The sequence below is a fragment of the Chionomys nivalis genome, chromosome 3, assembly GCF_950005125.1.
Source record: "Chionomys nivalis chromosome 3, mChiNiv1.1, whole genome shotgun sequence".
Classification (NCBI taxonomy): domain Eukaryota; kingdom Metazoa; phylum Chordata; class Mammalia; order Rodentia; family Cricetidae; genus Chionomys; species Chionomys nivalis.
The window spans coordinates 74,891,779-75,034,700 of record NC_080088.1 but is presented as its reverse complement, the minus strand read 5'-3'; the positions used below and the strand labels follow the sequence as shown (position 1 = coordinate 75,034,700).

At 46.2% G+C, this 142,922-nt stretch overlaps 4 protein-coding genes and 1 long non-coding RNA gene across 6 annotated transcripts; 3 read left to right on the top strand and 2 right to left on the bottom strand.

Annotated features, from left to right (window-relative positions):
- Positions 1-24,739: 24,739 nt before the first annotated feature.
- LOC130872052 (uncharacterized) lies at positions 24,740-45,121 on the bottom strand. Its single transcript, XR_009056882.1, has 3 exons — positions 44,774-45,121; positions 25,307-25,424; positions 24,740-25,100 (listed from the first exon to the last, which is right to left on the bottom strand). It is a non-coding gene; the product is annotated as an uncharacterized LOC130872052 (long non-coding RNA).
- Positions 45,122-64,889: 19,768 nt separating this feature from the next.
- On the top strand, positions 64,890-66,326 carry Cldn5 (claudin 5). Its single transcript, XM_057764902.1, has one exon. It carries the CDS (start codon positions 65,061-65,063, stop codon positions 65,715-65,717), a length of 657 nt encoding a protein of 218 aa, XP_057620885.1. The 5' UTR covers positions 64,890-65,060; the 3' UTR covers positions 65,718-66,326.
- A 2,438-nt stretch (positions 66,327-68,764) lies between these two features.
- Positions 68,765-105,743, bottom strand: Cdc45 (cell division cycle 45). Its single transcript, XM_057764616.1, has 19 exons — positions 105,684-105,743; positions 105,472-105,531; positions 104,246-104,338; positions 102,778-102,915; positions 101,342-101,485; positions 99,296-99,351; positions 89,833-89,881; positions 86,874-86,935; positions 85,404-85,454; positions 83,946-84,065; positions 82,998-83,129; positions 82,693-82,791; positions 81,203-81,364; positions 74,174-74,312; positions 74,014-74,097; positions 72,259-72,377; positions 72,024-72,100; positions 70,195-70,261; positions 68,765-68,884 (listed from the first exon to the last, which is right to left on the bottom strand). Exons 1-18 carry the CDS (start codon positions 105,732-105,734, stop codon positions 70,197-70,199), a joined length of 1,701 nt encoding a protein of 566 aa, XP_057620599.1. The 5' UTR covers positions 105,735-105,743; the 3' UTR covers positions 68,765-68,884; positions 70,195-70,196.
- Positions 105,744-106,450: 707 nt separating this feature from the next.
- Positions 106,451-127,827, top strand: Ufd1 (ubiquitin recognition factor in ER associated degradation 1). 2 transcript variants are annotated; one of them, XM_057764469.1, is made up of 12 exons: positions 106,451-106,570; positions 109,115-109,247; positions 109,611-109,643; positions 112,473-112,594; positions 114,833-114,963; positions 116,892-116,964; positions 120,766-120,834; positions 121,644-121,709; positions 122,155-122,202; positions 122,905-122,993; positions 123,494-123,575; positions 127,713-127,827. In XM_057764469.1, exons 1-12 carry the CDS (start codon positions 106,568-106,570, stop codon positions 127,785-127,787), a joined length of 924 nt encoding a protein of 307 aa, XP_057620452.1. In that variant the 5' UTR covers positions 106,451-106,567; the 3' UTR covers positions 127,788-127,827. The 2 variants fall into 2 exon arrangements, with proteins under 2 accessions (XP_057620452.1, XP_057620453.1); XM_057764470.1 differs by lacking the exon at positions 106,451-106,570 and having other exon boundaries at positions 109,115-109,221.
- A 4,301-nt stretch (positions 127,828-132,128) lies between these two features.
- On the top strand, positions 132,129-139,381 carry C3H22orf39 (chromosome 3 C22orf39 homolog). Its single transcript, XM_057763404.1, has 3 exons — positions 132,129-132,224; positions 132,302-132,469; positions 135,421-139,381. Exons 1-3 carry the CDS (start codon positions 132,201-132,203, stop codon positions 135,544-135,546), a joined length of 318 nt encoding a protein of 105 aa, XP_057619387.1. The 5' UTR covers positions 132,129-132,200; the 3' UTR covers positions 135,547-139,381.
- The last annotated feature ends 3,541 nt before the right edge of the window (positions 139,382-142,922 follow it).

Sequence of the window (142,922 nt, the reverse complement as noted above, 5' to 3'; positions counted from 1 at the left end):
AAACAAGGGGCACAGACCTAAGACCTAGGTACATTGGTCTTCTGAAATCTATCTCCCCAAGGAGAACCGGTCACATGGGGTTCAGGTAGTTAGAGGGGCTCAGTCTAACACCCAGCCTCTCTGCCCACCCCACAGGGGCTCAGGGGCAGGCTCAGGCGTCCACTTTCTGAGCCCTCTCAAGTCACAGTCAGAACTCCATTGTGACCATGGCAGTGCACACAACTGCGTCTAAATCGCAGCGTGGCGGAGGTGTGGGCCTTGACTCTGGGAACAGGGCCTCATTTTTCCTGTTTGTGAAATGGGAAGGAAGCTTGTGAAGAATTTTGGGCAGTAAACTCATGCTGGAACCACCCACTGTGAAGAGGGAGGGTGCCAGGGTTCTGTTCTAGTTTGCTGGGCATGAACTGCTGGCCTGAGCACTTCCTAGGTGGGATAGCTAATCTTTATTTATTTATTTATTTATTTATTTATTATTTTTATTTTGGTTTTTCGAGACAGGGTTTCTCTGTAGCTTTGGAGCCTGTCCTGGAACTAGCTCTTGTAGACCAGGCTGGCCTCGAACTCACAGAGATCTGCCTGCCTCTGTCTCCCGAGTGCTGGGATTAAAGGCATGCGCCACCAATGCCCAGCTTGTGATAGCTAATCTTAATTGTCAACTTGACCAAATTTTCCCCCAGCTGGTCAGGTCCTTTAACTCTGGCACTCACGGCAGGGGAAGCTGGCACAGGAGACCAGTGACAATCGCAGAATAAAGGAAGTACCGCATTTATAGACTTTAGAGGGTATGGAGTGCTGACCTTAGCAGATTACTAAAGGTTCTCAATCGGGCAAAAGTCATTTAGGGAGCCAATCGTATTCCCATCATACCTTGGAGACATAGTAGCTTTAGAAGGTTCTAGAAGGAGACAAGATTTGGCTGGTGCCTTTATGTGGATTGCCTCTCTGATCTACATTCCAGTCATTTTGCTGATATAAAAAAAGAAACAGCTGCATGGAACAGGGCTTAAAAGGAGGTGAGGCCCATGGGTTTTATGTCATTGCTTTCAATTCTTGTTACTTCCTGCTGAAATTGAGGCACTGTGGGGATAGGGCCAACTGCCCCCCATTCACACACCTCTTGGTGATTCCTGAGACGTGGGCTTGTGTCTGTATTTATACACTGAGAGAATGTTAGTCTGTGTGGCATGGGGGATGGTGATGTGGGTGAAAAGGACCAATTGGTTTTGAATGGGAGTTTGGGGTCCCCAAGAAGGCAACAGGAACAGGTGGAGCCAGCTGAAGGGTGGCTCTCCGAGGGGCTCCTTTGGAATGGAATCAGGAGTTGAACTCCTTGGGCCTTGAACTGTAATCCCAGTACTTGGGGGGGGGGGGCAAAGGCAGGTTATTTAAGGTTTTTCTGGTCTACACAGTGAGTTCCAGGTCAGCCAGCCAGGGTTACATCATAGACCTTGGGGAGCTGGGGGGATGAGGAGGGACGAGCTCATCACTGATTTAAGTGTGGGGTAACTGCTGACAACCAGCTTTATCTTGCAGAAATGACCTGGAGCTTGAGGGTTTAGCGGAAGTGGGAGTGGTGAGAAGGACCAAATGGGGTCCTGGTCACAGAGGTTGGAGGGCTCGCGGTTTTTAAGTTGGCAGAAACTCAGTCAACAGCCATTGTTTCCTGCTGTGCCCTCTGTTCCTTGGCCCAAACCTGTTGCCTATCACTGTGTACCCAGCCTCTTCACAAGCCTGCTGCCCACCACTGTGTGACCGGCCTCTGCCCACCACTGTGTGACCAGCCTCTGCCCACCCCTGTGTGAATGGCCTCTGCCCAGCACTGTGTGAACAGCTTCTGTGAAAAGTCTCTGTCCTCCACTGTGTGACCAGTCTGTGCCCACCACTGTGTGACCAGCCTCTGCCCACCACTGTGTGAACCACCTCCCCACAGGCCTGCTGCTACGACTGAGCTGCTCTGCCTCATTCCCTACAATGGTCTGAATCCATGAGCCAAAATAAATCCTCTGTCTTGAGCTGCTCATGTTTTGAATATTGTGGTCATGTGTGGTGGCATGCATGCCCCCATTTGTATTTACATGGTTAGTCCTCAGTTGAACTGTTTGGAAGAATTAGGAGGTGTGGCCTTGGAGGAGGTGTGGCCTTGGAGGAGGTGTGTTGGGGGTGGGCTTTGAAGTTTCAAAAGCACATGCCAGGCTCAGTTTCTCTCTCTGTCTGCTGCTTGTACAGCAGGATATAAAGCTCTCAGCTACTGCTCCAGAGCCATGCCTTCATGTGTGCCAGCCACCATGATGATCATGGACTAACCTCTGAAACTACAAGCAAGCCCCCTGTCAAGTGCTTTCTTTTATAAGAGGTGTCTTGGACGTGGTATTTCTTCACAGCAACAGAACAGTGACCGTGACACAATGTGCAAAAATAACTACACTGACCCATCCCCTTCCAGTTCCCCACCTCCATGACTGCTGAGCCCTCCCTCAGCCTGACCCATCCTCTTCCAGGTCCTCACCTCCATGACCACTGAGCCCTTCCTCAGTCCCTCTCTCCTTGTTTAGGGCAGCAATCACCTGGCACTTTGGCCTGCTCCCCAGTGAGCAGTAGGGAAACATCAGGGTCATGTCTTTGGTCCTTCCCTTGTTCTAGTCTCTCCAGTTCTCAAGTCCAAACTGAAAGGACCCGAGTCAGCATGAGACACCCCGAGACCAAGTTCTCAGAGATTTATTTGCCCCAGAGACAAAGGGCAGGGAATAAGAGACAAAGAGAGGAGATAGAGAATACCAGAGAAGGGGAAAGGACAAGGGAGAAGGGGAAAGGGATATTTGTCCCAGGAGGACACAGGACTGCCTCTGGATAGACAGGAGACAGACAGGGCCCATAGGCAAATAGCAGTTTATAAAGATAAAAACGGGAGGGCTGGAGAGATAGCTCAGTGGTTAAGAGCATTGACTGCTCTTCCAGAGGACCCAAGTTTCATTCCCGGAACCCATACGGCAGCTCACAACTGTCTGTAACTTTAGTTGCAGGGGATCTGACACTCTCACACAGATATATATACAAGCAAAACACTAATGCATACAAAATAAAATAAGTAAATTATATATAAAAAATGTATAGGGGGAAACCCTGTGTTAGTATGAAGTGTTTAATTTTGATTGGGCATGTTAATTAGGTGAACCAAAGGGGGATTTTTTGATAGCTGTACTCCAATATTTTGATAGCTGGACCTTGGTAGTTAGTCTCAAGGAAAGGAAGTGGCCAAACAAGGGAATAGATCTTAGTGGCTAGCTTTAGGAATGTAATCTAACAGTTTAGCAAGAAAAGGGAGTGGGAGAAGGGCAAGGCCTGCCAGAGCCCTGTTTGTCATGCTCAGGCCCACTCGAGTCCTTCATGAATTTACCACTCTGGTGTCTTCATCACACCATCTCCCAGAAGAAGTCTGTACCTTCCCACAAGATCCATTCACACCTCTGAGATTTCCACCTTTAAGTCTGGGAACTTCTTTTTGGGACCTAGACTCCTTCCTTGACTCTCATCTCAGGTCCTCAATTCTTCCAACTACCATGAAAATCTTGCAAAAATCAAACTCCAAACAACCCACTCCCCACTAAAGAGCAAAATTAATTGACCACATTTGCACAGGGTCATTTTGGAGTCTCTTTAAATGGACATAAATGTTAGTGTCCCACACCCTTTCTGGATGGCTGTGACTTTGGTTTATGCTGTTGTGTTTTATGAAACAAGGTTTCATGTAACCCAGACTGGTCATGAAATCTCTCTGTATCTGAGGCTGGCCTTGAACTCCTAATCCTCCTGACTCTAGCTCTCAAGGGCTGGGATTACAGGTGTGGGCCACTACACTCACCTGCAGTAAACACTGCAACACATTGGTTCTCAAAGCCATTCTGTCTGTGGAGCTTCATGCTTTCCCTGTGAATTTTAGCATTGCTCATTAATTTCTATAGTAAAGGCTGCTGGGATTTTGTCTGGAACTAGGTTCAATCTCTAGATAAGTCTGTGGGCACAGCCAAGCTACTATAGTTTGGATCTTGAGTACCCCTCAAGGGTCTAAATGGTAAGGGCTTGATCTCCACCACGATGCGCTGTAGTCGGAGGCTGTTGGTTCATTCCCAGCTACTCTGACTCAAAATAATCACACAGAAACTATATTATTTGTAATATTGTTTGGCCAATAGCTAAAATGCACATCTGGCTAACTCTTATATCTCAAATTAACCCATTTCTATTAATCTGTGTATCGCCATGTGGCTGTGGCTTACCAGCATGGTTCCGGTGGGTTCCTGTGGAGGCATCTGTCTCCTGAAGACAGCTACATGACTTCTCCATGACTCCACCTTCTTTCTCCAAGCATTCAGTTTAGTTTTCCTGCCTAGCTCTATTCTGTCCTATCACAGGCCAAAGCAGCTTCTTATTCATTAGCCAATAAAAGCAACACATATACAGAAGGACTTCCCACACCAATGTGCTAGGGAGGTGTGGCCAATTGGTGGAGTTCAGGCCACTGGGAGCTTTATAAGCACCCCAGGACCCCACTCTCTCTCTCACTTACTAGCCACATGCACCTGCTGAGGAGTGCCACCTTACCCCAGGCCCAGAAGCAATGGGGCCCATTGATCAAGGGCTGGAACTCTAGGTCGTGAGCAGAGACAACCCCTCTCTGTTTTGCAGATTGCCTAGCTCAAGCACTGTTATCTCAGTAAAAAAGATGTTACTTTTCTCATTGACAAGACCGACTCACTTCAGGTAGACAGCTTAAAGGAAAAAAGGTTTATTTCAGCTCAGTTTCGAAGAAGGGAGAACATGGCAGAACCCCTCAGCTCCTCTCTTGTCAGGCCAGGAAGCAGACAGCAAGACAGGAAGTAGCCCAAGGACCTGTCCCCTGTGACTTGCTTCCTCCAGTTTGGCCTCACATCCTAGTGACTCCACAGCCCCAGCAGCTGGGAGCCAGGTGTTTAAAACGTGAGCCTGTGGGGACCGGCACACTCAGCCCATGAGGGGACCCTGCTCTGTTTGAGCCAGTCTCACTGTGGAGCTGCAGCTGCCTGGAACTTGCTTCAGACTCTGTGATGCAAGGCGTGCAGGAAGCACCACACCTGCTCATCTCTTCATTTGGGGTGAAGCGCTGGTTTTTCTCATCAGCGCTTTTGTAATTCTCAGGATCTAGATCTCGCATGTATATTTTTTAGGATTTATGCCTAAGTAGTCCTTGTTTTTGCAAATGGAAATGTTTTTGTTTTTGTTGTTTTTTTTTTTTTTTGAGATAGGGTCTCTTTACATAGCCTTGGCTGTCCTAGAACTCACTATGTAGACCAGGCTGGCCCTGAACTCACAGAGTTCTACCTGCCTCTGCCTCTCAAGTGCCGGGACTAAAGGTGTGTACCACCATACCTGGCTTGGAAGTGTTTTTACTTTAATATCTGCTTTTTGCAGACTGGCAGCTGAGTCTACCTGTGCATTTTATTAGCTATGGTGCAAATTTTCTGATTTTTCTACTTAGAAATCGATCACCTGCAAATTAAAGACGGCTAGGGTTCCTCCGATCAGTCTCTGTGCTTGGGGTTTTTTGCCTTCCTTGTGAACTCGCTAAATCTCCAGTGCGACGGTGGGCAGAAAGAGCAAGGGCAGACATCAGCCTTGTTCTCAACCTTAGAGGAAAAGTGACGTGTCAGCAGAAAGCTGCGGGCTGTGGGACCTGACGGATGCTCCTGTTAGTGACACTAAGAGGATACGCAGGCAGTCAGGAGCACAGGGGTCCTAACTCACCCATATACTATACGCCGAACGCAACATAATCTGGACGAAACTGAGAAGCAAAAGCAACGTTTGGGACAGATGGAAAATGAGCACCAGGCCCCCATCCCTGCAAGTGGCCACCGCAAATTATTCACAGTCAACAACTGAGTGTTAGAGAAACTGAGTCGTCAGGCCATCAGGCTATACTCTTCAAACCCAACACAACAATAAGGACTAGGAAGCCTACCAGTCACTTGGCAGGCTTCCTGTGGCTCAGGTTGCCTGGGGCTGAGGATTAAAACCTGCATAAGGGCTCAAGAACACATTTTCCCATGAGTGCAATTCGTACAGATTTTAAAATGAAAATCTAAACTTGGATGGGCTTGGAAACCCATGGTGCAAGGAACATCTACTTTGTGTGGACACTGCACATAGCTGCATTCCCTCTCCATCTCTCTCCCCTCCCCCACTCCTGGTGTCTCAATACAGTCCAGAGTGGCCTCAGTCTGTGGGGTCTTCTTGCCTTCACCTCCGGAGTGGTGGGGTTACAGGTGTACACCATGTCATCTTGTGTATGTGGCACTGGGCTCAAACCCATGATCTGGGGCCTGCCAGGCAGGCATGCGTTCTACCAGCCTCTGGGGCTTCTTTCTGTGTAAGCTGGAGTGGAGCCGTGGCACTACCCAGGAGATGTACTAGACCACACGGGGTGTGCTGGTCGGGGTGTTGTTCTGTGGGGTCTTGAAGGAATCACCAACAGTGGTGAGGACAACCAGGTGTGACCCGAGGCTCAGACCCAGGGACATGGTGTGTTGTCTCACCTGGCTTTGCTCCTGGGGTGTTTGGCAACAGGAGTAATAGGGAGGAAGGATGGGAGGGACCTGCAGCATCAAAGAAGTGTGGGCTGGAGGAGTATCCCAGCCTGTGAGGGCCTCATTTCCTGTGCCCTGTGTTGAAGGAACTGCGCTGTGTGGAGTGATAGTCTAAGGGCAGCTGGGTTTCTGAAGCAACGCAGGCTACACTCTCCCCTGCCATGGCTATCTATTGTGTGTCCGCAGGGAAGTTGGCTGTTACGTTCTTATGAGCTCAACTGCTGCAGCTAAGCTTGGAGCCCTGCCCTGACCTTGGTCCTTCCACCGGGGATCAGGGAAGGGTGTGGATGATGAAGTGGCAAGTCTAATGACTACAAGACAGCAGGGGCAGAAGCTGGCATTGACGACGATGGCATCGGTGCTCACAGGCTCTGTTCTAAGCACGTACATGCATTCGCTCTCTCAAACTTGACAACCCCCTTGAGAGCGACCATCCCTCACCTTGTCTGCGATTGGCAGGCCCAACAAAGAGGCTGCCCTTGAAATCCACTTCATCACAAGCATGCTCACAGAGTTTACACAGACTGTTCACTATACCCAGTTTTGAAGCTTTCTGTGTTGCTTGTGAGCAGGTGACATGGGACAGTCACCATGGAGAACAGTCTGACAACGTCTCATCCCTTAAGTATACAGTTGTATCCAGCAGCATTCCACTGCAAAGCAAAGACGCAAGGGAAGGAAAGCAAGAGCTGGGACCGCTCCACACACTCGCGTTTGTGGCTGCACTAGACATAGGGCCCATGTTTCCATCACAGGTAAGTGTGCGAACAGAACAGAATCTGAGCAACACAACATTGCACAGCCTCAAAAGGAAGGAATCTGAACATGTGGAACAGCCTTAAAAACTGCACAGAGAAATAACCCAGACACAAAAGGAAGAACTGCATGGCCCACCTATGTGGGTACCAAGCCACAGGAGACAGAAAGTAAATGGACGTTTTCACAGCTGAGGAGAGGAGGTTCAATAGGTACAAAGTTTCCGTTTGGAGTGATGAAGAGCTCTCTCTCACTCTCTCTTACACACACACACACACACACACCCTTGGTGTCCGCGAAGCACTGGTTCCAGGCCCTCCCATGGAAACCTAACTGCATGATGCCCAAGTCCTTTGTGTAAACGAACAGCATTGGGCATTCTTCTGTACACTTTAAATAGCTTCAGGATGGCTTATCAGGCCTAACACAGTGTCAGTGCTGTGAGAGCAGTCATTATGCCCTATTGTCTAGGGAGCATCGGCAGATGTAACCTCTGCTGCTGTTTCAACGGAGGGTCCTTGAATTCACAATCCTCTTGCCTCCGCTTCCCAGAGGCTGAAATCATAGGTGTCAGATACAAGATTTGGAAAATAGTTTCATTCTGAAGTTGGTTGGACCCAGGAGCACTAAGCCCTGGATGTAGAAGCCAAGCTGTTCCTGTGTGTGCACATGAGGAGTGGCTGTCACTTCCAGTTTATTCCAGTTCTGACTGGAAACGTATTGGTGGGGGTCAGAAAGAAGGCTTCTGTTTTGTTGGTCTGTTCATCCTTGGACTGATTTCTGTCCTGGGTTCTAGGATTTGCTAACAGGACGGTTGACATCTCTGCCTGTAGCTGTGTACTTACTTTCTTGGTTATGGCCGTTTTGCTTCTGTGTGTTGATGCTGTGTTGGCTGAGTCCATATCTGGAGAAATTCTGATCCCTTCTGTCTGAGACTCAAAGTGCATGCTCAGGATTTGGTTTGCAGCGTGTACCTGGTAAAACCACCTGTGCACAGATAAAGTGCTCAGGCCAAGGGCACTGAGGACATTCAGCTGTCATTCAGATATCAGCATATCCACCTGCAGAACATTTCCATTGACTCAAACTAAACCCATCATATAATATCTCCCCACTTTCTGCCTTTGGTCCCTGGAGACCACTGTTTTACCTTCTGTTCCCATAAACAAGACTCTGCCTGCTTACTTCACTTAGCGCATGGTCTCCTCTGTTGCCAGTTAGCACATAGGAATGTCTTTCCTTTCAAAGTCCAAATAATTTTCTACTGTATCTACGTACTGCATTTTTCTTGCCTTTTCTCCAGGTCACAGACATTTGGGTAACATCCGCCTTTTGGCTACTATGAGAAGCGGTATGTTTGCTTGATGGTATGAGAGTTTCCTTGCCGACCTGTTAGATTCTCCAGTCCTACACCTGGCAGTGACTGACTCTGACTCTTTCTGAAGAACTGCTGTAGATCTTCCACAATGGCTGTGCCATTGGCTTGTTTTTTGTTTGTTTGTTTGTTTGTTTTGTGCTTAAGACAGGGTCTGCTATATAGTCCAGGTTGATCTCGAACTGGTGATCTTCTTGCCTGAGTCTGCTCAATGCTAGGGTTATAGTCATCCTGGTTTTGGTTTTCTAGATAGTGGCCATTCTAATAGGTGTGCAGTAGCTTCTCATGGTGTTTTCTTTGGCTTTGGTCTTTGCTGCCAATTGAACCCGAGACCAAATGTACAGTGAGTGCCCTGCCACTCGTCTGCCTGGGTTCTCCTTTTGTTACTATTTATCTGGCTTCCTATGTGTGCATACATGTGAATGTGCATGGCACATGTGCTGGTGCCCATTGTGAATTCATGAGGAGAACATGGGAGGATATCAGCTCATTGGAGCTGTAGCTGGACTGGCAATGAGCAAGTCCCAGCGATCCTCCTGCCCCAGTGCTTGGGTCATAGCTGCTGGTACCACAATTGGTTCACATGGGTTCTGAGGATTTGAACTCAGGCCCTCATGGTCATGCAGCAAGTGCTTTTACTGACTGAGCCATCTCTCTGTCTTTTGGTTTGATGTGTATTCTGCCACTTACAAGGAACTGGGCTGCTGGGCTGTTTGTACATCCTTAGAGAATGTGTATTATGCCCTTTGTCCATGTTTGAATTGGTTCTTAAGTTCTCTCTTTCTCTTATGACTAGACATTGACTAGAATTCAGTCAGTGTCTCACTGTGTAGTCCTGGCTAGCCTCAAACTCACAGAAATCCACCTACATCTGTCTCCAGAGTTCCGGGATTAAAGGTATGGGCCACCACGACTGGCTGTATTAGTCAGGGTTCTCTAGAGTAACAGAACGTATAGAATGAATCTCTAGATACATATAGAAAGGGGATTTATTAGAATGGCTTACAGGCTGGGGTCCAGCTATCCTAGCAATGACTGCCTGTGAACGGAAGACCCAAGAGTCCAGTCGTTGTTCAGTCCACGAGGCTGGAAGTCTCAGCTGTTCCTCAGTACACAAAGAATCCTGAAGTGGGTTCTAATGCCCAAGAAGGAATGGACTTGCTAGAAAGGTGAGAGCAAGCAGGCAAAGAGCAAAACCTTCCTTTCCCCATGCCCTATATACGTTTCCAGCAGAAGGTGCAACCCAGATTAGAGGTGGATCGTCCTGCCTCAAAAGATCCGGATCAAACCTGTCTTTTCATATCAAAGATCCAGAGTCAAAGTGGAACTTCCCACTTCAAATTCAGCAAAAATCTTTCACAGGTATACCCCATTTTGGAGTTTGAGTTAATTCCAGATGTAGTCAAATTGACAACCAAGAATAGCTATCACACTAGCTAAATTTTGATTTTTAAAAACATAGTTTTTCATCAAGTCATAGAGTCACATGCCTTTAATGCCAGCACTAGGGAGGCAGAGGCAGTGGATCTATGAGTTCAAGGCCACCCCTGGTCTACAAAATGAGTTACAGGACAATCATGGCTGTTACATAGAGAAACCCTGTCTGGAAAAATGCAATCTTCCTCCCTCCCCTCCTCCCTCCCTCCCTCCCTCCCTCCCTCCCTCCCTCCCTCCCTCCCTCCCTCCTTCCCTCCTTTCTTTCTTTCTTTGATAGAGTTTTGAATAGCCTAGGCCTGCCTTGAACACAAATATACCTGAAAATGACCTTCAGCTCAGGTCCTCTTGTCTCCACCTGTCACATGCTAAGACCATAGGTATGTATCACTATGTCCCCCTTAAGAAGCTGACTTTTTTAAAAGCTACATTTATTTAATCTCTGTGTGCGTGTTTGTGTGTGTGTGTGTGTGTAGGCATTGTGTGGCATGACTTGGATGTGTAGGTTAAAGGACAATGTGTGGAAGTCAGTTTGGGGCCCTAGGGGTTGAGCTCAGGTCAGTGAACGTGGTGGTCAGCCCCTTAACACACTGAGTCATTTTGCCAACCTGTTTCTGATTTTTTTTTTTTTTGACATGTATTTTACCTCGGTTTGTTTTAACAACCGAAACCTGTTTTATGTTAAACTTCAGAAACAGAGAAAGAGATTAACAAGTCATATTTAAAAGTTCTTTGTTTTTCAAGCTGGCATCATCATTTTTAACAGGCAGGATTAGGGCTCTGCATGAGTGATGAGCCTCAGAGAGGGATGAGGGTCACAGTTCTCGTCTTAGCTAAGGCACCACAGGAGCCCTCTCAGCCCTGAGCAATGCAGAAGGTGGCATGTGCACAGCCTCCAAATGAAACTGCCCGGTTCTTTCTATCCGACCAGGACAGCAGCTGACCTCAGCCGCTGACGCTCTCGATCGCGGGTCGCGCTTCCTCTGAAGCAGTGACATCAGCCCCATCATAAACCTTGTTATCAGATCGAAGACCCTCTTTTCCTGTCAGCTTCAAAACAGTGACAGGAAATGGGAAAGGGGAAACCACGTGGGAGTCTGAGGCCAGTCGCTGAGCCTCTGGCCGCAGAGGAAGGAAATGACACGGGACACCTGTGCGGCGGCAGGAGCCAGGCTGGTCCCACTCGGATGTCATGCAAACAGAATGTCGCGAACACACACTGAGAGAGGTCCCCACCCGGCCAGGCTGGTAATGTGACTCCTAGAAATTCTCATCGCCACATGCTGTCCTCCTTCCAGAAACTTCTCTGGGGACACAAGTTCTTGCCTGACTTTTCCTTGGAAGTCGTGAGCAAATATCTCTTTACCACTCTTGCCTGACATTTCCTTGGAAGTGTCTCTTTACCGCACATAGGGTACCAGACCAAGGAAATAGTCCCACCCAAGTCCAGCTTGTGACCCAGTGAGTTTTCTGGAATTACTCACAGGAGCCTGGGTGGGAGCACTCACAGGTGGCAATTCCAAGGCAGCCACGTCACTGGAAAGTCCTGATCCAACTTGAGGTAGGACTCATGAAAGTTGCCCCCCTGGAGCTCTGCTTTCCTGTAACCACCCCCCTTCCCTAGAATCCAGCACCCACAGGACCATGAGCAACTGCGAGCCAGGAAGGAGTAAAGGATAGAATCCCAGTGAGAGTCCGCCAAGCCTCCCCCCCCCCCAGTAAAAAGGTTATCAGAACCATCCCCTGTGCCACCACGGGCTCTGCGCTTTTCTGCTTATTTCTTTGCATGACTGTGGAGCCAAGCATTTGCAGGGGGACAGTAGTAACCTGTGCCCCATGATGGCTGACTGTCACGTCACACCTGGAGGAAATCCCTTCACCCTACAGACGCTGAAATACTAACAGCGTAGAATGATGCTTACGGCTTGCTTCTAATTAATTCAAGGGTCAGATCTCAAGATGATGTTAAATTATCTGGGACCTTTTGAGGCTGCCCCCTGGGCATGAAAAGCTGAGAATTATTCTATTGTGACTACAATTGCATTTTTTCTTTTCTTTCTGTTTTTTCTATTTATTTATTTATTTATTTAGAGACAGGGTTTCTCGTAGCTTTGGAGCCTGTCCTGGAACATACTCTGTAGATCAGGCTGGCCTCGAACTCACTGAGATCTGCCTTCCTCTGCATCCTGAGTGCTGGGATAAAAGTGTGTGCCATCACTACCTGGCTCACTTGTAGTTTTCTATACAAGTTTTCTAAACTTTTTTTTTTAAATCCTAGTTTTATTTTAGTTTGGGGTTCTTAATTTTTTTTTTTGAGGTTTATTTCTTTTTTTGTTCATGGGTGTTTTGCTTGCCTGCACATCTGTGCAGTATGCATGTGCAATGCCCACAGAGGTTAGGAGAGGGCAGTGGGTCTTCTGGAACTGGAGTTAAAAATGACTGTGAACCACTGCGTGGGTACCCAGGTCCTCTGAAAGAGCAACAAGAGCTCTTAACCGCTGAGCCATCTCTCCAGCCCTAGTTTTGGGGATTTAGAGATGAGTCCTTATGTAGCCTCAAGCTTACTATGTAGACAAGATAACCTTGACCTAATTTACTCCTGATCTGCCTTCGCTTCCCAAGTGCTAGGATTAAAGGTGTGCACTGCCATGCCCAGATAATGGATGGAGTGCTGAGATCAAAGGTGTGGCCACCACCATCCAGCTAATAAACTTGCTTTTAAAACAGGAAGGCCAGGGACCTGGAGAGACGGCTTAGCAGTTAAAAGCATGTGTTGCTTTTTCAGAGGACTAAGGTTCACCTCCCAGCACCCACATTAGGTAGCTTGAAATCATACAACTATAGTTCTGGTAAATTTAATGGCCTCTTCTGGCCTCTAGAAACACTAAGTATGCATATGATACACACACACACACACTCACACACATGTATGTAAGCAAAATAGTCATACACATAATTTAATTGGGGGGCGAGGGCTGGCCAGGGCTCGGTTAGTGCTTGCACTAGGATGTGCATGATTCAGATCCCTAGCGCCCATTAATCCTGCCAGTCGAGAATAAGACCACTACCACGATTTTGAGCAAAATTGGAAGCAAACTTTAATTAAATTTTAGCCAGGATGATGGACTCAGGCCAGTCCATTCCAGGGTTCCAGGAAATGGTGACGAGTCACGTTTTGCAAAGGCTTATAAACACTAATCCATATGGCTAAGTATTTCCCATCAGGTCCAATCAGGGGCAAGCATATAACCTGATGTACTTCCTGCCTGTGAACCTCCTGCCTATATCCAATCTGGGGCAAGCATACACTCTGACGTATTTCCTGTCTACACATATGATCGAGCACATCCTGTGTAGTTGGGTCAAACAAACTTGTTTAGGGGAATTAAAACATGTGGTTTCTTATCTTACATAACAATAGGCTCCAGCATTTCAGGAAGTGTCTGTCCTTGGGCAAAGGGTTTACCAGTAAGAGGCATTTTTGTTTTATGAATTTCTTAGGTACAGTAATTAAAGCTTAAAACATAACTTTGTCTCTCATACACCCATTTGAAAAAAATCAGGTTTGGAACAACTAGAGAGTTGCCTAATAGCTAAGAGAGCTTGCTCCTCCTCCTCCTCCTCCTCCTCCTCCTCCTCCTCCTCCTCCTCCTCCTCCTCCTCCTCCTCCTCCTCTTCTTCTTCTTCTTCTTCTTCTTCTTCTTCTTCTTCTTCTTCTTCTTCTTCTTCTTCTCTTCCTCCTCTTCTTCTTCCTCCTCCTCCTCTTCCTCCTCCTCCTCTTCCTTCTTCTCCTCCTCCTCCTTCTTCTTTGGGTTTTTTTTTTTTTTTTTTTTTGATACAGGGTTTCTCTGTAGCTTTGGAGCCTTCCCTGGAATTCGCTCTATAGACCAGGTTGGCCTTGAACTCACAAAGAGTCATCTTCCTCTGCCTCCAGAGTGGTGGGATTAAAGACATGCACCCTCCCACCCCCGCCAAGAGCACTTGTTCTTACAGAGGACCAGGGTTCAATTCCCAGCACTCACATGGAGTCTCACAACCATCCATAACTCCTGGTCCAGAGGAGTCAATGCCCTCCTGTGATCTTGGTGGGAACCAGGCACATACGTGCTGCACAGACAAATATGTAAACAAACCATTCATACACAGAAAAATGAAGTAAATGTAACAACAACAAAATCAGGTTCAGCAGTTATCTGGTCCCAAGAAATCCCTTTTCCCAAAGCCTGGCTTTTAGACAAAAGCCAGCGTCCCTTAGGGATGTGAGTAAAGAGCTTCTACCTTCAAAAGGGAACCATTCTCCTTACCTCTGGCTCTTTCATAACGTCTGCCTGTGCAGCCTGTTAGCATATCAGGGTCGATGTCATCTTTTAGGCTCCCCCAATCCCCACTCACAAGTACCTGTTTGTTTTACACTTCAATTCCTCCATTCATGAGTACAGAACATGTTCCCCTCCTCCCAGGCAGCTGTTCCCTTTAAGACTCTGGAAGTACCCCTCTCCCCCTTCTCTCTGCTTTCCTTACTGGTTTGGAATAAACTTTTTGCTTTTCTACCTACACAGTGACAATTTGGTTTCATTCAGCAGTGAGAACCTGTAACCCCATCAATGTGGACACAGAGACAGGCTGATGCTCACCGTCTAGCTACTCTAGCAGTCTAGTTCTAGTTGAACTCCAGGTTCAGTGAGAAATTTCAGAAACTAAAGTGAAGGGCTGCAGAGATTGCTCAAGGTTTAGAGCACTTGTTGTTCTTGCAAGGACCCGAGTTTGATTTTCCAGCACCCACTTGGCAGTCCACAATCATTCCTACCTTTAGTTCCAGACCGCTGCTCTGTCTGTCCTCTTCAGGTACTATGCGTGCACCACGCATGCACAAAGTGCACATGCGCATATGCGGGCAAAATATTCACAACATAAACTAAGAGAATAAATCTTAAAAAGATAAAGTGGAGAATGCTAGAAGAGACTCAATGTTGATATCTAGCTTTTGCACACGCGTGCACACACACATGCACAACATGCACACACATGAAAATATGCACACATATACTCACCAAAAAAAGTAAAAAAAAATTAAAAAGAAGGCTCACACCTCTCTCTTTTGTTATTGTTTTCTTTCTATTTATTATTTTAACTTTGTGTGTATGGGTATTTTGCCTGCATGTATGTACATGTACCACATGCATGCATGTGCGTATGTGCACCACGTGTTTACAGTGCTCTCAGAGGCTCGAAAGCACCAGGTTCTCAGAACTGGAGTTACAGATAATTGTTAGCCACCTTGTTTATGCTGGGAACCTAACTATGGTGCCATCTCTCCAACCCGTGTCCTTATTTCCTAAATATAACATTCTCTGTGGGGTTTGAACTCAGGGCCAAACATATGCTAAGTGTTAGAAGCAAACAAAGAATAATCACAAACACAAGAGTGTTTTGGCAAGGTATCTTACTTAGGGTTTCTATTGCTGTGAAGAGACACCAAGACCATGACAACTTGTGTTTTGTTTTTGTTTTTTGGGACAGGGTTTCCTCTACATAGCCTTGGCTGTCCTAGAACTAACTCTATAGACCAGGCTGGCCTTGAACCTGCAGAAATCAGTCTGCCTCGGCTTCCCAAGTGCTGGAATTAAAGGCGTGTTTTAAAAATGCTGCAAAATCCCCAGTCGGTTCCCGACTGGCCTGCCCAAGATCCCCAGGCAGTTCCCCCTGAGAGCAGGAAATGCTGGCGGTCCCCAGTGGTAGCTCGCTGGCGGGGATGGGGTGAGGGGGGTGGGGGGTGGGGGGACAGGAGACAAAGACATGGATAGACACAACATGTTGAATATTTATTCAGGGGGTTATGGAGGGGAAAGGGAGAAGGGGGGCAAGGTGAGGTTGGGGGGTGGGGGGACAGGAGACAAAGACATGGATAGACACAACATGTTGAATATTTATTCAGGGGGTTATGGAGGGGAAAGGGAGAAGGGGGGCAGTGAGAGAGAGAAGAGGAGAAAGAGAAAGCGGGAGAGAAAAGGGGGGGGCGCATGCCAGGAGGGGACAGAGAGATATCCAAGATGGCAACAAGAGGTCAGGGGTAGCTGGAAGTGGGTGTGGCTTGTCTCTTAAAGGGACCAGGCACCAAAACCATAACAGCATGCGCCACCACTTCCTAGCAAACATGGTAACTCTTATAAAGGAAAACATTTAGTTGGGGTGGCTTACATTTTCAGAGGTTTAGTCCATAATCATCATGGTGTGGTATGGTGGTGTGCAGGCAGACACGGTGCTGGAGAAGGAGCTGAGAGTCCTACATCTTGACCCTCAGGCAACAGGAAGTGGTCTGAGACACTGGGCATAGCTTGAGCATATATAAGACCTCAAAACCCACACCCATAGTAAGACACTTCTCCAACAAGGCCATACCTCCTCCATCAAAGCTACCCCTCCTAATAGTGGCAGTCCTTATGAGCTTCTGAGGGCTGATTACATTCAAACTACCACATAAGGCAATTTTCATTGTTAAAATGGTTCACCATGTCCCAAGTGGGGCTAGCAAGAACATGGGAGGTTCTTATTTGGGTTTTATTCCAACATAGGTCTTGATTGTGTCCTTTCTCCATTAGCTACATCTTTGGCAAGTCAAAGGTGAGGTCTGGGCTGCCCCAGGCCAGAAAGTTCTGGAATATAAATTTCCCAAACCTATAATCTCTCCTACCCTGAAAAAACTTTGACTTATGCAAAGTCCAGCCCCGATTTGTAGATCTTCCTGGGGAATATTGACCCTTGCAGTGTATGCTATCCTACAAAAATACCAAAACATTTCCACACTAAGCAAGCTCCTGAAGTCTCAATAGTCTAGGCCTGGCCTCCCATCCCAGGATGCTGATGAAAGAGACAGGAAACAGCAGAAAGTAGAGAGAAGAATGTTGCCAGGGAATTGCCCACACAGCTGACCCACTGTGCCAATAAAGCAGCCTTGAATCTAGGACAAAGTCAACAATGCTGACAAGGATTAGCCATAAAGTTCTTGGAGGACTTTGTGGGGTGGCTAGAGTTCTCACTTGGGAGGAGTTTGGGGAACTTTTCTGATGCTGGAGGTTCTGGAAAATCCAGGAAAAGGATCAATCACTTCACTTTCCTTGGACTTTTTAGGTTTTTATCTCAATTTCTGACTCCTGAGTTTTTATTATACTAGAACAAATTAGTTGTTTTATCTGGCAGTTACAGAAGAATTAATCAGTTTGCATGGGGAAGAACCAAGAGAGGGGCCAAGTGAGCCCACGTTCACCTTTGAGGTGCTGCTATGAGTTTCAAATTTAAATGGATGAAGACTTATGGCACAGAAGAGGTATAAGTAACCAAACTGTCCTAGTCGGCCAAGAGTTCAGCTCTGATCTTACCAGGTGGCCTGGAGGAAGTTGTTAATTGTTAAGGCCCCAGGTGGCCAATCAGACTCCTACAAGATCTGCCTCAGGGTGTAGCCTCTGCACCACAAATCAAATGCTCCCAGCCTGGGGGGGGGGGTGCCTCTCAGTCTCAATTTCCCAGAACTCAAGAGCCTGAAGGTTGAAGACATTGACTTTTCTTTATGCCCCTAGATAGGATGGGGAATCTGCTAGGCTGGGTGTGTGGTGCTGAGCAGGTAAGAGGTAGGTGCAAAACAAAGGCAGAAATGCATTTTGTCCTGGGTTAGTGGCTCAGGCTCAGAGTAGTACCTGCCCTCACAGCAACTCCAATGACCTTGGGCAGTAACACAAACCCAAGGATTGGGGGGGGGGGGAGGGACACGCTATAGTTAGTGAAGTCAGAAAAGGGCTATTCATTCTGTGTATGCTAACTGGGAAACGATCCGGTGCCAGGGTGGCGGATGTGTGAGCTGATGGTGCTGGGTACCAAGCACAGAACTGCAGACATGTTAGGCGAGTCCTGCTGATACGAGAGATGGGGGTCCCCGCCTAGTGTTCTTGGTCTCATTAATTAAAAAAAAATAAGAATGGACTCAAAAAGAAACTCGAGGAAATTTTTTATTTTGTTTTTTAATATGTATGGCTGTTTTGCATACCTGTATGTCTGTGTACCGTGTGTGTAGTGCCTGCAGAGGCCAGAAGAGGGCATCAGATCCCCTGGAACTGCAGTTATAAAACCTCCATGTGGACTCAACGAAACGAACCCAGGTTCTAGGGAAGAGCTGTTAATAGCTGAGCCATCTCTCTGGCCCCATGAAGAAAATTTTATTAGCGTTTAAAGGAAGAAAACACCAGGGTGGTTAATCTGTCAACAGCTACCCAGAGAGACGGGAAGAGACCTGCCATTGGAGCCCTCATGGAGGCAGCCGCATGGCCACATGGTGGGAGCTTTAGAGGAAGAATAAGGAAGCCCAAAATTCTGGGGACACCAAATTGTCAAGGGAAGCCACTCAGAAAAGAGACAGACATAGGCATGATTGTCTGAATACGTGCCAGAATCATTCACCGCTTATTCTGGAAGACACTTCCTGGGTGCCTACACCCTTCACAGGCATCATGGAAGTGGCTTCTCAGCAGACTTGTGAGTGAATGGGTGAGGGAGTGCTACATGGGTGGCCAGTGTCAGAGGGGAGGAGCAGGAGAGGGACAAGGCACTGGGCCACATAGGTGCAGCCACCCTGAGGTCACTGACTGTTGCTCTGAGTGAGTGGGAGCCATAGCAGGTGTGGAGAGAGGAGTGCAGGGGTCTTCTCTTCCCTCAGGTGTCACTGGTGAGAAAATGCCTGAAGGACCACTGTTTGACCTTACTTCCGTGTTCCATGGGGTTTCCTAGCCAAGCTGTGACATGACGGGGGCTAGGGATTGAGGGTTCTTATATTGCTTCTGTGTGGAGCCAGGCCACCTGGAGGTCTGTCCAAATTGCAGGGTGGAGAGGCTGTGGTCCCGACCACTACTGACACCCCAGCCTCTACTCAGAGCCACGGTGTTCAGTTCCCAGAGCTCCAGGACTGTGACTCACCAGGGTCCAGGAGCACCCTGACCTGCTCCAGACGCTTGGCTTGGGGGCCTGTTCTTGGGAAATTCCAGCTCCTTGAGTACTACCCAAACAGGAACGCAAGTGACTCCACCCGAACTCTGACTAAGCTACCCCAGAGAAGTGGTGGTGGGGTGTACAGACCTTATAGTCATTAACATAGTACCCACAGCTCTCCAGTTCCTATATTAAATGAAGCTCAAGTGAGGAAGGGCACACAGCAAACCATGGAACCAAGCAGAGGCAGCCTGGCTTCTGCTGCCAATGTGAAAGAAAAACGACCCAGGTATTTGGATTCTATGAAGTGGCCTCTGTGTGTGTGTGTGCGTGCATGTGTATGTGTACTTGCTGGTGCATTTGTGTGTATGTGTGTGTGTGTATACACACAGAGGTCAAAAGTCAACATTGGCTTCTTCTCTCTGACTCTCCATATTGTTTTTGAGACAAGATTTCTTCCTTGCTTCCGTCCCTTCCTGACATTCGGGTTATAGACTTACACTTTCATGACCTGTTCTTTACCTGGATCCTGGGGAATCAAACCCAGGTCCCTGTGGTTGTGCAGCAGGCACTTTATCCACTGGGCCGGTTTTTTGTTTGTTTGTTTGTTTGTTTTTGAGATAGGATTTCTCTGTGTAGCCCTGGCTGTTCTGGATCTTGCTCTGTAGACCAGGTTGGCCTTGAACTCAGAGGTTCTCTGCCTCCCACATGCTGGAATTAAAGGCAAGAACCACCATGCCCAGTCCAATCCCCCTTTCTTTGAGAATGTGTCACATGTAGCCTAGGCTGTCCTTGAACATGTAATGGAAGATGACTTGAAATTTGTTGATTTTCATGCCTCTACTTCCCAAGTACTAGGATTAAGATGTGCACAAAGTGCTGAGGGTAGTCCCAGGACTCTCCTCATGCCAGCAAGAACTACAGTGATCCTCAACTAAAATAAAATTTCCAAAAGGCTAATACATTGAGACAAGTTCATTAGCGGTTGAGAGGGTCAGGGTGGGACATGTAACTGTTCAAAGATCACAAGGCTTCTTTGTGGAGTGTTGCCATGTCTTGACATTGACAGGTTGATGAGAGCTGTACAACGCTGGGAAGACACAACTTCATCCCAGTCACAGAAGTCATCATCAAGAGGAGACGACAGAAGGGTGGTGATGGTGCACACCGTTAGCACCAGGACTCAGGAGGTCAAAGCAGGTGAACCTCTGTGAGTTCAAGGCCAGCCTGGTCTACAGAGCAAGTTCATGGCCAACAACAAATGTATGTTTATGTGCAGATGGAGAAAGGGAACCATTATTTTCTGCTGCTAGGGATGAAACTTAGCAAAGCCATTATAGAAATTAAATGTGGGGCCGGGCGGTGGTGACGCACGCCTTTAATCCCAGCACTTGGGAGGCAGAGGCAGGCGGATCTCTGTGAGTTCGAGACCAGCCTGGTCTACAAGAGCTAGTTCCAGGACAGGCTCCAAAGCCACAGAGAAACCCTGTCTCGAAAAAAAAAAAAAAAAAAAGAAAGAAATTAAATGTGGGCCTTGTAAAAAATTAATAGAATTACCACATGAGTCAATTCTTCCACTCCTGGATACATACCCAGGGATACATCCATGTTTACAACAACAAGAAAATGGAGCCAGCCCAGATGTCCATCAAGATATTATGTGATAATAAAAATGTGGCACGTATATGCAATAGGTTTATTTAGCTGGAAATAAAGTGAAATTTGCAAGAAAGTGGGTGGACCTGGAAAGCATTATATGAAGTGAAATTACTCAGATGCAGAGAAAAACAATCAAGTGTTCCCTCTCATATATGGATGATAGATCTTATATATGTGTGTTTGTGAGCAGAGGGGAAGTGAATACTGCCTGTGAGTAGAAAGGAGGCAGTAGACTGGGGAAGAGAGGTGCTGAGGAAAGGCGTGAGTGAGTGAGTGAGAAGGCCAGACGGTTGTCCCGGAAACAGAGGAGGCTACAGGGAAGGAAAGGTACAAGGTGAGTTTGGGAGAAGGAATAAAAACCAATTTTGTTTGAAAATGCCAGAGTGAATCCTAATACTTTGTATGCTAACGTCAACAACAACAGGGGAAGAAGGGAGTGGCCAGATAGGAGGAACACCCTTGAATAGTGGCTGCCCCTTCCGAACTGGTGTCAACTGCTAAATAAATGCGGACTAGATCCTCAAGTGCCCCCACCACAGGAGAGGAAACAGTACAGGAAAATTAGAATTAACAGCTTGGAGCACACGGAGACCAAGCAGGCCTCTAACACATCAGAGGAACAAAGGGAATTCGATGGATCAATGGGAAACATGTCAGTTGCTCTGACGGAAGTGTACTGTGTCTGTCATCCTGGCACTCAGGAGACAAAACAGGAAGAACAGGAGTTCAGGGCCAGCCTGAGCTACGCTACATGGGACCCTGTCGGGAAGGAAAGCAGAAAGCGAACGGACAGCACAGGGAAAGTGCCCTTTGCTGCCTGAGTTGTCTCTGAGGGCTGGAAGCTCTGATTAGGGACTGTTCAGGGCTGGGTGAAGTGTGTTCTCTAATGCTACTGTGGTCTGTTTGCTTGGACCGGACTAACAAAACATGCTGGACAAGTGTTCTTGTCTAAGAGGCTAGCTGTCCTTGTCCTGATTTGTGTATTAGGCTGTAGTTTGGAACATTTTCTTGTGAAGGTTTCCTCATGACTAACCCAGGTCCATTTTGCCAAGGTTTAGTACAAGTGGTTCCCTTTTGAATCTGATTACTTTTACACAAGCTAGCAAGGATGGAATGTTGAGGACCAAAGTCAGACAGAGGGATACAGGGGATATGGAGGTTTGAGTGAGAAGTGTCCCCATAGGCTCAGGTATTTGAACACAATGCCCAGTTGGTGGCACTGTTTGGGATGTTATGGAACCCTTAGGAGGTGGAGTCCCACTGGAGGAAGTACATCATTTGGGGTGGGCTGAGAGTTTACAGTTGGCCCCACTTCCGGTCACTCTTCGTGCTTCATAATTGTGGTTGAAGATGTGATCTCTCGGCCTCCTGCTCCAGTCACCTGCTGCCATGCCTCCCTCACCATGGTGGACTCTCCTTCCGGAACCATAAACCAAAATGGGATGTCTGGTCATGCTTTAGGTTAACATGTTTTAACACAGCAATGAAAAGTAACTAATACAGTAGACATCTTTAAGGGTCAGAGCCCCATGAAAGCTTCCAGAGGGACCCCAGGGTGTTTGGTAGAGGCATTGGTTCAGGACCCAAGACAGATCAGCTAATGAAACCCAGACAGAAGAGAATGGAAGATATGATCCCTTTAGAAAATACACTCTCCTCCTGACTTACCCCATCATAGAACCACACCTCAAACTAAGAACCATCTAACAATGTTTCACCACCAGGTTTCATGGCTTTCTCCCAACAAAAACGATTTCCATGATGTTTTAGTGCCTGGAAGACTGGAAGGTCCCATATATCAGGCACAGTGTCCACAAGAGCTCCACCTCACCCTTCATGACTTCCTCAACTCATTTTGTCAAGTTTGACAGAGTGACTCCATTTTGGATTTCACAAAGCTATCAAAAATGGGAGGTTTGGGGACCAAAGCTAGGTTGAGGGGCTCAACACTCTGTACTCTTCATGTTCAGACAGCAGCATATTGTTGATATCGACAACCCTTCTGTCCCCTAACTGGTCACCTGGGAAACTGGACAGAGGCTAGGCTCTTGATATTAACAGTGACAAGTCCTGAGCTGTCCCTGTTGATGACCCTTTTCAGTCCAATAAAAGGCTCTTTCTCTAACACTAATAAACTATACACATAAGAACAATTATTGGGTAAAGATTAATTCACAATGTCCAGTCCATTTGTATTTGGCAACTATGGAGAAGGTACTCTATTATATATACTATCTTGGTGAGTCCAAAGTTTTGTACCTAAATTGCCTTCTATCATAACTTGTATTACTAACTTAACAATATCTTTTTAAACATTAAAGCATTTTCGTATATAAAAAACTTAAGCTTTTATTTCTCTCAACCTTCATAAACTTTATATCTCTTTGGAGAGTTTCTTTTCTGAATTTGGTTAACTAAAAACATAAAACTATAACTATCTAGTCTTCAACACCATCATAGACCTGAGAATAAATTATTACCTGAGTAAACAGGAAGTATAGAGCAAGCAACTTCCAAAACTATATAAATGACAGAACCGGCTGGCTGCCTGGGCAGCCACCCAAGGCTCCTCTGAAACATTGGAGCTTTTATTTTCAGCCTACAGGCCTGACAGACTTTTCTGTGAAGTGGGAATTTTGAAGGATTTACCGACCCTGTCTTGGCAAAGTTTAGCAGTCAACTTCCTTTCTGTACTATTCATCCAATTTGGACAGCATACTGTCAGCAGTTGAAACAAGGGTAGTTTCTTGCCCAGTGGCTAGCTTTGTCATATTTGAAGAAAGTTCAATATGGAGATTCTTTGATGCCCATCATCTTCTTTGAAGTAGATTGGTGCTGCCAGGAGCAGACCTGTCTCATTGTTATACAAAGATTTAGGTTATTAAAACATCTTAAATTTCATATTTTATAGATTCCTGAAGTGCTTGAAGACCATATCTCTATCTAAAATATATCTATTTAACCTTGAAAACATATCTAACATGACTAACAATTTGATTGTTGTAGATGACTAACTACTAACCTGCATTTCTTAACCATCCTAAATAGTTTGTGTAATAGCTTTCAAGGACTAGAACTTTAAATTTTCAAATGAACTACATAGGAACTATACCTTAAATAAGAGTAGAAACATATACACAGTATGTTGTAAAAAAAATAACCTTAAATTTGTATCAATATACAAAAATCCATACCAATGTAAAATATTTGAGGCTAGTAGTTGCTTTTTAGTTAAAAGTAGATTCAATAATCCACCCTTTTATTCTATCATTCCTATATTTCTGTTTTTTCTTTTAATCCTGTACCCTTCTTTTTTCCCAAACACTAGATGGGGAGAAAGAAAGACAGAGAAGGGAAAAGGAAAGAAAGAGATACTTAAATTTAACCTCCTTTGCTTAGTTTTCTTCCTGACCATGACTGATAACTTGTAACCAACCCTTCTAAATGATGACAAACATCCATAACTCACCAAATGACCAAAAATTACACATCCCACCTCTCAGGAATGTGGACATTATGTTTTCAAAATTGCTTCTTGATGTCTAGGGGGACAGCATCTTTAGGGGACCCTGAGAAAATTGGGATGATGGTCCTGGGACAGCTAGCTGTGTCATTTGTTGTCCAGTCAGTCTCTGTGTGATGGGAAAGTCTGAAGTCCTAGCTGGCTGGAGTGGTCTGTGAGGCTGGACCCTCTCAGCTCTGAAGATGTCCTAAATGTTGTGCCCAACCCCCCCAGAGGGAGACCACCAGAAACCAGAGCAGACCGGATTGCAAATTGCAAGGTTAACTCTTTTATTGCAAGTACGGGTGAGTACAGGCAATTACAGGCTAGCCAGGAACTTTCTCTTCACTACCTGAAACAACAAGGAAGAGAGAAAAGTTAAAAACTCCTTTTCAGGGTTAGTATTTTTAAAGGTGGGACTTAAAAAAGGCTTTTTGAAGCTGCTTTGGCAGGGTGCAAGGTCTTTTGCTTTCTCCCATTCTGCTAAGTCAGCTTTCTCTTTGTTTTCTTTATCACCAGGTGGCTGGCTGGGCTAAGCTGAGTGTCCTTGTGCTTGGAATCTCCCAGATTGGGGGGGGAAGGAAAGTGCTGTCTTTCTGGGAATGTGAGGCTAGTCTGTGTTTCTAATTCTAAAACATTCTGCTAGGAAATTCTCGTCCCTTTGAGAATAAGGTCTCACGCTGAATGCAGATTTTTTGGGAAAATGACAACAGAGCTATTCTGTGAGGCTGGATCATCTGGGCTACTTGACTTGTCTTCATTGATGTCTAGTCCTTTTGTTCTGAAAACATCCAAAAAGGCATCTGTCAACTTTATAAGTTCATTTGGACTGCATAACCAAACTGTAATATAAATTTCCATCTATGTCACAAGAAAGGTTGACATGTAATAGCAAGTCATGAGGACTCTGTATGTAGCCAATAAGATTTATCAAGCCTCCTCCAATCTCAGAGCATTCCCGTGTAGAGGGATCAGCAGATACCTCACCTGTCTTGCAGTTTTCCTTGTTTTCTTTCTTCATGTCTGTAGCCAAGATTTTCAGGAGGTCTCCCCAAGTCAAATCTGATCTTTATTAATTTTGAATTAATCCATAGCTTTTCATTTCCTGTGGAAACAAAGACATAACCTCTTCCCCAGTGCAACACCTTTCCTGACTTCCATTCTGCAGTTAAGGCATACTTAAACTGAATAGACTGATTTAATTCGGCAATCCCCCCGCCAACACACACACACACACACACACACACACACACACACACACACACTCTCCAATGTCTCTCAACAGCTGTTGTTTTTTGCTCATTGGTATTTCAAAAATTTAAAGTTAATAAAGCACAATATAGGGCCCTTACACCTTGTATTATAATATTTATCATCCTTACATGCCTTATTTTTCATATTACTTTACTCTTTAAAGACTTTATTATTTTCAAAGTATTTAATATTTTTTTCCTAATGACTGTCTATGCCTATTTTCTTTTCTTTCTTCAGCACTTAGGCACATTTTCAGGTATAGAGTACCTGTTCAGAGGTTTTCTCTGTCTGGACCCGGCTTTCTGCATGTCTGCAGCCATTCTTTGACTACATGACACAAGACTTATAGGACCAGGCCATGTGCCACAACCAACCTGACAGAAAGGGGGTCTCATGCAGCAATTACTCCTTGGGAGCTGAGCCTCACGGTGGCTTCACTGACCCACCCCAGCTCTGGACAGCTGCTGGTCCTGTGCTGGGCAGGCATTTCTACCTAGTCTCTTGCCCAGTAGCTTTCCGGCTGTTCACAGTGCCCAGCTGCACAGCAGGGTCTTCTAAAGAACCCTAGTGATTCACAAGCATCGGGCCTGCCTGAGAGACTGTGCTTGCTAGGAAGCCTAGGCTGGCTCCCTGTCTGGACTTCTCTCAGTCCTCTCAGGCCCTATACTTGGATTTAGGTACCTCCATGTTGGATGCCAAATACAATGGTCTTTCTTTATATCGTTAGCTCTCAAATAATGAATACACGGAGATCAAAAACCAGCTGGGCAAACTCCAAACTTGGCATCTCGGTGTCTGATGTCAAAATGCTCTTCAGATCTCCACCTCTTTTCAGCTTCTCTCTTGGGCTGTTTCCACTCCCTGTTAGTAGCTCTCCTTGGTAGATATCCCATGGCTCTGGTGTCTCTAACATCTTGGGGTCTCCAAGGTATTATCTGAGTCACGCCGGTACCATGAGGGGTGGTGGTGGATCACTCGAAGCCTCAGCTGGTCCCCTGGAGGGTGGCCTGAGGCCCCATGAGAGACAGACAGATACTCCATGCAGAGAGAGCTTGGGTATAGAGTTATTTAGTGGGTATTAGGAATGGCATAAGAGTAAAGGGTTATGGAAGGGGAGAGAACTGGAGAGAGAGAACGGGGGGGGGGGACAAAGAAAGCAAAGAGAGGGGAGGGAGAAGAAAGAAGGGGAAAAGGGGAAGAGGAAGAGAGGCAATAGTTACCTCTTCAGAAGAGGGTCAGACTTGGGGGTGGGGAGGCTGGAGAGGAGACAAGAGAAGCTTATCGGGCTGAAAAAACTTAATACCTGGAACTGAAACACACTACTCCTTTGTTAATTACATTTTCACCAATTTTTTTCTAATGGTTACTTTCATTATGTATGCTTTGCTGTCCTGAACTTACTCTGTAGAACAGACCAGCCTCAAAATGAGAGATCTGCCAGCCTCTGCCTTCCGAGTGCTGGGATTAAAAGTGTGTGCCACTCTACCCAGCTCTAAGCTTCTCTTCAGTTCCCTTTCACAAGTTGGAAACTTAGCTGGGCGGAATCTTCCCTTAATCACCACAACCTTTGTTTCATTTTTAATCTGTTGATCTCCTTGAACTTGAACAGGACTTAGTTCCATTCCCCTTTCTGTGTTCCTTTTCCCTACTGTCTTTATGTTCTGTGGTGTTTGGCCCTCCTCTTAAAGTTAACTGGACTAAGACCTGGCTCAGGCAGATGAGACTCAATATGTATATCTGTTGGGGCATTTCCAGGAAGACTGGCGTGTTTGACAGTGACTAGGGGAAGAAATACACCCTGGTTGTTGGTGGCACCTTCCAGCAGGCTGACACCCTGGGTACTAAGGGAAGTTGGTGGAAGACAGCATGTGTCACTAGCTGCCCCCTGCCCCAAGTAAGTGTGCCTGTCACTGCTGCCATTAGCTGACATAGACTCCAGCTTCTTCAAGCCTTTCAGAGTGGACTCAATGCCAGCCACTCTCCAGAGGTCTTCTGGGCATTTGGTGATGGCTTAAAATGCTCAGGTCCACTCCTGAGTTGGGAACCTGGTTCTCTGTCTCTCCAGAATCGCTCAGTCTCTTCCTTCTGCCACTTGAGGATACATTCCCCATATGGCAGGGAAGCAGTAGCCAAAACATCCACACCAGACACCAAATGTTGGTGCCTCCATCTGAACTTCTTGGCCTCTAGAAGTGTAGGAGTTCATGTTTGGTGTGTGTAAATTATTTCCATCATTTGTATTTTAAGTGTCCCCAAGGTCCATGGGGTAAAAGCTTGCTTTCTAGGGCAGCGATGTTGGGAGAAGGTGGAGGCTTTAGGGGGCATGATCCAGGGTGTCTGAGGTCATTGGTGGTATGACCTTGAGAGGGAACAAGAGAATCCAGTCCCTTCCTCTCTCTCCTTCACCTCCCAGTTACAGAAGGCGGTCGACTGTGCCTTGCCAGGGTCTGCCCTAATCACAGTTTTCAAAGCTGCCGGCCGAGTCTGTGGACACAAGGCTCGAACTTGGGCCAGAAGAGGCCTTTTCTCTTTATGAAGCTTTTTAAAGACCTTTTTCTTTATATGTAGGAATGGTTTTGTCTCTATGTGTGTACTACACATGTGCTTGGTGCCTGAGGAGGCCAGAAAAAGGCACCGGGTCCTCTGGAACTGGAGGTAGAGACAGCTGTGGGCCACTACGTGGTGCTAGGAAAAAGAACTGGGACCAGGTGCTGAGCCCTGCTCCCTGCTGTAGAATATTATTTTAAGGTACGTTACAATTGTTTATGCTCTGGAACATCTGTTTAACCATGTGAAGATGTGTTGTTTTTGTTTATGCTGCATTTGTTTAACTCTGTGGAACTGTGATTCTTTGCCTGTCTAAAACACCTGATGGTCTAATAAAGAGCTGAACGGCCAATAGCAGGGCAGGAGAAAGGATAAGCGGGCTGTCAGGCAGAGAGGATAAGCAGGAGAAATCTGGACAAAAAAAAAGAGGAGGAGGAGCAAGAGAGAACAAGGATAAGAGGATGCCAGAGGCCAGTCACCCAGTCAGCCAGAGTAAAAGCAAGATATACAGAAGTAAGAAAAGGAAAAAGCCCAGAGTTGAGTTAATTTAAAAAAACTGGCTTGATATAAGCCAAGCAAGCTGGGCAGTGTTGGCACATACCTTAAATCCCAGCACTCAGGAGGCAGAGGCAGGCAGGTCTCTGTGAGTTTGAGGGCAGCCTGGTCAACAAAGTGAGTTCTAGGACATCCAGGACAGTTTCACAGAGAAACCATGTTTTGAAATCCCCACCATCTCCCCCCAATAAAAAGAAAGAAAAAGAAAGAAAGAAGCAAGCCACTAAGGCCGGGCATTCATAAACCTCCGTGTGGATTATTTGGGAGCTGGGTGGCAGGCCCCGTCTCCAGCCCCACCTCATATCATTTTGTTTTGTTTTGGTTTTGGGGGTGTTTGTTTGTTTTCCAAGACAGTGTTTCTCAGTGTAGCCCTGGCTGTCCTGGAACTTTCACTGTAGATCAGGCTGACCTTGAACTCACAGAGATCTATGGTATATGCCATTGAGCCTAGTTATGTAATTTTAACTTAAATTATTGTTCATTTTTTTAAAGACCGGGTTGAACCAGGCGGTGGTGGCGCACGCCTTTAATCCCAGCACTTGGGAGGCAGAGGCAGGCAGATCTTTGTGAGTTCGAGGCCAGCCTGGTCTAGAAGAGCTAGTTCCAGGACAGGAACCAAAAGCTGCGGAGAAACCCTGTCTCAAAAATAAAAAATTAAAAAAAAAAAAAAAAGACCGGGTTGAATGTAGCTCAATCAGATCTCAAACTCATTGTGAGGTCAAAGTTGGCTTCCAGCTCCTGCTTCCATCTCCTGAATGCTGGAATTACAGGTGCGTGCCACCATCTTGCCTTCAGATCCGGTGTTTTCCGATGCCTGACACAGCTACTGAGACTCAGCGCTGGCAGGAAAACAGAATACATGCTTGATGTTGGAACTAGTCTAAAGCACAGACATGCAGAAACAGTAATGAGCCCCCAGTACTCATCCATTGGCCTCAGCGACTGCACGATTCTGTCATTTCATCGATTTGACCAGCTGTGTGGTTAATATGGACTGTCACCTTGACGAGCTCTAGAATCATCAGGTGCGTCAGCTAAATTAGCCTCTGGCTTGTGATGAAGGAGGTAGGAAGACCCCCTTTACTGGGGACAGCGCCATTCGACTGGGTGGGGTCCTGAACTAACAGGAAAAGAAGTGAGCTGAGTAGCGGTCACCTGGCTGTGCTGCTGGCTGAGGCTGCGACAGGTCCTGCCGCCTCAGGCTGCTGGACCGTGGCTTCTGCCACCATGATGGACCAACCCATGGTCCGTTGCTATATAAGTTGTTCTCTGGGGTGTTTTTTCCCAGCATGCAAAGTAAAAATTACACAGCACATCACCCTTTCTTCCTTTTCCTTCTATCCCTCCCAGGTCCTCAGTATTTAAGGAGACGGATGCTGTTTTAGGAGAAACTGTATGTGTATTGGAGGTCGCCAGGCCCCGAACCGTTCACATCAGGAACTCAGTGCCAAGGCCATTGCGGAGCCTTCCCTTGCCCACACTTCATCTGTCTGTCTGGCCATCCTGGATGCTGCAAGCCACGGTGAAGGAATGGCCTCAGGTTCAGGTGCTAAAGTGATTTGGCCTTGAGCCCAGTCCACCCTTCCAGGCCAAACAAACACAAAGAGATGCGTCCCACTGAGTCACCTACTTGGCTGAACTGTGCACCTGGTAGCCTCCTTGGGAGCTTCCTTCTTGGATATTTTCCTCCACTACACAAAGTGCCTACGCCATCACTGGAGAATGACAAAAACAGGAAAGCCCTGTCTTAGGAGTGCTAAGCGTGAAGGCTGGCGTGGCGCAAACCCGTGACGAAGACGCGAGGGAAGGCGAAGGATGTCATTGTCCACCTCACACTAATAGGCGTAGGAAGGAGAGCAAAGCTCACTTACGGCAACAACGGCTACACTTGCCGATCACAAAGTGGAAAGGGACAAAGGTGTTTATCCTGATTGGTGCCACAAGTCATTTCACAGCTGTTTCTGTTGGCAGCCACTGTTGTGGAGGGCCTGCCATACATGATCATCACCTTAGGCAAAGCTACCACAGGCCAAAGTTCATTGTCATGGGGAGGAGGGGACAGATTTTTTAAAAACAGGGTTTCTCTGTAGTTTTGGAGCCTGTCCTGGAACTCACTCTGTAGACCAGGCTGGCGTCGAACTCACAGAGATCCGCCTGTCTATGCCTTCTGAGTGCTGGGATTAAAGGCGTGCACTACCACTGCCCAGCAAGGAAAAATAGATTTAAGGGAGAAGGTCTTTCTTTTTTGAGACCAAGTCCCATGCAGCCAAGACTGACCTTAGGTCACTATGTGGTTGAGAACGACCTGGAACTTCTGATCCTCTGCCTTCACCTTCTAAGTGCTGAGATTGCAGATGTGTGCCCCTGCACCGGGTTTATATAGGACTGAGCCTGCTAGGCAAGCATTGTAGCCAGAACTTCTTACTAGCCAATATAAAAGTGTCTGAGGGCTGCTGGGGTGGTTTAATGGGTAAGGGTACTTGCCACTAGGCCTGGGGGCGCGAGTTCATCCCTGGAACCGGAGATGGCAGGAGAGAACCAATTCCCGTAAGTAGTCCCCTGGGCTCCACACAAGCACGTGGTGTGCACACAAAGCGCACTAAACAAATACACGAACGTTTTAAATCATCTGAAAGGTTCTCCACACAGACCCATGGGCGAGGGCAGAGGCTAGCACGGAATACCCGACTAGAAGTGCGACACCCAGACTTCTGAGTCCCGGTACCCTCAGGAAACAAACAGAACAATGAAGTCAGGCATCTGTGACAGCCCGTGGTTTGCTCATTTGTCAATCCAGTCATACAACCATCACTAATGCTCTCATTTGGCCAGACGACCTGATCAAGCCAAGCATGGCAGTGTGCACTGTAATTCCAGCACTTGTGGGCAGAGGCTACATGAGCGCTGCAAGTCTGAAGCCAGCCTAGGCTACACATCACTCTCAGGCCAGCCTGGGCTACACTGTAAGCCTTTATCTTGGTAAAACCAAAACCAAACAAAAGCCAGATGGACCTATAAGGAATCTTAGAAAATACACTACAGAGAGGACCAAAGCCTGTCCCTATGGGACACAGGCTTCTCCGTCCACACTAAACCAGCTACCGCTGAGCCCCACATACTTGTCTTCCTCCTGCAAGGGGTATCACACTCTCCTCCAAATTGGCCACCTGTGTTGTAGCTAGGCCATATGGGACTCAAGAGTCCTAAGAGTCAGAGTGACAGCCGTGTACGATATAAGGCTGGGGGAAGGAGGGGCAACAAACACTGAGAAATCTGAAGTCCCAATGCTACTGAGTCTCATTCTTTATAAAAAGAAATATTAACGTAGAAAACCCATCACTTCTTGGTCTTTGGCTAGCACTGGGTGTCGAGAAGTATTAATCCACGCACACGCTGGGCTGTCCTTCTCCAGCTGCCATCCTCTGCACCTTCCTCTGCTATCCATGTTGTATTGTCACCGCCATGAGCCAGGCGTGGGATCCTCCTGAGGGCAGAGGCCATGCTAACCACTCCCTCAGCTCAAAGTAGCACAGTCCCCTCTCGCACACCCCTGCTTCAGTTAAATGGAGGAGAAAACAAACTCTTGTTTGCACAACACTAGCAAGAAGTGAAAGAAGGTGTATAGAGGCACGTTACTGCAATTTGGAGGAGTTTCTTCTCAGTGCCAGGGGATACTGGGGGAATTTAGGGGTCCCACTCAGGGAAACAAAAACTCAAGCACAATTTTCTTAGAGTTGAAAGGAAAAGGCCCAAGTCAGACAAGCTGTACATCTCAACAGCCTCCAGAGGAGAATGGAGGAGAGAAGGCATGAAGCCTATCACACAGCAGCAGGCAGCTGCACAGGTGTGTTGGCAGAGTTACTTTGGAGAAAATTAGTTCAAAGTGTTAGGGAAAACATGCTAGAACACAGAAGGAAGGAAGAGAAGGAGGAGATACAGTGAACCGGATGATCTGGAAAAGTTGGTCGATCTACGAAGTAGTGCGGCTGCAGCCTGGTAGTCTACCGTGCTGGTTGAGGAGGCTGGAAGGGAAGTTACAATGTTTCACTGAATGTTTCACTAGAGGACTGGTTATCCACCCCTCTCCCTAGCATGGCCGAGGAGAGCCTGTCTTCCTAGCAATGCTCCTTTAGCCCGGCACGTGACTCACCTAACTTGACCTGCCTCCCCTAAGGCCAGGGATTCTATTCTCTTAGCCAGAAAATTTCCCTTAACCATCTTTTAGTGTTACTCTTGAAGTGACTAGGGTAACACCATCTTGTCCAGACTCCATTTTGTGTCTGATAAGATGTTTCTCAGCTGGCTACCCACACAACAGCCATGTCTGTTCTGACAACCCATTTGTGATTTCCATGACCCTGACCATGGCCCAGATATATTAATCAAAATAATTAATGTTGGCCGGGCGGTGGTGGTGCACGCCTTTAATCCCAGCACTCGGGAGGCAGAGGCAGGCGGATCTCTGGGAGTTCGAGGCCAGCCTGGTCTACAGGAGCTAGTTCCGGGACAGGCACCAAAGCTACAGAGAAACCCTGTCTCGAAAAACCAAAAAAAAAAAAAAAAAAAAAAAAAAAAATTAATGTTGGTGCAACCTAGACATAAAGTGAAATAACTGAAAAAGGTGTAAACCAAAGTTGTCATATTTATCTGAAATAACTACTATGTTCTGTCAGACACAAATGTCACAAGGTTAGTTTGACCCTCACCTTAAATTAATGTAATTCTGGCTTTTGTGGGTTTTGCCTTTTAAAATGCTGTACTCTTGAGCTTCGACACTAAGAGATTTTCTGAGGCATTAGGTCACTCTTAGTTGCTGACCAAAAATTGACTCTTATACTCTTCCTTCCTTCCTTCCTTCTTTCCTTCCTTCCTTCCTTCCTTCCTTCCTTCCTTCCTTCCTTCCTTCCTTCCTTCCTTCCTATCTCTCTCTCTCTCCCTTTCTTTTCTTTCTTTTTCTTTTTTTGAGACAGCATTTCTGTTCATAGCCGTGGCTGTCTTAAAACTCTCTCTGTAGACCAGGCTGGCCTCAAACTCACAGAGATCTGCCTGCCTCTGCCTCCCGAGTACTGGGATTAAAGACGTGTACCATTCTACCTGGCTGACTCTTTTTTTATGTATATGAGTACTCTGTCTGCATGTAGCCCTGCAAGCTAGAAGATGGCATCAGATGCTGTTAGAGATGGTTGTGAGCCACGGTGCAGTTGCTGGGAATTGAGCTAAGGACCTCTGGAAGAGGAGCCAATACTCTTAACTTCTGAGTCATCTCTCCAGCCCTGCCTGGCTGACTCTTGTACTTTTAATTGGCTTAGTTATTGTGGTAGCCTGCTTTTTTCTTGTGTGAATTATTTTACTCTAACATCAAGACTTGAATTTAGGCTGTTGAATTATAGCTGGTCCAGTGAGATCTCAGACAAATAAAATAGGGGAAGAAATGTCTGGCAGTCAAGGGCTTCTAGGAATTATGGACCAAGTTCAAAACCTGGTTCTGCCTCTCTCTCTAACTGAATGATCTGAAACCAGTTACTTACCTTACCTACTCTAACATTCTTACCCCTGCCCCGCTGCTGTGGTTGGATGTGAAGGGTCTTCAGAGACTCACATGGTGACCCAGCCATTGAGAGGTGAATGGATCATGAGGGTTCATATTCATGGCCTCCTATATAGGAGCCAGGGGAGAGCTGGAGGAAGGCTGGTGGGGACTTCCCTTTAAGAGTTCTTTGCCTTTGACTGTTCCCTGTCTTTCTTAATGATGTTTCCATTGTGGTGACAAAACACACCGACCAAAGCACCTTATAAAAGAAAGTGTTTAACTTGAAACTCATGGTTAGAGGGGTTGGAGTCCATGACCACCTTGGTGGAGTTCATGGCAGTGGGCAGGGCACTGTGGCAGTAACTGAGGGTGCTCATCTTGAGACACAACCATGAGGTAGACCCTGGGAATGGCACGAGTCTTTTGAAACCTCAAAGCCACTCCCCCAAATAACACACATCCTTTAACAAGGCCACACCTCCTAATTCTTCCCAAATAGTTTTACCACATGGAATCAAACATTCAAACATGAGCCTAAGGGGGCCTTTGTTATTCAAACCTCCATACTCTTCTGTTTCCTGGCTGCCGTGAGGTGAGCAGCTTTTCCGACCAGACTCTTTCACCACTGCGTGTTCTACCTGTCCGTGGTCCACCTTGCTCCAGCTTTCCACACTTCCGTTTACCCTAGACCACCATGCCTCCAATTCCCTATGACTGTTGATGGAAACAAGTGATCGCACTGAACACATGGAAAGTTATGTGGGCTAATCAAGAAGATACAGCTGGGCAGTGGTGGCGTACACCTTTAGTTCCAACACTCAGGAGGCAAAGGCAGAAGGTTTTCTGTGAGTTTGAGGCCAGCCTGGTCTACAAAGCAACTTCTAGGACAGCCAGGTCTGTTACACAGATAAACTTTGTCTTGAAAAACAACAACAACAACATTAAGCTGTGAGTGCTGAAGAGATGGCTTAGCAGAGGACCCAGGTTTAATTCCCAGCATCCACAAGGCAGGGCATAACTGTAACTCCAGTGCCAGGAAATCTGACACCCTCTTCTGGCTTCCGCGGGCATTGCATGTACATGGTGCGTGGACATACATGCAGACAAAGCATCCATAGTCAAAGAATAAGATAACCTTTTCTGGGATGGGGAGCACCACATGTGGTGGTGCACACCTTTAATTCCAGCACTCAGGAAGCAGAGGCAGGAGGATCTCTGAATTCAGTTTGGTCTGGTCATCATAGCAAGTTCCGGACCAACCTCAGAGCTACACAGTGGGAGCCTGTTGAAAGAAAGGGGGGAGGGGATTCAGGAGACAGAGACAGAGAGAGACAGGTATTTCTTGTCCTTGGAGCCATTCACAACTTCTTTGGCCATCAGTTCATACACTTTCTGCACCTGGCGCTCCCATTGCCTTGAAGTCCAGGGCTTCCTTCTTCAGGAAACCCTCTCTCCCCTCACCTCTACTCTGTCTTAAGCAAAGATAGAAGATACCTGAAATTAAGTAGAAGGTATTCTATGCACTAAAGATAAAATTATCTGTATATGTGCCTGCCTGTCGCACTCAGACACGAGCAAACTCTAGACCCTTTGTTTTCCTGTCTCTGATGCATGCGCTTGGTGCCAGGTCTGCTCCAGATAGGAACTTAACTGTCTTAATGATCACAGCAGGTGTTTCACCCCAGACTCCACTTTAACCTGGAGCCACCACGCCTGGTAATGACGATCTCAAATTTCTCTGGAACTCTGCTTCCTTCTCTCTCCCCTCCACACTCCAGGTTTGTTCAAGCCCTTTGTATTTCTGGAAGTCTGACTTAGGCCTCCTTCCTCTAACATTTGATGCGCACGATTCCAGTTCCTGTCTGGTTCCTGACCTAGTGACTTCATTGAAGCACACATCTCCTGTAAGTCTGCGCCTGCATACCCTCTGCTCACGCGTTTCCCATGTCTGCAGGTGAGGGAACACCCATGGCCTTTGACACTGCTTCCCACTTCTTGCCTTCTTACAGCTCCCAAACTATTCCAGCAGCTGTTCCCAGGCTGTTCCAGCACACACAAGCCCTGTGCAGACTTTTCAGACACCCCTCCCTTTGCAAGGAGCACCCCACTCCATCTCATTCTTCAAGATCAAATTAGTCTCAGTAAGATGGTTTGGTGGATAAAACCACACGTGTGGCAAGTTTGTAACCCAAGTTCAAGCCCCAGAACCCACCCGGGAGGAAGAAAACAGACTCTAAAAGTCTCCACATGCGCCTTGGCATGCTGACGCCCACATTCACTCACACATCTCATGGTGTGGGAGGTCCTTCTGTGTATGAGTTGCTCTTATTGGTTAATGAATAAAGAATCTGTCTTGGCCTGTGATAGAGTAGAGTAGAGTTAGGCGGGGAAAACTAAACTGAATGCTGGGAGAAAGAAGGCAGAGTCAAGGCAAAGCCACGTAGCCCTGTCAGCGACAGACGATGGATCAAACCTTGCCAGCCACAGCCACGTGACAATACACAGATTACTAGAAATGGTTTAAATTAAGATGTAAGAGCTAGCAGATAAGAAGCTAGAGCTAATAGGCCAAGAAGTGATTGAATTAATATAGTTTCTCTGTGGTTATTTTGGGGCTGAGCAGCTGGGAACAAACAAGCAGCCTCCTACTACAATCTCATATACACACACACACATTACATGTACATAACACAAATTACACAAGTACTACATACATATCACACATATTACACAAAAACACACATTGTATGCATATCACACACATCATACATGTTACACGTTTCATACACATTGTATATAATTCACAATATTATGCACACATCTCATACATTACACACACATACTACGCACCACACATATTACACCTACACACTTATTACATACACATCACAATATTACACACATCTCACACATACACTACATACAATCACACACATTATACACACATATCACACATTACACACATATCACACATTACATATACATCACATTATTACACACACACACATACATTTCAAGAATTACACATATGACATACACATCACATACACCACACACACAGCACACAGTACATATCAACCTGAGGAATCTCTTGAGGAAGCGTGAGTCACAGCTCCTCCTCTACACAGATCTACTCCTTACCTCCATGCTGACCCCAAGCCTCTTTAAGAACTGTTATCCACTGCACTTTTACCCCAGCCCTCCTGGCACTCCACTGCAGCACCCAAAGCAAGTGCATGCAACGAGTCACTCAAGTGGCCATCCGTTTCCTTCAATTTAATAATCTGCAGAGTTTAACGCGTTTGCTGTGCGCCCTCCTCATCTTAACAATGGGAATAAAGACCTCCAGGGATATGCCGTGCCTGGCCCCATGCCACTCTGGGAAATTAGAAATCTCATTTCTCCATGGCACACTTAGCATTTGGCAGGGGAAAGTGGGACTTGAAGACAGGGAGTGGTTTCCCAAGTGGACCACAGGCCAGCCAGCTCCAGCACTTGGGGCCCTCTGTACTTGGTGGACTGCAATATCCTCTTTCCACAGCTGAGGCAAGCTGGACTGCTGTCTTGATGGCAACTGTATGCCTGGCTGCCTGGGTTGACCAACCCAAGTAGCGGCAGGCACCAGCTTATCCACAGGCCTCTGCTCTAACACGTGGCCTGACTCCCTGGCAGTCTTGCCACAACCTTAGGTTAGGGCTTAGCCAGGTGGGCCTCAGGTCCCATGAAGGATCTCAGGTAAGAGATGTGTGCGCCGAGCCCCCTCCACTGCCTGTGCAGCCCTAAGTCGGGGAGGAAGTGCTAGGTACCATGAAACATTTCTGTACCCTGGTAAGCCTCTCCACAGACGCAATAATGCGAATCAGACCAAATCAAATCAAGTTAGAAAAAGCTTAGATTTAAAGAATACCAATGCTCCCAGATGACTTTCCAGCCCCCCAAAGAGGAGCCACGGAAGGAAGACTGTTTGTTCTCTGGGGCACAGTTTAAATACCCTGTGGGAGTGGTCTTAAGTATCTCTGGGGAGGGGTCATCATTTGGCGGGCTTTCTTGGGGATGGAGTCTGGACTGAGACAACACCCAGGGAAGGGGGCTTGGGGTGGAACTTCACCCGAACATTCCAGACTCTTGGATATATGGATGCCAAGGGCTGGGGTGAGGCTTCTACCCAAACAGGTAGGATATTGGGCCAGCTATAGGAGGGTAAAGGTTTTGTGTGTGTGTGTGTGGGGGGGGGGTTGTGTCAGTATACTGACTGTCAAGCTGTGGGTCAGAGAGGATGTGCTGACATTTGTACCTCCCCTCCCCCGTTTTGCATTTTCGCGACAGGGTTTCACTGTGTAGCCCTGGCTTTCCTGGAACTTTGCGGAAGCCCAAAAATGTGAGCCCATTTCCAGCTTGTCTGAAGGTCAGAGAGTTTTAGCTTATTCAGAGTTGTTGACAACAAGTGTGGCTACACACCCTGACCTAGGGTGTGGTTACTTGGTCCTTTTGATGTAAGATGGCCCCTATAGGTAGATCCTCCCCACCATTCTTTTGCTCCTTCTTTTGAAATAGGAGGTCTGACCTCGGAGTGGCTATCTTCAGGATACTTGTTCTAGGGTGGATTCACCCCCTAAACAACAGAATGCTAATGACTTGATATCTCAAATTATTGAAGCAAGTAACTGTTCTGATTATCCTTTGTATCATGTTAAGTCTCTTGCCTTCTTCCCCTTCTGGTATTGAGGTATAAAAGTGTATGGAAAATTAAATGCAGGCGATTTCAATTTTCACTGGAACTCCCTCCCAGTGTTATTCTGTTTCTGTTTTATTATTTTTGTGTCTCCGTATTTTTTTTAAAGATTTATATATTTATTATGTACACTGTGCTCAACCTCCATGTATGCCTGCAAGCCAGAAGAGGGCACCACATCTCATTACAGATAGTTGTGAGCCACCATATGGTTGCTAGGAATTGAACTCAGGACCTCCGGAAGAGCAGTCCATGCTCTTAACCTCTGAGCCATCTCTCCAGCCCCTGTTTCCATATTCTTTACTAACTCTTCTAATTCCCTACCCTGGTAAGTGGTATTTTTACTGAAGGTGATCTCCAACGGAACTTGCTCTAGACCAGGCTAGCCTCAAAGTAAGAGATCTGCACACCTCTGCCTCACAAGTGCTGGGATTAAAGATGCGCACTGCCACTGCACCTTGTACCTTTGTGCCTTATTGCTCTTCATTGTTGGCTTGTTCCCATTCAGCTTCAAATATGCAGCAAAACCATAGCTATTGTGGTAGCTGTTGGGTCCACGGGGTGGCGCAAAGATGGGGATGGACCACCAAAGTCTAGTAAACCAGAAGCAAACTTTAATCCAGGAAGAAAAAAAGAAGAAGAAGAAATAAAAACACCAAAGTTTGTCACCAAAGTTTGTCAGCTATCTGAGACCAGAGCTTGGGCTTCTGTAACTGTGGCTAAAGACATTTCCAAACTCCCCCCTTTTGTAGCAAGAAGCAACAAGCATTAGGTATGAACAAATTTTGTATGGTTTTGATGCTCGTTTGGCTTTCTTCTATTTTGTCTTTTAAAAATGTTTATTTATTAAAGTTTGTGTGTGAGCCTTAATGCAAGTATATGTACCATGTGCATGCAGTGTTTTCTGAGGTCAGAAGAGACATCATATCTCCTGGAACTGGAGTTACAGACAGTTGTGAGCCACCATGTGGGTCCTGGGAATTAAATCCAGGTCCTCTGCAAGAGCAGCCAGTGCTCTTACCTGATGAGCTATCTCTCCAGCCTATTTTCTATTTTCTCTCTATCTGAACTGCAGTCCATGGCATGGGACCACCTGAAAGCATGGTGAGTCCTCTCTCCTCAGTTCAGCCTCTCTGGAAACTCCCTCACAGACAAGCTATGAGATGTGTCCCCCAGGCGACTCTAAACACAGTCAAGCCGACCATGAAGACAAAGCATCACAATAACTAAATAAATCTACCACCAGTTGGAATACTATCCTACTAAGGACAAGTTTCCACTGTATTTATATTCAGAAAACTTAGCAGTGCACATTTAGCTCAGCATAGTTCTTTGGCCTGTGCCTCATCCAGCCTGGAAAAGAGAACCACAGATTCCAGCCCCAGGACATTGCTGATCTAGTGACAGCTGATCTCATCATTTCTGGCATTGTCCCGATGGCTTCCACCTGCTTAGTCAGAGTGCTTTCATTTTCTGAGTCAATCCGTGTGTGGGCAGTGAAGCTGCATGTCTTCCTGTGGACCAGCTACCAGCCTGCCTTCCCCTTGGTGATGTAATAGGGACCCCTTTCTTGTGACTCACAGCAAATAGCAGGGCCACCAGCTGAGCCTTCTTGTTCTTCTCCTAGGTGGTAAAGGATTGACCCTGACTTCAAGAACAGGGTCTCTTAGAGGGGACATCCCCTCTGCCAGGAGCCTTCTGCTGTGCACGGGCTAAGGCCTCTGCTTCATCTGTCTCCGGCCTGTAGCTGTGGCAAAGCTAAGCAGGTGGGTGCTGTGTGACAGTCCAGGGCCTGGGGCACTGGCAGAGCAGGGTGAGGTCTCTCTTGAGATGACTTGCCTGTCTGGTGCCCAAATCTCAGGCCTCTTCTCAGAGCATTGGCCGTGTCCACTTTGCACTGCTTCACAGGGTCAGGGGCAGATCCCCCTTCTTCCCTCGGCCCTCTTTCCTTTTGCAATCTTACTTGGCTCAGTTGGGAAAATCTTGTCTGCTCCACCGCAAAGAGTGGAGAACTCTAAACTCCAGCCTTCATAAAATCAATGAAGATATTAACAAAAATCCTCAGAATCAACTTTTTGTTACAACTATGGAAATGAATTAAGGTCTTAAGGAAAAGGAGGGAAAGTGTTCAAGAAAGATGGCTGATCCTCAGTAAGTAATAATGAGCTCACTTTCTAGATTTCATAATTTTTAAGGTGATAGTAGAATAAGTTCTAGAAAGGCTGGAGAGACGGCTCAGCAGCTGAGAGTGCTCACCACTCTTCAGGGGACCAGGTTCAGCTCCCAGGACCCATGGTCAGGTGCCACCTGAACTCCAGCTTCGGAGATTCTAGAGTCTCTGGTCTCTGGAAGAACCTGCACTCACATGTGCAATCCTGTACACATGAACCAAAATAAAAGAAATAGTAATTATTTTTGATGAAACATCAAGATTCTCAGAAAGCAAAGGTGCTTGCTGTCAAGCCTGGGACCCACATGGTGGAAGGAGAGAGCTGACTCTTGCAAAGTGTATGGACTTCCACATGAACTTAGTGGCGTGTGTGCCCACACAAGTAAACAAATACTTGTGAAGACAAAAGGTAACACAATGTCGAGTACAGTTTGTTTGAGTGGAAAGTTCCCCCCCTCAAGCCCCTTCCCCTGGGAGTTGCCTCAGCCCAGACACCACCTCCGAGAAGGCCCGCCAAATGGTGACCACTCCCCAGAGAGATTCAAGACCCCTCCCACAAGGTATTTAAACTGCCCCACAAAGACCAAACATGTGGTTTTTGGGTCTTCCTTCCCATCTCCTCTCTGGGGACTGGAAGGCCACCCAGGAGCGCTGGCATCCATTAAACCTGGGCTTTTTCTAATTTGGTTTAATTTGGTCTGATTTGGATTATTGCATCAGTGGAGAGATTTATCGGGGTATAAAAACCTTTCACAATTGGGCGTTGTGGTACAAGTGCTTTTGGTCACAGCACTCTGGAAACAGAGGCAGGCAAATCTTTTTTAGTTCAAGGCCAGCCTGATCTTCATAGCAAGTTCCAGGACAGCCAGAACCACACACACACACACACACACACACACACACACACACACACACACACAGAGTCTTTGTTTTGAAAACAAAACAAACCCCAATATTTTCTAGCACAAACCCCTTAAGACCACAAATGGAATAGCAAACTCTGCCAGATCCTTAAAGATTTACCATGTAACTTCTCAAATATTTCCAATATAGAGTGAACATTTGCAACTTTGTTCTGTGAATCCAATGTAAAGCTATGTCAAAGACAAAAGCATAAGAAAAATACAGGCCAATATCCCTCATATGCATAGAAACAAAGCCCTCAACAACTGAACAAAAAATCAAACCTATAGTCAAGTAAGATTTGTCCCAGGAATGAAGAGTTAGTTTAGTTTAATTAAGCAATCAACACATTGCATTATTAAAATAAAGAAAAGGGGGGGTCTAGAGGGCTGGCGCAGCAGCTAAGAGCACTTGCTGCTCTTGCAGTTACACCACTGCTTGTAATTCCAGTTTCAGAGGCTCTGATGCCCTTTCTGGTCTGTGAGGGCATATGCAACCTAAACACACACACGCATACACACACACTCACATACACACAGAGAGAAAGAGAGATGGGGGAGAAAGAGAGAGAGAGATGTTTACGGGTGAGTATAATCAAAAATAAAAACAAGGCTGGGTTAGCCGGACAGTGGTGGCACAAACCTTTAATCCCAGCATTCGGGAGGCAAAGACAGGTGGATCTCTGCGAGTTTGAGGGCAGCCTGGTCTACAGAGTGAGTTCCAGGACAGCCAAGGCCACACACAGAGAAACCCTGTCTGAAAAAACAAACAAATAAGCAAAAAAGAAAAAAAAATTCCAAAAAACCCAAGGCTGGGTGTGGTGGTGCATGACTTTAATCCCAGCATTTGGGAGAAAGACAATGCAGGTGGATTTCTATAAATTCAAGGCCAGCCTGGTTTATATAGGCAGTTTTAGGCCAGCTGAAGCTACACAGTAAGATCCTAGCTCAGGTAAATAAATAAATTATAAATTTTTTTTAAAGAAAAGGAACTATAAAATTATCTATACAAATTTGGAAAAAGTTGACACAGAAACATTTGACAAAATAAAATTCCTCTTCATGATAAAACATGCAACCAACTAGGAAGAGAAGAGAGCATTCTTGCTGGGCAGTGGTGGCGCACGCCTTTAATCCCAGCACTTGGGAGGCAGAGGCAGGCGGATCTCTGTGAGTTCGAGACCAGCCTGGTCTACAAGAGCTAGTTCCAGGACAGGCTCCAAAAACCACAGAGAAACCTTGTCTTGAAAATCCAAAAAAAAAAAAAAAAAAAAAAGAAGCATTCTCAGTCTGATAAAGGATGCCTAGGAAAGTCCACAGTGACAGACAGCTGTTCAGGAGACCCAAGAAAGCTGGGATACTTTCGGAGCTATGTCTACCCTTGGCTAGCCTCCTATTGCTATGAAGAATTCAAACCTGGTTTTTCCCAAATTGCCAAACCCCACATGGCAACCTGTTTAAAGTTGTTTGTTTTAGCTCACTTATGGCTGATAATCAAGTACCTCCCCAATTCGTGGTCTTCACTACCCACTCCATCTCTGGTGGAGGGAGGGACAAATGCCAGGCTCCTAAGGGGTCCAGTCATTCAAGATCCTGGAAGTCACTGGCTCAGAGTGACTTGGATGGGTTTTGAGTTTCCGAGGCCCTAGTTCTCTGGGTTAAGCCCACATGAGTCGAGAAATAGAATCGATCATACTCATAGACTCCACAAAACTGGTATCAAACCAGAACTTTGTAAACACATAGAAATAAATGGTGCTAAAGCACAAAAGGAAGCATGTCCTGTATCTGAGAACTAGACGATTTACCATCAAGATCTTCAGATTAGCTGGGCAGTGGGGGCGCAGGCCTTTAATTCCAGCACTCAGGAGACAGAGGCAGGTGGATCTCTGTGAGTTCGAGGTCAGCCTGGTCTAAAAAGTGAGTTCCAGGACAGCCAGGGCTGTTACACAGAGAAGCCCTGTCATGAAACACCAAAAAAACAAAAAACAAAACCAAACAAACAAAAAAAAACAACAACAATAAAAAAAAAACCCTTCATATTAAATGCAATCCTTATTTACATTGCATTTGAAAGATAGAAAAGGGTAAGGTTATTCTAAGTTTCATATGGAATTGGGCAGGGCCTTTACTCCCAGACTCAAGGCAGGGGAATCATAAACCCGAGAAGTTCGTGGGTTACAGGGTGAGTTTGAGGTCAGCCTGGGCAACTTAATGAGGCCTTATTTCAACATAAAAAGGGCTGTAGACACTGACCCGTGGTCCAGCACTTGCCCTTCATGTTCAACCCCAGCACCACACACACACACACACACACACAGAGAGAGAGAGAGAGAGAGAGAGAGAGAGAGAGAGAGAGAGAGAGAGAGAGAAACCAAAGCAGTTATGCAAACAACCATGTTGAAGGTCCACTCCTGACCTGATAACTTATCAAAACAGTGACAGTAACAAGATTATGCAATTCTTGTGTGAGCATTAACATAGACTCAAGGCACAGAACTGAACACCTAAAGATAGGGAATTTTTTGGCTGATTTTGACAAAGCTGCCTGGAACATTTAGTGAGGAAATAATAATAATTCAATGATGATATTGCGTGCCAAGAAAAAGAGAACATGGACCCTTACCCTAGAACATATATAAAAATTAATTCAGCTGTGTAGCTCAGCTGTAGAACCCTGTCCTGGCCTTTGATCTTCTGCAAAACAAACGGAACCCAAAGTGGCCTAAATATCTAAATACAAAAGTTAAACTGCAAAACTCACATTAGAGCAGAGGCGATGTTTCCTCCAAGCTGAAGCACCCTCTCCTGGAGCGAGGGAGGAAGCAGAGACTCAGAAAGCTCCGAATCCTGGGGAGCAGAGTACGGTGATGGCAGAAATTACCTCTAAGGTTCACAGCCCCTCCCTTCCCAGGGCTTGAAAGCTGCAAACCACTGCTGGGGGACTCTGAGGGACGGCCTGCTGCAGAGTCATCACCTGTACTGGGGCGGGCTTTTGCGTGATGCCACTGCGTTCCAGTCGCCGCGTTTCTGTGAGTGACCCGGTAAACTCGCCGAGCCAGATGTGGGAGCGTCGTTTCTCTGGTCTGTAGTTAATTGCCTGTCTGCAATGAGTAGGGGTTTGTTTGTGTCTCCCTAGGAAAATCACACAGTGGGTGAAAAGTCTTCCCCCCAAACACAAACAAAAACTATAAGCAAGGGAAGTAAATACATGGGTTCTGTCTGCTCTCGGACTTGGGTCCCAACCTTGGATGGTCTGAACCCTGCCGCACTCCCACCTCTTTGTATTTTGTTTTGTTTGTTTGCTTGGTTGGCTTTTAGTCGTTTTTCTTTATTTGAGACAGGGTCTCAGTCCATGTTGGCCTCAAATTCCCTCAGAAGCTGAGGCTGGCCTTGAACTTCTGCTTCCACCTCCCAAACTCAGGGATTCAGATTCCTGCATCTGTGTGGGTTCTGTTGTTTTGTCTTTGGTGGAGAGGATCAAACTCAGACCCTGACTGTTCGGCTGTTCGCTGCTGAGCGCTGGACAGAATGCAAAAGGGCATATTCTCTTCCGACACAAAGGCACCTAGGGTTTGTTTGTTTTTTGCTATTGTTGAGACAGGGTCTCTCTATTATTCAGCCCTGGCTGTCCTGGAACTCACTACATAGACCAGATTTGCCTTGAACTCAGAGACCTGCCTGCCTTTGCCTCATGAGTGCTGAGACTAAAAGCGTGCACCACCAAGCCTTATATACGTATATACACACATATACCTATACATACATATCTGTGTCCATCTATAGCTTCCCAACTGTGTTCTATGTTAGTCTATTTCCTATTGTTATAACAACATACCTAGGACAGGACACTTCAAAATGAAAGGATTCTTTATTTCACAGTTTACAAAGGTGAGAATTCCAAGAATTCCAAGGTCAGGTGGCCCCCCAGACTGAGCCTCTGGTAGGGGGCGCCTTTGGAATCACGTGATTGAAGAGAGCACTGGGTTGAGAGCGTGAGCACAAGGTCCAGGGGTGAAGGTGAAATGAGAAGCCACAGGCTTTAAAGCCTCTCTTTGCCTTGTTCTCGGGTTCCCATGGCAACCGCTTTAAGCCTTTCAAGGGCAAGACCGCCCACTGTTCTGACCACCTTCTCCCCCAGGCCCAGCTTTTTAATGGTCCTACTACTTCTTAACACTGCCTACTGCCACTGGGCAGTCAGACCATCTCACAGTGCACAGCCACCAGTGACTTAGTTTCCCCTTTCCTCACAGCTCGGAGCGGCCACGTCGCTGTAGCAATCTCTGCCGGGCTTTGGCCCTGTAAGCTCCCTTCCGGGCCTCCACTGCGTTGATGCCCCTGCGGTTCATGACGCTGAGCATGCCCGGATGCTCCCCCTGCCTGTCTCCACCTCCTTTCCTAGGTGGTTGAGAACTGCTGATTTCTCCTGCTGGCTCCGCAGCTTCCTAGGTGGGTGGCCCTGTTCCTTGTCATTTTAGGCCGTAGGGCCTCCTTCACCCCAGGCTTGGCACACTCGAGGCTGGAATGGGAACAAGTGAGCAAAGCGTGGAGCAGTGGCAGCCTCCCGGGCAACTTGAGGCTCCAGAGAATGTGCTGCGGGTGAGCCTGGCCAGGGCCACTCCTGCTCTAGAGGCTCCATCTTGGGTGTCTTCGTGTAATATGAAGAGCAACGGCATGGAAGGATAGGTGGGTGGGTGCTCCCAGGCCCTGCTGGTCTCCCCACAGCTGAAGGGAGAGAAGGTAGAAGGGAGGCACACCCCATCCCAGGGTGCCCTCGTTTTTCAAGATCAGATCCTGGTAAGGGTTGCAAGCCTGAGAGAGCGGCCTTATGTTCCCGGCACAGTATGGCCTGGCCCTGGATGCCCAGCTCTGGCTTCTGCCTTGTTTGGGCAATGCTGACCCAGGCCAGGTCTGGGTGCCAAGTCTTGAGGGCTGGACAAAGGCAGAGAGAGCAGATAGAATCTGAGGTCCAGCTCCTGGGAACTTGGGTGCCCGCCCTGTGCTTATACTGACTTCCTGCTCCCGGGATCTCTGTCTGGCAAGTTGGGCGCGGCCACAGTCTGAGGGTAGGGAGGTGGGAGGGGGGCATCCTCTCTCAACCCTCCTCATGGACTCTGCATACCAGGCACAGAGCAGTGGGAAGCAACAGTGTGTAATGGGGCTTTAAAAACCCCAGGTTTCTGGTGTTTGGTGGGAAGGGGCCAAGGATACCGAGTTGATATGTTATTTATTTACGTAAAGAGTGACAGCTGTGACAGACACAGGACGTGGAGCAGACAGGACAACAGGAAACACAACACCACAGACACACACACACACACACCCAATTAATTTAAAAGAAGATGGGGTTGGCCTACCTTTAATCCCAACACTCAGGAAGCAGGTAGGCAGATTGCTAGGCGTTTGAGGCTAACCTGGTCTACATAGGGAGCTCTAGGCCAGTCAGGGCCACATAGTAAGATCCTGTTTAAGAAAAGGAGATGGAAAGAGACATGCAGTGATGAAACAAATAAATTCAAATGCAGCTGTAATTACAAGACGTGAAAGGTTACAAAAGGTCAAGTACTCTGGATCAGAAAAAAAGACTGCACACTGTAATGGCTTTATGTTATGTCTTATTTTATGTTGCTTAAACAAAATGCCTGAGACCTGTTAATTTATACAGAATATTTTTTTTTTTGCTCAAGTTTGAAAAGACCAAGAGTGTGACCTTAGAATGTGCTTGGCCTCCATCGAAGACCTCGTGTGGCTTCAGCTTGTGATAGGAAGAGACAGGACATGTGGGCTCATGAATTTAAAAAAAAAAAAAAAAGTACAGGAGCAGCCTTGTTTCATGGTAACTAGCCCAGTCCCAGGGACCAAAACTTACTTTTTTGAAGCAACATTAAGCCTTCACAAAGGCCCTGGGTTGGCGCACTAAAGACTTCTGGCTAGGAGCCACCTCTCAGCCCTGCCGTGCAGAACCATGAAGTCTCAACAGGTGCACCACTGTGGACAACTGTGTTCAAACCACAGTATACAAAAGGCCATTCTAAGGCATCGACTACGGCCAAGGGACAGAAAGACACACTATGATGACTTAGAGAACAGTGGGAGAGAGATGAATTCATGTTTCAGGGCTCACGTGGAGGTTATTTTACTGGAGAAAGGGGGAAGGGAAGGAGGAAGACCAGCCTCTGGAGACAGGCCTGGCAGAAGAAGAGGAACAGGCAGAGAGGCAGAGAGGGGAGAAAGGGCGCCTCTTTTGAGGGGATGTAGTTGTAGCCTCATAGCTGATGTTGTCAGCGCCCTGAGCAGGTCAGAGTACTGCCTGAGTCCTGGCAAGTGCACCTGCCAGGTGACAGGGGACAAGCCAGCATAATGCCTGAATGCTAACACATACCACAAAAACAAAACAAAACAAACGAACAAACAAAAAAACTACCAGCTGTGTCAGATCAAACAGCAGGCAGCAAGGATGCTAACAGCAAATCAAGTTCCTGGAAATTCTAGAAGAGACAGGGAGGAGACACAGATGAGAACACAGAGAAAGAAAGGGGCTTACTGTCTGTGGTATCTTAGCTGTGCTTCCTCCGTTGCCCAGATTGACTTTGAACTCTTGGGATAAAGTGATTCTCTTGCCTCTACCTGAGAAGTTGCTGATACTGTAGGTGTTATGGCCAAAGTCCAGAACATGGAAATACCACCATGAGACCGAATCTGATGCAAAAGCATAGAGCCTTTATTGACAGTTAACTTGGGTCCCTCCTTTTGTCCTGAGTGACAGCAGCAGTCTCTGCAACAGCAATAATAGCAGCTACAGGAGCAGAGCAGGAAAGACCCCAGTGGTAAGGGTGTGGGAGGTTTAAAGAGGGGAAGGCTTGGGGAATTCCAAGTCTACAGGATTGTGATTGGCTACCCACTCTGGACGAAGGTCCAGAAATGGTTATGGTACATCTGTAGGTTAGGGGTTACTACTTCCCTAGGCTTAAGGTCTATGGGGAGTTGTGTCTCTAGACTAGAGGTTACTAATTCCCTACTCAGCGATTGGTCAGTTTTTCCCGGTCAGGAATTGGTTTGTTCTGTGTCAGGGGCAGAGATGGCTCTGATTTCAAAGCCAGACTGTGTTTCTTTCACTGCTCCATTTTAGCTTTTAGGCTCCAATCTTAGAGCCAGGGCGAATTTCTTTAACAGGGTCTGATTCTAGGGGCAAGGTATAGGTTCTTTTGGCTCTGGCTTCGGACACAGGGTGTTTTTCTCTGGCTTTGGGTTCAGGAATAAAATGTTTCTTTTGTTGGCTCAGGTCCCAAACCCAGGGTGTGTTTCTTTCACTGGCCACGGTGTTCATGGATTGTGTTAGGGCTACAGATCACAGAGCTGCTGGGACCTGGGTCTCTCTCGGTAGGCACCTGCCATTGGCCTATGTTGATTTTGGAGTCTGTGGGTATTTTTTACATTAATTATTCGTTTTATTTTATGTATAAGTGTTTTGTCCACATGTGTGTATGTGCGCTATGTATGTACTCAGTGAGCGCCAAGCCCGGAAGACAACGGTCTGGGATCCTCTGGAACTAGAGGAATGGACGGTTGTAACAAGCATGTGGTGCTGGAAACCTCAGTCTTCTGCCAAAGAAACCAACACTTTTAACTGCTTAGCCATCTCCACCTCCGGGAGTCACCTTTGTGTGGGTGTTGGGGTGCATGTGCACATGTGCTGGAAGTCAGGCTTGAATATCAATCCTCAGGAGCTGTCCACCTTGCTTTTCAGACAGGGTCTCTCACTGGCTCTTGCCAATTGTGCTGGCTGACCAGGGAGCCCCACAGATCCTCCTGCCTCCGCTTCCCAGCACCGAGACCACAGTGTGCTTTTCGTGTGGGTTGTGGGAGTTGAACTTAGGGCCTCATGCTTGCAAATCAAGCACTTTACCCTTCTAGGAGCTGTGTGGCCTAGTTTGGGACCAGTATTTGAGTACTTGTCCAACAGGTCTCCAGATGAGGCAAAGCCCACAGGACAGTCTCACTCGGTGAGGACCAGAGGACTTGGGACAGAGCAGAATACTGCCAGGACCGTGTGGCCTGTGCACTTGCTTTTCTCTCGTAATATTGATGATTCTCTTGGCTGTTTTTAGTGTCACTTTGTCAGTCACACATGGGACAAATGTGATCAGTCTTGGAAACCACATTTTTTTTCTTAATTATTTTCCCCTTAAAGTCTTTGGAAACTGATGCTTCTCAGATTTCTTGTCTGGGGATGCCAGCTGTCACTCCAGACCCCGGGAGCTGTCTGATTCAGGGCTGACAGGATCGGAAGCAATTTACCCCTATTTCTGTAAATATGCTTTGTTAAGATTTGAATGGGATTGTTGTTCTTGAAACTGTGTGCCTATGTTTATCACCTTTTCGTTTTGTAAAGACAGGATGTGCCTGCTCGATATTTGGCCAGACCAGCAGAATGATAAGTGTTGTTTTTGGTTTAAAAGATGTTTTGATGTTAAAGTTGGGGAAAAAAACATATTTGACATATTTGTTTTTGCCGAAGGTTAATGTTGGAGGGTAGGAAAAACATATCTGTTAGTATGGAAAATATGCTTGTTTTGATATGTAAATTAAAGACGGCTGGAGCTATCTGAGGGGTCACTTGTGTGAAACTCACCTGGTGGCTGTACGGTTCATTTCTTCACACCGACACCCCTTCCCCTTCTCAGGACCTGAACCCAGGCTGTGGCAGGACTGCAGCCTGACCCCAACTTTTGTGTCAACTTTTGCCAGCAAATGTGAAGACAGATAGCCTGGATTTCTTGGGAAAACACTGTTTTCCAGAACAGAATGAAACTAAAAGAAGAATTTCAAATTGTGATGGTTTTACAAAATGATACAAATGTGGCCAGTGATTTCAAATCTTTATGCACAGTCCTTTGTGCTGCTGAAACAGCTTCACAAGGAAATTATGACTTTCAAGAAATCAATAATTCCAGTCACGTACCAATGGGTTTCAGAGACCAGAAAAGTAAAGAACACTCTTGTTCCATTTTGAAAAGCCAATATGAGCTTGGTATACAAACCAAGAAGAAAGGGACGAAAGACAAAATGATGCTAAATTCAGCTCACAAACAAAAATGCAAGCTTAATCTAATATGTGCAAAAAAGACAATTCTTCACAGTCAATGTGAGGTTGGACAAGGCATAGTGGCACACCCCTTTAATCCTGCACTCAGAAGGCAAAAGTAGGCTCTCTGTGAGTTTGAGGTCAGCCTGATCTACATAGTGAGTTCCAGGGCAGCCAGAGCTACAGAGAGACCATGTCTCAGAAAGGGGGTGTGGAGAGCTGTAGAAATGGCTCAGGGGTTAAGAGCACTTACTGCTCTTGCAAAGGGCCACGGTTTGATCTTAGAACCCACATATTTGTTCACAACTGTACCTCTAGTTCTAGAGGTTCTGACTTCCTCTTCTCACTTCTAAGGGCACCAAGTATATGTGTAGTACATACCCGCAGGCAAAACATCCACACACATGCATGTTTGAATATCTGAAAACTACAGAAACACTTCAGTAGATGCTGGAAATCACCCAGGGAATTCAGTAGTCACTCACTGAACACATTAGCAATGAAAAGAGGAATCTACTGAGAAAGAAAGAGGAGTACTCGGGAGAAGGGAAATCCTGTGTAGACGCCATCACCCAAGACTATTCTTGAGAAGCACACCCATAAGCACCTTAAAAAAGGGTGGGTTTATTCTGACTGTGGGTTTAGAGGTGTCAATCAATATTCTAGAAATAGAACTGCAAAGCAGCAAGCAGAGGAGACCGGGGCTTATCCCGATATAGTGTCCTTGGGAAGTATCCAAGTTGTATAAACCAGATTGGTCAGTTTTTGTTTGTTTTTGAGACAAAGTCTCCCTACTGACCTGGCCTCAGGAGGGCTGGGACTAAGGTGTGCACTCCCACTGGCCAGTTTTGGTAGAGCTCTATTTTGTGCTGTGACTGTAGCATGGCACTCAATCACTAACTTCCTTGGGGATATTTATGGTGTTTCCACTTTGGGCCTATTATAAATATCGCTACTCTGGGGGCTTCGGGGGAAGACTCAATGTTGGTAAAGTGCTTCTGCCTAAGCATGAGGACCAACTCAGAGCCCACGTAAAAGCTGAGCGTGGCAGTACGTGTCTGTAACCCCAGCACTGAGTGGAGGGGGATCTCTGTGGCCACCGGCTAGCCAGTGTAGCTAAAATGACTAGATTCGGTGAAGGACCCTATCTCAAAAGATATGGTAGAGACTCGACAGCTCTGCTCTCTGGAGCAGACGCCATGCTCCCCTCTCCCGGGCAGACGCGATGCAGCCAGCCGCCAGGTCAGACATGCTGAATCTTTCCCAGTAAGACTGGTGCTACACAGATTATTAGAGATGGGTTGATCGGGATATGAGAATTAGCTAGTAAGGGCTAGAGCTAATGGGCCAAGCAGTGTTTTAAAGAATACAATTTGTGTGTTGTTATTTCGGGGCATAAACTAGCTGGCGGCTGGGAGCCGCGTGGCAGGAACGCAGCCCGCAGCTCCCGGGCTGGCAGCTCCCAGGCCAGCCCGCAGCTCCTTCAACAGAATGACCCCCAACTTGTGGACAACTTAATCCACAGAAAGCCTGAGAAAGCTTGGGAAAGAATAGAGTAAAGCATGTTTTCTTGGTAGCAGCAATTTCTTGGGTCTGCTCTGCTTGCTAGAGGCAAGCAAGCGCTCTCATCGAAGAGAGGCTTCCTGACTCAGCTTTAGCTGCAAAATCCTGCAGCTCATTAAGAGGTCCTGCCACGAAACACTTAAATGGTATTGATAAAAGCTGACTGCATGCTTGTTTGTTTTCAGCCGTAGCATGAAAAAAGTTGTGCTGTTTTAAAAATGCTGGCTTTGTGGGCCATCCTGCCAGGGCAAACTCTGACTTTCAAGCAGGCGGTCCTGACTACGGAGTTTTTGAGTGTTGCTTAGTAACTGTTGCAGTTTGGTTGCTGGCAGGGACCTTGAAATGCCTAGAGTTGTAGTGATAAATGTGGCTACAGTCGGTACCTCAGCCACGAGGCTGGAAAGCTAAGGAATGGGATGGATCCAGCCGTCAAAGCCACAGCTTTAGTCCTACTGAGATTGCTTGATAAATTAAAGACTCATGTGGTCAGAAAAACAGAGAGAGATACAGTAAAGAGAGTGTCAAAAACAAAGAAAACTTCTAAATAATTTACAGTATGTTAAAAATATATGCAAGCTAAAAGTTAAAATTCTTAAAGTAAAAAAAAAAGTAAGGAAGAAAGAGAGTAGTTGGGTGTGGTAGTACACACCTTTAATCCCAACACTTGGGAGGCAGAGGGAGATTGACCTCTGTGACTTCAAGGTATGGTAGCACACTCCTTTAATCCCAATGCCTGGGAGGCAGAGACAGAAAGATCTCTGAGAGTTCAAGGACAGCCTGGTCTACAGAGTTATTCCAGGTCAAAGATATAGAGAACCTGTCTCAAAAAGCAAAAAGTTAAAAGTAAAAATAAATGAAATAAAGGTTAAAATAAAGCCGCACAAAGATGAAAAATACACAGAAAATCTTGATACTGTATGCTATTATGCTCTCTTTGAATTGTTTGAATGCTGAGGAAAGACCAACAGCTGCTAAAAGATATTTGTTTATAAATGCTGCTGAACTAATCCAAGATAGATATTTTCAAAATACCTTGACTTTAAAATTTGAATCTAAGGATATGATGCTTTGGAAAGGAGTTTCTTTTGTTTTCACAGAGGATGAGACTGTTTGGATTGTTTCTATTCCAATATGGTATGATAGACCACACCCTCCTGAACGGTTGCTGTGAACACCTTCAAAACATCACTTCACTCAACTGCCGACTGAGACAGAGATGAATCTAGCACACATGTTATACCATGAAAGACCTAAATAACAGCGCCCCCATTCAGCATGAAGCAGTTCGGAGAGAAATAACTGCGCCCATATTCCCAAATATTGTTTATAAATGTTCTTTTACATTTAAAGGGGGATATAAGTTGAATAATTTGCATTAGTATAGATTTTGCTTAATTGATAGAGATTTTAAGGTCAATTTTGTTATATGTATATATATGTATGTATGTATTTCTGATCTTGATTAAGGTATTGTGATTGCATAGTTCATTTAAAAATGTAATGTATATAGGTTGTTAATAGATAATCATCTATAATAGTCAAGCTTGTAGTCATGTTAGTTAAGATTTTCTAGATGTACATAGATATATTTTAGGTAGGCATTCTTCATATCTTTCAAAGATTATAGAATATGGCATTTTAAGTGTTTTAATAACTTAGGTTTTTCATGACAACGAGACATGTCTGCTCCTGGCAGCACCAATCTACTTCAAGAAGAAGATGGGCATCGAAGAGGCACCTTATGGAGTTTGATAGCCATTTGGGCAAGAAACTGCTCTTGCCTAGACTATTGCATAAACTGGACACAGAGAACCCGCAGAGAGAGGACTACTGTACTTGCCTAAAGGTGAGATGATCTTTCGGGGTTCCTGATTCATGAAAGAGTCTGCGAGACATTCTGCAGGACACAGCAGATAGTGACTGAACTGCCTTTGAATTTTCCTGCTTCATGGAAATGTCTGCTGGATACCATGGGCCTGTAAGCCAAAGATGGATGCCCCAACGGTACAGAGAAATTTTGGGTGACTGTCCAGGCAGCGAGATGTCTCTGTCATTTCTAGAGTTTGGAAGTTGCTTATTTCTTGTTTGCTTAGGTAATATTGTATCTTTCTGGAGTCTTTGATGGAGTTGAAGAATAGATAGATAGTTATAATTTTCCTTAGTTATGATAAAGATAAAATAGATGTAAATATTGTAACTGTAATTCTTACTTGATAACTGTTTTGTTATATGTAATTTTACTATGTTAAAGTTAAAGCCTTCCTTTTTTGTTTAAACAGAAAAAGGGGAAATGATGGAGGAAGGTCATTGGTTAAATAATAAAGAAACTGCTTGGCCCTCATAGGTTAGAACATAGGTGGGTGGAGTAAACAGAACAGAATGCTGGGAGGAAGAGGAAGTGAGCTCAGACTCGACAGCTCTGCTCTCTGGAGCAGACGCCATGCTCCCCTCTCCTGGGTAGATGCAGGGCAGCTCCCCTCTCCCGGGAAGACGCGATGCAGCCAGCCGCCAGGTCAGACATGCTGAATCTTTCCCAGTAAGACTGGTGCTACACAGATTATTAGAGATGGGTTGATTGGGATATGAGAATTAGCCAGTAAGGGCTAGAGCTAATGGGCCAAGCAGTGTTTAAAAGAAAAAAGAAAAAAAAAAGATATGGTAGAGAATGAGAGAGAAAGGAAACCAATATTAACCTTCGTTCTCTATCTGCACATGCGTGCATGCATCTAAGGGAGCAAATTTAAAAACTGAAAACCAAAGCTCTCGTGAACAATCATGTATATGTTTTTGTGGGGACATGGTTTTCATTTTTTCTGAGATAAATTCCTAAATGTCCAGTTGATAGATTATGTGGTAATATACATTTAGCTTAAATTTTTTTAGATTATTTTATTTTATGTATTATGAGTGTTTTGCCTTCATGTATGTTGGTGTGCCACATGTATGCCTGATGCTCAAAGAGATCAGAAGAGGGTATTGGATGCCCGAGGACTGGCATTAGGGATGGTTATGAGCTGCCATGTGGGTGCTGGGAACCAAACCCAGTGCTCTTAACCTCTGAGCCATCTCCGCGCTTAGCTTTAGAGGAAACTGATAAACTGCTTCCACAGGCGCTCAGCGCGTTTCACTCTCCCATCGCAGTGTGCATTCTGCTTTCTCTGTATCCTCACAGAACTTGGTGGTGATGTTTTATGTCTTGTTGCATCTTTTCTGTCCCACAAGGACCCCATTTTTAACATGCCTGATGGACAGCGGTGTAGAACCACCTTCGCCTGTTCATGGCCATTTTCTCTGCAGACAAGTCCTCAGTGTCCTTGGCTGAAGTTCTACTTGGGTTGATTTGGTTTTAAAATGTTGAACTTGAGTCATGTTTGTGCATTCTGAATGAGAGTCCCTCATTGTGTGTGGTAGTGCAACTGTTTCTGTCTGGGCTCCTTTTTACCTGTTTCTTTCACAAACCAAAGGCTTGTAGATATGTAAATGCATATTATGTATAATTGGTTTTTCGAGACAGGGTTTCTCTGTGTAGCTTTGGAGCCTGTCCTGGAACTCGCTCTGTAGACTAGACTGGACTCCAGCTCACAGAGATCCGCCTGCCTCTGCCTCCCAAGTGGTGGGATAAAGGCGTGCGCCACCACCGCCCGGCACAAAGGCTAGATTTTAATGAGCATCAGTTTTGTCATTTTCCCCTTTTGTTGAGCAGGCTTTTGATGGTCTTTAACACCTCCCTCAATCCTCTCTCATTCTCATCTAAAAGACACTGGGGTTGCTCCCCATCTCAGCTGTGAGCTGTGGTGAACTCATGTCAGCGACAGCCATTGAGTTCAGCTCTTGTGTTGCTGAGTTGCTTTGAATGCTTGTAAAAATGTCAGTTGGCTAAACTTGGGTGGGCCTAGTTCTGGGATCTCTGTTTTTTCACTGAACGCATGCATCCATCACCCTACAGTTTTTCTGTAAGCCTGAAAATATGGTATTGTGGGTTGAGGGATGGCTCAGCGGTAAAGGTGCTTTCTGTGCAAGTGTGAGGACTTGAGTTAGAATCCCGAACACCATTTTTTTTAAAAAAAAAAAAAACAAGGCATGCTAGGCATGGTGGCACACACCTTTAGTCCCAGTACTCTGGAGGGAGAAGAAGGAAGATCTCTGAGTTCGAGGCCAGCCTGGTCTGTAGAGTGAATTCCAGGACAGTCAGGGCTACACAGAGAAACCCTGTCTCCGAAAACCAAAACCAACCAAACAAACCGACACACAACGTGAACAACTGTAATCCCCGTGCTTCTATGGGATAATGAGAGAGAGAGGTAGAGACTAAAGAGCTCTTGGAAGCTCGTAGACCAGCTAGCCTGACACAGACAGCAAAACACAGCAAAGACCGATTTCAAAACAAGGTAGAGGTGTTACCTCCACCACTCCACTCTGTTTACAGACGTTCCGTGTCCTCCTCCACGGTCTAGCCTAGTCTAACCTTCCCTACCTTCAGTGCAGAGGAGCTCCAGATTTGGGCCAGGATCCTCCCTACCTTTCTGCCATTCTCTAGAACTCTCCCACCTCTGTCTACCCACACTCTCCCAGCCTGGAACAGGAAGCTCTGTCCACTTGTCTGAATACTACCCAAACTACTTCTAACTTCTAGCCTGCATCCATGCCCTCTCTTCTCTACCACCCTGCTCCATCCATAACAAACCTAAAACTGACAAAGGAGGGCCACATGCCCAGATCTCATTGCAAGGTGACAGCAGTGTAAAAGATCAAGTCCGTATCTTCTCTTCCAAAGCAGTAGAAATGGCGGCCAATGAGAATTACCTGGAAGAATTATAGGACACAGAAGTGAAAAATCAGAACAATCACAAATAAATGGCGTAATGGTGTAACTCAAAATTTGAAAAGAAGAACAGAAACAAGAACAAGGGAACTGGGGCTGGAGAAATGGCTCTGAGGTTAAGAGCACTGACTGCTCTTCCAGAGGTATTGAGTTCAGTTCCCAGCAACCACATGGTGGCTCACAGCCATCTGTAATGGGGTCTGGTGCCCTCTTCTGGCCTGCAGGCATGGAGGCTGAACACTGTGTACAAAACAAACAAACAAACAAACCAAGTTTAAAAGGAACTGGAGAGATGGCTCAGTGGTTAAGAACACAGGGGACCCAGGATCAATTCCCATCACTCACATGGCAGCTTATAACTGTCTGTAACTCCAGGATCCAACACCTTCACACTGACATACATGCAGGCAAAGTGCCAATAAAATAAAAATAACAACAGGCCAGCCTGGTCTACAGAGCAAGTTCCAGGACCGGTTCCATAGCTACAGAGAAACCCTATCTCACAAAACCAAAATAATAATAATAATAATAATAATAATAATAATAATAATAATAATAAGAAGAAGAAGAAGAAGAAGAAGAAGAAACCAAATCCAAACCCAGCCAAGAGCGAAAATAACAAAATCAAGATAGTGATGTCTTCTCAATTCACTGCCCTTGATTAGATGAAGTGTCTCTCTTCATCTCTTCTGATTAATTTTAGTTTGAATTCTATTTTGCCACGTATGAAGATAGCAATGCCTACTTGCTTCCTGATTCCTTTTGATTAGAGTTTTTTGTCCAACCTCTACTCTAAAGCAGTGCCTATCTTTACAACTAAAGATGGTTTCTTGTAAGCAACAGACAGATGCATTTTGTTTCTTGATCACCTACCGATTTTTCTGCTGCCAGTTTTAAGTTTTAATTCATTGTGGTCAGACATGATATGGGGAGTGAAGACCTATCTGTTGGAGAATTTGAGGTTTTGAATGGATTTATAGTTCACAGCAGACTCCTACCAGACATTCAAAGAGCTACAGTCAATTCTTCTTTAGCCATTCAAAAAACAAAACATACATGCACACACACGTGAACACATATGTAGACATACATCATGCAACACATACACACAACACTCATGATATCATAGTTTCAGCGTATTATTCTGCCTACATAAATCCAAATTTTGTTGGATTTATACTTTAGTATCCCACTTTGGGATTAATTGTTCTGAAAAAAGAAAAAGCAAAACAAAACTAAAATATGCCATTTGGAACCAGGCACCTGTAATGTCAGCACCTGAATGTGGAGGCAGGAGGACATGAGATACATACAAAAACTATACAATTCAGTGGAGTTTTAGCATGTTTGTAGACTTATGTCATATGTTAAAACATATTCACGGCCCCCAAATAAAACTATGGACCCAACAGTAGTTAATTTCCAGTTTGTCCTCTCTCCCTGCCTTCCTCTCCCAGGCCCGTGTTAGCCACCAAACCACTCCATGTGCACATTTAGATTGGCTACTCCAGGCACTTCATACATTTCTGCTCATACAATGGAGAAGCATACAACCTTGAGCCTCTGTGTGCAAATTTCATTTGGCGTGTTTCCTAGGTTCATCTGTGCTGTAACCCCTATATTCATCCCTTCTCATGGCTTGGACTGTGTGAACAGTTTGTGGCTCTGTCATTCAACACATAATATTTAGAATCATTAAGTTTCTTGGCTGATTGGCCCCTTTATCATGAAGTAACATTTTTTCTTTGATCCTGTAAAATTTCATAGTGAATTCTCTCTGATATAAACATGGCCCCGTATGCATCTGGCTAAGGTTGGTATGTCTCTTCTCCAGCCTTTAGCTTTCGGTCTACACAGCTCCTCATTCTTGTGTGAGGTCCTTTTAGGTACAGTGTATTTGGGCTGGGTTGTTTTGTCCCCTCATACTTGAGTGAGGTCCTCTTAGGTACAGTGTATTTGGGCTGGGTTGTTTTGTCCCTCCTCCAGTCTCCATCATTGCTGCTTGTGGATCATTTCTATTTGATTCAATTACTGACCAGTGAGGTTTAAGTCTGGAGTTTTAGTTTTGTTTTGTTTGTCTCCCCAGCCCTGTTACTGCTTGCTTTTCCTTGCCTTTCTGAACTTTACTTGAAAATTTTCTAAAGTTCCATTTTGAGTTTTCTACAGTTTTGGTCGTATCCCTTTCTTTGGCTTCTAAGGGGTTGCTTTAGAATTGTACTGTGTGTTTAACACACCGAAGTCTCTTGGCAACGCTTTGCAGGTGGAATGAGAAAGATTTCATCTCCCCTTTTCCTCATTCCTGACATCACTATGTTCAGGTGTCTCCATCTCCCCACTTCCTGATGTCTTCATCATGTTCGGGTGTCCTCTATCGGTCTGTCCTGATGTCACCATGTTTAGCTGTCGTCTCCTCCTTGTAAATGAGAGCCACAACAGGCACTGTAATACTTTTGCTTCACTTAGAAAACAAAGTTTAGAAAACAGAAGGGGAGGAAAGTCTATTTGTTCTTTCTTCCTAATAGTTAGCTATTTAAGACACAATTGTTGGATTCAGTTCCTACTTTTAGGTCTGTATGTTCACTAACCGTATCTTTTGCAAGCTATGCCAGATTTTTTGTTTGTTTGTTTGTTTGATACAAGGTCTCACTATATAGTCCAGGCTAGCCTCTAACTTGCAATCCTCCTGCCTCAGTCCCTTGAGTGCTGGGATTACAAGTGTGTACCACCACATCCAGTGAATTAATAAACTTTTGAAACTGAGGTTGCCTAATGCTGATTACAGGCAATGAAAGGTGGCATCAGATAACAACACCGGTGATATGACCTCCTAAATACAATGAGTAAGGACACTGATAATAGTATTGCTTATAATAGAAATGTGTCACTTGCAGGGGCTCAGTATGTAGATTGCTTGTCAAAGGCAAAACAATGATCGTGTATCAAAAGATGCTTGGAGGGATGGCTAAGTAATTGGCTGAATGCAGTCAGCTCTCTGGGTCTACAATCACAGACTCAACCAACCGTAGATGAAAATATATGAAGTCAGGTATGGTAGCATATACCTTTTATCCCACCATTTGGGAAGCAGAAGCAGGTGGATCTCCAGGCCAGCCTGGACATACCAAGTTACTGGACAGCCAGGTTTATAGAGTGAGACTTTGTCTCCACCAAGAAAAAAAATCGGCATGTGAAATATATACTTATAATATATGTGTGAAGTAGTATTATTCATATTATGTATACGAGGAAAATTGTATCTGTACTGAACACTTCTGTATGGTTATGATTCTCTGAGCAAAGTAGTGTACCAGTTATTCATACATCATCTGCAATGTTCTAGGTATCTACAGTAACCTAGATATGATTTAAAGTACACAGGGGAATGTCCGCTCGCAGACTGAAAGATCACACATTTATAAACCAGCTCTGAGCATCTGTGGATTTGGGGAATGAGTCCCTAGGTGGCGTCCTAGTTCAGTGTCCCTTTGAACCAGGGCTCGAGTTCCACTGATCCCTTTGGGATCATGGCCATTATCATCTGTGGCTCTCAAAACTTCCAGAGAGTTGGCCACATTCACACTCCACCTGCAGGTGTTGGGGACAGACACCACACTGGGCACCAGAAACATCCCTAATCATGTGGGCGCTTTTAACAAAGTGGGAGGTGTCTCTAATCTAGTGACAAAGGAGACTCCAGAATGACTCGGTGATTTCAAATAGACAAGGGTATAAAGTTGTGCGGTGATGAGTGTGACAAAGGACAGAGGTCACTGCGGTGCTAGACGCTAGAGAGTGGAGGGGAAGGGATTGGAGGGAGCAGAAGTTGGCTCTGGGTCCTGGAGCATCACTGCTACCTCTCTGGGGTTTGGGGAGACACCAGGCTGGAGACTACATCCAGTGTGGGCTTCGAAGTCTACAGGACTCCAGGACTCTGTCACATGGAGTTCCCTACCCACCCTCACAAAACTCTCCTGCTCATTGAAGATGCTAAAACCACAGTGACCTCTGAAGTTGTTGGTTAGTTGGTACCTACCTGGGCTTGAGGTTCAGTGAACTGCGAAGGTCAACTGAGCCAGTGAGTGACTTCAAGCCCCTCTCAGGGTCCCAGGAATAGCACTAGGGGCCTTCAGATTATAATTGGTCTCTTCTGCAAGTTTATAAAACTGAGGCAGGGGCCTGTACTATGAATGAAGAAAATGTGGCACAGAGAAGCCAAGTTATTAGTTCAAAAAGCAGGGGTGACTCCAACTGGGCCACAGAAGACACCAAGGCCAGCAACTGAGAGTAGACTGCAGGGGCTTGTGTCCTCCTACCCAGGCCACCCTGGGTTTCCAGCCCAATGGTTAGTGGCATGGGAGGTCTCAAGATGCTGCCTTTGGGCCAGAGAGAGCCCAGGCTCTTGGCTTCCGCCAGAAATGGCTCTGGGAAGAAGAATTTAGCGGTTCTGTAAACATCTGCTAACCAGGGGGAAACATCCTGGACCAGGAGCTGGAAGACAGAAGGAAGGCTGGCTTTTCACTCCCTTTGAAATAAAACCTATTTGCTAAGAGCTTCCCAAATCCAAGCATCAGGAACCTGGGGCCTAAATTTAGATTGTCCATGGAAGGTCAACGGATCCCCTCAGGGCAGGGTCAGCCAGCAGCTGCTGGAGATAAACTTTGCTTTTCTGCAGACTCAGGCCTTTCTCTCACACAATTAATGGGATCCTGTGCCACTTCCCCTGGGAAGGCAGAACAATAGCTATCAGGAGCAGGTGGCCGGCCTGGCAATCCCCCTGCAAGAGACTGGGATTTATGTCCCCATACAGTCCCAGACTCCCTGGTCCTGGCTCCCTGCTGCGCTCTAGCCGTACTGACCTTCCCCTAGTCCAGGATCAGATCCCTTTGGAGCCTTCTCCTACCTCAAGGGCAATTTGGGTTTTTTTTTGTTTGTTTTTTTATTGACAAGCTATGGAACTTGCTAAGCAAGTGCTTTTCTCCTGAGCTGCCTTGCCTAGACCCAAGCGCACATGTACACCAGGATCCGTCTGCTCCCTGGGAACTTCTTCCTGGAATTCTGCTGAGATGTTCTTCTTCAGGGAGCCCTTTGCTGCTTTCCTTCCCACCTGTGTGTGCTGTGTGCTCTGGTGGAGACGGTGCCCAGGGCACAACAAATTCCCAAGGAAGAAAAGCACTTCTCTTGGGTCTGGGATGGGTCACTTGGCTTGAGGAAGCAAGGTGAGCCCTAGCTGCCCCTTTCCGGAGTGGTTCTGGTCCCGCTGCATGCTGGGGAATATGAAGTCTGAGGTTCCACCGCCAGCTCCTAGAAATACTGTGAGGCTGTTACCAAAGGTATGTGAACTTGCTGGGACCACGCTGGGTGCCAGGCTGGGGACAGTACCAAGATGGTGGAGAGGAGGGCAGGCAGGAAGGAGAGCAGCATATCTTGCTGTTTGCAACCCCAACTAGGTGAAAGCAGTAAGCTGCCTCTTGTCTGGAACAAATGGATGGCAATGATCACTGTGTTGAGACTCACAACACTGTTAGGAAAGCCGACAGGTAAAAGCTATCCTGGCTTGGACCTTTAGGACCTGAATATAGGGAGATGTCCATCAGTGTATCTATCAGTGAAACCTTGCAGAATAGCAAGGCAGACAGATAGAAAGATGGCAGACAGACAGAGAAGTCATCAGCAAAAGGTAGACCCACGGGAAGATGGATCTGATCAACGTGTGGAGTGTATGCTCCTAGCCACATGGTCAGTCCAAAGCGCTCACAGCCACCTAAGTCTAGGCTGCTCCCAGAATCCAGTTCTTTGTCAATGGGCAGTGAGAGCCAGAGAGGATTGTAGATGAGGGCCTGCAGGAATTGCCTTGTTGGGCGGTCTGAAGAGGCTTCAGTAGTTGCTCCAGGAAGATGATATGGAGCTCGATGGGAGGGGATTGGCAAAACGCATTTTCCTGGCCTGAAGCCAGGAAGTAGGATTGAGAGGGGAGCCTTGGAGTTCCGCACTCACTGGGCAGTGGAGAGGGTCTGCAGAAAGGCAGGGAAGGGCTTGCAGAAGGTGGAAGGCAGTAGAGAATAAATGGTGGCTGGAGGGAGCTATCCTATCCATCTGGAGAGTTGGCTGGGGACAGAAAGGGTGTGTATGTGAGCTTCTCCCCGCACCAAGGCCTGGCACCTTGTCCTAAGCATCTTTCCATGTAGGGTGAAGCAGGCACTGGGCTGGCTCCATTGACCTCTCACTCAGAGGCATCTCTGGAAGGAAGTTGGGGCCCAGAAGGGAGAGATTTACCAAAATTCCCACATCTGTGACTGTTCTCAACAATGTCATCTTTTCTCTATAGAGGCCCTGAGTTCTTTTGAGCAGAGGAAAATAACAAAACCAAACCCCAAGCACAACAACGACAAAAAGCCCATCCGGAGTCTGGGGCTCCTTGGAAACAAAGAGAATGGGGAGGCGAATGCTGGAAAGCGGCTGGTGCCCTAACTGGGGGCTGGGTGCCCCCACCTGAGCCTCAGGGACCCAGAGAGTCCAACCCAGTGTACCTTTCAAGAAATGGCTGGGCCATTGTGCAGAAGAATGCCCGGAAATCCCGCGACTCCCTCCTCCAGTGAGGATGGGGCTCTTCCTCCTGGCCAGGAAACTCCAAGTTGGCTTCCGGAGGGTGGCCTGGGGGCTGGGGTGGCAAAGTACCACAGATGCTTGAAGGCATAGCCTCTTTATGCCCTTGTGTGTCTCTGCTGTGCTGGGATCACAGTCTATGTGCTGGAGGAGAGTGGGGGCTGAGTGGTGCTGCCTGACGCACTGGACCTCAGAGGATGGAGGCAGGCAGCATCACAGAAGAGACAGCTCAGGCCCTTGCACCGCCACTTTGTGTCAGTCCCGAGGTTCCAGGGAAGGAGTGAGTGTAGACAATGGTTGAGCAGGATCTTGGAAGAAGTTATACATAATATAACTAAGGGAGTGACCAACACAGGCTTGCCTAGCATCTCTGGTTGGCGTTCGAGAGACAAACAGTCTAGAAGTTTGTTTCACCTGTGCACAGGGGCTCCCGGAACCTCCATGGCAAGCCTTTGCTTGAAGGGGTCCGAATGATCTGGGGTGTAGCGCGTGGAAATGGTTGGTGTAGGCTAGAGGTCATGCAATTAAAGTGGAGAGACGGGGCACACAGATCGCCTGTGAACCAGTCAAGGAGAGCCCCGACTTGGACAGAAACCGGTAGGGTTTCAAACTGCTGCCCTGCTGGGAGTGCTGGGGGTCGAGTGGGACTTGTCCTGCGCTCTGTGGTTTCAACTGTAACTGCCAAGGGGTCCGCGATTGGCTGTAGGCCGAAGTTCTGCTCATGGATTGGCTGGCCTAGCTTGGGGGCTGCGCCCTGGGGGCAGAGACCGCCCTCACACCCCCACCCCCACCCCCCCAGACTTCAAATAAGAAATCCCCAACAACAGGCACTGAAGAACCGAGCTGGTGTTGGTGATCCTCCCTTCTGGTCCATTTCAGGAGGCTCCGGAACAGAGGCACCACAGAACCAGCTGAGCGCACAGCCCAAGCAGCGCCAAGCGCACCCAGACGCCCCAGACGATCGTTAGATCTTTAGCCATGGGGTCCGCAGCGTTGGAAATTCTGGGTCTGGTGCTGTGCCTGGTAGGTTGGGTGGGCTTGATCCTGGCGTGTGGGCTGCCCATGTGGCAGGTGACTGCCTTTCTGGATCACAACATCGTGACGGCGCAGACGACTTGGAAGGGGCTGTGGATGTCGTGCGTGGTGCAGAGTACAGGACACATGCAGTGCAAGGTGTATGAGTCTGTACTGGCGCTGAGTGCCGAGGTGCAGGCAGCTCGGGCACTCACCGTGGGCGCTGTACTGCTGGCACTGGTGGCCCTCTTTGTTACCTTGACCGGCGCGCAATGCACCACCTGCGTGGCCCCGGGTCCAGTGAAGGCACGCGTGGCACTCACGGGCGGAGCGCTTTACGCGCTGTGCGGGCTGCTGGCGCTCGTGCCGCTCTGCTGGTTCGCCAACATCGTGGTCCGCGAGTTCTACGATCCTGCAGTGCCGGTGTCTCAGAAGTACGAGCTGGGCGCGGCGCTGTACATCGGATGGGCGGCCTCCGCTCTGCTCATGTGCGGCGGCGGCCTCGTGTGCTGCGGGGCTTGGGTCTGCTCCGGCCGCCCGGAGTTCAGCTTCCCGGTCAAGTACTCGGCACCGCGGCGGCCCGCAGCCAATGGCGAATACGACAAGAAGAACTACGTCTAAGAGCGGGAGGCACGGCGGGGTCCTTCCCGCAGCCAAGCCCGTGATCGGAGGGACCGACGCGGAAAGCCGCACGTGGATGGCAACCACCACTGGTTTGCGCATCGTAGACTCCGAGACAAGTCAGGCTGGGTTCCGGCCAGGCTTTTCCGCGCCCAGAGAGTCCTCTGACCGTCACCATCTAGACTCTGCTCAGAACAGACACTTGTGAGGACTTGACCGACCTCATTTTCTATGCGCAGTTGGCCGCGGCATGGATGCGGCTCTCGGATTTCATCGGTGAAGCAGGCACTAAACTGCAGCTGACAGTTTCTATTGAGCGGTTCTGGATGCTGCCTTAATGTCCAGTAGCTCCTACTGACCTGAAAGGGCAGCTAGAGAACCCCAAGCCCGCAGACTGGGCTGCCAGAGGCCTGTGCTATAAAGGGCATTTTCCTTGTTAGTGAAGAGGAGCCCATTGAACCAAAGGACTTGGTCTGAACCTCGTCTCACTCCAGTACTCCCCCAACGGGGGCGCCTGTAGGTACCAGAGCCTTAGAGGGGCTGCCCTCCTCGCAGCTTGGGGGTGGGGCGGGCAAGAATTTGCTTAGTAAATGATTTGAACACTCTCAACCGTGTCCTGTCCTCTGTTCAGCTAGCCACTCCTTGTGCTCAGCACCGCTATTCATCCAATCGCCCATCAACCTCCTCAAAGTCTCCCACGGGGATTTCTCCAGTCCTCAACTAGGAGATGCAGTTAGACTTGCAAGAAGCTAAGAATGTGGACAGAAAATCCCAGGGCAAGAGCTGGATTCAGGCTGGGATAGATGTGGGAAAGCTCACTCCAGGAGAGGATGCAGCTGGAACCTTACATCATGGGAATGGACTGGGTGGTGGGAAATGCTGAGGGTAGGTAGGTAGCTAACCAGCAAGACTGGTCCCAAACGCTTTTCCTCCCAGTGCTTGCTCAGTTCCAAGCACCATGAAGCCATCCAGGCAACTGTACACAGCCAGCACTTCCCTTGTGTGAGCTAGGGTGAATCAAAGATGTCACTGGTCCTCAGCTGACTGCATGCTTAACTGTTAAGTGGGAGGAGAGGCACTTGCTCAGAGAATCTGGGCCTGACTCCAGCTCTTTGTTCCAGCCCCTCCGGTTAGTGCGGCTCTACACAGGGTCTAGCTAGGGTCTGTGTCCATGCCGCTGGTAATGCAACTGTGTTGACAACCAGATCTCCGGTGTGACTATCCTGGGAGAAAGAGGGTGAGGGGCCAGGATTTAGAAAAAGACCCCAGGAGGGAAAGGCAAATAAAGCCACCAGAGAGACAGAGAGGAAGACAGAGGGAGGGAAGGAGGGAGGAGAGGAAGTGTGTGTGTGTGTGTGTGTGTGCGTGCGCGCATGTGCGCGCACGCACAAGCAAACAAGCTTATTGTTTCTCCCTATTCAGGTAGTTTTACCTTTTGCTAAAAGACCAGGAACAGGAGTGGATGGAGGAGGCGGTGGCTGCAATGAAGCCCTGAGAGCAGGAAGACTTGGCATCTGCCTCCACCCTGGCTTCCACATTCATTACCAAGTCTTTCAGGCCTGACTGGGTTCATCACTGTGAGGAAAGGAATTAATCCTAAAGATATGAGCTTAGAGAGGCTCAGCTCAGGAGAAATTCTGGAATTGGGGACAGAGAAGGCAAGGATGGAACTTATGAGGAGGTTGACTTCCCAGTGGCCTGAGCCCCAGTGATACAGCGTCTGTGGAAACCTCACTGGAGCAATTTGAACTTAGCCTAACATGCGCATGTGCAGGAGTGAACAAGCACAGTCCCAAGCTTGGGGACACATGATCCTAGAGCTGTCCCTGTGCCTTAGCTGGCCCACTTGGCTAATGGTGTACTCTTCCCACAGAGGTCTTTACTGAGCACAGAGTACGGAAGGGGAGCTGCTCCACCTGAGTCTTCCGAATGGCCAGGTGGCCGGATGAGAGTAGTCAGCCGGGGCACTGGTAGCCTCCAGGGTCGGGAGAGAGGAGCCAGTCCTCACCCAGCTCCCGCCCATTGCAGTCCCTCATTTCCCCAAGAGCAGCCTGGCCATTCGGGGCCCCTCTTCTAGACCACTTTGTGGGCTTCTCACCACTGACTTAAAATTACCATCAGTACTTGGAGTAAGAGGGAGATGGCTTAGGCTACATAGTGAGATCCTGTTTCAAAACCAAAACTGAAAAACATTTGAGAAACCTACCCAAACAACTCCTAGGACTGTGTGCCATGATGCCTTCCTCAGGAGCTCAGATGCCCACAAATGGGTATCTCCTCCTACCATGTTTGCTTCTGCAGTACCTATGTGCAGGCAGTAACTAGCCCCTCTTCCCCTTCCCGCCTCTCCAGGGACAATGACTGTTGGCTCTACCATTCTAGCTCCACCACAGCTGGAATGTTCTGTGTGGGTATGAGCAAGGTTAACAGGAGCCTGGGGCAGTGTTTCCCTTCAGGCACCCACGGCAGTCAGCCCTCCTTGATCTGAGGCCTTCCCCCATACTTCCCCATTAGCAAAGCAGTGTGGCCCTGCACGCCGGCAGGGTCGAGGCATGTGAGCAGGCCCTGCACAGCAGCAGGGTCGAGGCATGTGAGCAGGCCTGGCATACCCAGGGTGCCCAGGGTCGAGGCATGTGTGCAGGCCCTGCATGCTGGCAGGGTCGAGGCATGTGAACAGGCCCTGCATGCCGGCAGGGTCAAGGCATGTGAGCAGGCCCTGCACGCGCAGGGTCGAGGCATGTGAGCAGGCCCTGCATGGTAAGCTGAAGGCCACGGTGGAGGGGTGGCCAAGAGGGTGATACAAATAGTCTGGCAGGCAGTGTCCGGTCCTTCCTGGCATTGCTGGGCAGCAGTCATCGCAGGTACTGAAGGGTCGGCCCAGCCTCTGCCCATTGAATTAGGAAGCCCGGAGAGCAGGCGAGGGAGACCTGGTCCTAGGGCTGAGTAGAGAAGTCTCTGTACTTCCTGCTGGTACAGAGAATGGCAGCACACAGGAACAAGGCTGCCCTGAATCCCAAGAAGGTTCAGAGTAGGCACACAGGGAATGGAGCAAACATTTTATTTTATTAAAAACCACATAGTCCCACACATCAAATGTATCTTGCAATCTACTAGAGGCCAGGTGATATAAATAAGGAAAAGGAGGTCACTTCTGGAGAAATCAGATTCTGGAAGGAAAAAAAAAGGTTTCACACAATTCATCCTTTCTCCCCACGCATCAAACAGACTGAACCGAGGCCTTCCTGTGTGTGCTGGGCTGCTACTTTCAGCCGCTCCCGTGGCAGGGTGCAGGTCTACTGAGGTGTGTGCTGTCCTCTTACAGAGTCTCAACTGTCCCCATCAGAGTACCCGGACCCTCCTCACCTGGTAGACCTTGTCTGGAAAGGTCTTGACTTATCCTGCCAGGGCAGCTTCATGGCTTGAGTACAGGGCCTCCCTTGCCTGGTCAGTCTCTACTGCTTTCCCATCACCCAGCAGCCTCTTCCCCTTCCCCTGCCAGTTATAGCCCTGCTGGATGGCACATACACAGCCGGGCTGCGGACGCAGTGCAGGAGGGAGGTCTGCCTCCACCCAGTCCTGGCATGGGCTGCTCCCCACAGCCCAGTACACACTGGCTACCTGTGGGCTAAGGGTGCTGTTGGCTCCTTTTTGGAGTGAGACTAATTACTTACTTACTTACACAGCCGAAGGTCGCTGCTGACTACCTGAAAGTCTGACCAAGAATTTCCTGGTCCAGTCTAGACACCTTCCTTAATATGACCCTGAATGCTCAGGCTACTCTGATCGAATGAAGTTCCTAAGACTCATGAGGCCACTGTAGTCCCCTACAGCTCAGACTTTAACAAGGACAGGGCAGCTCCAGACTGAGCTGTTTCTCGTGTGAGAGCCTTGGAAAGGCTGCCTGGTCAAACAGGCTGAGATGGCTACACAGGCATAGGAACACATGGTTCCTCAAAAAGAAGGGTCATGTGGAAAACAGTGAGGGCTTCCCAAGGGAGCCGTCTTGGGCCACATGCAGTAGGTCTCTCAGGACAGCTGTCCGCAGCTGAAGGCTCACGCAGAGCCAGCATTTCATGTTCTGTGGCCAGGCAGTTGCCAATAGCTTCCTTTCTTATTCTTACTAAAGACTGAGTGCAGAAAGGCTCAGAGTGCCACTTCTGTAGGCTCCAGCCTGGGGCTTGTGGCTGTAAGAAACTGGGTGACCACTGGGGCTTGCACTGGGGTAATCACACATGATGCACAGCCCCATGGTGTGGGCATTAGAGAGAAAATTTGAGGTTGTTCTGAGAGGTCAAAGGTATTTAATGAAATTAGGCTTTCTCAGAAGTGCTCCACTGTGGCCCTGCTAGAATTCTTAGGACATTCCTGGGAAAAATCTCCAGACCCTGCTCTGATCTGAAACACAAGTAAAAGTCTCTGTTGAGGGAGACAAAGCAGGAGTCGGCTTGAGACCCAAGGGCTGTCCACCCTGGCTTACCCTCAGGACAGCAGAGACACGAGAGCATCCAGGAACTTGCTCCGGTCCTCGACTTTCAGCTCAATTACTGAAGTAATGAAAGGAAAACATCTTGTGAGCGGGGAGGAGTGAGAAACAAGGCCTCATACACGAACTCCCCCTCCTCCCTCAGGCCGACAACTCTCCATCACATTCCACAGCCAGGCCTGGAAGGCTCTGCAGTATTGGAGTTCACCTCTTTCCCACTATACTCCCACTTCAGACCTGCTGGCTGCTCTGTGGAAAGGCCAGAGCCTTGTCCTGCAAGGACTCCTGGGCATACAAGGGTCAACAATGTCAACCAGCAGAGGGGACACAAGGCACGAGACAGCTTTGATACAGACGTGGACAGGGATTGGCATCAATGCCTGTTCCCACAGTAGTGCAGGCCACATCAGACCTGCTTTGTCCTGTGCCTCAGCTTCAGCGTTGTCTTCTGCAGAGGACATAATACGAACTACTTCTGTTCTAAAGGGCAGACAGATTCAGGCAGGCACGATGAAATGATGCCAGAGCCTGGTTAGGGCTGGTTTGGGACATTGCAGGATGTTCCATGCTGTTGGCCAACTCCCCAGGAGTGCAAAGCCTTGCCTATCAGGCAGGAACTGACCACAGCTACTTCCACACTCCCTACCTAGGCCCTCCAATCCCCAGGAGAAGCCAGGGATCTTCCAACCCAAACCCTCCCTGTGTATAAAGGTAGGCTGTGGTCAACCTGCCTGTATCTCAAGCAGAAAGCAGGACCTAGTGCTCAAGATGGACCAACCCCACAGTGCCACGGCTACAGCTGCCTGGCACAAAGAAGCCTGACTGAGACAGTGCAGGCAACCTGAATACAAGTCAGTGTTAGGGAATCAGAGAGTGATAACGCAATGTCCTTTCTTAAAGACGTGGATAAAATGCTGAGGTAGCCAGGTGGTGGTGGCACAGGCCTTTAATCCCAGCACTTGGCAGGCAGAGGCAGGAAGGTCTCTATGAGTTTGAGGCAGCCTCATCTACACAGTGAGACCCTGTCTCAAAAATAAGATAACAAGCTAGGGACAATGGTATTGCCTTTAGTTCCAGCACTCAGGAGACAGAGGCAGGTACAGGTGAATCTCTGAGTTCAAGGCTAGCCCTGTCTATGTAGGGAGCTTCAAGATAGCCAGAGCTTTGTAGAGAGAACCTGCCTCACAAAACAAAACAAAAACAAACAACAACAACAAAAACAAAAAAATCAATACCTAAACAAACAAAACAAAGTCAAGGCAACAAAACCATTCAACTGAACCGACAAACAAGATACAGCACTTGTAATCTCCGCACTGGAAGGCTGAGGCAAGAAAGTTATGAGAACAAGGGCAGCTTAGATGATATAGCAAAAATGAAAAAAAAGAATGAAAAAACAAAACTATGTCTTGTGCTGCTATGTGGTGAAGCCATTCTCTGACTAACCAACACCTGCAGCGTGACAGATGTTGGACCGCCCCACAGGTACAGTGCTGCGGCCTCAGGTAGGGCTCTTCACGCTGCCCGCCTTAGGTCACAACAGGGTGTGCTGTTTCCTTGTCCACACGAGGGAGATGGATGAGTGGCCTCCAGGGTCATCACAGCCTGCCCTTCAGGGGTGGGAAATGATTTGCAGAGCAGGGCAGTAAGGCTGTATTCGGGCTTGTAGCTCCCAAGCTGAGAGCAGCTCACCGAGGACTGTTTTGGTAGGCCGAGAGGGCTGCTGGCTCGGTACCGTCACTACCAGCTTGCCTAAGTCCAGGGCCAGTGCTGGCTTAGAGAGAGTGAAGGCAGACGTGTGGCCATGGGGCAGAGATACTCACCTGAGAGGTCAAAGTGGTTATGTAGAGTCCGAGAGCTGGTACTTTCTGCTGCCTTCTCAAATGCCCGACCAAAAAAGCTATAGGTATAGGACAGACATGTGGGGAGACAGACCACAGACAACACCCTTCCCAAGTCTGTCCCTGTGACAGACAACGAAGGGCGAATGGCACTCAGGCTCAGCAGAGCTGGTGGGCCAATGCACTGACACACCCAGGGCAAGGAGAAGCTACTCACTTCTTTCTATCTGAGCTGTCAGTCTCTGGGGGGATGCCCACCACGGTCACCGTGCCCTGCTCTATGCTCAGGGGGGCAGCCATGACCAAGGGCAGCAGCTTGCAGCGTCGATTCTTTGTCTATGGAGACAGGGGCACTCTCAGTCACAGCACAGTCATTCTCAGCACTGCAGCGTGGGCCACATGGCTCAGGACCTAAAAACTGATACCATCAGGCTCCCCCTAATGCTTACAGGGTGCAATCACCAGAGGATGTGCTACAATTCCAACTTGACCTTTGGGCTCTTAACCTCCCAGTTATCTATGGGCCCAACCCTCTTAGCACCCTCGCTAGGCCTTGTAGGGACTCAGCCCTGGCTTTCCTTCCATCACCTCTTCCAGGTCTCTAGGAGCCCCTCCCAACACCCCTGCCTTGTTCTATTCTTCTTCCTCTCTCAGGGCTTCCTGTTTGAAACTCATTCATGCACTCACATCTCGTGGGTCCCTCCTGCACACAGTTAGGGTAGAGGTGGTGAGGTCTCTCTCAGTGACACACCGACAGCTCTAACAACATCATCAAGGTGACCACTTAGCTGCTTGGCTTATGTAGGACTAAGATACGACCTAGGATGTGAACTAGCCCAGCTGGGGGCTCTTGAGGCAACGTCTGATAACTAACTAGGCCCTGTGAAGTGGCAGCCTTCTACAGATGAGGAAATGGAGGTGCGGGGGTCAGAGCTCTTTCTCACAACTAATACATGAGGTCAAGATGTGAACAAAGCTACCAGGACTGCAAAGCTCCTGTTTGGTCCAGTTCATCTTGACATTTTTGCCATTCCTAGCAGGTGAAGAGATTGGTTCTAGGACTTCTACGGATACCCGAATCCAAGACTGTCATATCTCTCATGAAAACACTGTACCGCTGTAATCTATGCGTGCCCCTGAATACACTGCAATCATCGAGGCCACTTACACTGCCTATACAATGCCTCCACAACACTTCACTTGCACCAAGTCAGGGCACAACAAACACAAGTTTTGTTTCTTACAAATTTCTCAAAAGAATTCTTTCCAGGGCTGGGGATCAGATATCCTGACAGGGCCTCACATACACTAGGAAGGCTCCACCACTGAGCTATAGCCCCAGTCTTCATAAGATAGCCGTGAGCAGACTGCTAAGACTGAGGAGCGAGGCCCAGGAAGACAGCACTAGGTCATCTTCAGAACGTCAGCTTCTCTGTTTCACTGGCTGAGTCAGTGTAAGTCTCCTACCCCTCACCCTGAAGCAGACTGACAGCTGGAGTTATCAGGAGCCATCTTCTCTGCTTCCCTACCTAGAAGTCCTCTACTAGCTGGCTTAGCATCTGTCTAAATACCAACTGAGTTAGAATGCGTTCTAAGAAAGGTATAGGGCCACAAATCTACAGAGACATCACTCAAACCTTTGTTGGGAAGCAAGTCTATACGAGTGACTCCTTCTTTTCCTGATTTGCCACAGATGAACCTAAGTCCCAGTTGCACAGCTTTCTGGGTGTCCCTCCCTATTCAGCTGAATGACATGAATAACGAGTGATAATACCAGAGCTTGTAGGAAACTGGAAGGTTCCTAGAGATTAGCTGAGTTAAAATATGGCCCAACATAAGGAGTATGCCCAGTTCCCAAGCTGGTGAACAGCATGGGTAACTCCAGGCCATCATCTACCATATTTAACCCGTGTACCTGCCCTCTTATACCCGTGCTGCTGCCACCTCATTCCCACCCCATCCAGCTCCTCACCGAATGCACAAAGGACTTGAGCAGATGTCTGCTGAGCAGACTCAAGGACGCTGGCTTGGAGAACAGTGTAACATCTGGAGTGCCCTGGAAGGGGAAGAGAGACAGTCAGAGGAGGTCTCTAGGAGGTGTGTGTGGCATTGCATGTGTAGGGGAGCCTAACCTCCATGAGTGAGCAGTAGAGGAAAGGGCCCTGGGAGGTGACAAGGTTGGTACAGAGGCAGCTGGCAATGGTCTGCTGGGTAGCTTGCAGATGCTTCTTGGCGAGCTCCAGACCAAGGTACAGCTTGTCCAGATTACTCCTGAAACAGGACAGATAACGGGCTTACATGCTGCTTGTTGAGTACCACTGCCAAAATACCAATGTTATATAAACTTTGATTCTGGTTCAAGAAGGGGTTTAGGGATAAGAATTTATCTTCTCAGCCAGGTGGTGGTGGTAACACACACCTTTAATCCCAGCACTCAGAGGGAGAGGCAGGCAAATCTCTGAGTTCAAGACCAGCCTGGTCTACAGAGTGAGTTCCAGGATAGCCAGGGCTACACAGAGAAACCCCGTTTAAAAAAAAAAAACAAAGCAACAAACAAACAAACAACAAAAACTATCTTCTTTCTCTCTTGACATGAAAGGAAGGAACAAAAATATGTATAGACAGTGCTGGAGTAAGAGACTCAAGATTCTGGGATCAAAGGACAGAAGACTAATGGGTATGGTGGTGCACTTTGTAATCCCACACTCAGGAAAACTGTCATTCCAAGGCCAGCCCGAGCTACAAAGCAATATGGAATCTAAGGTTCCCATAGGGAGGACCCAAGAGTGTTCCTGGAGGCTCCAATAGTGCAGACTTAGGCAAGCAGTGAAGGAAGCGTAAAGATTCCCGCACCTTTTATTCTTCTTTCCCAAAAGAGAATGTTCCCCTCTGAATATTTTAAATGAGCTCTTTCGAAAAGGCTGGCCTTCAAGCAAAACCTCTATGCACAACAAGTTATGTCCAAACACGCAGGGCTCAGCCAAGATGCCATAGCTTCCTTCCTAAATACAAAACATATCAGATTATTTGAGAAAAACTTATGGCCTTAAAAAGAAAATGATCCCGAAGGAAACAGATGGTCAGAGAACAAATGAAACTAAAACGACTCCATCATGTTCTGAGAGATCTGGGTGACCATAACCTTCCTATAACAAGAACAGGATACTATGAAAAAAGGCCAGAAACCAGGAAGTGTTGGCAGAAATGAACACTTTGGGAAGAAATAAAACATTTAGTCAAATGCTAAAGAACAAAGATAAGAAAAGCTACCTCAAGATCCGTAATGAAATAAACCCATGGAAAATACAAAGCAAAAACATACAACGGGACATCTTTCTGGGAAGACAGAACACAACTAAGAAGCACCGATGCTGGAGGGTCCAGAAACTAAAGAAGCAACTGTGGAGCTGCAGAGCAGGGTCCACGAACTGAAGTGACTTGTCTGCAAACTGAGCACAATGGGGGAAATGAGCTAGAGCAGATCGTGAGAGTATCTGTCAGGGGGCAGGATTGGTCATTGCAACGAAACAATAATCAAAATGGATGTGATGGCACAGACAGCAGCCTCAGCACTTGGGAGGCCAAGAAAGGAGAATCATAAATTTGAGAGCAGCCTGAGAGATACAGAAAGATAAATAAACAAGTAAAAATTAAAGAACAAGAACAACCAAAAATCAAAAGGACTCCCACTTTTATTAGCAATGTTAGTTGCTGGAGGAAGGGCACAATGGAATCTATAGTCAACAGAAAACTACCTTTAATGAAACCAAAGATCATTTGAGGGTAGAAAAGGGCATTGCGTGACAAAGGATGCAGATGCCTACTACTACATGTGCACCCTTCCCCTGAAGGTTATCTGAAATTGTGCTCATACACAACTGTGGGGAGAGCAGGCAGCAGGCTTCAACAGCTGCAGGTCCAAGCCAGGGTAGGAAGGCAGAGGTGCAGGCTCTCCAGGAAAGAAGGAGTAAGAGATGATATGGGGGCTCAGTCAGAAGTACTTACCACATGAGTGTGAAGATTTGAATTCCATCCCCAGCGCCCATGTAAAAAGCCAGATACAGTGGGCACATGCTTATAACTCTAGCACTGGGGAGGCAGAGACAATAGGTTGCTGGGACTTGTGTGGCTAGCCAGCTGGCTGAACTAGCAAGTTACAGGTTCAGCGAGAGACCCTGTCTCAAAACTAAAGTGAAGTTAATGAAGAAGACACCATGCACACACATACACACACAAAGAGACTACTTATTGAGAGACCTGGGGAGAGGAAGGGGCAGAAAATGGACATGAAGAAAGGAAGCAATTAAATTAAATCTTCAAACAGGAGCTGGAGAGTTGGCTCATTAGTTACGAGTCCCATCTGATTTTGCAGAGAACCTGAGTTTGATTCCCAGTATCTACGCGGTGGTCCACAGCTGTTTACAAGTCAGTTCTAGGGAATCTTACGCTCTCTTCTGACATTTGTAGGCACCAAGCATGCATGTAGTGCGCATACAGATATGTAGGCAAAACACTCATACATGTAAAATAAAATTTTAAAAAATTCTAGAAAAAAAATATACCAAACCAAACAACAAAACAGAGCAACTAGATTATAAAAAGCAAACACTTAGGTTCTAAACTTGCAGGAAAACAAAAGAACAAGGGACCACCATAAACTCCAAGATACAAGAAAAGTGACAGAAATCTGTCACACAGCCAGCATCACTGTGGGTGCTTGGAGTCAAGCAATGAAAACTCCAGGCAACTGGATGTTAGATAACAAAACTGAGGAGAGTTCTGCCCTATTCAACAGCACGTAAGTGTAACAGGACACAGTAAACTACACAGAGCCATGCGACAGAGCAGGAGAACTTGGTAGAGGTTGAAGAGTCAGAGCAGTGTAGCTCCAAAAGTCCTCCCAGAGCTTCTGTCTACACTGCCCTTTAAGAGGACAGTGGACAAGAGAGCAGGAGAGAAACGGTAAGAAAATGAAAGGATGGGGCTGAGTATGTGCTCAGGCAGCACATGCTTAGCATGCGCAAGACCCTCGGTGTAACCCCAGCATTAAAAAGCAAGAGGAAAGGCACAGGCAGAAGGCATGCGCAGGATTACACTGCTGACGGAGGACTGACCTGTATGTGATCTTTCCCACCCAAAAGCTCAAAGAGTCCACAAAAATGTCAGACTAATGAGTTCAGCAAGGCTGCAGGCACAGGGTACACGATAAATACACAAAAATTGCTTGTATCTCTATGTGGTAGCAATGAGAAAACATCCAAACATTTATGTCAAAATCACCAAGAGATGGGGCTGGTGAGATGACTCAGGAAATAAAGGTGCTTGCTGCACCAGCTTGGCAACTTGAGCTCGATCCTCAGAATTGGAAGAGAACAGACTCCACAAAGCTGTCTTCCACACACATCTCCACCCACCATGCTCGTATACGCACAAGAATAATACCTCAAATTTTTCACAAACTGAGTATAAAGTTAATCAGGCACCATTCAGCCAAGTGAAGCAGTGCATGCCTGGAATCCCAGTGGTTGGGAGGTAGAGTCAGGAGGACTAGAAATTTAAGGTCATCCTTAGCTACATATCAAATTCAAGACCTGGGCTTGAAATTGAAGGATCTAGAGATTGAAAACAGGAATGGAAAATAGTAATGGAAGACCTTCAGGAACTGCTGGCTGCTGATCCTAAGGTTAAATTCAAGTTACCTAGAATAGCAAAGATAATCCTTTAAAGAAAAAAATGGGAGCCGGGCGGTGGTGGCGCACGCCTTTAATCCCAGCACTAGGGAGGCAGAGGCAGGCGGATCTCTGGGAGTTTGAGACCAGCCTGGTCTACAAGAGCTAGTTCCAGGACAGGCTCCAAAGCCACAGAGAAACCCTGTCTAGAAGAAAAAAAAAAGAAAAAAGAAAAATATGGAAGTCATGCTTTCTAGTTTCAAACTCACTACAAAGTTACAGTAATCAAAACAACATGGTACTGGCATAAGGTTAACATTTAGATGATGATAGAGAACCAACAGTCTAAAAAACATCTTTATGCTTATGGCCAACTGATTTTTAACACAAGTGTTAAAATAATTCAATGGTAAAAGAAAAAAATTTAAAAAACAAATATTCCTAGGAAAGATAGGTGTCCACATTAACAAAATAAAGTTGGAAGTCATTGAGATGGCTTAGTGAGTATAAAACCCGATGACCTGGGGGCTGGAGAGATGGCTCAGTGGTTAAGAGCACTGCCCGTTCCTCCAGAGGACCTGGGTTCAATTCCCAGAACCCACATGGCAACTCATAACTGTCTGTAACTCCAGTTTCAGGGTATCCTGTATGACACCTTCGCATCAATGCACATAAAATAAAGTTAAATAAATTATTATTATTATAATTTTAATATTTATTTTTATTATGTGTACAATATTCTGTCTGTGTGTATATCTGCAGGCCAAAAGAGGGCACCAGACCTCATTACAGATGGTTGTGAGCCACCATGTGGTTGCCGGGAATTGAACTCAGGACCTTTGGAAGAGCAGGCAACGCTCTTAACCACTCAGCCATCTCTCCAGCCCCTTAAATAAATTATTTAAAAAAACAAAACCAAAAAAACCCAATGACCTGAGATCAATCCTGGAACCCAAATGGTGGAAGGAAAGAACCAAATCCTGCAAGTTGTCCTCTGACCTCAGGCACACATACTGTGGCATCCACGTGCACAGACAATAAATAAATGTAGGAATAAAGTTTTAAAAAGAATAAAGTTGTTGTATGCCTTTTTGTGCTAACCACAAAAATTAACCTCCAAAGAGTCATATACCCAGTATAAGAGCTAGAATTATGTAATACACTGAACAGTAAAAAAACGTGAAATTTTTGTGATTTGGATTTAGAATGGATCCTTAACAACAACACCCAAAGCACAAGAAGCAAAAGGAAAATCAGATGATCTGGACACCATCAAAATTAATACCTAACTTACAAATGGGAGATTTGAATAGACTGTGGCACTTCAAACAAGCTGCACAAATGGCCCATCAATACATGGAAGGATGCTCTACATCATTAGCCTCAGTCAGACACAAACCACTTCAAATCACAGACCACAAGTGTTGGTAAAGATGGAGAAACTGCATCCTTCCTACACTGCTGCTGCGACTGGAGCAGCTATCATGGAAAACAGCACGGCAGTTCCTCAGAAGGTTAAACAAGAGCACACATAACCCCACAATTCCACTCCAGCAAAAGATGTGAAATACAACTACACAAAAACCTGCACAAGATTACAGAAGATCGTCAGAAGGAAGAAACCCACGGCTATCAGCTAATGAAATGGCACATAAAATGTGGCATATTCATCCAGTGGAATATGATTTACAACAAAGAGAAGTCCTTATATAAGCTATAGCATAGACACTATAACCACTACACTAAGTGAAAGAAGCCAGATGTGAAGAACTACACACTGCACATCATACAAAAGCTCGAGAGCAATCTGCAGAAGCGGTTGCTCAGGGCTAGGTGGGCTGGGTGGTGATGGCTAAGGGGTGCAGAGCTTCTGGGACAATGAAGAAGCTCGAAAACTGCACAGTGCTGGCTGTTGTGCATGCTTTTCTTTGGGGTGTGCTGTACGTGTGTGTTGTTTTTTTAGGATAGGATCTCACTATATTGCCCAAACTGGCTATTTTTCAACTTTTGAGGTTCCTGCCTCTACCTCCTGAGTTCTGGGATTACAAGTAGGCACCACTACTTATGGTTGCACCATATATTTTTAATAAGAAAAGGTCTGACATCACAAGAACTATATCTCAATAAAACTACTTATTTAGAGAGAGAGAAGAGAGAGGAGAGGAGAGGAGAGGAGAGGAGAGAAGAGAAGAGAGAAGAGACTGAGGAAACCCAAAAGGCAGGGTCCCATTTTTTTGTCCTTGCACAAAACCAACGGAAACAACAATTCTATTAAGTTAGAAAAGCAATCTGATTTAGCCTTTTTGTAAAAACCTATGGAATTAAATTTATAATATTTACATAAATAGAGTATTATGGTCCAGTCCCCATGAAGTCAATATTAAAAACAGAGAAGCATCAAGCTGAATATGGTGGTGCACACCTTTAATCCCAGTACTTGGGAGGCCGAAACAAGCAAATGTCTGTGACTTTGAGTCCAGTCTGGTCTATAAAGCTAGTTCCAGACCAACTGGGAATACACAGTGAGACCCTCAAAACAAATTAGCAAGTAAACAAACAAACTAAACAAACAAGCAAAAATCAACAAATAACAAAATGAGGAACAGTATAAGATCACCTCTGACATACAAGTGTACCAGAAAGTCACAACTCCAAAACACCAAAACTGGAATGTCCTACTTCAAGATATATTAACCAGAGAATTAGAAGTAAAAGAACTGAAAATGAAAGCCGGGCGGTGGTGGAACACACCTTTAATCCCAGCACTTGGGAGGCAGAGGCAGGCTGGGAGTTCGAGGCGAGCCTGGTCTACAAGAGCTAGTTCCAGGACAGGCTCCAAAGCTACAGAGAAACCCTGTCTCGAAAACCCGAAAAAAAAAAAAAAAAAAAAAAGAATTGAAAATGAAGAATTAGAAGAAAAACAAGAGTGAATAACAATGTCTTTTTTTTATTATTTTTATTTTTTTGATTTTTCGAGACAGGGTTTCTCCGTAGTTTTTTGTTGTTGTTGTTGTTGATTCCTGTCCTGGAACTAGCTCTTGTAGATCAGGCTGGCCTCGAACTCACAGAGATCCGCCTGCCTCTGCCTCCCGAGTGCTGGGATTAAAGGCGTGCCACCACCGCCGGGCAAATAACAATGTCTTAACAGAGTCAGAAGGCATACGAGAAAAGAAGACAAGCAAAAAGGGAATGAAAAGACTCAATTGCAGCTCTTGGGAGGGTAGGGCAAAAGGACCGTGAATTTGAGGCCAGCCTGGGCTATGCATTAAATGTGATGCTAGCCTGAGCTACAGAGACTTTATCTCAAAAAAATACAAAAAGGGACCCAAGAAGTGATGAACCTGGAGCAGGGCCGGCAGCTTAGGAACAACAGCTTGCTCTCTGTGGTTGCCGTAGGAAAGCCATTCTCATGCCCAGGGCATCCTTGTTATTGATCTTCCGTGCAGTGTGGGACTAGGGCCAAAGGATGGCTGCCCGGATCACGCCCATTACCTGGAGAGGCTATCGAGAGCCTGGATGAAGTGGTCTGTCCCTGAGCCATCCTTCTCAGGATTCTCCATCAGAGACATGGTGGCAAAGACTACGTCGCTGGCCAGGAATTTATGTTTGAACCCAAAATGAATGCTGAAAGTCTGCACACGCATGTCCTTCATCCTGTCAAGGGAGGAAGCAATGTGGCTGTCACTCTCAACTTGTCCAGATCACCCTAAAGCTCCTCACAGGTTCCCAAGAATGCGACCAATGCTTAGAGGGTGAGGTAGACTAGAACACCCAGCCCCTGCAGCCAACTGTCCTGACCTCAGTTCTTGGCTGGTCTAGGGATGAGTAGTACATACCCATCAGGCCTGAGGTGAGCAGGATTCTTGTCTGTGTCCTAATGTTAGCTGGCTGGGCAGGAGCCCCCAGGCACAGGGCCTCAGTGGTGCCTGACTTCTGATTCCAGTAGTCTGTCTACATCACAGTCCAGGGATTTAAAGATCTTACACATGCCAGGCGTGTGGTGCACTCAGGAGCCAGAGGCAGGTGGATCTCTGTGAGTCTGAGTCTACAAATGAATTCTAAATTCTAAGCTATATAGAACTATATGGAGACCCTATCTCAAAAAAAAAAAAAAAAAAAGAAGAAAGAAAAAGAAAAACTCTAAACATTAAGGGCAGTTTAAGAAAGTGCATTTTAGTTTATTTTTTTAAATAATTTTTGTAAAGTTATTATGTGAATGTGTATCTATTTGTATATATGCCCAAAGAGGCCAGAGGAGGATATAGAATCCCCTGGAGCTGGAGTTACAAGTAATTATGAGCCATTGGCCACAATGCCAGGAACTGGAACTCAGGTCCTCTGGAAGGGCAGTGCGCACTTTAAGAAAAAAAAAATATTTACTTTCATTTTATGTGCATTTGTGTTTTGCCTGCCTGTATTTTTTTTTTTTATTTTATAAGAATGTTGGAAACCCAGGAACTGGAGTTACACACAGTTGTGAGCTGCCATGTAGGTGCTGGGAATTGAATTCAGGTCCTCTGAAAGAATAATCAGTGTTCTTAAACCACTGAGCCATCTCTCCATCTTTTCAGTCCAAGAAAAACTGAATCCAAGAACTCAAAACTTCAGAAACAGGGCTGGAGAGATGGCTCAGAGGTTAAGAGCACTGACTTTCCTTCCAGAGGTCCTGAGTTCAATTCCCAGCAACCACATGGTGGCTCACAACCATCTGTAATGAGATCTGGTGCCCTCTTCTGGCATGTAGGCACACATGCAGACAGAACATTGTATACATAATAAATAAATAAATCAATCTAAAAAACCCCCAAACAAACAAACAAACAAACAAACAAACAAAAAAGAAACTTCAGAAACAGTCAAGTTTGAGTTAGTCATAATAGTTTGCACATTCTTGGGGTTTTTTCTTATCTTTGCATCAGTATAGGAAGACGGCTAAAGCAGAAGCCCTATCTTTAAGAGGCATAATCCAGAAAAGCATTTACCCAAATTTATTTGCAGATTCTTCAATCATTTCCCGTAAATTCTCCTTCAAGGAGACATCCATGGACTGGAACTTCTGTTTCACTTGCTTCAATGGAAGCCTGGAGAGAGCATCTGTGTGAATGAGACTCAGACACCAGAGCAGGGAGGAGGCTTCACGGGGTCACGGTGCCTGCCCGCCAGGGGTGCCCTGACACTGCATTCAGACCACACACCAGGACACGGAGGAGGAGCTGTACTGTCCATCCAAGTAAGTCACAACAGGGCAGGGGCAGGGTAAGAAGCTACAGGCCAGGGCAGCACTCACCCCATGTCTGCAAGGAACTCCTGGAGTCGCTTCTGCCCATGTACAGACCAGAGCTTGAACCTGGCTGCAGTGTAGCTGGTGTTGTACAGGCTTTCGTGGAGGGACCAGTGCTGGTACAGCGCCAGGCGGAGGCTGGGTCCAAGGTCAAGGAGCACATGTGGTACCCACTGCCCACTACCTGCTTGGAGCCATCAGTGGCTTATATCTTTTGGTTGGTATGGACCCACCAGAATTCTCAATGGACAGCCCTGTTTGTGGGAATCTTTTGTTGGGGCCTTTCTGCATATCTATGTTGGGGGCTGCTTGAGAGCGGCAGATACCAGAGCTGCCTGATTCATGGAGGGAGCACCTGAAGTTGAATCATTTCCTCCTTTTGCACCATGCACCATTTTCTCTCTTTGACAGACAAGATGCAGAGTTCGACAGCCAGCTACTATGGTCACAGCCCCATATACCATGAGAAACAGAGTAAGCAGTCCAGTTACTATTTTGGTCTGTTGCCACGGTCTGCCTACCCCAGCCCAATTCTCCCTATTCTTAAAGCCCTTTCTCCATCCCTTCCTGAACTGGCCCTTCACCAACTACAGCCCCTTGAGTACACACGGACCCCATCACAGGGTCTCCTCTACAGGGATCAGGCTAACTCTGCAGTCTTGCTGGTGCCTTGCTACTGCTCCATTGGATACTTGGTGTTTCTTGTCCTCATCAGTGCCCCTCCTTCCCAGTCCTGGGGCCCAGGGACTGGGCAAAGCTGTCCACTTTGTTTCAGCTCTCAGTAGCCTCCCACATGACCCAGACACGGTCCGCCACAAATATACCATAAACACACTGCTTATAGGAGGACAGGGGCAGCTCTATCACCATAGTGAAGGAGCAGAAAGCACCTACTGAGCAACATGCAAGTGGCGAGTGCTGTCTCAGACCCAAGGCGCCGAGCTGCAAAGATACTCATACTCAAAGGAGATCCGGGTGCAGTCTACAGAGAGCGTGTTCTCCTCCGCCTCATTCCGGTGGTTATGCCGGGACACGTGACGTTGCAGGATACCAATGTCAGTCACATACTTCATTCTGGAAGAAAGCATGACAGGCTGAGCCAGCTCTTTCCCCAACTCAGGAGCCTCCCACCAAACAGCTGTTCCTGAATGAGGACCGAGGAAGCTTGTTTAGGTATAAACCAGCCAGCCAGGGATTGACAACAGAGAGAGAAGGGCAGGGTAGCCTCTGGCCAGGCTATCTCCCATCTTGAGGTATTAAGACACCTTTTGTGAGCATCATGGAGGGGGCCGGCTACCAGCCATACAAGCAATGACCCACACAGAAAGCAGAGCAGCACATGTATCACCAGCAAGTGCGGATGGGGTAGGCAGACCTCACTGGGATGGGCCACAAACCATGATGGCGACAAGAAGGTCTCATCTGAGGCTACCAGCAGGGAAGTTCCTGATGCTGTATGCATTGTCATTTCTAAATGTCACTCACATGCTTTCCCTATGCTATCCTTTTTAAACAAAACTATTTGTTTTTAATGTATCTGTAGGGGTGCCTGCAGCCTCCCAACACGGGTGCCGTGCTGAGAACTAAACTCAAGTCCTCCATAAGAGCAGCTCTTACTGCTGAACCAACTTCCACACATCTCCACGCCATCCTTAACAGGGAAGGACTGAGGCAGAGCAAGGCCGGAGGCCGGCTCAAAGAGGCAACCCAAGCAACAGAACTGTGACTTCAGCTTGAGTTCTTTAAACTTTCTGGGCTACCTAGAAGGCCTTATACACAGTGGGGGATTCCGAAAACTGCGCAAGGAAGGTGAGCAGTTGAAGGCGATGCTTAGGGACATTCGTGCGGTCTCCCAAAGAGGGTTAGAACCGCAGGCCTGGTCTGTTCATTCATGTCCTACTTGGTATCTGGGAGGCTGAACTGCCTACAGGAGGCAGAGAGCTATTACTTTCATAGAGTCCAGCAGAAGGGAGCCCACCACACTCACAGAGGACTGGCCCTTCTTAACCCTGCTTACCTTTTGAGAGCAAACCCATACTCCCTGCCAGGACCCCTAGGACTTCACTTTCTCTTTCATTACTTCTTCCATGCATCCACGTCTCCCCGAACCTCTAACACGCATGAGCTACTTCTTATTGCCTGCCTCTAGGACACAGAATAATAAGTCAAACAAGTCCTTCCTCCCATTGTTGGCTCCACCCAGTGGACTTCACAGGGTGAGAAGGAGGTCAAGCTAGGCCAGAAGTAAAGACAGAGAACTGGTACTGCATCCAAGAGCCCAGGCAAGGAGAAGAGCCACCCTTCTCCTCCTTCTCCATAAGCTTTTCAATGACATTGCCTACCATCTCCTCGTGACACAGGGGCTACCACATAGCACAGAACTGTCCCCCAAACTGAGGGCATCCTCCTTACTGAGTGATCTTGTCGTGCACCCACTGGTCCGTCAGCCCAACAATGGCCCACCTGGAAGAAAAGCAGAAGATGAAGGTCAGCTATAAGTTGCCGTGCTTGGTAGGCCGTGTGCCATGGGGCCGGATGACAGGAGGGACAACCCAGGCTCGACAGTCCCCGAAGTGTCTTGTCAGTACGGCCTCCCGACTCACCATGCCCACACCAGGTCTGTATCAATCTTCGGGCTTCTTTTCTACTGAAATATTTGACTTTGAAATACTGACATTTTGAAATTGTGCCTTACATCTTAATAAACAGAATATCTTACGCAAGGTTTTTCCATAAGGTTAGGCTTCCAGTTCTAGGGCAAAGCTTAGGTAGACATAAAGTATAAATGGGTCAGACAGAAGCCACCAGTGTAAATAAGTGACCTAAAGGACCCCTCACGGGTCAGACAAGAAGGCATTAGGCCATCCATCCAGTAAAAGAAGCATCCTATGTAAGGTACACTGCGTATTCCCAGGCCCAGCCCTCTCCAGTTCTGTCAAGACTGGTTACTAGCAGCTTAGTAGGAAACTAATTTAGCTTGATTACCAAAGCAATGTGGCCAGCAGGTCCGTGTCACTGGTACAGGAGCCCTGCCTCACCTAACTGTAGGATCTTTTCATGTTAGACTCCAACTCAGTACTCAGTACTAAGCGACTTGACTGGGGCAGCGGGTAGGCAAGTGGCCAAGTAATGGCACAGAGTGTAAGAATGAGAGCTGAGGCCTGGTGAGGCAACAGAGCAGCATCCTTGCACCTGAAGAATGGTGGAGCACCCTTGGGCTTAGAGGTGACCCTGCAAAGTCCTAGCCTGTCCTGGTTCTTTGTAGACCTGTGTAACTATGGCAGTGGTGATCAGACCTGAGGGGACTTGGCAGACTGCACAGAAAATGAGGACCACCAACAAAGGGCCAAGGAAGTGGAGCCAGGTCAGATTTACATGCTGCTTCTTATTTATAAAGACCAGATTTTACTTCTAGATTAACCAAGTTGGCAGTGACTGGCAGGCCCATTGGTCTGTGTGTTCAAGGCCCTGGCTGCAGTCTCCACAGAGAAATAGCCGGCAAGGACAATTCTGCACTGGATTGTACCAGTGCCAGGGCAGCAAGGATGTCTAATAAGGGTTATCGTACTCAACCTCAAATTAAAGTACTTACAGGACAGAAGACAAAGCATTAGGGTGGAGACAGAAGCTGCACTGGAGTTCCACTGGCCTCTGTAAGGCTGTATGAGTTTCCTTGCTTCACACTCAACCCCAAGAAATTTATAAACCCCAAGGGTTATAAATTATCCTGGGGAGGGGCTGTACCTAACATTCCTGGTGGAAGCAAGGGGCTATCATGTGACACTGATGTTTGTTGGTGGCATGACTCCCAACATGGATGCTGCAGAATGTACAGGAATGAGTGTGTGTGTGTGTGTGTGTGTGTGTGTGTGCTCTACATACCACAGCATGTCATTCAGGTCCTTGGACATCATCCATGCCAGGTCAAACATCACCATGGCTGACTGCAAGGAAGCAGAAAAGTCTGAAGCCAAGTCACTGAGTTCACAGAAGGAGACAGTTCTAAGACAAGGAGCCCAGCCAAGGCCTGCAGATCAGGGTACTCAGGCTTCTTTCCAGTATGTGAGGAAAAAGTCCCCATCAGAGTGAAGGAAGGAAGACCAAGTAATTCCACTGACCGGAACATTAGTCTCTGCCGTCTAAAGTTACTTGTATCTGTGCTTTCATCATGCAGCAAATGAAGAGTGGAAAGAAAGTGCCACCCAGCGGGGAGCCCAGGCACAGCACTGTGCAGAGACCTCTGCACACTTATAGGCCATCTCAAGGCTAGGATAAGAACATAGGTCCGGAGGCCCTGTTGCCTGACTGTCCACACTGATTGTACCTGCATCCTTCCTGCTTGGAGGCAGCCTCCAATTCATCCCCAGAGAGGCCAGATGAGGCAGGGCTCTGGTTCTGGTCACCAGGATATTAAAGTGGGAGGGGCTTCTGGACTCCCCCCTTAAAGTCTTTCAGGGACAGAAGAGGTAAGCAGGCTGAGTGGTGAGAGATTGTGAAGGTATCTGACCAGCACACTTAGTGTAAATATATCCTCCGGAAAGAACAATTTCAAGGGAATTGTCCACTTGTCTGGAGAAAGTCAGACATCGTTTCTAAGCTTGTCAGTTCCCTCTCTAACCCACTGCAAGGGCTGAGCAAAGAGTGAAAGGATGGCAAACCTTGACTACAAATGAGACAAGGGAAATATAACATCAAGAGTCCAAGGTCTAAGAGCCAAATTTGAAGACTGAATACAGAATTTTTATTGAAAACAAATTTGATTTGTCCTGAGCATATATCACTTTTGCACGATCAAAAAGTAAACAGAAAAATCTTAAGTCAAATTAACATATGCTAAGAACCATATATCTTCTAGAGCTACTGAAGGCCCTAAATTCTGGACAACACTAACAGAGCCTAGCCACAGGCTTTCCACACTAAATTCTATTTAAAAATCAGATGTGCCACTGTAACTCTACAGTTCAATCTTCTTGCACAGATATTAATACAGATTACTTATTTATTTTGAGGTAAGCCCTGGATTGCCTGGAACTTGCTAGGTAGATCAGTCAGGCCTTGAACTCAAAGATGTGCCTGCTTCAGATTCCTAAACACTGGGATTAAAGGCGCGTGCTACTGTGCCATTGTTAAGGCAGTTTAGCATAAACTGAAGTCCTCTGAAAGGAGGGAAGCCTCAATTGAGAAAAAGCCTCAGTAAGATCCACAAGCCTATAGGGCATTTTCTTATTTAGGGATTGATAAGAGAGAGCCCCGCCCATTGTGGATGGGGCTATCCCTGGTCTGTGTATTCTAAAGCAGGTTGAGCAAACCATGAGGAGCAAACACTCTTCCATGGCCTCTGCAACAGCTCCAGCTCCCAAATTCCTGTTGAGTCTTTGCCCTGACTTCCCTCAGTGATGCCCTTTCCTCCCCAAGTTGCTTTGGTCATGGTGTTTCATCACAGCAACAGTGACCCTGACTAAGACAGCCACCATACCCAACTTAATCTGTATTTTCAATGATCTGTTTTGCCTGCATGTGTCTGTGCAGCACATGTGTGCCTGGTGCCCACAGAGGACAGGGGAAGGAGGCAGCTATCTGGACCTGGATCATGGACAGCTGTGAGGTGCCATGAGGTTCTGGGAACCAAACCCGGGTCCTCTGTAAGAGTACTTGCTGCTCTTAATTGTTGAGCAGTCTCCCTAGCTCCATTACTTTGTATTTTTGATGATGAACATAAAGAACAGCTGCTGGCAGCTACATGGCATGAGGGTGCAGGTGCTCTCTAATTGTAGTGGGCACACCCAACACGGCAAAAACAAAACAAAATAAGCAGCATTCAACACATCCAGCTTGTCCAACATTCTAGCTTAGCTGCACCACCCTGTGGAGCATGCGTGGTTCCTCTGGACCTTCTGGCTGACTAGATGCTTGAGACCACTATGGCTGTGAAGCACAATCTGAGAGCATCCCAGAAAAGTTCAAAATTCAGAATGTAAAGCACAGAGAAAAGACACTTTCTCTCTGAGATGGGGTTTCTCTTTGTAGCCCCAGTTGCCCAGGAATTCACTCTGTAGATCAGGCTGGCCTCAAACTCAGAGATCTGCCTGCCTCTGGCTCCTGAGTGCTGTGCTGAGACTAAAGGTATGCGCCACCATGCCTGGCTTTACTTTTTATGAAATGAAATTTTGCTTGATTCAAGAACTAAAAACTAATTGGAAAAGTGTTGGGGGGTAGCTCGTTGGTGAGTACCTTCTAGCAACAATTGAGTGCTAGGTTTGATCCCTAGCACTACAAAAGCTGAGAGAAAAACCAGCAATTATTATTATTATCTACAAAGGGGGAAGGATTTATCTTGGATTGCAGTTTCAGTCACCACAGTGGGAAGGGCACAGCAAAGCAGAACAGCTCATGTCAAGGCTCCCAGGAAGCAGACGGAATCCACTATGGTCTTTAATCTGGGTAGGCACAGTAGTGTACAACTACATTCCCAGGGAGGCAGGAAGGAGGATCACTTGAAGCCAGGAGCTCATGGCTATCAGGGCTGTATAAGAGGTCCTTGTCTCAAAAAAAGTTAATTTCTACTGAGCATGTATCACTTTTGTTCCACCACAAAGTTAGTAAATAAATAGAAACATAAGGTGAACCATCAGACTACACTGGGAAGCACCCATTCTATTCAGTTTCCAGAGGAGGAGGAGTGGACAGCTCAGAGACGCACTACCACCACCCAAAGGTACAAGTTGGGGAGATGAGACTCAAGCCAGGTTCTTCTGGCTGTAAAACCTTTGCTCTCTTACATTCTAGGACACTGCCCCCTAGAGTCAGAACTTTGCAGTGCGTCAGGTCTATTCCTACTTACCGATGTCCCATAATATTCATACTGCTCGTAATCAAAGAGGATGTCTCTCCTGAAACAACACAAAATGGTGTTGGCAAAAGGTGGCAAGACAGGAAGGCAAACATTTTAAAAAGGCTCAAATTTTAGTTAAAAAAAATTAAATCATGGTACCATTTGTTTTCACTTACTGATTCTTTAGCAGGATATATACATATATTTTAGGCAGGTCTGGTCTCAGAATCTTGAGAAATTATCTCAAAGCAATTCAAAAGAACAAGAAAGATACACTATTGTGTGAATGAAAAAAAGAAATAAAAAAGGAAGGATGGCTGCTCCTAGGTATGGTAGAGGAGAAGGTTTATTGGCGATAAAGGAAGATCAAAGGCAGAGGAAGAAGCATCTGGGAGAGTCCAGAGTGGACATGACCAAGCTGAGATGGGTCATGTGGTGAGGGAGGGAAGGGAAAGCCAGACCAAGAAGCCAGGAAGGTATAGAGTAGACGAAAGGGGCCAAGTAACCAAAATGGTTGGATTATATAGGGAAGGGCAGCCCAGCCCCCGGACTGGAGAGTACAGGGTAGGGGGCAGGGTATGCTACAGGTAGGGACTAAGGGTGCTGAGAGAACCTGGCAGCCAGGTCTGCTCTGATATGTTAAATAAGCACCACAGTCAGTCATTCGTCCAGGGTTTGAGACCCAACACTTGTAACCAATGTTATTAACTGTAAACTTATTTGCAATGGTAAAACAGAGAAAAGGGCCAGATATGGTGATACACACCTGTAGTAACAGTGCCCTGTAGGCTACAACAGGAAACTGAACAACTGAAGGCCAGCCTGGGCTACATGGTAAGGCAATGTCTCTAAGTAACCAAATAAATAAATGAAAAGCCTGAGGAGATGGCTCAATAAAGGATACTGCTGCTATCCAAGCATGAGGAACTGAGTGTGGGTCCTCAGCACCCACATAAAAAGCTAAGTGTTGCGTGTACTGGGATCAGGAGCGGGGAAGCAGAGACAGGTGATACCCAAAACTCACAGGCCAGTCACATCTAGCCAAACTGATGAGCCCCAAGCTCAGTGAGACACCTTGCCTCCAAAAAATTAAGTGGAAAGTAATCAAGAAAACCCCTGAATATCTCACAGCCACAACTACAGCGGAAACCCTTTGCTTCACCAGAGGCCAGGTGGAAAACCAGAGCCCCAATTAAATGCCCTATCCCCCACCATCATACTGCCAACACTCTCAGTTCCTGTCCACTCTACCCCAAACCTCCCCTTCCCTCCTTGTCAATGTGCCCACCCAGCATATGCCAATCACCACTCCTTCCCTGTCACCATATCCTGGTTCTGAACTGCTGCAGAGAACCCTCTGCTACATCAGAGGCCACCTGGTCACCAGAAGTTCAGCCCCCAACTCTGATGGAGACCCTCTACTCAACCATAGGCCACTTGGGCCAGAAGACCAGAGAGGAAACAAAAACCAAGGAACAAAACATCCATACAACAAAGACAAACTCAGAAACCGGCACCTAGACCTATAATTTCCCCAAACCCAGATGCCTAGATGCCAGTGTAAGAACACAATCAATAACAGCCAGGGCAACATGGCACCACCAGAGCCCAGCTAGTCAATAACAGCAAGCCCCGGATATTCCAACACAGCTGAAGCACAAGACAACTTTAAAACCAACTTTACAATGAAAGTCGCCTGAAAAGAGGAAATTAATAAACCCCTTGTAAAAGACCAAGAAAAAACAGTAGAAGGAAACAAATAAAACTGTTCAAGACTCAATAATGGAAATAGAAGCAACAAAGAAAATATAAACTGAAGGAATTCTAGAAAAGGAAAACTGGGGTAAGTGAACAGGATCTATAGAATGCAGGACATGGGAGAAGAGAATCTCAGGCTTTGAAGATACAATAGAAGAAACAGATACATAGGTCAAAGAAAATGTTAAATCTAAAAAATTCCTGAAAGAAAACATCCAGAAAATCTGGTACATCATGAAAAGATCAAATCTAAGAATGATATGAATAGAAGTATACCAGCTCAAAGGTCTAGAAATTTTGTTTTTGTTTTTTTGAGACAAGGTTTCTCTGTGTAACAGCTCTGGCTGTCCTGGAACTTTCTTTGGAGACCAGACTCACAGAGATCTGCCTGCCTTGGCCTTTGGAGTGCTGGGATTAAAGGTGTGCACCACCATCAACCTGCTCAGAAAATTTATTCATTTATTTTTGGTTTTTCAAGACAGGGTTTCTCTGTGTAGCCTTGGCTATCCTTGAACTCACAGAGATCTGCCTGCCTTTGCCTCCTGAGCGCTGGGATTAAAGGCGTGTGCCACCACCGCCCAGCCAGAAAATATTTTAAACAAAATAAGAGAAGAAAAACTTACTAATCTAAAAAAGGAGATGCCTATAAAGATACAAGAAGCATACTGAACACAAAATAGATTGGCAGTCCCTTCACCATATAATAATCAAAACACTAAGAAAGAATATTAAAAGCTGCAAGGGAAAAAGACCAAACAACATGTAAAGGAAGACCTATTAGAATGACACCTGACTTTTCAATGGCGACTCTAAAAGCCATAAGGGCCTGGACAGATGTTCTGCAGACTCTAAAGTCAAATTTAAACAAATATCAAGCCCTACAGAAAGTACTAAAAGGAAAACAAGGAGGGTAGCTACACCTATGAGAACACAGGAAATAATAGTCTCACACCAGATAAAACAAAAGGGTGTGTGTGTGTGCGCGTGCGCACACACACACACACACACTTTATATTACCACTACCACTACCACCAACAAAATAACAGTAATTAACAATCATTGGCCAGGGGGCTGGAGAGATGGCTCAGTGGTTAAGAGCATTGCCTGCTCTTCCAAAGGTCCTGAGTTCAATTCCCAGCAACCACATGGTGGCTCACAACCATCTGTAAAGAGGTCTGGCGCCCTCTTCTGGCCTTCAGGCATACAGACAGAATATTGTATACATAATAAATAAATAAATATTTAAAAAAAAAATCATTGGCCATTAATATCTCTCAATATCAATACACTCAACTCCCCAGTAAAAAGACAGAGACTAAAAGAACAGATGTGAAAACAGGCTCCACCCCTTCTGTTCCATACAAGAAACACACCTCAACGCCAAAGATAGAAATTACCACAGAGAGAAAGGTTGAAGAAGATTTTAAGCAAATGGACCTAAGAAACAAGGTGGTACAGCTACCCTAACATTTAACAAAATAGACTTCGAACCAAAATTAATCAAAGGAGATGGGGAAGGAGATTTCATACTCATCAAAAGAAAAATCCATCATGATGATCTTTCAATTCTTAACATTCATGCCCTAAATGAAAGGGTACCCGTATCTGTAAAGGAAACACCACTAAAGTTTAAATCACACATCAACCCTCACCCATTGACAGTAGGAGACTTCAATAGACCACTCTCACCAATGGGGTGATCATCCAGAAAACTAAACAGAGAAATACTGGAGCTAACAGATGTTATGAATCAAATAGACCTAACAGATATTTAATAAAAACATTCCACCCAAACACACACACACACACACACACACACACACACACACACACACACACAAATACACCTTCTTCTCAGCACCTCACAGAACATTCTCCAAAACTGACCATATACTCAATCACAAAGCAAGTCTCAACAAATATAAAGAAATTGAATTAATCCCTTGCATTCTACCAAGCCACCATTGTTTAAAGCTGGATTTCAACAACAAAAAACAGAAAGCCTACAAACTCATGGAAACTGAACAACTGAGTTACCACTGGGTCAAGGTAGAAATTCAATGAAAATGAATGCACAACATACCAAAATTTATGGGACACAATGAGCAAAGAGGAAAATTCATAGTACTAAATGTCTATATAAAGAAATTGAAGAGATCTCATACTAGTAATTTAACAGCACATCTAAAAGCTCTAGAACAAAAAGAAGCAAACACACCCAAGAGAAGTAGTTGAGGGCTGAAATCAATAATGTAGAAACAGAACAACACAAAGAATCAATGAAACAAAGAGCTGGTTCTTTGAGAAAAATCAATAAGATAATCAAGATATTCAAGATATTCAAGGGGATAGAATAATCAAGATATTCAACATAATCAAGATATTCAAAGGGATAGAAATTGGAAAAGAAGAAGTCAAAGTATCTTATTTGCAGATGATATGATAGTATACATAAGATGACCCTAAAAGTTCTACCAACAAACTCCTATAGCTGATAAAGACCTTCAGAAGTGGCTGGATACAAGATTAACTAAATAATCAGTAGCCCTCCTATATACAAATGACAAATGGGCTGAGAAACAAATCAAGGAAGCTATAAATAATATAAAACATCTTGGGGTAACTCTAACCAAACAAGTAAAAGACTTGTATGACAAGAACGTCAAGTCTTTGAAGAAAGAAATTGGAGAAGATATTGGAAGATGGAAACATCTGCCATGCTCATGGGTTGGTAGGATTAACATAGTAAATGGCCATCTTACCAAAAGCAAAATACAGATAAAACACAATCTCATCAAAATTCTTTATAGACCTTAAAAGGACAATATTCAATTTCATCTGGAAAACCAAAAACCCAGGATAGCTAAAACAATCCTATACAATCAAAGAACTTCCTCCAATAGTATCACCATCCATGGTTTTAAGCTTTACTACAGAGCTATAGTAATTTTTTTAAAAAAGCATGGTATTGGCATAAAAACAGTCAGGTTGATCAATGGAATCAAATCAAAGACCCAGACATAAATCCACACATCTATGGACACCCACGGATTAAAAAAAGTCAGAAATACACAATGCAAAAAAGAAAGCATCTTCAACAAATCGTGTTGGTCAAACTGGATGTCTGCCTATAGAAGAATCAAAACAGATACTTACCACCCTGCATAATCTCCAAATGGATCAAAGACCTTAACATAAAACCAGATACACTGAACCTGATAGAAAAGAAAGTGGGGAACGGTCTTGAATGCATTGGCACAGGAGACAGCTTCCTGAACAGAACACTGACAGCACAGGCACTAAGACCAACAACTAATAAATGGGACCTCATGAAACTGAAAAAGACAAAGGACACTGTCAAGAAGACAAAACCGGGCGGTGGTGGCGCACACCTTTAATCCCAGCACTTGGGAGGCAGAGGCAGGTGGATCTCTGTGAGTTCGAGGCCAGCCTGGTCTACAAGAGCTAGTTCCAGGACAGGCTCCAAAACCAGAGAAACCCTGTCTCGAAAAACCTAAAAAAAAAAAAAAAAAGACAAAACCGCAGCCTACAGAATAAGAAAAGATTTTCTCCAACTCTACATCCAACAGAGAGCTAATATCCAAAATATATAAAGAACTCAAGAAACTAGACAACAACAAATCAAATAATCTAATTAAAAAATGGAGTACAAGAGGCAGGCAGATCTCTGTGAGTTCGAGACCAGCCTGGTCTACAGAGCTAGTTCCAGGACAGGCTCCAACGCCACAGAGAAACCCTGTCTCGAAAAACCAAAAAAAAAAAAAAAAAAAAAATAAATAAATAAATAAATAAAAAAATAAAAAATGGAGTACAGATCTAAACAGAGAAGTCTCAAGAGGAATCTAAAATTTCTAAGAAGCAGTAAAAGAAATGTTCAACATCCTTAGCCATCAGGGAAATGGCTATTCAACTCACAATTTGTCGTGCCTGCAAGATGTGCAGAACTTGTGTGAATGCCAACTAATGACTGGCCTGACTCGAGGCCCACGGAGGGAGCCCACATATGACACTGCCTGGTTAGCCAGGAAACAGGTCGGACCGCCCAGAGACCCAGGATAGAACTGCACACAACTGGCCAAAATTCCCCCCCCAAACAAAAACAAACAAATGAAATGAAATGATTCTTAATGATATTCTGCTATATGCATAGATCACTGCCTAGCCCAGTTGTCACCAGAGAGGCTTCATCCAGCCACTTAATGGGAGCAGATGTAGAGACCCACAGTCAAACTCGAGGCAGAGCCACGGGAACCCTGCAGAGGAGGGGGAGGAGGAATTGTAGAAGGCAGAGTGGTAGAGAACACATGAACAGGTGTCATGGGGGCCACAGAATCTAAGCATGGCTCATAGGGACTCAGAGACTGAAGGGACAATCATGGACCCTATGTGGGACTGGGCAAGGTCCTTTGCATATATGTCATGGCTATGAAGCTTAGTGCTCTTTTAAGACTCCTAACAGTGAGTGTGGTGGTGGGGGTGGGGATGTCTGACTCTTTTGCCTGCACTTGGGATCATTTTCTTCCTGTGGGATTGCCTTGTCCAACCTTGATATGAGGGTTTGTCTAGTCTTGTAATTTTTTTCTTTCTTTTTTTGGGGAGGGGGTATTGAGACAGGGTTTTTCTGTGTAGCCCTGGCTGTCCTAGAACTCGCTCTGTAGACCAGGCTGGCCTCCAATTCACAGAGATTCACCTGCTCCCAAGTGCTGGGACTAAAGGTGTGCACCAGCCCCACCCAACTTAGTCTTACTGTAATTTGCTATGCCAGGTTCAGTTGATATCTCTGGAAGGTTAGATTTTTTTTTTTTTCCGAAGGAAAATGGAGGAGTAGATTTGGGGGAGAGGGAAGGTGGAGTGGGACTGGGAGGAGTCGGGGGGGGGGGGACTGTAGTGGTGATGTAATAAATGAGAGAAGAATTTTAAAAAAGAAAATGAAAAGAAAAACACCCAAATGTGACCCTCTGGCCTGTTGTGGGATATTTGTACAGTGTGAAGAAGTACTGCTGTGACTGGTGTAACAAAAGCTATATATGCATATATGTGTAATAAAAAGGTCAGTAGCTAGGCAGGAGGTATAGGCGGGACTTCTGAGCACCGAGAGAACTCTTGAAAGAAAGGTGGAGCCGCCAGGGAGGGCAGTACAGAATAAAGGTAACACTACATGGCAGAACATAGATTAATACAAATGGGTTAATTTAAGTTATAATAATAAATCTCCATGTTGTTATTTGTGAGCTGGTGAGGCTGCTTCCTGGCCTCCATACACGTGTACACACCTATACCACATCCAAACAAACACATTGAAAAATTCTTAAAAAAGAAAAAAAATCAGCAAAAATCTTTTTCATTTTTTCAGTGCTATGACCTGAACCCAGAGGGTTGTATTCACAGAAGGATATTATCACACTAGACCCTATTACGCACAATTAATCTAACAATAAAAAAACCAAATACCAAAAAAAAAAAAAAAAAAGAAAGAAAGAAAGAAACAAATAATTAGATACTAAGCTGCTTCTGGGTTCTTTTTTGTTTTGATTTTTTAATATTTATTTTATGAGTATGAATATGTACCCAGAAGTTATGATGCTTGTGAGTCACCACGTGGGTGCTGAGAATCAAACCCAGGTCCTCTGCAAGAGTAACAAGTACTCCTAATCACTGAGCCATCTCTTCAGCCCCTTGTTTCATTTTTGAGTTAGGGTATGATTAGGTGGCCATAGCTAGCCTGGAACTTGCAGAGAACCTCCCGCCTCTGTTTCCCAAGGACTACGATTAAATGGGTAGTGAACATCACCACAGCCTTAAACACTAAGCAGTTCTAAAAAACTGTTCAGAAGTACAAAAATCTGTGACTTAAAGATGTGGCTCAGACCACAAAAATCAGCCATGGTGGCACACACCAATAATCTCCTGTAAACCCATCACTAGAGAGGTAGAAAATGGTTAAAAGTCATCCTTGACTGCACAGCAAGTTTGAGGTCAGCCTGAACTACATGAGACCCTTGTCTCAATATCAAACAAACAAACAAAAACAATGAATTCATTTATGAATATAAAAAGTGATTATAGCCAGGAATGGCACATGCCCATACTTTCAGCACTTGGAAAGCTGCAGGTAAATCATAAGCCAAAGTCAGTTTGGGCTATACAGTGAGATCCTGTCCCAACTATTTTAAAGAGAAAGTGCAAAATTAGATGTGTTGTTTGATAGTAAAATATGCACAAATATTGATAATTCAGATAAATTCAAAATGTTCCAGAAAATAATTCAGCAAAGAAATTCAAACAGCTTAAACTGCAGTCAGCTCATGGATGGTTTTCTACTTATCCATCCTTACACTTCCAGAAATGGCCTGACATTGTCTTCTATAGGAGGGCAGTATTTTTTCCCATGGCTGGTAGGCAGAACCTTCAGCTGGACCAAAACCTTTAGCAAGCAATTCCTCCTGTGCCCAGTTCAAATAGACAGCCACATGTTTACTTCAAGTTAGGATGACCATTCTAGCACTTTCATCTCAAAGCACCTCAGCTTTTTTACACATACAGTAAGAGCAATTACAGGTAACTTAGTTTCTGCTCATATTTTTTTTTTGTTTTCTTTTTCTTTTTTCTTTTGGCTATCCTGGAACTCACTCTGTAGACCATGTTGGCCTCAAACCACAAAGATTTGCCTGCCTCTGCCTCCTGAGTGCTGGGATTAAAGGTATACACCACTATGCCCAGCTCTGTTCATATTTTTTTCCATGAGAAGTTTTTTTTTTTTTTTTTTTTGGTTTTTCGAGACAGGGTTTCTCTGTGGTTTTGGAGCCTGTCCTGGAACTAGCTCTTGTAGACCAGGCTGGTCTCGAACTCACAGAGATCCGCCTGCCTCTGCCTCCCAAGTGCTGGGATTAAAGGCCCATGAGAAGTTTTATACAATTGGCAGGTATCTTCTCTTTTATTAAATATATATATATATATATATATAAATTAAAGCATCATTCCTGACAGAAGGGCCTGAACTGAGGAGACGGTCCTGTCATTTTAGGAACCCAAGGACAGTACACAGGGTGATTCAAGGTGGTTTTCAGGCGATGGTCACATACTCCAATGTGGCTGACCCCAAGGTTCTTATTTTTTCTTTCTTTTTCATTTTCAGACAGGGTTTTTCTGTATGACTGGTGTAGGAGGTCCTTCTATTTATGTGTTGCTTTCATTGGTTAATGAATAAAGAAACTGCCTTGGCCTACTTGATAGAGCAGAACTTAGGTAGGCGAGGGAAGACAGAACTGAATGCTGGGAGGAAAAAATGCAGAGTAGGAGAGAGACACCATGGAGCCGCCAAAATCACACATGCTGAATCTTTCCTGGTAAGTCACTGCCATGTGGCGATACATAGATTAATAGAAATGGGCTAAGTCAAGATGTAAGAGTTAGCCAATAAGATGTTAGAGCTAATAGGCCAAGCAGTGATTTAATCAACAGTTTCTGTGTGGTTATTTCGGAGCTAAGCTAACTGGGCAGCCAGGACGAACAAGCAGCCCAGCTCCGGGCTGCATGTAGCCCTGGCCGTCCTGGGATTAAAGGTGTGCACCATCACCACCCTGCTGCCTCAAGAGTCTTAACTAAGGGAATGTGGCATTCAAGAAGCACTAAAGGTACTGAAGCCCACGGAGTCTAGGCTCCTGCACCACAGAGCTCCTTCATGGGACTCACCTCCGGGCCTCCCACTCTCTTCGCTGGCTCCTCTTTGTGGCTCGTGCCAGAATCTCCTGAAAAAGTGACAAAGGAAAAATGTGGTGGTTTGAATGAGAATGGTTCCCATAGGCTCATAATAGGTCTGGTTCCTAGTTGGTGGAACTGTTTGGGAAGGATTAGCAGGTGTGGCCTTATAGAAGAAGGTGTACCACTGGGGGTGGGCTTTAGGTTTCAAAAGCCTACTCCAGTCCCAGTGTGCTCTTCCTGCCCACTACTTACAGTTAAGAATGGAGTTCTCAGCTACTGCTCCAGTGCGAGCCTGCCTGCTGTCATGTTCCCTGCTGTGATGATGAAGACTAAACCCTCTGCATCCATGAGCTCTAAATTAAATGTTTTCTTTTATTAGCTGCCTTGGTCATGTTGTTTTGTCACAGTAATAGAAAAGAATCTAAGACAAAAAGGTTAAGCTCGACAAGGCACACTGAAAGAAGCCCCTAGGCACAGATTCCCTAAGGGAGAACGCAGAGTTTGTCTGTCCGTCCGAATACTGAAGAGCATAGGCTTTCCTCACAGGTGCTCCACACAACACTTAACATCTGGCCACTCTGCCTGTCTGGCATCCAAAATACCTGGAGCTGTGATATCCCCGATGCCTGCTAGACATACCTAAACCCCTCAGACATTATAGAAACTAAGTATGATTCCAAAGGTGGGAGTGCAGGCACAGCAGTGAGGGACCTCTATGTGACCTGGTTTCCATTTTTGGCTCACCCAGACTTGAAGGCCAAGAAGCTGCCAATTTGGGCACACCAACAGGAAGAAGGAGAATAGAGTGCCCAACAAAAGCTGCTTTATCTGAGGGGTAGAGGGTGGGAGTGGGCAGGGCTACATAGTGAGACCGTGTCTCAGAAAAACAAACCAACCCAAAACCAAAAATCCCCATAAAAAGTCAAAGGAAGCTCACACAGAATAAACTCAAACTTCTGACACACACACATACACACACACCAAACAGCAGACAAAAAAAAATCCCTTATGTGTATGGGAAAGCAGAACAAATGACTGGGTGTCTTATCAGAAGCCACGGAGGCACAGACATACAGGCTCAGCATTCAGAAGGACAGTAATCAAAGTCTGAGACTAACCTGGATTATACTGTAGGACCCTGCCTCAAAAATAAAACCTAAGTCAGGAGAAGATTATGCTTCCATGAGAAAAAAAAACAGCAAGTCTGCCAGAAAGTGAAGGGATGGCTAGAAGAAAAACAAGAATGCATCCTGAGACTACCCAAAGCTCTTGGGAAAGGAAGACAAGAAAGGAGGTCTGGAGACAGCAGGCCACTTTAGTTTTGAAGGACTCTGACCTGTCTCGGATTGACCATGCCTTGAGTGTCACAAATATGGCCAGAAAGGGTTCCATTAAAGCACATTCTTGGAAGCAGCAGGCCAAGTTTAAAAGGGAAACCCTAAGGTATTCCAGAGGCAAATTCCAACTGTGCCACAAAGATCAGGAGCCATGGGCTTCTTCTGTTCAGTAATGCAGCTGTCCACTCTAGAGGGACAGTCCCCACCTGTCTGCTGTCCTTCAGTCAGAGGAAACCCGTGCTGAGCAGATCCCTCCCATTGGCCAATTAAATCACAAAAATGCCTTTCCTGGAGTGTTTATACAGAGCAGGCCAAGGAATCACAGACACACTATACCTTTCTAATAACCACAATGAGCAACACTGTGGGAAAGCAGATATTTAGTGTTTCTCCATGGTGATTTTTTTTTCTTTGAATATTTGCTACCTTTTTTCTACATGGGTCTAAACTGACTTAAATTTCATTTCCTCTGCTAGTATCCTCCTGCAAGATAAGATACAGCTCAAATAACTCCAGAAATCTGCCTGAAGCCACAGACACAGGGAATAGGAGTCAGAGTCTGTACCCACACCTAATAACTCCTCCACTCCCCACTGCCTGGTACCCCCCAGCTGTGCCCAGGCCCAGAATGCCATACCTGGCTCACACATACCTCTCCTAACTGTGCTTCCAGCAGGATGCCCATCCAGCCCAAACGTACCTCTTCTAAGCGTGTACGCTTCTCAGAAGGCTCTGACCCATCACTGTCACTTCCTGAGAGATCTTCATCCTCTGCTTCATCCCTGAAGATGTCATCATAGGCAGGAACCTCAAGGTCGTCCTCTTGTTTAATGAGCAATTTGATCTAGGGTATAAAACAAAAAGCAATCAATTTTTTCTCTCCCTGCCAGAAAACAATTTCTCATGATGCTCATGTAGAATCGCACTCTGGCTTCTAAGCTTTCTGCACATTTAGACAGCACCTGTCTAAGCAGAGTCCAGGCTTCTCTGTGCCACTCAGTAAGGCACTGCCGCTGTCCCGCATGGCATGTAGAAATTAAAAGCATTTACAGTCTGTTTTAAATCCGGGCAATTTCTTATGCTATACATTAAAAAAATGTTCCTTTTGATAGAGAGTATGAAAATGTTGCTATAGTTAGCTAACTGGATATGATTTATCCCCCAAAGGATCCACCAAGCCAGAAGCTTGCTGCCTGTGTAGGGTGTTTAGAGGTGGGGTCTGGAAAGTGTTAGGTCAGTCAGGGCTCTCCCCTTACTGACGCAGTAACACCATCTCTCGGAAGTGTGTCAGGTCTCGTAAAGACCTAGTCTCCATGTGCAGGGTGGTTATAAAACTTCCTCGCTTGCTCTGTTGTCTCTGTCTAACCATGGAATCTTTCTCACTCTCCCCACACTCCCTCTATTGGGAAGTCATTCCCAGAGGGTCTCACAAGAGCTCAGCGGATGTTTGCAGCATGCTCCTGAATATCGAGGACAGTAAGCTAAATATAACTTTTACCTATGAAGAAGTGCCCAGTCTCAGACAGTTTCTTATACAGAAACAAATGGGTCAAGACAGACATGAGGATTTCAGAGTTGAAAGCCACGTGGAAGGAGATCAAGTCACAGAATGCTTAGACAGGTGTCTGTGCTAGGCTGCGTATTTAACAAGGAGAAGTTCAGAATAAGTATAGTAGAGCCATTTTGAGCTAAAATATTCTGACTCTCCCCCTTCCAGATGATGCAAGCTCCACGGATGTGCTGTGTATATACACACGAGCAGATTAAGATGAGGGTCTTTTTTTATATTTATTTATTTATTTATTTATTTATTTATTTATTTATTTATTTATTTATTTTTGGTTTTTTCGAGATAGGGTTTCTCTGTAGCTTTGGTGCCTGTCCCGGAACTAGCTCTTGTAGACCAGACTGGCCTCTAACCCCCAGAGATCCGCCTGTCTCTGCCTCCCGAGTGCTGGGATTAAAGGCGTGCGCCACCACCGCCCGGCTTAAGATGAGGTTCTTGCACTGAAAATACTCCATAACCGGAGAAATGGGAAGCATACTTTGCAAATAAGATCCTTGCAATGCTGCCACAGCATAAAAAGACACAGACTGGTTAAAGGGAGAGCACATATAAAGGAAGGCTCTAGGTACCTGAGTGTCATTGTACACATTCACAACGTTGACTGGCCTGTGGGTATCACACACAAAAAATACACTGTCTTCATCAGGCTGAAGGATTTCCAATAGGTCGACGTTGGCTCCACAGTTTATGAGGATGAAATAGGAGAACTGAAAGGAGATGGAGACACTGTAAAGGAACTGCGCCAAGGAGGCCCCTCCTCCTTCAGCCCTGTCAGTCTCTGCGCTCCTCTGCCAGCACATACAGCAAGGCCCAGGAGGAGTGGTGCGGCTTGAAAACTGCCCACAGCAGGCTTGGTTATTGCCTTTCCGAGGTCACACTGTAAAATAGGCTCTGGGGCACTTCTTGCTTCCTGAAGATCGTGCTGAGGCTTAGCAAACTTAAGACTTGTGCAAAGATTCAAACAACTAGTGAAGAACAGACCAAGACTTTACATATATACCGAAGGCTCTCTGAATATTGCCGAACTATTCCCTCCTCTGCTGACTTAAACCACATTAATAACATTGTATGGGTTAGGTTTGCAGGAAATCTTGGGCAGCCCATACTTCATGGCCTCCTAAATATTAAGTCCTTTACCCACTACAGCAAAAACCTTTCCTTAGTAACACCCAATTGCCTGGCTGTGGGCTCACATCTGTACTATAACCCTTAGAAGGCCAAGGAAGGGGGACTGCTCAAGAGTTAAGGTCAGCCTGGGCTATCAAGAAAGATCTCGTCTCATAACACTGAGGGAGAAAACTCAATTGGTGTAGGTGCTTCAAATTATAAATAAATCTCTTCCAAGTCATCCTAGAAGTGGCCAGGGGCTCCAGAGACCCTCTGACGTGCCCTACCCACTCCCTACTGGTCCTACAATGTCCCATATTTTTGTCTGACCCCAGTACAGGTAAGGAGTCTTTGTTCTGCCATTTAATTCCAAAGGGAAAACATGGATTTGGAAACTGGAATGGATTTTCTTGGAGATAACAGAAAGAAGTAGTGTATCCTAGGAGAATAAATGAAGTCAGAGCAGGTGCTGTCCATATCCATACCATTTTTATTTTTGAGACAGGATCTTTTTATGTAGCGGAGGCTGGCCTCAAACTTGTTATATGTAGTTCAGACTTGCCTCAAATTGTTTTTTTCTTTTTTTGGCAAATGTTGATTCTGCCATCATAACTTGAAGTGTAAAGAAATTGATACTTTCAAAACACACTTATTCTACTTTAGAACTAGAAAGAACGCTAAGTATTAAGAAACATCTATCAAGCGGGGCGGTGGTGGTGCACGCCTTTAATCCCAGCGCTTGGGAGGCAGAGGCAGGCGGATCTCTGTGAGTTCGAGGCCAGCCTGTTCTACAAGAGCTAGTTCCAGGACAGGAACCAAAAGCTACAGAGAAACCCTGTCTCAAAAATCAAAAAAAAAAAAAAAAAGAAAAAGAAAGAAACATCTATCAAGTAGAGAAGCCTAATTATTCTAAAATTCATTATTTCATACCTGCTCTTTATGTTCAAGAAATGCAGTTTCAAGTTCTTGCCACCCAGAAACTGGAACCAGCGTATACTGCACGTGGTCACACTGAAACAGGGCCTGGAGGAAGAGCACACCGTTAGAACCCATCATTCAGGATAACTTACCTTGAGTCACCAGAAGCAAACAAACAGATTAGCTGAGCTGAAATAAAGATCTACGCGACATGCTATTTGGTAAAAGGTCAGGAGCTTGGCGGTAGTGGCATAAACCTTTAATTCCGCACTCGGGAGGCAGAGGCAGGCAGATCTCTGAGTCAAGGCCAGCCTGGTCTACAGAGCTAGGTCCAGGACAGCCAAGGCTACATAAAGAAACCCTGTCTCAAAAAAAAAAAAAAGAAAGAAAGAAAGAAAGAAAGAAAGAAAGAAAGAAAGAAAGAAAGAAAAAAGATAGATAGATTTGAGGTTTATGTTTTAAGGGTCTGAGAAAATAATTTTTTAAAATAATAAAACTTACAGACTGCCAGGAGATGGTGGTACACACCTTAAATCCCAGCTCTCGGGAGGCTGAGGCAGGCAGACCTCTGAGTTCAAGGACAGCCTGGTCTACAGAGTGAGTTCCAGGACAGTCAGGAGTCAGGGCTACACAGAGAAACCCTGTCTTGAAAAAATAAAAAACCAACAACAACAACAACAACAAAAAATCATCAGTAGGAAAGGCTGGGGGTCAGGGTGTGAGTGTTCAATGTATAATTCTGTCAAATCTGTCAAATTTTGCTAAAGAAAAACCCTGAGGGAAAAGGTAATTTTAATTACTGGTGGTTCTGAAAAGTTTCTGATCCCCACTTAATGTAAAAACCACAGTATAGTCAAAGCCCAAACTAATGATCTTCTCTAATAGACTAGGCACTCCAGTTTTTCCAGCACTCATTGTGACGCCACACCCAGTTATCACAGTCCTCTCTCAAATTCCATCTTTGAGAGGTCATTTACAGGTTCAAAGATTTCAAAAGTGAAACCCTTTTCATTTGAGTTAATGTAAAACAAAACAAGATACACTACTTGTCTCACCACTTACACTACACTCCTCTAGTCCCAGCATATTTCAGAGGGGCAGTTGGGCTCCTCCTTGGGTCACTAGCTCCTCAGCTCCCTCTGGTCCCTCCCCTTCTGTGTCCCACCTCCTGCTGGGGTCCAACCCCGTTGCCTCCCCTCTCTTCCCTGTGCTACCTTCCTAAGGTATTCAAAGCTCACCTGAAGAATCTTGCAAGCACACAAGGCATCCACATCCGAGGCCACAAAGAGAAGGACCCTCTGTTGAAGGAAACGCGGACAGGTAGGTTGAGCACAAGGACCTCAAACTCTGTGGCAACAACCCTGTCCTCCTGGCCCATTCACGGACAGTCGCCCTTATTATCCCTTCCCCTCAGATAGGGTTTGGACCAGGATCGTGAAATGGGAGTCACCTGATTGTGGACCAGCTCGTAGAACTCCTTGCGGAAATCGGACACGAACATAGCCACAACAGCCGGATACCCAGGGCTGACGCTAAGACTCCGATAGCCCCTGAGGTGGTCAAGACTCCCGCCAAATCACGGCTCTCCCGATTGGCCCACGCCAGCAGCCAATAGTTCTTAGCCTTTCCTCCTTTCTGATTGGGTCCTTTTGGGGACAGCCAATGAAGTTCTGCTACTCGCAGTTAGAGAAGTCCCGCCCGCCCCCTAAAGAAGCATCATCTTGAGTCAGGCTATGAACCTTGTTACTCCCTTTGACGCTAGCTTCCAGTTACCCAAAGCTCCCTACGCTCGGCAGACATCTTTACTTCGGGAAGGGATGCCTACCATCTCACCCTGGGAAAAATATACCCGTAGGCATAAATAAATTCAGTTACATATCGTTTGAGGACGGCAATTACGTTTTCAATGGACTGGTCGAACTGGAACGTTGATATATAGCGTACTTCCGCCCGAGTCCATAATGGCTGAAGCCAAACCCGGAAGCTCTAGCTGCATTCTGGGTATTGTAGTCAACAACAAGACTGGGTCGTACCAAGTTTATTCGGAAAGGACTACTAGCTAGACATTATAATTGCTGTTCTGTGAAATAAGTTATTAAGTGTTTTAGTCTTTTCTCTGAATACTTTTCAAACTTCAGGCCTCTCTGTGGCTCTCTGGTTTCCGCTTACGACGCCAAGCCGCGGTACCCTCCCTGAGGTCTCCCTTCCGTCACTTCCGGAGAACCTCTCGCGGGCTCTAGGTTTCAGAGCTGAGGCTGCAGCTGTGTAGAGGGAGCTCGGGGTTTCTATTGTAAGGTCCACGAAGAGAAGCGGTGTCACCAAGTGCTGTCAGCCATGGTAAGCTGGTTGGGGATCGGGAGCCGGGTGAGGCCAGTGCTGCCTGCGGCGCTCGGCGGGGAGGGCCTGGACCTGGCGGCGGAGGTGCCGAGTCACCCCGGCCTGCGTCCGGCTCGTTCCTTCGTCCTCCCGAGCGAGCGCGTCTGTCCCAAGTGGGAGCCATCGTTACGAGCCGCCTCTTTTCCTCTTAGCTTGTCGGAGTTATGACTCGTATGCTTCTCGGCGGTACTGCAGGCCTTGAGAGTAGAAAGGAACCTGCTACTTTGTGTCCATAGTTCTCCTAAGAGCTCGATACGCAACAGGTTTCCATGAATTCAAAAGTTAACTGGAGAGAGTTCCTGGGGAGTGGCGCCAGGGAGGAAAATCCGAAGGACATTAAGCTTTGCCTAAGTTCTGCGGCCTTTTATGCAGTGAAGATAATGTCTTAGGATATATGTCACATTGTGTTCCTCACGTGATAACAACAGTAGATAATATTTTGGGCGCTTTTTTCTGTCAGTGCATCCTTGTTTAACTCCTGCAGCCCTCTGGGAACATAGGTAGTTATTATACGAACCGAGAGATCTAAAACGCACAGAGGTAGTAATCACGAAAGCGAGGCACTGAGATTTGAAGTCACACCCTTCTGGCTGCAGTGATGTTTCCTTACTACTATATATAGTGTTGACTCCATGTCACTTGTTTGTTAAAAAATAGGAAGTGCTTATTAGATTTTACCATGAGTGTCCCTGCTATCCAATTTCCAAGTTCACTCATGTAACCCGCACTGAATACTTGATGTGTTAGGCATCAAAGCTTGAAACATGGACGATAGAAGCAGTAAAGGAGGAGCAGGCTGTCATGTAACTCTAAGTGTGTTATTTATGTTTCAGAGACTCAAGTAGCCTAGATGGGAGGCTTAGGGAAGGAGTTTTGATGAGCGCACCTCGCACCCCTTCATTCAGAAGGGGTTTTGTGGATTATGCACCTAAGACTGAGTCACACAGTTCTGATGCTTAAAGAAAAAAAATAAAAGTTTGAAAACGTCTGTGCTAATAGTTGAAGAACCATCTTTTAAGATTTATTGGTGGGGATGTGTGTGTGTGCGCACATGTGCTTGTGCAGTAGAGGTAGGGAGTTATATGTGTCTGTGTGCTTGAGTGCACGCGTGTGCATGTGGAGGTCAGCAGACCACCGTGGCTGTGCCTCCTCACGTCTTGACTTCGCTTGCCAGTGTGAGAAAATACTTGAGACAGGGTGCATGTGTTCTGGGCTGGGAACATTCTGGAGAAGCACTAACCCTGACTCATGGCCAAGCAAAGGAGGCTTGCTGCAGAAAGAAAGGGGTTGTAGTAAAAAGCCCGATGAGGGCAGGCACACATGGGTGGGCATACACGCAACTGCTTTCACACCACCCGGAATGCTTTTTTGTTCTCCTGCCCAGTTGCCTCTCGTGGCATGTGGGTCTTTAGTGAGGATCTCCTCCAGAACACTTGTTTAACATCCGTCCGTTCTCAGGTGCTCTCTGCCCCCATACCTGTATCTTGTCTTTAAAACTCCCGGGCATTCATGTTTTATTGTTAGATTCCTTGTCTTTAATATGAGATTCACCAGGACAGAAGTGGTATTTACATTGTTGGTACCAAATATTATGAAAGTGATGTTCCTTAAAACCCAGATCAGATCCGCACGAATAGTAGGCACTCAGTAAAAGTGGTGGTTATTCTGTGTTAAGGGTGGAGGAGAAAGGGCTCCCAGACAGAGTTACAAGCCCAGACAGGAACGTGCCAGGTTAGGGGATGGTGGGTGGTCGGTGACCTTGACCTGAGACTAGGGAGTAATAGCAGAGCTATGGGAAGGCCTGGTATGACTAAGTCTCACATTTTAGTGAAGTTGCATTGTCTACAGAAAGTGGAAACTGGACCTCAGGGAAAAGACTGGGGGAGCAAAAAAGGATGAGGTTCGTTGTGCTACCTAGGAAGTCAGGACATTCTGGTTAATGAGAGTTTAGTTTATTGTAGTCTTTGGCCACATTTATCAGCACTGATGACGTGACATGTCCAGTATTTGGCCTGAAGAAATGTACCTTTGAGCCAGATATAGTGGCTGCACTTGTAGTTCTGGTTGTGTGGTGTAGCACGGGTAATAACCCAAAGATGGAAATTGTGGTTCAACCCCAAAACCAGAAAAGCAAGGCAGCAAAATCACTGGTCTTCAGACAAGATTTTTTTCATCAATATACAAATAATAAACCAGGCGGTGGTGTACGCCTTTAATCCCAGCACTCGCCTTTAATCCCAGCAGAGGCGGGCAGTTCTCTGTGAGTTCAAGGCCAGCCTGGTCTACAACAGGACAGGCCTCAAAGTAACAGAGAAACCCTCTCTAAAAACCAAACAAATAAATAAAACGAATAATATACCACTACAATGTGGGAGGCTGAGTCAAGGTCACTCGAGCACAGGATTTCACAACTAGCCTGGCGAGCATGGGGAAGCCTCACTTTATGATTTTTTTTAAGTGCCTTTGTTTGTTTTGGTAATAATACCATTTCTTTCTTCCTTCTAGTTTTCATTCAACATGTTTGATCACCCGATTCCCCGGGTCTTCCAGAACCGCTTCTCTACGCAGTACCGCTGCTTCTCCGTGTCTATGCTAGCAGGGCCTAATGACAGGTCAGATGTGGAGAAAGGAGGGAAGAGTATGTGCTTGTTTTTATTTTGAATAGTTACCTTTCCTGCCCCAAAGTCTGTAAATGAGCCTTGTAGCCTTCCATAACCCTTATTTTGCATGTGGGCATCAGACACTCACATTATAGTAAAAATGTCATTCATCCTAGGGCATGGGTGGTGGGAGCAGGGTGCTAATTATGTTTGATGACCGCGTGCCATTCAGAGCACAGAAGTTATTAACGCCAAGTAAGACTGTTATGAGAAGTCATTATGAAATTCTGATTACCCCAAAACCACTGTTTAAAGCTTTAAAAAGATGCATCTTGCCTTGACTTTGTTATATCCCTTTTATTTTTATTTACTTAACATTCCTGAACTATTCTTTTTCACAGTAATTATGCCGCCCTCGGCCCTCGATCAACTCAGTAAGTATGTTTTAAGTGACTCGACATTTGGGCAATAGAAGGGTGCAGGCATGAGCATAGGCTCCTCGTTGTGCACAGGTCTAGGTTACACTTGTCAGGGTCTGCTGGGCTAGAGGGACCAAGGCCACAGTGCCTTAGACGAGTCAAGGTGTGGTTAAGCTTTCCACTGCCTGGGCACTATAAGCACCCCTCTGAGAAGGGTATTCCTCCCTCCAGCCTCTCACCCCATTGCCTGACTTGCCTCAAGCACTTGTCCCAATACAAAGGTGCAATGCATGGTGTTTGAGCAGTTCCTGTGGTGGTGTGGGCTCACTCGGTTGTCCCCTAGAAATGGTTGATTTACAAGAGAACCACAAGAAGTAGGTCTCATCTCCTTTCCAGATAGCTCTCCAGAGCTCCAGACCGCCAGTGTGGCGTTGTATCCTGAAGAAAGTGGAGGCTGAACTGTCGCTTTCTTTCTATGCAGATAAGGCCTCTTGTGAGAAGAGTCTCAGGCTTCCTTTCTTGGTTATGGATAGCCTTAATTATGGATGCACTCTTGGCTTTTGGAGCTTGATGTTCCCACTTGAATTCACCCTGTGAAGATTGGTTATGGGGTGAAATAATGACTTGCCGAGAATAGGTGCCGCTTTGCAGTGTTTAGGCTTTGTGCTTTGCCCTGCCCAATTATTGACTTAGCGTCTGGCTTTCCATAGTATCTCCTTTAAAGCAAGGACACTATCAGTGCTTGCTTGTTGGAGCTGCAGTGTTAATTGGGTACATATCAAACCCTTCTGGTTCTAGTGACAAGTGGGGAGGTGACCTATGAGTCAGCTCTAGCTGTGGCTGTGTCCAGTGAAGGCTTCTACTTAAGCAGCAGGTAGAATAAAAGCCACGGGGCTCACAATAGGCTGTCATTACAAAGGAAGGATGGGTCCTTGGTTTTGCTTTTGGGGTAAGCTGACTAAGGAGCCCAGGTGTGTTCTTTAGAACAGTGTCCTAGAAGATGCTCAGGAACTGGATCAGTGGGTTTCGGACCAGATTAGATCAATATTCAGACTTTTTTTGTTTGTTTTTGCTGTACTGGGGATTCAGGTAAGCCAGGCGAGTACTTACTGAGTTATACCCTGAGTTCTTTAAAAGGTTTTTTTGAGACCGGGTCTCACCAAGTTAACTAAGCTGGCCTTGAACTTAAAATCTCCCAGTCTTGACTTTGTGAGTATCTGGGGTTACAGGTATTGCCACTGTGCTCAACTGTTGATTTCTTAAGTTACTCTTCTAACCAAGGAAGACCGAGGGAGTCCTTATTTGTGAAATGCAGGTTATTTCTCTGGCTGGAGGTCTGGGGAGCTCCAAGTCAGGCTCTCCATCCGTCAGAGGCTGAGGGATACTACAGCAGTCTTGGGTCTGTGGCTGGAACCTGGTCTGGGGCACCCAAGAACATCCAGGGGTCAACTTGTAGCTTCCACATCTGGCAGTCAGTGTTTTAGTGATGGTGAGCCTAGCTCCTTGGCCCTGGGCTACTTGTCTTGGTTACCCTTATGCTAGCAAGGTCACCTTAGTGACGCTGTTTTCTAAGCTGTTGTGAAGCACCCTACTCAAGCCCTTCCCCGATTCTCCATATTCTTTCAACATTTAGAGGCCAGAAGTCTGTTACCTCTCAATGCATAGTGGATGTTTCTTGCCAGATATGGTGGCGTACAGCTGTAATCCTGACACAGGAGGTAGGGACAGGCCTCTGAGTTGGAGGCCATCCAGGGCTATGGAGGAAGTCCTGGTGTGTGTGCTTAACCTGACAAGCTACAGTCTACTTCAGTTCCCAGACTTAAGCAGATTTATTCTGGATCTTGACATACCATTCCGGAGCAGGGTAGTTTGGGACATGCTACTTTACCCACATGTCTCAGTTTTCCCTATTACTTGAAAAGGGAGAGATGATAGTGCCTTACTGCTCTGGGAGGGTTAAGCAAATGCCCAGGACATGGCAAACACCATTGGTACCCTCTCAGACCCTTCTCTGGGTGCCCCGGGCTTTTCTTGTCTCTTGTGGCCAGGCTCTCCTTTCTCTGACCTTGTGCCTTTGGAGTCAGTGTTCACCTGTCCTGTTTGCTGTCTCCTACCCTTTGTGCAGCCCTAACGGAACTCTTAGACCACTGCAATGTGGAGACATACCGTGTTGTGAACTTGCTGAGCTGGGGCTGCCCACTGGGCCTAGATATGTGCTCTGTTGCATGTGTTCTCATCGTAGGCTCTCCCTTCCTGACTCACACTCACACCTGACCCCAGTCATCTTGCCTCATTGCTGGCCATTCTTTGAACTGGCTGAGTTCTTCTCCATATCTTTGCTCAGCTGCCCCCTTCCTGGATTGTGTGTTTGCTAGCTGACCTGGAAAGCTGGCTCTTCGGGGACTAGGAAGCCTGTTACCTGGTTTTTCTTGCTTCCCACTCTTTCCTTCCCGGGTTCCTGCAGTATCTGCTGGTGCATATTAGTTCCCAGTCTCACCTCTCTAAAAATCCTTTAAAGGAACAGATTTTTGTGTGGCACATGGTTAGCACTTAAATTGTTAATGGATAGATAAATGAACATGCTACTTTTATTAACCATGAATTTAGAAAATCATGTCTGTGCTGGTGCTGCATGATTTAAATTACCAAGTTCCTCTAAGGCCACATGTTGTGTTCCTGCAGACAGTGATACCCTTATGACTTAGCAGTAAGAAGATGTGAGCGCAAGCGCTGAAGTTTAGGGTACAAGGCCACAGCACAGGCATTGGGTGAATAAGGTTTCTTTCACAGGAATTGGTGTTGAATGGGATACCTGACTATATCTTATAACCTCTTTGTTCTTAGGCCGGCTCAACATTACCTATCCCATGCTGTTTAAATTGACTAATAAGAATTCAGACCGAATGACACACTGTGGTGTACTGGAGTTCGTTGCTGATGAAGGCATCTGTTACCTCCCCCACTGGGTGAGTTGGGCTGCGAGGGTCTGTAGAGAGTCTTTCCCATGGGAACTTCGTAAGTAGAGACAACTCTTCTGCATATATGTGCATGCCTGAGAGTCCTTCCTTCAAGTAAAAAGGCCCAGAAAGAGGAGAACATCTTCAGCAGTGTGCTGTACCATGTTTAAAACATCCTGCTTAACTGTGTAGACACAGGTCATTGCAGACCTGGGTGCCTCATCAAGGACCCTGAGGCAGGGCCCCTCAGAGAGGCTAGCAGAACTACCCATTGAAGGAGGATCCTGAGGTGGCAGTCCTTCTGTAGGGTGGTGGTGGAGATTACACACCTCTTTCCTTTCTTTCCTTCCCTTCTGTCCGTGCCCACTTGACAAGGTCAGCTTTGGAATCTTCCCAGGGAAGCCTGTATCCTGTTGTAGTAGCTGGCCTGGTCTCTGAAGCTGCCCTGGATGGATGAAGTGCAGGGTAGCCACTCTTTCAGTTCTTCTCCTGCAGAGGCCCCTGTGGCTCACCTATTGAAGTGGGAGGTAGAACACTGCTCTCTCTGAAGATCCTCCCTTTAAGTCTCAGGCTTGCGGCTGGGATGGCTGCTTGCCCAAATTCTTTGACAACTTTAGCTCAGGAAACTATCTGAATTCCTTTCTCTGAGATGCCACATGGCACCTAGGAAACCTGTGTGGTATGGGGCTGTTCTCCCTTTGTGAGCTGTCCTTCTAGTTCATGCATGGGCAGGCATTTGCCTGCTGTCTCCCAGCTTCTAGCTCAGACGACAAGGGGTATGTGCGTGGGTGTTCAGTGTGCTTTATCTTACCCGGAGCTGCCAAGTTTCAGGGAGAACCAGGCTACATAAATGCTAGCCTGTCTGCTAGCTGCTGGACCCTCATCTCTTAACCGTTTGCCTGCCAGCATTGGGGTACCACAAGGCCAAGGCCTGCTATGCTATATGCATCAAAGTGCCCACTAATGAGCTAGGCAGAGAGTGACGTCTCAGGTCCTTTTGCTTACTTGTTGTCCTTAAGTCATTTCAGAAATCTGTTCCCCAGGGCTTGGTCTGACACTTTTTCCTTCTTCGTGCTATACTCCATTTCTGTCATTACCAGCCCTTTAGTACAGTGTGCTGGAGTCTCAGCCTGGGGCTGCTGCTCAGCACACCTGCCCTTCTTTTTTTTTTTTTTTTTTTTTTTTTTTTTCTGATTTTTCGAGACAGGGTTTCTCTGTGGTTTTGGAGCCTGTCCTGGAACTAGCTCTTGTAGACCAGGCTGGTCTCGAACTCACAGAGATCCGCCTGCCTCTGCCTCCCGAGTGCTGGGATTACAGGTGTGCGCCACCACCGCCCGGCAGCACACCCCCTTCCTCAGTCCTGGGGCTGCTGCTCAGCACAGACTAGTGCCTCCTTACTTGCACCATGGCCCTCTGTCCCTGTTTCTTATTTTGGAATATTCTCTAAGAGATTTGCATACCTAAAGACTTGCTTCAGTTAGCCTTTCATGGGAGGAGCCAGCATTGGGACCCCTAAAAATAAAAGGAGGTAGCCGTGTCTTAATTACTGTTGAGGTGTTAGGGAAGGCCAACGGAAATTCACTTTGCAGTTCTTTCGACTCATCCATCTATGTATCCAACTTCTATCCAAAAACAATTTAAAATTAGCAAAAATCCATTCTGGGACCTGCAACCGATCCCTCTTCCCTGACCATGTCTCCCTGCCTCTGACTAAAGACTTAGTGGTACTACAGTGCCCTAGTTTCCTACATGCCAGATTCCCCTGTCCTTTGTTCACATCTGTCTATCCCCATCCTCAGTCATTATCTGCCTTACTGGGTAGTTCATCAATGCATGTCTATTAGTGTTTCTATGACCCTCTGTAGCAGACATCTCTGAGGCCTCCCGTGACCTTTCATCGTGTGGTCATTCTATCATAAGTGTGGTCCTTATTACTTGGGGCCCTGAATGCTGCTTATGGGATAGCTTTAGAGTTGGGAGGTAAGCATTCCAGGGAATATTGTGTACAGGGGTCTGGAAACTGATGACCTGTCTAGGTTGCCTTGGCAGAGACAGATCACAGTGGCTGCTGATGCAGCCTCAGTTGAATTCCTTTCTTGGTCTGCTTTTCATGTGTGTCCCTCTCTTGATTTTTCTTGCATGGCATCATATTACAATTAATTTGCATGTTCCAAGTCTTCAACCTGGCAGATGATAGCTATAGAGGCTTCTTAATTGTTGAGTTTCATGCAGATTTTTTCTTTTTAGATGATGCAGAATTTGCTGTTGGAAGAAGGGGGCCTGGTTCAGGTGGAGAGTGTCAACCTTCAGGTGGCTACCTACTCTAAGTTCCAGCCTCAGAGCCCGGACTTCCTGGATATTACCAACCCTAAAGCAGTGTATCCTTTTGACATAAGAGTTTCTCTGTAAAGGAAGGGTTCCTGGCTATCACCAAACAACATGGGAACCAGACGTGTTTCTGATTGAAATTGTGATTGATGGTAACAGCATTTGACTAGCTCATCCTCTTGATCCCGTCCAAACACAGCAAGTGCTCTCTGGCCTTTTTCAGTCACTTTACAGGCACCTTTTAGTTTTGTGGCTACCTAGACAAAGACCAAGACACACAGTATATCCAGTGGATCGGCAGAGTGGCTTATGAAATAGTTCACAGTCACCTCTAACCCAAGGAACCTAATGCCCTTCCTTTTCTGGCCTCCTTGAGTCGCTGCATGCACATGCACACGTATCCACACAGACATGCCCCAAAGAAATGTTTTTAATCCACAGTGCAGACAGTGGTAGAAGTGACCTGTCCTGCAGCTAGGTGACATCTGTGGGAGGAGCTGCTTAATCTGTCCTTCAGAATGACCTACACATGTTTTGCTGTCAGTGCAGGAGGGGTTTTATCTTCACTATAACCTTTTAGGATCTTTGAATTTTCCCGTGTTATAGTGCAGACTTATAAGATTGCTTTCAGGGGCTCTTCTTTTTTTTTTTTTTTTTTTTTTTTTTAATATCCTACCTTATTATGTCTCTACCAGATAAATCAAAAAAATGCTTTGAATGGGTATTTAATGTTTCTTATATTCTCTTCTGTTAAGCATTTTGACATAAACGTTATTAAATCATGTGGACAAACCATCACACATTTGGATCATCATCTACCTGTGGAATTGTACTCGAGAGGCTGACATGAGGATTATGAGTTCAAATGTATGCCTGAGTAATTACTGACATCCAAGCCAGGCCAAATAACAAACAATAAAATCTGAAAGGAATTTGTGAAAATACAAAAACCAAAATTAGGAACAATAGCCCACCATCCTTTTAAGACAGCCTTACTTGAAAAGTATGACACACTTTCCGATGTTTAAAGGAACTCTGGACTACTTAGATGATGAGCATCCCATTCTGTACACTACAGCAGAAAAATACCTATCACTAAGTTTAAAAAGAGGATGAACAACACCACAGAAGGAATCATGCCACAAATTAAACTTCACTAAATAGATTGGTCGCACGTATAGCACACTTTAGTATCTACCTCAGATGGTTCGAAATAGAAACCTCACTGCATGATCTCTACTATCACTCTCGAATGAACACGGTAATTACTTTTTTCAAGGCACGATGAAAAGAAGTGAAACAAAATATTTGTCTTGAACCTGAAAACAACTATGACATTTAAAGTCTTTACCAAATTGTTTTTATGAGTAGGGTTTTTCTCTTGTATGAATTCTGCCCTATTTACTAACTTCAAAATGATTATTTATATTAAAATATTTGCAAGGCTAGAGACATGCCCGAGCAGTTAAGAAAAGTTCATTTCTAGAGCTAAGGTCTGGTTTTTGACAACTTTTTGTGATTCCTTCTGTAAGAATCTACTGGTCTAACTTCTCAGGAGCGAGCATACTCATTTACATACCCACACAAACACCCATGACATCACATAATTAAAACTAAAACAAAGCTTCAAACAATTCTTCACTCAAGAAAGATTTTCTTTTGCAAGGTTTCATTTCTGTAACACAGGTGTTGAGGCATTTAAAGGCTTACTTTCAGAGGTTTTTTTTTTTTTTTTTCATCATGAACTGGTTCGTGTAACAGCATGTGGGACTGAAGTCAGAGAAATCAATCCTCAGTTGGTATCATTTGGGAAGATTTAGGAAGTGCTGCTCTGCTAGAGGAAATAGACCACTTGGGTTAGGCTTTGAGAAATTACATTCACACACCATCTGAGATGAACAGCCACAACTTCCCACAGACACTTGTTTCCGATTGAAGGTATGCGCTCTGTCACATTGCCTTGACAGCATGTATGCAGATTAGAAAATGCATTGAGAAACTTTGCCTGTCTGACCACTGGGGATGTGATTGCTATCAACTACAATGAGAAGGTAGGTGAGCCTGGCTACTTTACCCCTAAAAGAATGTTCTGTTACTGTGCCTTTTTTACCCCAGAGAGAGGGAAACGACAGACCAAAGAGATGATTCCATCTAAGTTTGTTTTGGTGATCCAAAGAGTTTATTGGGGTGAGTTACAGGAGCATGAGTAAACTGGGGTGTGGCATGGAGGCTGCATCAGTGGAGTTCTGTAGGTGGGCTTCTATTTCCTGCCTGCCAGTTCCCAAATAACCAACATGGATACTTAATTATAAATGCTCGGCTGCTAGCTCAAGCTTGTTACTAGCTCTTATAACTTAAATTAACCCATCTCTATTAATCTATGTAAGCCACATGACTTGTGGCTTTCCCTGTCCTCCAGCATGTCTTATTCCCTCTGTGTCTCCTGACAACTCTTCTGACTCTGCCCTTCTTCCCAGAATTCTAGTCTGGCTCTCCTGCCCAGCTGATAGGCCAGTCAGCTCTTTATTAGCCAGTCAGAGTAGTACGTATTTACAGTGTACAAAGATTGTTCCCCAGCAGAGTTCCTTGTACAGTTTACAGGCAGCTACTCTCAGGGAGGGGCCTCTTGAGTCTGGGAACTTTCTTCTGGTCTCGGTGGACTCCAGGAATGCCTGTGCTGCACATACATGTATGCAGGCAAAACATTCAGAGACTTAAAATAGAAACAAATGTTTCTTTCCTTTTTTTTTTTTTTTTTTTAATTTTAAAAAGCCGTTGCTGGCTAAGCCTGGTGGTGCGTGCTCATAATCGTACCATCTAGGAGACAGAGTAGGGTTGTGGGTCCAAGGTTTCACGAGACTCCCCACTCTCTCCACAAGAGAATGTTTGAGTCCATCATCATTGTCCACTCTGGTATTGAATGAGGCTTCTTTCTAAAATTGGGGTTTATGGCCTAATTGCTGCCTATTTGATTTTTTTTTTTAATTTCCTGGGTTCATATTTCGATTCCTAATTCACTCAGTGTGATAGAAAGACGTATATGTGTGTGTGTGTGTGTGTTTATATATAAAGTAAATCACTGGGCCATCTCTTTGTGGTAGTTAATTTTGATTGCTATTTATTAATAGGATTTAGAAACACCGTGGAATCGAACCTTTGAGCATGTCCATGAAGGAAGGATTTTAGATAAGGTTGAGATGGGAAGACCCACTCTAATTATAGGTGATTCCATCCCATGGTTTGGGGTCCTAGACTGAGTGAAAATGCTTCAGGCTGAGCGCTAGTATCCATTTCTGACTGCGGAGCAGTGTGACCTTGAGCTGCTTCAGCTGAGAGCCAAAACAGACCTGTCTCCTTTGTTGTTCTTGTCAGCTGTTTGTCAGAGCAGTGAGAAAAGTCATGGCCGTGCAGAAACTGTTAAGGACTTACTACATATTAATAAGCTTAATATTTTTATATTTACTCATTATACCTCTGCTTTTAAAAGCATCTGTTAATGGACTGGAGAGGTGGCTCAGTGATTAAGAGCGCTTCTTGCTTTTGCAGAGTACCCAGTTAGAGGTTCACAACTGCCTATACCTCTGGTTCCAAGGGATCTGATACCCTCTTCTGGCCTTTGGGCAACAGGCGTGCATCTGGTGCAAATATATACATATATGCAGGCAAAACATTCATAAACAAAATAATCTGTCTTTTAAAGCCTTTGCCGGCTGAGCATGGTGGTCATGCTAGTAATCTAAACATCTAGGAGACTGAGGCAGCAGGGTTGTGGGTTCAAGGTTGATCTAGACTACAAAGCAAGTTACTTCCCTCTCCCCCCACCAAAGGTCTTTTCTTTTGGTAGCTTATCGAAGTCAAGCCTTTTGCCATGCTAGGAGTAACCAAAGACAAGCTGTGTCCATGTCCTTGTTACACCCTCTGTTGAAAGCAGGCAGCCCTTTGAGGAGCAGAGCCTGCTGTGGGACAGACTGCAGTTGGTGACTTTGGAAGTAGAATTTAGCTGCTTGAGGATAGTGCCTCTTGGGCTCTCTTCTCATGGGAGCGTGAATTTTCCTACATGGATCTTCCATTAGCTGCTTCCTGACTTAGGTCTGTTGAATCTGAATACTGCTTATGTTCATCCATGGTTCTCTGCTTCTTAGGTCTCTTAGTAAAGACAACTTAGTTAGTAGATGAAATGACAGGGGAGTTCCCACAAAGCTCACAAAGGCATCACCTCCCCACTATCCACAGAGTATGTTGATGGAAGGTGTAGCACAAGTCTTGCCATCAAGGCTATCGTGGCTGACTGTAGCGATGAGCAGGACACTGTGGGTACGAACGGACAGCTGTGGAGCTGTGCTAGGACCCTCCTGCAGGGTTCAGTAGTGACCCTAGCCAAGCACAGCCTGGCTTCCCTGAGACCTGTGCTGAATTTCTTCAAAACACTCTAGACCCCTCAAACTAGGTCCCCACAACTGTGTCACAGGAACCTGCTCAGCCAGTTCCTCACATGGTGTAACTGTAGGGATGGTTCCCTTGTATCTTGAGTGTTCAAGTCAGCTAATATTGAGAATTCTTACTTTCTCATTTCATAATATTTTCAGGGTATAAATTTAATAAATGTTCTTATCTTGTGCTTTGTCAGATTTTTTTTTTAGGTAATACCTTTTAAAATAAGCTGTAATCTATAAGCAGCTTCACAGTATTGTTTATAATAGGTGATAATGACTTTTAATGATGATACTCAAATTATTGATGAAGTTTTTGCACAATAAGAATAGGTTAAATAGCATGTAGATTCGAAATGAGATTTAAATGCTCACTTGAAAAAAAAATCTGTTCTTCCCTTCATTTCCTTCCTATTTTAATAATTACTTTGAGCGTGCGCGCGCGTGCGTGCGTGTGTGTGTGTGTGTGTGTGTGTGTGTGTGTAAGTCAGAGGACAATCTCGTGTGTTAGTAGGTCTTGCTGGTACAGGGAGGGTCTCTGTGTTCACTGCTGTCTGGGCCACACCAGCTACCCTGTGTACCTCTAGTTATTTTCCTGATAGGGGCATGCTGCGATTACAGATTTCTGGGTCACTGTATCCAGCCTATTTGTGTGTTCTATGGATCCCAACTCAGATCATCGGCCACTGTTTTACCCAGTGAGCCAGCTCTTCAGCCCCTGTCATTTAATTTTATTCATTTGCTTTTGCAGTGCTGGGGATTGAACCTAGGGACTTGCACATACTATTCAAATGCTCTACAGCTAAACTGCAGGGCTGGGGAGATGCAGATAAAGATGCTGATCCCATGAGCCTGGTGATCTGAGTTTGATCCCTTGAGCCCACATGGGAGGAGGAAAGAACCCCTGAGGGGTGTACTCTGACCGCCACCTATTCACTGCGGCCAATGCATGTCCATCTACACTCTAGGTGTCTGTGTAAAACAGCTGAGCTCCATCCAGCCTCAGCCCAGATTCTTTCCTTCCTTCCTTCCTTCCTTCCTTCCTTCCTTCCTTCCTTCCTTCCTTCCTTCCTTCCTTCCTTCCTTCCTTCCTTCCTATGTAAGCAATACAATTTATTTATCTACTGATAGGCATTTTCGAAGGATAAACTTAGCATTACTGGTAGGGGCATTCGTACACTTTTCTCCTTAAACACTTAGCTAATTCTTCTCTTAGAATAAATTCCCAGATGTGAATTTCTGGGTCACCCACATCTGGGGACCAGTACCTTTTGATCCGACCACATAGCAGCATAATCAGTGCTGGAAGGGATGATGTGATGTGAAGCTCGTGTGTAAAGGCCAGGCGGTGAGCCACAGTAACGGAGATGTTGCTAGTCCCTGTTACTACCTCAGAACTTCAACTTTCTGTTCTTTCTGCAGATCTATGAACTGCGGGTTATGGAGACCAAACCTGACAAGGCAGTATCCATTATTGAATGTGACATGAATGTGAGTGACTTTTTCAGATTTTTAAGGAGGTCAGGCCGGGTGGTGATGGCGCACGCCTTTAATCCCAGCACTTGGGAGGCAGAGGCAGGCCTCTGTGAGTTCGCGGCCAGCCTGGTCTACAAGAGCTAGTTTCAGGACAGGCCCCAAAGCTACAGAGAAACCCTGACTCAAAAAACCAAAAAAAAAAAAAAAAAAAGAAGTCAGGATCCAGGAAGGTATGCAGAAGAGGGAGGGGAGGAAGATGCTATCATGAGTGTTAGGAAGAGGCCATTCACCTAGTGGTCCCTAGGGAATGGGAGTGACAGTTAACTACTTAGGTAGCTGGATCCACAGTCCCCTCAGACCTGCTAAGGAGTGAATGTTTGATTATTAAGAGCTAAGTGGAAACACATTATTGACGAGACTCCTGGTTGTCAGAAAGAAAAAAAAAGGTAACACCGTCTCCACTCATTCATATGATACCCTAAGGTGTCAGACTTTAGAAATAGAAGACAGATTAATGGTTGCTGGTAACATGGATCGTTGTAGTACTGTTTAGTGTCTTCCCTGAGGTAGTGAATACACGGACCTCCTTGCTGATAGTTGTAGTTAACTAATCATGCACACACAGCTCCCGGTAGCAGCGGTGTCTGTAATGCTGATGCTCCTGTAGTGGTGCTGACCTGTCTAAAGTGCTGCTGTTGGGAAGGCTGGGCAGAATGCACGGTCAGGACTGTTTCCTAGAACTCTCGAGCTACAGTTGTCTGATTAGTGAGGGAGACTGAGTGTGGCCACATCTCAGAATTTCACCTTTTGTTTTCAAAACACAGGTGGATTTTGATGCTCCCTTGGGCTACAAAGAACCAGAAAGACCAGTGCAGCATGAGGAGTCGATAGTAAGTGGTGGAGTTCCTCCCGATTAACCATGTGTGTGATATTTATACCCATGCTTCTTTTTGTTTGTTTTCATTACATTTAAATATGTTGTGTGGGGATTAGGGGCGCATGTACCTTGCATGTGTGTGATGGTTAGAAGACAACTTTTGGGAGTTGGTTCTCCTTCCACCATGTGCATACCAAGGATTGAACTCGGGTCTTCAGGCTGGGTGACAAGTGTTTTTACCTGGTGAGCCAATTTGCCTGGCCCTTCCTGTCTTTGTTAGTGAGTGGACTCTGCAGGACTGCCTGGGTTACGGTGCCTGCTCTTTTCAGGCTTGCCTCCTAAGAGTATGGTGTGTTCAGTTGATGAAGACTGGGGTAGCAGTGAAAACAGGAGGCTCTGGGGAAAATTGACCATCTAGTCTGAGAAACTCACTTCCTGTTTTTCTGTCTTTCCGTCAGGAAGGAGAAGCTGACCACAGTGGCTATGGTGGAGAGGTGGGCTTTCGTGTGAGTACCAGGCAATGTGTCTCTGCATCCTGATACCAGGAACTGTTCTCATTGATGCTTTGTGAACATTAGCAGGACGTGAGCTCTGGGTATCCATATGAGCAAACAAATTGGGAATTTGTTCAGTTACCAAGCCTTTCAATTATGTGCTTTCTCCTGGAACCTTGACAACTCAATAAGGCTTCCAACTTCTCTTGTTTCTTTCAAAACTTATACCTAACATAGGACTTGGGTATGATCCCTACATAAGTGTGCGGGCAGCGTGTCTACCAAAAGTTCAGTTAGTGTAATAGATAAACGCAGTCCTTCCTTTAGGCTCACCAATTGTTAGCACGTCCTGCTTTTAGTTAACTGTACCATTTGAAAGGTAGCTGCATGTTTGCCAGCCAGGCTCCCTGGTAAACAGGTAGAAGTGGCGCATGTGCAGGCTCCGAGGTGCTGGGTATAGTGGAGAGGTATGACTAGATGTGGGGAAAGGGGCCTGGCAGGTGTTTGCCACGGGGTCTGCCATCACTGCTGCTGCTTGTTTTAGGTGGGTTTCCTGCATTTCTCGGAGGGGTTGATAGAGATATCTTGGCTGGCAGCACTTAAGGGGATCTGGACAATGCCACCAGCTCACACCTATTCTGGGGTCTCTGAGTAGAAGACGCATATTGTTCACTATTGAACTTTAGCATATATCCTCTGGACTTCTTTGTCTAGGCCTTCTCTGGTTCTGGGAATAGACTGGATGGAAAGAAGAAAGGGGTTGAGCCTAGTCCCTCCCCCATCAAGCCTGGAGATATTAAAAGGTAGGTCTGACCTAGTGTGTCCCTGATGCAAGAAAGGTCTGACACAGACCTTTGTGCTAAAGCTCCCAACATAGGAGAGCCTCATTCCAGTGCTAGAAACAGACCAACAAGCTACTGGGTAGGCTTCAATTCTTGCTTGCCCTCTGACAGTGGTAGAGTGCGATGGTGCTGGTCTAGGGATTCAAGGTAAATCCTCTTCTAGTAGCTACCAGGTCAGGGATGGGGATGTGTTAGCTGTCTACTATTTGTGTGACCAGAAAGAGAACACTGAGGATGGGTTCCTGTGAAGAACTATCAGAGGAGCCCACAGTCCCCTATTTCACACCCAGTGTTTTTACTTTGTGATTCCCTCCTAGAAGATGCAGAGAGGGTAGCGCAGTGTATACCAGAGATCTACAAAGAAGGCACTTGCCGTCTCTCCCTACCTTCCTCTTGATTGTCGGAACCAGATCTTAGTCCTTCTTGGAACTAACCTTTCTCCTTGTTTATTATCTTCACAGAGGGATTCCTAATTACGAATTTAAGCTTGGTAAGATTACTTTCATCAGAAATTCACGTCCATTGGTCAAAAAGGTTGAAGAGGTGAGTTTATTTCATTGGTCATCAGTTTGACTTACTTGTAATGACTAGTGTTTTTGTCATTCAAAATAGGGTGCGTCTGTCATATTTAACCACTTTCTTGTGGTCCTGCTGTTCTTAATGGCCTGATAGCTCTGTAGATCCATTGCAGGTCTACTGGCTAAGGCCTGGCAACCAAGCTGACTCTAGGTTTGGCCACGAAAGATCTAGGGCTCCAGGTGGGTCTCATCTTCTCTTTGCTTGCTGTTTGTTTCAGGATGGTAAGTTGAACCCAGGGCCCTACACATGCTGAACTATACTCTTGCTTAACTCTGGTTCTTTCCAACCTAGAACTAGAGCTTGCCACTTCTGTATAGTGACTCTTGAGTAAGTGGAATGGCTGTAAGGTAGGGATAGTAGGGCTAAGAGTCCTGCAGAGATGAGCACAGTGAACAGACCCAGCTGACTTTGGCTGGACATGATACCTGGGTGTAGGTGCATGTGCTAGCATGAAATCAAATGGATCAAAATCATCAAGACATCGAAAGTTAGCATGAATACCGTCATGGATGTTCAGGCCTCTGCTACAGGCCTAGCACTACCCAACAATGGTGACTAGCATGATACTAGCTCACAGAGCCCTAGTCAGGTGCTAGGTACCTTCTGTGTACATCATAAATAACATAACATCTCATTGCTGGGATATACTTGTGAGCCTGATGCTGTGGTTATGTTTGTACAGATGTATGTGTGCAGAGCCAGGTCCCCTGACCACCACACATGGTGTCAGTGTCATTCCATTGAGAAAATGACCTTCTCAGAGATATCAGGACAGCAGGCCTCTATGACCAGCATGTTCTTGTCTGTCACGGGTTGTGGTATGGGGGGAGGCTGCCTTAGAAGCAGGAGGCATTACTACACAGAAACTTACTCTAAGGCGTTGGGCATCAGTTATAAGTGGCTCATTTTGCTGCGATTGCATTCTACACAGCAGTTGTTTCCCAATGACAAAGGGTTACCTTGTCTGTCCCCTGTTGATCTACATTCTTTAGTCCAATTCTTTAGTCTCTGCCACAGCTTTTGCATATTCCATATGGGAGGGGCATTCTGCTTAGATTATTCTTGGAAAAAACTTTGTTTCCAGGAATGCCCTGCCTACAGTTCCATTTTAAGTGACCTTGTTAACCATAATTAAAACGTCTGGCATATTGATTTTTCTTCAAGCCTCTGGAAATCACCTCTCCTGTCCAATAATCATGATGGTTATGAGATTCAATATTGACTGTATCTTGGATCCATTCCTCTAGGGGTGCTAATCTTACCTTTAAAGGCCTAATTACCCTTTTGCATGGTAATTTAGCATTTTCAAAAGTAGAGATTCAATTATTATTTGTCTAGCTTCTGAATTTGGTATCATTCTATTTACTGCTGAAGTCAATCTTTGAAAAAATTAGTGGTTTCTTTCGGGCCCTGTACAACTTTAGTAAATGACTCAGTTCTCTTTCTGACTTCTTCAATTCTGTCCTAAGCATTCAAAGCTGCTGCATGGCATAGAGCTAGGGTGTGATCATCATGTGTAGATTGTCTTTATACATCAGCATAATTGCCCTCTCCAGGAATTTGGTCTTGGGAAATCTTAATACCTGTAACCCTACTTCGTTGTTCAGTGGTCCTAGCCTCATCTTTCTACCAGGTCCTGTGCTGTAATTGAGGACCAGGCTTCACTACTGCTGTAACCAAGTCTCTCCAGTTTTGTGGAATAACCAGTTGGCCATGAATTTAACATCTGCCTCACAAAAAGTGAATGCATATCAAATGTGAACATTGCTTCCTTAAATCTCCTCAAATCTAAAATTTGCATGGTTGTCATCATATAAACATCAAATTAACTTAGAGATGCTGTGAGTCACACACAGCAGGTGTGAAGAAAATTGCAGATTCCTCTACCATAGGAAACCAAGAGATATTTCTCAACTCTCCAGCAGTTTGAAGCCTGTTGGGGGGAGGGGCACCCTGTTGTTTTTACAGTGTTGAAGACAAATCTTGCTGCTTGTAAAAGAATTGATTGGTAGTGGTTTTTTATGGTTGCTTGGTCTGTATATAAAAAGCTTTTTGAAGTATGTGCACCTTTTAGTCCAGAATTCCCTGCTGGAAAACAAAAGAGAACAGAGCTGTATACAGAGTGTACGCTGCTTGTCTCAGTAGTTTAGCGAATTGCCACCCTGGAAGTAAGGAATTTAGATTAGAAACTCAAGGGTCTGAGATTTGGAGATTAAGGAAATGTGCAGGAAAGTAACTGGAAATAACATTTGGGTTGGTGAAGTAAGTGGACGGTGATTTTTCTCTAGTGGAGTGTACACTTTTTACACTGAAAATGATTAAGGCTGGAGAAAGGGCAGTGACACAGAGGACCAGGATTCAGTTCCCAACACCACATGGTAGCGCAAAACCATTTGTAACTCTAGTCCTAAGGGGAATCTGGTGCCCTCTCTTGGCCTCTATGGGCACTGCATGCATGTTTTACACAGGGATATGTAGGCAAAACACTTATATACATAAATATAATTATATTAATATATATTTAAAATATATTTAAATATTTTAAATATATTAATATTTTAAATATATTAAAATAATGTTTTAAATATATTAATATTTTAAATATATTAAAATAATGTTTTAAATATATTAATATAATATTTTAAATATATTAATATATATTTAAAAATATATTTAAATATTTTAAATATATTTTAAAATATATTTTTTATATATATATAAAAAATTAATATATATATTTTTTTTTTTGGTTTTTCGAGACAAGGTTTCTCTGTGGTTTTGGAGCCTGTCCTGGAACTAGCTCTTGTAGACCAGGCTGGTCTCGAACTCACAGAGATCCACCTGCCTCTGCCTCCCGAGTGCTGGGATTAAAGGCGTGCGCCACCACCGCCCGGCTATACATAAAAATTTTAAAATACAGTCTGGGCAGTGGTGGCACATGCTTTTAATCCCAGCACTTGGGAGGCAGAGGCAGGTGGATCTCTGTGAGTTCAAGGCCAGCCTGGTCTACAGAGTAGGTTCCAAGACAGTTAGGACTGCTAAACAGAGAAACCCTGTCTCAAAAAACCAGAAAAAAAAATTTTTTATAAATACAAAATACAAAGTGAGCCGGGCAGTGGTGGCGCACGCCTTTAATCCCAGCACTCGGGAGGCAGAGGCAGGTGGATCTCTGTGAGTTCGAGACCAGCCTGGTCTACAAGAGCTAGTTCCAGGACAGGCTCCAAAACCACAGAGAAACCCTGTCTCGAAAAAAACAACAAAACAAACAAACAACAACAAAAAAAATACAAAGTGATTATTGTGCAAAAAGCTCCCAAACTATCATGGTTCAGTTTAGAATTTTTCAGAATTTCTGTTGCTGTAAAAGTGATAAATGTTGAATGGAAACTGTTTAGAGTTTTAGATTTTGATAATTTCCTGGGCTAATAGGTGGTGTGATCCTTCTGAGTGCTGAATAATAGCAAGGAGCCATAGGTTCCCTTCCCTCTCCATGTCCCATGGGAAGCCACCAGAACACTGGTGTGGAGTAGTTGAGCTGGGGTGTTCGGAAGGGAGATGTAGGAAATGCCTTTTCACCTTAATGATAACTTCATCTGAAAATGGCTTGTCAAGACATAGCCCCTCCATAAGTTAGGAGTGGTTGTGCAGTGAATCTAAAAGCAAGGTGGTAGAGACTCAGGGCTGTGATCTGTGGGTTTCTCACTGCCATAAAATCCAGAGACCGTGTATGTGTGAGTGTGTGTGTGTGAGAGAGAGAGACAGACAGACAAAGAGATAGAGACAGATGATTACGTGAATATATGCTGTGTGTATATGTGCTCTCTATGCGTGTGCCCTAGGATCCTAGAAGAAAGAATCAAGTCCCTTGGAGTTGGAGTTACAGGCAACCCAGCATGGATGCTGGGTATTGAAACTGAATCCTCTGAAAGAGCAATATGTACTTTTAACCACAGAGCCATCTCTTCAGCCCCTCAAGAAGCATTTCTTATTATGAATAATAAAGCAGGGAAAGTTGATAGAGGACACGTGAGTTCATAGAATAAAGCAATTGCTGTAAACTTTGAGGAATTTCTGAAAGTGCTATCCTGTTTTTACACCTAGGATGAAGCTGGGGGCAGATTCGTTGCTTTCTCTGGAGAAGGACAGTCACTGCGGAAGAAGGGAAGAAAGCCCTAAGTCCAAAACTGTCAGCTGGAAAATAAAGATCGTTTGCAACACACTGGCTTGTTAGTTACTGACTCTGACAAGTTCAGAGAATGCGCTCTTATTTATGGTTTGTTTAGAGTTACCTAAGAATCATTAAGCTTGTTCTGGGTACAAAACAGCAGAACTGGAGGGTATGTGCTTAACCTGGGGAAGAGAAATTGCTCTCAGGTCCCCTAGGACCTTCTCTTCCTCCATGCATTCTGTTCCAGGGCTCTCCAGGCCATGCAGAGCAGTTCCCCTTCCTTCCTTGTTCTTCCTTCCCAGGTCTGCATAGGGCGGTGTCTTCAACAGAGTATGGCTTCTCAGACCAGGAGCTGAGTACCTAACAAAGATGGCCCCTGCCCTTATTTACAGTGACTCTTCAGAAGGGATCTCATCCAGACAAATTTACTCTCATTTTGTGTAATTCCCGATCTACTGGCTGTCGGGAATTCCATGGTGAAGCCAAATGTGAAAGTTAGAATGGGTAAATGCTGAAGTTATGCCCCTATTACCCAAAGTTCTGATAGTTTATCTGTTTTTCTGGTACTAGGATTGAACGAAAACCTCATGAATATTAAGCATGCCACACACTCTGCCACTGGGGTTCACCTATGCACCATTTTCTTATTGTTTTATGTCACGGCCCCCTCGTCCAGCAAGGAAGACACGCAACACCGGAGCTCTTCTTGCTAAGCAGTTTATTTCAGGACTTTATTCACAGCAATCTTTTCCCTTCTCTTTCTCTCCCTCTCTCTCCTCTCTCCCCTGGGCAAACCTCTCCCAGCCCTTAAGTAGGCATGGGCAACCAACCCCGGATTGCCAGGTGGGCACTACCCATAGGTCCACGCATACACAAGCAGCTGACAATCATTGCGTGATAATAGCATAAGTCAGGCCTAGTTGATATTAGGAGTTGATTATCACAGAGAGCATTCGCTTTCGGGATCGCGGAGGGCGGAAGCCAGCACCATCAGGTGCAGCTCCACGCAGCTCTCTACATTGCCATCAGATGTGACTCCACGCAGCTCTCTACACATTGCCATCAGATGTGACTCCACGCGGCTCTCTACAGTTCCCCCTTTTTGTTTTGCAAAGCAACAGGCAAGAGTAGAGGTCGGATCTCTGTTAAAAATGGAACATGTACTAGTGTCTGTCCAGGTGTCATCCACCCAGAGAACACTAGACCTGTCCGGTGTCCTTTTACAGAGGTGGGAGTTAGACACCAACCCGCATGCAATCAGACTTGCTCTTCTTGAGGTTGATGTATGCTTACCTCAAGTGCAGTGCGCAAGCCTCGCATCCTGTGCTCGCTTACATCTCTAACCAAACTTGGGGAGACTGTCCTGCCTCAATGGCCGTGAAGGCCTGAATGATCATAACTGCATTGCGATGCTGTGAAACCCTTATGTGACAAATGCACCACAGGCATACCAGGGAGGCAAGCACCATTAAGCCTGCTAGGGCTCCTACTCCCGCCCATTCCTTCAGATGATCCATGGAGTGATCCAGGAGGATAGTCCTGCCAGGCTGGTATCCATGCGTGTGGAGTCTGCAGTCGCCACTCGCAGCTTTTCCAGTTTTCGAATTCACCAGACCAATTACCTAAAAGATATCTAGACAATTCTTTAGACAGATTAGCTGCATGAGTCATATTGAATGCTGGTCACACACAGCCCCAGATGGATAGAAATGTCTGACAGACTAGGGTATGGACTTACCTCTCTTAACATACCCCAGCTGCCATACCCCCGTGGCACATTCATTGTCAACTGAGTGTATGGAAGACACCTCCCTCGTGCACCTCTTTGGCTTCCCTAGCAGCTCAGCTGATCCTGCTTCTGCTAAGTGACCATATGCTGCATTCTCATGGGTTGTCTGATCTTACACAGGATTTAAAGATAAATGCCCATGACAACAGGTGTTGAGATTGCCAGCAGTAGGGTTCCTAATCACTATTAGACCCAACCTCCCATTTGGGCTATGGTATTCTACCAACCCTTTGACTAAAACAGTACCCACAGGTACCTGCTCTTACAATAAGGCAGTCTCTTGATTTAAATTCCCTCTGTCGCAGACTCTTTGGCGTGCAGAGCCTGAAACTGCCATTGCCTTTTCCTTGCCCTGCAGCTACGCTGCGTTCTCGGGCAGCCCTGTGGAGTCTGTGCTCCAGCTTGTCTCAGCTCCAGCACTTGTTGCGTTTGCTGATACTCTTAGCACTGCTGTGGCATCTGCCAGGCTAGGCACCGACTGCTGAGGCAATGTGCCTTCCACCACAGCCACCTAGCAAAGCTCTGCTCCAGCTGCCTTTCTGCCCCAGCTGCATTTGTTCTGGGTTCAGACTGGTGCACGGAGTGGAGCAGAACTCAGGGAAGCAGGCTTGCTGCTCTGAAGGAACCCCGCTTAAATTTTCTTATAGGGAATTTGGACATTGTCAATCTCTCTGGCTACTTCCTGCTGAGCGGGGACGTTGCATTCTTAGTGCCATTTTCAGCCTCACTCGGACGCAGGTCACGGTAGCTACTGGGGAGAGGTGGAGACTCTACCTCCCCACCGAGCTGGAAGGTTGAGGCGTGGCAGCACAGCCCTGACCCCATCGAGGTGGGACGGATCCTGTCTAGGCCTGTTGCCCGGGGCAGGGACAGAGGTCTAGGCCAACAGATCTTATCACGGTTGTGCCCCCCTGCGCTTCGCAGACCCTCAGTGCCGCTTGGCCTTGGAGCTGCCTGGAGCTCCTTGGCCTTGGAGCCACAGCTGCTCACACTCCACTGCAAACTCAAGAGGTCTCGGTAATTCAAACCACATGAATCTAACTCCCTTCCTTAGCATACCTTGTTCAGCGGCAAAATTAAGATCTCTACCAAGCTTGTCCCAGGATGACACATTAAGATTGCCAGAGACGACAAACCAAGGAGCAATTGTGTCATTCAGTCAAAAATCTTTCCAATGCGCTCCTTAACAGCTCATTAAGAGCCAGAAAAATCAGGTGTGATGTTGAAGCGCCCATTCTAAAATTCCATTCTTTTATTTTCATTTTAAACAATCCACTTTGGTGTGGCCCTCACTTTAATCCGTCCACTATAGTCGCGGCCCTATTACCCCCACTCTCCCTTCTACCGGCGAGAGTGGAAAACCCGCTTTTTTCGCGGATCCCCAGTCTTTACCTGAGGATTATCCGGTGCACCCCCTGACTGCAGCAAGTTCTGGGCTCCACGGAGGAGGTTTGGAGGTTTCCCCGTACGCGGCAGCCTTCATTTGTGGAATTCTGTTGGCTTACATAAATTTTGTCAGGCTGGAAAGATGGTGCAGTAGTTAAAAAAACACTTGTTCTTGCAGAGGATCCAGGTTTGGTTTCCAGCACCCACATGGTTCACAGCCATCTGTAATTCCAATTCCAGAGATCTGTGTACACGTGGTGCACATACAAATTTATTTATTACACTTAAAATGAATATATAGTAAAAATGTATGTGACTGCATGTACAGGTGTGTATATGTGGAGGTTGGAGTACAGTTCTCAGAGGTCAAACTTAGGTCCTTGGTTCCATTCACAAGTGAGCCATCTCACCTATGACTGATGTTAACCTCCAGTTAGCTGGCATTCTCCTCCCCTCCCTCTCCCCTCCTGTCCTCTCCTCTCCCAGAGGTGTTTTGTCTGCACGCACGTTTGTACAAGAAGAGAGCATTGAGCCCATTGAGCCGGGCGGTGGTGGCGCACGCCTTTAATCCCAGCACTTAGGAGGCAGAGGCAGGTGGATCTCTGTGAATTCGAGACCAGCCTGGTCTACCAGAGCTAGTTCCAGGACAGAAGAAGAGGGCATTGGGTCCCCTGGAACTGGAGTTTCAGATACTTGTAAGCTGCCGTGCGTGTGCTGGGAATCAAGGGCAGCCAGTGTTAACTGAGCCGTCTCTCAAGCCCCGTAAGTTGGCTCTTGTTTTGAAACAGAGTCTCACGGTAAAACCCTGACCGACATAGAACTCACAGAGGTGCCCGTTTTCTCCAGAGTGCTGGGATTAAAGGTGTGCACCTGTGAGCCTGTGGCCTCTAGAGCTTCTTTCACCCTTAGCCACTCTGCGCCTGCTCCCTCCTCCTTTCCATACAGGGAATCAAGCTCATCTATACACTTCCTGTATGCTCAGGCCAAATCTCCGTAGTCTCGGAGTTCAAGACTCTGTACTTGCAAAGATAAAGTACTTCGAGATTTAAAAAATAAAAACCGGGCGAGCTGGCCGGAACTGCAGGGTTTCAGACTGTCAGTCACGTGGCTTTGAAGCCGTGGCACCTGCTCGACATCAGGTGAAGAGGCCTCTGACAATCCGCCACTCAGTGAAGACGTCCTGCGAGCTGCGAATTTACTTGGAGCTCATTGGTCCAAGTCTCTGTCAGTCACACGGGGCCTGGACATGGCGGTCGCCGGCAGCTGGCAGGTCAGTGTGTTGGGCTGCTGGGCTGGGTGGTGTTAGGCTACCGGTTGTGCCCGCGTTCACGCTGTCCCTTTCCGCAGCCTCCCCGACCCTGCGAGGTCTACCGCGCCGAGTGGGAGCTCTGCCGCAGCGCCGGCCACGTCCTACATCACTACTACGTCCACGGCGAGCGGCCCGACTGCAGGCAGTGGCTGCGCGACCTGGCCAGCTGCCGCGAGTGGGAGGAGAGTCACAGCCCCCAGGCCCAGGTGCGTGCAGGGTGTGGGTGTGTGCATAGATCTTTCGGGGACATCCCCCTTGTGCTTCGCTCCTGAGAAGAGCCCCAAACTGCGGCATCGAAGGGACTTTAGACCGCGTCAAGTACAAGGAGGGAGGCAGAAAGAAGGAAAGTATAAGAGGCTTGGGGAGAGGATAACCCAGCGTTAGGGTTATCCGCCGGCCCTTGGGGACAGGACGGAGAAAGAGAGCCAAGGTGCCTGGAGCATGAGGGTGGGCTGTAAGGGCATAAGAGTGAACCTGAGAGTACCCAAAAATGTTCAAGCACGTGTGACTGGAGTTACCTTTGGAGGCCAGCCTGGCTTTGAGAGCGCGGAGAGTACTGTAGAGGACAGACCAGTACTGAGGCTGGACCTTCGCTAGGGAGGTGTGAAGAAACCTCTACTTATTCCGAATAGCATGCGGAATGATGGACCAAAGAAAGGCTTCCACTTAATCTAGCTAAGTGAGCCAATGACTCTTTTGGGTCACAACACAAAGGCAGCAGCATTGCCTGAAAGCCCAGCATGCCAACACCTTCCCTTCCGAGTAGCTCTAGAGTCTCCTCTCCCAGTCATTGTTACTGCTTTTATAGTTTTGGGTAGGGAGCCGGTGAATTTTTAACTCTGAGCTTCTTGCTCCGAAATTTCTTTTTTTTTTTTTTTGGTTTTTCGAGACAGGGTTTCTCTGTGGCTTTGGAGCCTGTCCTGGAACTAGCTCTGTAGACCAGGCTGGTCTCGAACTCACAGAGATCCGCCTGCCTCTGCCTCCCAAGTGCTGGGATTAAAGGCGTGCGCCACCACCGCCCGGCTTGCTCCGAAATTTCATGTGCTTCCTGCGTCAGTGAGCCTCTCTTCTAACTCCAAATGGGAGTGATTGAAAGCCTAGGAAGAGCTAAGACACATTAATTAAATCCATTCATTACATGACTAGTTTAGGGATCCATTCATTAAACAAGTAGTTGTCTCCTTGAGTGATCTCTGATACAGGGTGGAAAAGTGAGCCCTGCCTGCCCGGGGCACACTCCAGTTTGGAGTGTGGTATTGCTTTCATGGTCAGTATGATGGAGAACAGAAACTCCAGTACACAGCTGGCATAGGGATATCCAGAAACAAGAGGTCCAGTGTTGAAGACATTTGTAAACATTTTGAAACAGACAAACCAATGATGAAAACAAGCGGCTAAAACATTTTTTAAAGGGATTTATTTGTTTATTTATTTATATAGAGTTCTGCCTGTATGTGTCTCTGCAGGTCAGAAGAGGGCGCCAGATCTCATTAGGGTGCTTGTGAGCCACCATGTGGATGCTGGGAATTGAACTCAGGACCTTTGGAAGAGCACGCAGTGCTCTTAACCTCTGAGCCATCTCTCCAGCCCCTAAAACATTTTTTTTAAAAAAATATTTATTTATTTACTATGTATACAATATTCTGTCTGTGTCTGCCTGCTGGCCAGAAGAGGGCACCAGACCCCATTACAGATGGTTATGAGCCACCATGTGGTTGCTGGGAATTGAACTTAGGACCTTTGGAAGAGCAGGCAATGCTCTTAACCTCTGAGCCATCTCTCCAGCTCCTAAAACATTTTTTTTAATACAGAAAACAGAAACCCCCTAGTGAAAGTAAAAATCATGGCAGAAAGCGTGTTTGTATGGCAAGAAACTGGAGACTTACTGTCTGGATCTATAGATGAGCTTTCATAAATTGGGGTAAAAAGCAAAAATGTTTCTGAGTAGAGAAATGGGCAAAGGTCACCATGAAACTCAGTACCTCAGCACACAGAGCAGTTATTTCTTTACAATCTTAAAGTGCTTTTATTCTTATTTTATGTGTGTTTTGCCTGCGTATGTCAGTACTAAGTACATACACTGCCTGAGGATCCCTGGAACTGGGCTTCAGATGGTTGTGAGTTACCACATGGGTGCTGGAAATCAAACCCCAGTCCTCTGGGAAAGCAGCTGGTGTTCTTAACTGCTGAGTCATCTTACCAGCTCCTATAAAGAAAAATAAAAGTCTTTGTATATGTATGTGTATGTCACATGTATGTGTTTGCATGTGCACATGTGCACACATGGCATGCAGAGGCACTCTGTGGGTATCAGGCATTTCCCTTAGTCTCTCTCCACCTGGACTTCCCTGTCTCCACCTGCTGAGTGCTGGAATTACAGGCATGTGCCAACACACTCTGCTTCTGTTTGCTTCTTAAACAATAATGATCTTTTTAGAGACAGGATCTGGCTGTATAGCTCAAGCTGGTTTGAAACTTCAAATCCTTTTGACTATGCCTGCTAACTTCTGTGAATACAAATATTCAAATATTCACCCCTGTCATAATGAGGGGGACCTTTTACTCACACCCTGTCCAGAGTCCAAGAGTAACTTCAGACTGCTGTCTCTTCCTCACTCGGTGTCCCCACTCTACAGACTTACTCCAGACTCTCCAGGTCAGCTGTAGCTGAGGCCTAGGAAATGTTTGTTATCAAATGGCTGAAGTCAATCTGGACATGGTTGTGCATGCTTATTTGCTTAGGAGGTGGAGGCAGCATTATCAGAAATGGAAGGTCATACAGAGTGATCATGAGGCCAGCCTGAGCTACTTAAGACCCTGTCTAAAAATCCAAAGGACACAATAAAACTGCTGAATAAGATGATACATTAAGATGACCTGCACTGCAGAGAAAGAATGGCCTAGAAGTGTGTGTGCTAAAATGGAACAGTTGTCAAGGTCCAGAGAAAGAATGGCCTAGAAGTGTGTGTGCTAAAATGGAACAGTTGTCAAGGTCCAGTTTGTAGAGTCAGCTGAGCTGAGGAGCTGTGTGGGCTCCCATCTGTTCCTCTCTTTAGCAAAGTGCTGAGGAAGAGAGTGGTGTAGGTGCCATGTGATGGTACTGGGGTCTTGGGATCCAGTGGTAAAGCAGGAAGTGACTAGAATCTCATTTGTACAGCAATCCCTCTGTGAGAGTGAGCAGGCACGGGTCCAGGCTGCACAGAAGCACACCCTGGTATGGACCTTGAGGCAGAGGCCCCCTGCAGACTGGAACCTACCTCTACCACCAGAGAAGGACAAGTGATGAGTGATGAGCAACTGCAACCCTGTCCTTGCCCTGGACTTGGACTAGCTTCCACCTGACCTGGAACACAGAGGAAGGCATTTCCAGGTCTGACTGCCATTGTCCACCTGTACCCGGGCATCTCACCACTGTGACACTCTGAAAGACACCTGTGTCCGCAATGGCAGGAAGCCAAGTACTGTGGCAGGTACCTGTGAGCAGCCTGGTTGGTCCATCTTGTCCATGCCACCACCCCTGAGAACAACCACACCAGGACCAGGTGACAGTCCTGATGTGTGAGAATCTCAAGTCTACAGTGGCAGCCCTGCTCTGTGTGGGCACATGACACAGTAGTCAGAATAAGGTTGCTAAATGGTTCTGCTGCACATGGCTTTCTCTGACCATGAGAAATGGACGTCAATGGCTTGGTTTTGCTGATTACCATGTTATCCAAGCATGGAGCTCTTACTTGCTCTGCTCCCCTGGAGATATAGTAGAACCTGCTTAGTGGGCAGGGCAACTTGCCCCTCTGTACTAGTACCTTTTACTGGTTTTTGCAGACTTTTAAAAAGAAATACACATGGCCTTGCAGGAACTACAGAATTTGGGGTCTAGAAATCCAAGTCACAAGCAGAGTCAGGGTTCAAGTCCAAGGAATATGGGATTTAGGTCTTCTGATTTCTCCTCGTCGTTATTGTATTAAAAAGTGTTTCACATGTTCGATTCCAAAAGCAACCTGAAAATTAAAGCCATGTTTGTTACACTTTATACCTGTCCTAGTTAGAGTATCTATTGCTTCAATGAAACACCAAGTTGGGGAGGAAAGGGTTTATTTGGTTTGCACTTCCAGATCGTTGTCCATGATTGGAGGGAATCAGGATAGGAGCTCAAACAGGGCAGGAACCTAGAGGCAGGAGCTGATGCAGAAGCCATGGAGGGGTGCTACTTACTGGTATGCTCCTCATGGCTTGCTCAACCGGATTTCTTTTTTTTCTTTTTTTTTTTTTTAAATATTTATTTATTATGTATACAATATTCTGACAGAAGAGGGCACCAGGCCTCATTACAGATGGTTGTGAGCCACCATGTGGTTGCTGGGAATTGAACTCAGGACCTTTGGAAGAACAGGCAATGCTCTTAAACTCTGAACCATCTCTCCAGCCCTCAACCTGATTTCTTATAGAACTTAGGACCACCAGCCTAGGAATGGCACCATCCACAATGGGCTAGGCCCTTACCTATAGATCACCAAGAAAATGCCCACTAGGTAGTGGAGGCACATGCCTTTAATCCCAGCACTCAAGAGGCAGAGGCGGCAGGTGGATCTCTGTGAGTTTGAGACCAGCCTGGTCTACATAGTGAGCTTCGGGACAGACAAGGCTACATAGAGAAACCCTTTCTCAAAAAATAAAATATACAGATGCCCTGCAGCTGGAACTTATGGAGGCATTTTCTCAATTGAAAGATTTCCGCTGGGCGGTGGTGGCGCACATCTTTAATCCCAGCTCTCGGGAGGCAGAGGCAGGCGGATCTCTGAGTTCGAGGCCAGCCTGGTCTACAAGAGCTAGTTCCAGGACAGGTAGTTCCAAAACCATAGAGAAACCCCGTCTCAAAAAACCAAAAGAAAAAGATTTCCTTCTTTCATATAATTCCAGCTCAGGGGTTCTCAGCCTTCCTAACGCTGTGACCCTTTGATACAGTTCCTCATGTTGTGGTAACCCCCAACCATAAAATTATTTTTGTTGCTACTTCATAACTGTAATTTTGCTAGTGTTATAAACCATGATGTGAATATCTGGTATGCAATCCCTGTGAAAGCATGGTTTGACCTCCAAAGAAATTTCAAACCACATACAAACATGCCGTCTTCAGGGGCAGTCACTGCGAGGTGGGGAGTCTTCAGCTTAGCTGCCGCTGTTTCAAAATGAGCATTTCCTGACAGTGAGGGCCGAGAAGGTTCTAGAGAGTTGCATTCTGCATGTTCTCTCTGGAAGGGCAGCTGTTACCTTGAGCCAGCTCCTATACCAGTTCATAAAAGAGTTCTCATGCAGGGACACTTCCTGTCACCTGCTTTTTTGTTCCAAGCTGTAAATCCCACACCAACATAGAACTTGGATAGAATTTTCCTGCATTTATACTGTGTTCATTCATTTTTGTTCCTTTTTCAGTCTTGAGAAACAAAAATAGGACATTATGTAAGGGGGCCTCAGAGTCAGTACAGAACATATCTCAGCACCAACGAGATTTATTACCCTGGAGGGACGAGTGTGTGTGTGGGAGGGGGTGAGGGGGCTGCCTCTGGATTGAACAAAGACAGACAGCAGGTGTTTCTGCAGGAGTGCTTTTTAAGGAGAAAGGGGAATCTGTGCTAGGGTGGGTTGGTATGTCCTGATTGGACAGGTTATCCAGTGTAGCCGAATAATGAATTTTAATTGCTGGATCTCTGAGTTTTAGTGAGGCATAAGGAAGTGGTCAAATGAGGGAACAGACCTTGTGGCTAGCTTTAGGAATGCAATCTAACATTTTAGCAAGGGACAGGGAAGGGGAAAGGGCAAGACCTGCTGCCCCAATGTCTGTAACGACTGGACTTGTTAGAAAGCCCTTCACATACTCTACCACTGAGCTATGCCAAACAAGATCACAGCTTTGAAACTGGCAGTTCAAAAGTTCCTATGGTACTTTACGGGAAAGACATAAACATTAAACATCAGAAATAAGAACCCTTGTGATAGGCTGGCTCAGAGGTACATAACTTGCTTGCAGGCACAAGGACCCAAGTTTGATCTCCAAGTACTGCAATAAATAAAAAGAGTTCAAACCAGTGTGATGGTGTGCCGTGCTGTGATCCAAGCACTTGGGGGGCAGAGGCAGAGGATCAGGAGTTCAAGACCATCTTTGGCTATATGCGACCTTCTCTGAAAAACAAACAACAGCAAAAAACAACCAACCAAACCCCCCCAAAAAATGGTAAATAATACAACAGAAGTGCACATGACGAAAGTGGAGCAGTGCCTCAAATTCTTTGGACAGAACTCCATAAAGTGAATTACACAAGTTTCACATAGGGTTTTGTTTTGTTTTTGAGACAGGGTCTCACTACATATCTTTGGTTGTCATGGATCTCACTCTGTAGTCCAGGCTGGTCTTGAGCTCACAGAGATCTGCCTGCCTCTGCCTCCCAAGTGCTGGGGCTAAATGTGTGTGGTACTCTGCTTGGCTATCACAAAGGTTCTTTCTTCTCTCTCTCTCTCTCTCTCTCTCTCTCTCTCTCTCTCTCTCTCTCTCTCTCTCTCTCTCTCTCTTTCTTTTTCTTTCTTATATATACAACAGTCTGCCTTCCATGTATGCCCATACGCCAGATCTCATTACAGATGGTTGTGAGCCACCATGTAGTTGCTGGGAATTGAACTCAGGACCTCTGGAAGAGCAGCCAGTGCTCTTAACCACTTAGCCATCTCTCCAGCCCCTATCACAAGAGTTCTTATCTAAACTGTGGAGAACGTATTGCTATTTTCATGAAGTTGATATACACATAATAGCAACTTGGATAAAAGCCAAAGAAAATGCACTGATTTTGAAAAACAAAACTTAGAGGACTGGAGAGATGACTTGGCCATTAAGAGCACTTGCTGTTCTTCCAGAGGATGTGTCCCATCACACACATGGTGGTTCATAACCACCTTTAATTCCAGTTTTAGGGAATCCAATACCCTCTTCTGACCTCTGTAGGCACCAGGCATGTAGTAGTGCATACACATGCTTGCAGGCAAAACACTCACACATAATAAAAGAGTTGCATAAGTCTAATAAAAAGTTAAAATATATTCTAGTATTTAAAAAGATCTTAAAAGGATACACGTAGAAGTCATGGGGCAGGGATATGGGGAACGGGAGATCGGTTAAGCAGACCATGGTGAAAAACCCACACAGCTGGGTTGTGATTCTCCAGGGTACATAGTGAAATGTGTACAATCAGATGCATGCATAGGTGAATGCAGATATAACTGAGGGAGTTGAGATGTTCTGTGGAGTAACAAGGTGAGTTTCTGGATCCTGACACCGTTCTTTGGTGTGTTGTTTAAACACAATAGTGACAAACTGAGTCACAATAATGTGTCGGTGTTCCATTAAGGAAAAAAAAATAAAGACTTACCCTTAGCGTTATTAAACCAAGAGCAAGTTCATATTTGAATTGTCTACTTTTTGTTCCTTGTGCCTCTGTCGTATGAGTCTGTCCCTGTGTCTGTTGTTTCTATGTGTCTGTCCCTAACAAAGGGTTTTGCTGTTATTGTACCACAAAGAAAGCATAACATGGGGAGGGAATGAGGGATACTTTGCAGAAATATTTAAGAGTTTTACAAGGGATTAAGTGACTGACTCCACCTGAACAAGATAACCAACACAATTACAAAAGTCACCAACACCCGGATATTCATTTTGTAAGATTGTTCTCAACTTTTTTTTTACTGGCTTCAGCAAAGGACACACAAGCACTACTCTGGCCAAGGGCATGAGAGTAGATAATTTAAGATAACAGCTAGGATGGGTGTAGGTGCACGCCTTTAATCCCAGCACTTGGGAGGTGGGAGGCCTGGCAGCTCTCAGTGAGTTCAAGGCCAGCTTGGTGTACAAGGCCAGTTTCAGGACAGCTAGGACTGTGACAAACCCTGTCTCAGCTAGGCAGGTGGCTCTTGCCTTTTATCCCAGCACTCAGGAGGCAGGCTGATCTCTGTGAGTTCAAGGCCAGCCAGGTCTACAAAGCAAGTTCCAGGACTGTAGCGAGCTGCGTGAAGCCACACCTGATGGCAATGTAGAGAGCTGCGTGGAGTCGCACCTGATGGTGCTGGCTCCCGCCCTCCGCGATCCCGAAAGCGAGTGCTCTCTGTGATAATCAACTCCTAATATCAACTAGGCCTGACTTATGCTATTATCACACAATGATTGTCAGCTGCTTGCATATGCGTAGACCTATGAGCAGTGCCCACCTGGCAATCTGAGGTTGGCAGCCCAGGCCTACTTAAGGGCTGGGAGAGGTTTGCCCAGGGAGAGAGAGAGAGAGATTTTACAATTGTCAAAAGGTCCTGAATAAAACTGCAGTGAGAAGAGCTCCGGTGGTCGCGTCATCCTTGCTGGACGAGGTAGAGCCGTGACAGTTGGTGGCCCGTACGGGGATCCTCCAAACCTCTCTTCGTGGAGCCCAGAACTTGCTGCAGTCAGGGGGTGCACCGGATAATCCTCAGGTAAAGACTGGGGATCCGCGAAAAAAGCGGGTTTTCCGCTCTCGCCGGTAGAAGGGAGAGTGGGGGTAATGAGAGCTGCGACTATAGCGGACGGATCAAAGTGAGAGCCACGACCAAAGTGGACGGTTTAAAGTGAAAATAAAGGAATGGGATTGTAGAATGGGCGCTTCAACATCACACCTGATTTTTCTGGCTCTTAACGAGCTGTTAAGGAGCGCACTGGAAAGGTTTTTGACTGAATGTGACACAATTGCTCCTTGGTTTGTCGTCTCTGGCAATCTTAATGTGTCATCCTGGGACAAGCTTGGTAGAGATCTGAATTTTGCTGTGGAACAAGGTACGCTAAGGAAGGGAGTTAGATTCATGTGGTTTGAATTACCGAGACCTCTTGAGTTTGCAGTGGAGAGTGAGCAGCTGCGGCTCCAAGGCCAAGCAGCACTGAGGGTCTGCGAAGCTGCAAACACTCAGGACCTGCCTTGAGGACCAACAAGGCCAGAACGCTAGGCCACTCCCACATAGAAGCGCAGCACAACCAGGGCTGTTCTATGCTGCCACGCCTCCACCTTCCAGCTTGGTGGGGAGGTAGAGTCTCCACCTCTCCCCTGTAGCTACCGTGACCTGCGTCCGAGCGCAGCTGAAAATGGCAGTAAGAATGCAACGTCCCCGCTCAGCAGGTAGTAGCCAGACAGACTGACAACGCCCAAATTCCCTAAAACGTGTAAGTGGGGACCTTTCAATGGTTGCAGAGCAGCAAGCCTGCTTTCCTGAGTTCTGCTCCACTCCATGCACCAGTCTGGACCCAGAATGAATGCAGCTGGAGCAGAGCTGGAGCAGAGCTTTGCTAGGTGGCTGTGGTGGAAGGCACATTGCCTCAGCAGTCGGTGCCTAGCCTGGCAGATGCCACAGCAGTGCTAAGAGTATCAGCAAACGCAACAACAAGTGCTGGAGCTGAGACAAGCTGGAGCACAGACTCCACAGGGCTGCCCGAGAATGCAGCGTAGCTGCAGGGCAAGGAAAAGGCAATGGCAGTTTCAGGCTCTGCACGCCAAAGAGTCTGCGGCAGAGCGAATTTAAATCAAGAGACTGCCTTATTGTAAGAGCAGGTACCTGTGGGTACTGTTTTAGCCAAAGGGTTGGTAGAATACCATAGCCCAAATGGGAGGTTGGGTCTAATGGTGATTAGGAACCCTACTGCTGGCAATCTCAACACCTGTTGTCATGGGCATTTATCTTTAAATCCTGTGTAAGATCAGACAACCCATGAGAATGCAGCATATGGTCACTTAGCAGAAGCAGGATCAGCTGGGCTGCTAGGGAAGCCAAAGAAGTGCACGAGGGAGAAGGTGTCTTCCATGCACTCAGCTGACAAGAATGAATGTGCCATGGGGGTATGGCAGCTGGGGTATGTTAAGAGAGGCAAGTCCATACCCTAGTCTGTCAGACATTTCTATCCATCCAGGGCTGTGTGTGACCAGCATTCAGTATGAAAGATTAACCCATGCAGCTAATCTAAAGAATTGTCTAGATATCTTTTAGGTAATTGGTCTGGTGAATTTGAAAACAACTGGAAAAGCTTCGGATGACGATTGCAACTGTGAACTCCACATGCATGGATACCAGCCTGGCAGAAGGACTATCCTCCTGGATCACTCCATGGATCATCTGAAGGAGTGGGCGGGAGTAGGAGCCCTAACAGGCTTAATGGTGCTTGCCTCCCTGGTGTGCCTGTGGTGTGTCTGTCACATAAGGGTTTCACAGCATTGCAATGCAGTTATGATCATTCAGGCCTTCACGGCCATTGAAGCAGGACAGTCTCCCCAAGTTTGGCTATCTTAAAAGAGATAGAAGCGAGCACAGGATGCGAGGCTTGCGCACTGCACTTGAGGGAAGCATACATCAACCTCAAGAAGAGCAAGTCTGATTGCATGCAGGTTGGTGTCTAACTCCCACCTCTGTAAAAAGACACCGGACAGGTCTAGTGTTCGCTGAGTGGATGAGACCTGGACGGACACTAGCACATGTTCCATTTTTAACAGAGATCAGACCTCTACTCTTGCCTGTAGCTTTACAAAACAAAAAGGGGGAACTGTAGCGAGCTGCGTGAAGCCACACCTGACGGCGATGTAGAGAACTGCGTGAAGTCGCACCTAATGGTGC

Excerpts from the sequence above, each read along its gene's own strand:
- Cldn5 (XM_057764902.1), top strand. The coding sequence starts at position 65,061 with ATGGGGTCCGCAGCGTTGGAAATTCTGGGTCTGGTGCTGTGCCTGGTA.
- Cdc45 (XM_057764616.1), bottom strand. The coding sequence starts at position 105,734 with ATGTTCGTGTCCGATTTCCGCAAGGAGTTCTACGAGCTGGTCCACAAT. Across the intron at positions 86,936-89,832 it reads ATGAATATTATGGGACATCG|TCAGCCATGGTGATGTTTGA; the intron begins GTAAGTAGGAAT and ends GCTTCCTTGCAG. Across the intron at positions 74,313-81,202 it reads GCTCTCGATAGCCTCTCCAG|GAGTAATCTGGACAAGCTGT; the intron begins GTAATGGGCGTG and ends GTCCTGTTTCAG.
- Ufd1 (XM_057764469.1), top strand. Across the intron at positions 114,964-116,891 it reads ATTACCAACCCTAAAGCAGT|ATTAGAAAATGCATTGAGAA; the intron begins GTATCCTTTTGA and ends GCATGTATGCAG. Across the intron at positions 122,994-123,493 it reads AAGCCTGGAGATATTAAAAG|AGGGATTCCTAATTACGAAT; the intron begins GTAGGTCTGACC and ends TTATCTTCACAG.
- C3H22orf39 (XM_057763404.1), top strand. The coding sequence starts at position 132,201 with ATGGCGGTCGCCGGCAGCTGGCAG. Across the intron at positions 132,225-132,301 it reads CGGTCGCCGGCAGCTGGCAG|CCTCCCCGACCCTGCGAGGT; the intron begins GTCAGTGTGTTG and ends CCCTTTCCGCAG. Across the intron at positions 132,470-135,420 it reads GTCACAGCCCCCAGGCCCAG|CAATCCCTCTGTGAGAGTGA; the intron begins GTGCGTGCAGGG and ends TCATTTGTACAG.